The 144,179-nt window shown below is 40.8% G+C and overlaps 1 protein-coding gene across 1 annotated transcript; it reads left to right on the top strand.

Moving 5' to 3' along the window:
* Positions 1–34,757: 34,757 nt before the first annotated feature.
* On the top strand, positions 34,758–142,270 carry HS3ST2 (heparan sulfate-glucosamine 3-sulfotransferase 2). The gene is made up of 2 exons (XM_004460059.4): positions 34,758–35,673; positions 140,908–142,270. Exons 1-2 carry the CDS (start codon positions 35,207–35,209, stop codon positions 141,524–141,526), a joined length of 1,086 nt encoding a protein of 361 aa, XP_004460116.1. The 5' UTR covers positions 34,758–35,206; the 3' UTR covers positions 141,527–142,270.
* Positions 142,271–144,179: the final 1,909 nt, after the last annotated feature.

The following is a 144,179-nucleotide window of genomic DNA, read 5'->3' as shown; positions in this document are numbered from 1 at the left end:
GGCGGCTGCCATTGGCTTCGAGACAGATGCAAGTGTGAACCAGTAGCAGTCAACATCAGGAGCTGGGTGTTGTAAAGGAGTTTTGGGAAGGGAACCAAGAGCATATACTCTGGATCCTAAGTATTATCATTATAAATGGCATTCCCATCCCTTGCAGTATGTGACAGATGAGGAAATTGAGAGATAGAAAGCATAAATAACTCACCCAAGTTCACCCAACTCTTAAGTAAAAAGTGAATCTCAACAACTACTCATGTGTTCATAAAAATAACAACAATTTTTTGGACAATTACCATGAGCTATGCAATGAAATAAATGGTTTACATACACTATCTCATTTACTGCTTTCAACAAACCCACAAGGTAGATAATTTTATTATCTCCCAATTAAAATAAGGAAACAAATGCTAGTAAGGGTTATGCAACAAGCACCAAATCATACTAAATAACAGTGACATGGCCAGGGTTTGAAATGAGGTATTTCAGACTCCAAAGCACAAGAATCTTAACCACAACCCTATGAAAATATTATGAAATACTAATGTATATTTTTCTCCCGGCAAATTTCCCTCCCTTTCCCCTACCTCATTTCCTTCCCTCTATTCAAACTGGTAGCAAGCTTCCTCAGGGGGTGTTTGAGGTACAGTGGAAAGAAGAAAAGAGGGTTTCCTTTGGACTTTTTTTCCCCAAAAGCTTAAGCCTTCAGGGGAAAAGGATATGTATTCCACTAGAATTAGGGTTTTTCAGACTTCCAGAGTCAGAAAAGAATGAGCAGGCTGGGATGAGAAGGGGAGGGGAGGGGGGAAGAAAAGAAAAAGGGAGAGACTGTGTACTCTTTGTCCCTGAGCAGCAGAGATCTGAAGCTCACTTCCCTGTTCATTTCTCAGCACTGCTGGGGAGATCATAAAACCTCAGAGAAGAAGGGCTGCACAGTGCTTCTGGGTTGATGGGACCACAGGCGGCCTCACAAGAGACTTTCACTCTCCAAACATTATGAAAAGCCCAGAGAGCCAGTGGGTGAGAAGAAGCTGTGCAGATAGGGACAATGCCACAGGGGCAACCTGTGCAGACTGATGGCTGAGACCCCAAAGCAGCCATGCTTTGGTTGCAAAAGACATGCACATGCCACGGTCCTGGGAAATTCTGAAGTGAGCTTTTTCTACAGATCATAGAATTAGAGAGTATGCAGTTGTATAGTCAAGTTGAACTAGAAAAGAGGAGATTTATTCCACACCTGAATTTGAAGTTTGAAATGTGTTCCTATGACAAATGGAAGGACTGGTTTCAGGGAATGTGGTGACAAAGCCCTGTGTTGTGGCTACTGGAAAGAACTATCCTGCACTGAAGCTGGCATTGCTGGTAGTCAAAAGGCAACCCTTTTCCTACCTGTTTGGGTTGCTCTATCCATTGTCCCTTCCACAATAGGGGACCATAAAGAAAATTGAAGTCTAAATAAACTAAAGCTAGAACCTCAATAAGTCTACTGCCTAAGTGAAAGAGAGATTAGAAAAACTGTCCCCTCCAGCCAGGGAAGCAAATTGGGAAATTTATCACTAACCAGGGTTCTAGGTTGGAAAATTGCAAAAACAACTCATCCATGAGAAACTGAAGTGCCAAGTCTGCACTACATGATGATGTTGAAATAAAATTCACACTACAGATAAGTGCAGGGATTTCTAAAATGAGAAATAAACATAAAAAACTTGTTTCAGACTGGTGAAACACTCAGGAGTTCCTGCAGACTCAAATGCAAAAGAAATAGTAATTGTCATTACTGTAGTAACAGTTCCATAGCCTGAGGCTCCATTAGACTCCCAAGGTATAAACAGTCCCCACTAGGATTTAGCTATCATTCAAACTTTACAAACAATAGGAAGGTATCATTAACCACGGCTAGGAAGAGTCAGCAGACACCGCGGCTTGAACAGTAACCAGGAACTCTCAGAACGCTCAGTTAATACAAGTAACAGAAAAGCAATCTGGAAAAGACTATAAGACTGTTCTTAAAATTTAAAGAGATAAAAGAAAAAATAGAAACATTCCTGAAAGTACAGGATAATGTGAAAAAATAACAAGCAGGTTTAAAAGAGAATCAAATAGAACGTCTGCCAGTAAAAAAATGTAGTCATATAAAATAAAAACTGAATAAATGGGTTAAACAGCAGATTAAACACATCTAAAAAGAGAGTTGTTGAAGTATAAGATAGAGATGAGAATATTACCCAGAATAAAAGTCACAGAGGTGAAAAATATAGATAAGATATGGAGGATAGAATATGAAAAGAAAAAATTAGAGAGAATGGGAAAAAGTCGATATTCAATGAGAATTTTCAGAATTCAGGAAACATGTTGCATTCCAAAGAGAGCAAATAAATCCACATTTTGATAGATCATGGTGAAACTGAAAAATAACAAAGACAAAGACAATCTTAAAAGTCACTGGAGAGACAGAACAATGAAATTACCTGCAAAAGAAAAACAGATTGATAGCCACAGTAGAAGCCAAAAAATGGAATAGTCCCTTCAGAATATTGAGAAAAGAATTGTTAATCTGGAATTCTATATCCAGTTTAAATATCAAAAATGAAGATTATAAATAGACATTTCTAGACAGAAATAATGAAGTTTATACTCACAGGGATGTATTTCAGTAAGATGAGTATTGAAAATAGAATGGAGTAGGATGACAGAAGCATTATTGAGCACACAACCTGGTGAAATTTCTCTTAAAAATAATAGCTAAGAAAACATTTCTCTTAAAAATAATAACTAATATTGGGGTAAGGGATTAAAGCAATTTGGAAATAAAAATAATCAGACGATAAAAAAAAATCAGATGGAAGGAAGATGATTACAGTCAAAGGTTTCTAAGGTCCTTGTGTTGTTAAGGAGGAGAGTAGGGATAAGGACTAACTACAGAGACTAAGTATATATATTAAAACTTAAGAGGGAGAGCATGTGGCTCAAGCAGTTGAGCACCTGCCTCCCACATGGGAGGTCCCAGGTTTGGTTCCCACTGCCTCCTAAAGAAAACAAACAACAAGCAAACCAATGAGCAGACAAACAATGAGCAAATAATAAGGGAGCCAACTCAGGGGAGCCAATGAGGCTCAGTGGCTGAGCGCTGGCCTCCTGCATTTAAGGTCCTGGGTTCAATCCCCAGGCCCAGTACCTCCCCCCCAAAAAAACAAAAACTTAAGAGAAACTACTAAAATAACAGAAATACAATGCATAACTTCCGAAGCAGACAAAGGGAAAGAATACTTTATAGCTTCAATAAAAGCAGAAAATATAAATAAAATGGCAACAGAAAAATCACAAAATAAAATGGTCAAAACAATCCAAACACACTAGTAATTACAATAATATAAATGGATCATTCTAATCAATTAATATACAGAGATTCTTGGATTTGAATTTTTAAGAAACTAAATGTAGCTATGTGCTATTATTACATACACCTAAAGAATAATTGCTGAAAGTAAGGGGATGGAAGGAAACATCCCAGATAAACATTAAGTCTATTGGATCAATATTAACATCAGATAAAATATTATTTGAGACACAAGGCATAATTAGAGATGAAAATGATCACTATATAACCATTAAATGAAAGATTTGCCAGGAAAATATAAACACCTGAACCTATGTTCATCTACCAACACAGCTTCAAAATATAAAGCAAACTTGATAGTATTACAAGAAGAATTTGTCAAATCTACAATTATAGAAGGAGATTTTTAACAAACATTTCTCGGAAACAGAAGGATCAAGGAAATAAAAAATTAGTAAGGATATTGTAGTTTTGAACACCACACTTAATACGATATGGGCTGTGTGGGGGAGCTGTGTGTTTCTTCATAAATAACCTGGGCTATGTGTATAAGCTAAATGTGTTAATTCAAGCTTACCTGGAATGTTGTGGGTATGTGTTAATTCAAGTTCACCTGGAGAGTATGTGTTAATTCAAAACCTATCTAATGCTCAGATAAAACACTTGAAATTCTAAGAAACTAACAAAAAGTCCTTTTGCATACATAGAAGCACTGTTTGACTCCCCACTCCTACATCCTCTGTATAAAAGGAATCTAAAAATCCTATTTGGGTCTCGGTTTTTCTTAGGACAGGAGTCTGCCCGAGTCTGGCTGGTCATAATAAATCTTCCTTCTCAGCATCTTGCATCCTGGCCTTCAATACTGCATATACCAGACTTTTCTCTCTCCACAACAAATAAGCTGGTGTAACGAACTTGTTTAACACTAACACACAGGACCTAAGAATTAGAATACATTCTTCTTAAACACACATGGACTATTTATTAAAATTTTCCAGGTACTAGGCTATAAAGTAAATCTCAACAAATCCTATAGGCTAGTTCCCTGACAATGAAATAAAATGGAAAAAGCAGGGCAGAAAGGAAGTCAGACATTTTCCCTACTACATTTGGAAACTTAGAGCATATTTTTGAACAATCATGGATCAAAAAAGAAATGTTATGGAAAGGAGAAATATTTAGTTACAAACAATGTTGAAATATATTAAGACTACCTGTTAAAATATTTGGATGCTGATTCTAAAGTTCCTATGGAAAAGTAAAGGGTCAAGTCTACCAGAAATGGGATAAATGCAAATTGAAATATCAATGAGGTCCTTCATCCTTCACAGTTATCAATATGGCAAAAAATTTGAAAGTCTGACCAATAGGCATTGACAAGGATGAGAGATGACATTGCAGATCAAACTCATCAGCCCAGGGCATGCACAACCTTTGACTCAGCATATACCCTGAAAATATGACCTGGACTGGCTGCCACCCATTAATGACTTGAGAAATCAAATGGGTACTAAACAGCATAAGGAAGAGGAAGGGTAGGGGAAGAGAGAGGGGGAGTGGGTTGGTGAGGGAGAGGCAGGAAGGGAGGCATGAGGGGGAGAGGGGAAAAGAAGGAGGAATAGGAAGAGAAGAAGGAAGAGAGATACAAGTGTATCACATATAATAAGACTACATATATTTTTAGTAAAATTTGTGTGTGTGTATATGCATTGGTTGCAATACAAATGTATTCTTTCTGTGGGTTTTTGTGAAAACAAAACAAAACAAAAGCCCAATAGACACTATCCTAAAAATACTCTCACATTTGCACACAAGGAGATAGAGATAAGGGTGTTGGTTGGGATGTTGTTTGTAATAGTGGACACTGAGGACAGTCTAAATGTCTATTCATAGTGTAAAGGGAAAAAGCAAAGTTTATTTATTCTGTGGAATACTATACTGCAGTTAACCTAGACATATGTGTATCAACATTGATAAATCTCAAAATCATAATGTAGAAGATATGTAGAGCATGGTATATCTTCAACTTTTAAAGGCACATATATAAGTAGGAAAAATATTGAAGCATTCTTGGGAAGGATAATACCAACCTCAGGGTTGGTTTATGTCTGAGGAGGAAGGGCCAGAGAAGACTAGAATGAAGAGTGTACATGGTGAGGAGGGAGTTTTTTGCTTTACCTGTAACATTCTATATGCAGAAAACTCTGAAGCAAATATGGGAAAATGTGAACATCTGTAAAATGTGAATGCTGTGTCTATAAGATGTCTGTTATCTTATTCAGTTATGTTTGAAACAGCTCATAAATAAGAATTTAAAAATTAAAATGATCCCAATAAAAATACCTTCTATGTACCGTAAATGGCAGAGGCTCCCACACCACAGGGCCAGCTGGAGGCCGTGTACTTGGGAGTTTGGAAGGGGACGTGTGCTGACATTTAAGCTTGGAGGCAGGGAAACAGAATATAAATTTATATCACACACTCCAATGAAATCAATAGAGGTAATTTCCTTATTCAAACCCATAGATGTGCACAAAACCATCTAGATCTTCAGAGAACTATTCCCATAGAGAGGGGGTTAAGGAAGTGATTTAAGGCTTGAATTATTCAGTGTCTATCTCATGTCTCCGTCACTTTGGGCTTCTGTTGGGGGGTGGGAAGAGAAGCATGAATTCAACGGCTGGACTGGCCTCAGCTCAGATGCTCTGACAATAACAGACCTGTGATGAATGATTATTGCATTTTCCCTTCATCAGTGTATGGAAATCTGTTTATAGATTCAGATTACAAATTCTGGAAGCTTTATATTTTTAATGATTTTTCCACCGACCTTAAAGCACTCTGAACTCTTTCAACCATGACTCTACTTAAATTCTGGACACTATTGAACTAACTCTGATTTTGCCCTGTGGAATTAAGTTTTGTGACTCCCCCTCAAAAAAAAACCCAAGCAAACCTAACTTCCTCATTTTATTTAGAGAACACATGGGAAAGGAAAAGGGAGGCATTTGGGAAAAGCTTCAGCGAATGGCTGTTTTTTCCCCTCAGGCTTACAGGAGGCCAGTAATTCCAAACTTCATAAATGAAATCCCTGCTGGATAGAGGGCAGTCCATAGGGTATCATCTGTACTTCTCTAAGACCAAAGCAACTGGCCACAAAGTAGAGTTCTAATAGGATTAAAAAATATAGCAGCAGGCTGATGGCTACAAAATCAAAAGGTGCTGAGTGACAAACACATTAGAAGAGGAAAATTGAATTAGCAGTGACATTTTTTGGCCTGAGGCTTTTTTTTTTCCCTGTGGAAATAAAGATAAACTTTGATCTATTCTACTCAGAAACCTGATGAAGACATCAAGGCCAGGATATCACCTCTAATCTTATTTGTTACTTCCAGCCTGAATCCCTTTGGCTCCCCTGCTCCTTGAGGTTGGGCTGTGTGTATCTCTGAAGGGATACTTGATGCTTCTATTACAACAATCCCGTAAAAGAAATCATGTCAGGCCCCCAAAAGGGGTCCTTGTGATTATGTGGGAGGTACCCATTGGGTTAACTGTGGCTCTGTTTGATTTATAAGATTTAATGTTCTTCCACAGTATGGAAAACCTTAACTAGAGGAAGTAAATTATAAAAGAAGGCTGAGAAGTTCCAGGACAATGAATATACAATTATAAAAGACACAACAAGCAAAACTTTACTTAAATGAAAGTCTTCATTATTTTTTCCAGAAAAAAACAATAATGCAAGGAGATCTGCCATTAGACACAATCTGAAAAATGTCTTTATTTTTTGAAGATAAACTATGCAACAAGCATTCAAGCAGGAAAATAGTAATCTTCAAAAACAAACACAAACAGAAAAGCAAAACAAAACAAAATATTTTTAAAAAGGATCCTATTGGCTCAGACCATTCTGCTTCAGCAATAAATATCATAATAGACTTAAGCAATGACTATACAAGTCTGGGGAAAGAAGACTAACTCAAGATGTATCCAAGCTGGTATTGATGCACAAGACAATAAAAAGGCATGTCTGAGATCCCAAAAGAGGAAACAGTATTGCAAAGATCTCAACCTGAAAGGAGCTTAACATGTAGAACATTGAAGTGTGCTGTGAAGAAAGGGTCTGGAATTTTCAAAGGGGTTTAAATGAAGGAATGATGTGATCTGATGTTAATAGGAAAATATTAATCTGGCTTCATTTTTGAAGAAGGGGCTAAGTGTGGGAGTGCATTTATGAATGAGGAGGTTTTCAACATATACCAAGCAAGAAATGATGGTGGCTTGGACTGATGCAGTGATAGTGGACAAAGAAGAAAAGGATGGATTTGAGATCTCTTTTGGAGGAAATGACTTGGTGATAAATTGTTTTGGGGAAGAGATGGGGAGACTCAAAGAAGAATAACAGGTTTCTGGTTTGAGCACTGGGAAGATGCTGTTGCATTACAGAAGTAAAGACTGGTGGGGCACAGATTTGAGGTTGAAGTTCTGTGGATTGGTTTTGAAACTAAGTGTGTGAAACTCGACTTCCAAATGGAAGTAATTGGATATGTAAGTCGGAATCATGAAAGATGTTCTTAACACTATACTTCTTGAGCATCTCCTACTGACTCCATTGTCCATCATCACCCTCCCAAACCTTTCCATTGACCCTCCGGAAATCTTGTACTGTAATCTTCAAATGTCTCTGTTTTCTCAACCTCCTTTGTTCCCAACCCCACTTGCTTCTACCCATAGTCTTCCTCTTTTCAAAAAATGTCATGTGCACTCTGAACTCTTGTCCCCCTCCCCCTCCCAAACCTTCTTTCTTCACAATCCTTCCCATTTCAGTGGCAACCTCGACCTTTTCGTTTTAGAAGTCCAAGCCCTTGAAGTCATTGTTGACTAACATCCACATGACAGTTTGAGATTTTTGCGGATCCCCAAATGAGAAAGAGTATGTTTGCAAGCTAATCTATTCTGGGTGTGATACCCCTTCATTATATTGGATTCAGTTGAGGGGCCCTTGATTAAATAACCTGTTATGATTTGACCACGTTAGTGAGGTGTGACTCAGGTTTCATCTCCACCCCCTCGGTGGATCAATATAAAAGGACACTCACCCAAGACAACATACTGGAAGAGAGAGCTCTGTCAGTTTTTATACTGGTGCCCCAGGGAGAGATGAGGCATTCACCTGATAGTCTGCAGTGACTTTGGGAAGGGAACTGAAGTGCTGAGATCGATATAGAAAGCCTGGAAAGAAACGAGCCCCATGCCAGTGAAGAGAGGGAGCCTCGAGAGACAAGCCCTATGCTAGCCTGCTGCTGGGAGAGAAGAAGCCCAGAGGGGAATGCTGAACCCTCACAGAGATCAGTGACCATCTTGCTTCAACACGTGGCAACTGACTTTGGTGAGAAAGCAACCTTGAGTAGAACTCTTTAGAATCTTTTAACTGATTAAGTGTTTTTACACCAAATAAATACCTTTTATAAAAGCCAACAGATTTCTGGTACTTTGCATCAGCACCCCTTTGGCAGATGAATGCAACCCACAACCAATACTCCAGAAAATCCATTGGCTTTCCACACTACTCAAAGTAAAGGACAAAAACCTTCCAATAACTCATAATGACCTATATGATATAGCCCCTCTGATCTCATTTCTGCCTATTCTCTCCCTCCCTCAACCCCATTGACCTCCTTGGTGTTACTTAAGGGCTCCAAGCCCCACCTCAGGGCCTATGTACTGGCTCTTCCTTCTGTCTAAAACACTCTTCCCCTGGTTATCCCTCGTTTCCTGCATGTCCTTCAAATGTCACCTCATCAATAATGTCTACTCTGACCATGCTCCTAAATAAAACAACATCCTTCCCCTAATATCCCCATCTGACATACTACGCATATTTACTGGTTTACTGTTTGTCTCTCCCTACTACAAGCAAGTCCCATGAGAGCACTGTCTTTGTAGCCCCACATTCTAGAACAGTGTCCAGCCCATCATAGATGCCCAACCAATATTTATTGCTGTATGTTGTTGCTGGTAACTAGGAGTCAAAAGATCTGGAATTTAATCTCAGTTGTAACTTAGTATAACTTCCTCAAGCCTCTTGTTTCTTAGCTGTGAGATAAGGACAGTAATATCTGCCCTGCCTAGCTCATAGGGCTGCTTTGAAGACCATATGAGTTACTGTACCCAATGACTTAACTGTTAGACAGAAAGATTTTTGTTATTTTCATAAGCCATGGTCCCATGGCCATAAATATGAAGTGGAATATGTGGAACTCAAAGGAATGTCTGATGATTTTTTATGTAATTCCTATGAAGAAGCAAAAAGTGAAGACCCCCTAGAAACTAAGGTGCACTCACAAGGGATTCTCTGTCAAGTTCTGGTCTTAAAATGATCTGTACATAAAAAATGGAAAGAGGGACACAAAACCTAAGATGGTTACAAAAAAGTGGTAAGCATGGACAAGAATGGCTTCAGGGAGATTGTGGCAAAAAAAAAAGAGCTAATGTTTGCAAAAAAGTTAAAGATGAGAAAATTGATTTGTGGGCATATTTGAAGGAAGGAGATAAATGACAGGATTGTGCCAACAGACGGCAGATTAAAAGCAATACTCAGATATTAGTTTGTTTCCAATGAAGAAAACGGTCTTCAGATTTTAAAGAAGTCCTTGAAAATGAAATTTGAAGAGCAAGAGACCTAATAAAAAGAGATACATAGAATTTTGTCTCATTAAATGAAGTTAAGATCCCAAACCCAATTTAATTGTCAACCCATCTCCTACTTCATTTCCTGGGTTTTTGTTTTCTCACCCAAGCTTGGCATCCAGCTTACCCATTGAATTCTTGGCATAATCCCTTCTAGGTCTCAGCTCAGTCTGATGAAAGAATTGATTAGGAAGCCACTTCAAATTGGTCTTGGTAGAGAGAGTGACTCTTTAGTGGAAGAGTCTCTCCTTACTCATGATCAGAACAGAAAGGGCATGAGCAGGTGAGAACATACATGTGCTTGAATGTGTGTTTATATGCACAAGTGTATTTCTTTACAAAGGAGGCCAAGGAAGGTGTCTTCTGATGACAGAGAACTAGATTTTATTGTCACCAAGAATCTCCTTCTTTTCCCAGAGGCAGGTGAATTTGGGGAGCATAAGTGCTATTGTTTCTGGGTTGCTAATAAGTACAACATAGAAACACTCCTGGATTTTCCAAATCCCCGTTTAAATTCTCCAAGAACAGCTGATAAAACCATACTTCCTCTTGTGGGGGCCCAGAATTGTTCCTGAGATGCAGACAACCCTGGGCAGGTTGTTGGAGAGAGACTCCAAATAACATTTTCCTGTCTTAGACTTCACAGTGATTGCCTATGCATCATTCTGCTTGGATAGCAATATCCACTACATTCTGACCTAATACAATAAAGCAAATTTAGCCATTATCAAGATGCTTAACATTCTAATCCTGTGCCAAGATCTCCTTATGTCCCCTTCCCCTGTTCTTTATATTGTAACTGGTGGAAAATATCTTTTGACATTTGATGGCTGCTTGAACGTGGACACCTGGAATTTGGAAAGGGCTGATACCCAGGTAGAAGCTGTTGCCCCTTTCTCCAACCTACCTTTCACTAGCATGTTTTCTTGAGTTTTCTTTTTCCTTGGACCAAACTACTACTTTCTTCATAGCCTTCTTACTAACTGACCTTGACTGTGGTACTCTGGACTGGGTTTCTGTGGACATTTGACCTCTGGGACCAAGATCTGTCCTCCACAATGTACCTATTTTCCCAGTACATAGAAATTGGCTTCCATTTTGATTTCCATTGTTTTTTCGTACTCTGACAAATTGTTTATGGCTTCTATCCCCCATGGGGACTACCATCCTCACCCAGCTGGGGTCTGGGACCTGTTCACCCAAGAGAAGACTTCTCAGTTGCTATCCTTCTGTTCGCCTGGGCTTCTGAGTACCACTCATCACTCTCTGCAGCAGCCATTGTGCCAACCAACCACTTACTTAAACCATGACCACAGATGGTCATGCCCCTTGGATACTAAACCTTGTACAACTGATTGAACCAGGAGGTCAGACCTCTTTTACTTCTTGTGTGTTTATTTTTTTAGAAGGAGAATCCATTAATAGATCATGGTCTGTGAATCTCCTGCCCTCCCTGACTCATCTTGAAAATGAATAGTTCCAAAATGTCTTAGGATAGACTCCCCCAAATGACTGCTAGTAACCATTTGACTTCTTGAGGAGAAAAAAAACTGAGCTTCATTCATCTTTTAACCTGGTATGGGGAGCAGGCACTGACACAAAGTTTATGGGGGGAAAATCCCGGAGACTAGAAAAGATACTCTAATCTATGTTTCCAAACAGGAAGCTGAAAGAGTTAAGAGGCAAAACTCTAAAATGAATCCTTACATTTTTCCTTTTTGAGCATTTGGAAAAAGAAGGGTGTGGTCACCAAACAAATTATATCAAATTGACCCAATTTCCTGGCTTTGAAAGGACTAGTCTCAACATAATAACACATAATTTATATATCGTAATTAACAAAACAGGTTTTCTCCTAAAATCCATGGATGATTTGCAGAAATATGGACTGAGGGATGGGATATTGAAACCATGTTATCTGGCAGAAACTCTCTGGAGAAATTCCACAATACTCTTGTCTAGCTTCTGTCCTGGATGACATTTCTAACGATGATTTAAATGAGGACACAAGGTGTCTGCCAAGTTAATAATTTGTGAATGACACAAAATTGGGTATAACAGCCATTCTATTGAATGATGAATACAGATCCAAAAGTTGAATATGCTAGAATGATATACTAAAACCAAAGCAATGAAATTTCACAGAAATAAATGTAATATACTAAAATTAGTTCAAAGCACACATGCGCATGCGTGGACACACACGCAACAGCAGATGCACAGGATGGGATGAAATTGGCCCAAGAAGAGCATGACCAAGAGCTGTGGCTTTTAATTGACCACAAGCTCAGTCTGAGTCAACAGTGGGATGTGGTTGGAAAAAAAACCCAAAAAACTACTAATGTGATCCAAAGGTGCATTAATAGAAGCACAGTGTTCAGAGCAAGGCAGGAAATAGCTCCTTTGCAGGCCTTGCTGGTCAGGCCTCACCTGGAATGCTGTGTTCAACTTTGGGCACCGAAGTTTATAAGGGATATCAAAAAACTGGAGGGCATTTGGCAGAGGGCAAATGGTCTGGAAAACATGTCGTGGGAGGAGCAGGAAACAAATTAGGAAACTTAGAAGGTAGAGGAGAAGACTTTGCAGGTACACGGGCGCTGACTAGAGCTCATGGATGGAAGTTATGAGACAGGGGACTTCTACTTTTAAAAAATTAAGAACTTCCTTATAGTTGGTATCTATCAGATAACAAAAAAATCTGCTTCCCGTGTGAGCTCCTTGCCACTGGAGGGACTTAATCAATGAATGTTGCTTTAGAACAGTGGTTCTCAATGGGGGCAATTTCACCCCCTGCTACTGGCATTTAGTGCAAAGAGGACAGGGATGATGCTAAACTCCCTGCAAAGCACAGGCCGGCCCCACAACAAAGGAGTGTCCCCCTCAAAATGTTAATAATGCCTAGATTGAAAAACCCTCCTTTAGAAGAAATCCCTACATTAAAATGTTTTAGAGCAGAGGTTTAAGTCCTTTGGCTGGATTTGACCTGCAGATTTTTAAGATCATTTGCCAACATTCAAGAATCCTGAGATTTCACATAAAGATCTAGATTACCAGCTTCTTTCAAAAATTTATTACCCATATTTGGCAATACTGATCCTGCTGTCCTGCATGGCAACAATTGGCTGGGGCTGACATGACAGTCCTTACCCAATTACTTGTTTAACCACTCTGTTTTAATATGTGACCCCATGTGCCTTTAACCCAGTGGTTCTCAACTTTACTTGGGCAAAATTCCATTGCTCAGGCTGTACCCCAGAACAATTATGTCAGACTTCCTATGAATGGGTTCTAGGCATCAATGTTTTTACATTGCCCCAAAATGATTCCAAAATGCAGTTAAGGGTAAGAACCACAGCTTTCACTATTGCAACTAGAACCTGTGGGAGGAAATTCTAAGGCAAACAAAATCATACCCAGTAGGTAGAATTTTGTAATAGTCAAAGGATTTAAACAATCAAATGTGTTGCTTTACAAGTGAGCTCCACATTGCCAGAGGTAATCAATCAAGAACATTTTTAGGTAGAAATTCCTGCCTTGAAATATTTTAAAGTGGGAAACACTGAACCGAAGCAGTTTCCTTAACCTGAGTGTGGAGCTGAATCACCTGGGGAGTTTCCTGAAGTATGCAGATCCAGGTCCCATTCCAGAAGATTATGCTGATAAGTCCTCCCAGGGAAGAGCCGCTGCAGGAGATGGATGGCCTCTACCATCCCCCAACCTCCACCCTGGAGATACCTCAGGTCCTTAAACAAAATCTTGTGAATTTTCAAATACACGCTGAAATAGAAACATAAATAACTTAACCACCATGGGATAGGTGGGTATTTTGACACAAATGAAGATGAGGTTATACTTGAAGCTGTAAGGCTCTCTGATTTTGTCTAACATTGAGGACTACAGAATTCAAGGAAAAAGCTGTTTCCTAGGTTCTAGCTCTTATTCTGACATGCATGACATGTGATGCCTGGTTAAATAACCTCCCAGAAAGCAGTTTATATGCTCGTGTGAGAGTTCTCAGCTTCAAGCAATAGAAACTGATTCTGCCTGCTTTAAGTAAATGGGTATTGGGGTCGTATAAGAAGGTTTTAAAATATGCTTACCTTAATAAAGTATGATACATCTGTGCAATAATTTATTATACAGGCATTAAAAACTATCATACTAAAATGAATTGGTGTGTAAATATTGTCCACAATATAGGGCTTTGTGAGAAAATTAGCTTACAGAATAGAATGTAGAATATGATGCAATTAATTTTTTAATGGTATATATTTATATTAATAGGTATATTCAAATGAAAAAAATCTGAATCTCAAAGTAAACCTCATACATTATACAAAAATTATCTCAAAATGGATCATGTACTTAATATAAAATGTAAAAGCTATAAAGCCTATAAAAACATAGAAAATCTTTAGGATCTAGATCTAGGCAAAGAGTTCTTAGACTGGACACTAAAAGCACAATCCATAAAAAGAAAGGTAGATAAATTGGAACTCATCAAAATTAAAAACATTTGCTCTGCAAAAGACCAAGTTAGGAGGATGAAAGACAGCTGCAATGTGGGAAAAATATTTGCAAATCATATTATTCAGCAAAAGCCTAGTATCTAGAATATATGAAGAACTCTCAAAACTCAACAGTACAAAATACTCTAACAATCAAATTAGAAAATGGGCAAACGACATGAAAAGACATTTCACTAAGAAAGGTATACAGATGGCAAATAATCACATGAAAAGATGTTTAATATCATTAACTATCAGGGAAATGCAAATTAATGTCACAATGAGGTATCACTACAGACCAATCAGGATGGCTAGAATAAAAAATAGTGACAACACCAAATGTTGGCAAGAACGCTGAGAAACTAGATGACTCTTACCTTGTAATATATTAATACAACAGTTACTCCAGGAAAAAGGTTGGAAGTTTCTTATAAACTAAACTCAATCCAGCAATGAGCTCTTGGACATTTGTCTCAGAGAAATTAACACTTAGGTCCACACAAAAACCTCTATACAAATGTTCGTAGCAGCTTTACTTGTAAAGACCCAAAACTGGAAACAACCGAAATGCTGTTTGATAGGTGGATGGTTAAAGAAACTGCCGTGCATCCATACTGTGGAATAAAAAGCATAAACTATTGATATATGCAGCTACCTGGATGAATGTTCAAAGAATTATGCTGAATGAAAATAGTCAAAGGTTACATACTGTATGATTCAATTTATGTAACATTTTCAAAAAGATATAACTTTAGATATGGATAACAGATGAATGGTTGCCAGGAGTTAGGTATGGGGAGTATGAGCAGGAGAGAGGTGGATGTAGTTACAAAAGGGCAATGCAAAGCATCTTGTTTGATGACGGAGTTCTTTATTATCTTGACTTCGATGGTGGGTACAGGAACCTACAAATGTGATCAAATTGTATAGAGCTCAATACACACACAGACACAGACACAAATATACAGACACACGCATATATACACACAAGTATAAGTAAAACTTAGGAAATCTGAATAATTTCAGTGGGTTGTATCAGTGGCAACACCCTGGTTATGATATTGTACTACAGTGTTGCAAGATGTTAACACAGAGGGAAGCTTGGTAAAGGGAACATGAGAATTTCTCTGTGTTATTTCTTACAACTTCATTTGAATCTATAATAATCTCAAAGTAAAAACTTTAATTAAGGAAAAGAAAAATGCATTGGCATGTAAAGATGTCCCCAGTCACAGGGTTTGGTGAGAAAATTAGGTTACAGAACAGAATGTAAGATATGATACAATTTATCTTTATAATTATGTATATGTTTATATTAATAGGGAGATATAAAATCTGGAAGGCTATATGCCAAAGCAATAACAATGGAATCCATTCTGGGTGGAGGGTTTGTGGGTAATTTTAATTTTTAAAAAATTTCTGTGTATGTTCTGTTTTCTTTCTTCTGGACATATGGGTTGGTGGGTGAAAGTAAATAAACATTTTTAAAGAGACAATAAAAGACTGTTTGGATAATTTACGAAATTGCTGAGATGTCTGGAGAAGAGAGAAGTGGGCAAGAGCCAAGACAGGCTGAGCAGGAGACCTCAGGCCAGGTCCCCTAATAGGAGGTCTGTTTGGGTCCCACTCCTACTACTTCTGAGCTCTGGACACAGCTTGCCTACCAGCCCTATAGGCGACAGACTCTGGGTGCCCCACGACCTCTGTTACCATTTGCTTCTAGAACTTCAATCTTGGTGCAACTGCCACTTCCTCAGAAAGAGAGAGAAAGAGAGGAATCTCTGTGGTCCCCAGCTGATTGTGTCTTCTGTTTCCAACTCAAAGCCTGGAGCAGGCACTCAGGCAATTCCTATCATTTTCAGGACCTGGGGCAAGAGTCCAAATGTCAATCCATGTACGATATGTTTAAATATTTAAAAGTTATAAACCAAAACTACAAACCATTAAATAAAATGTTTTATAATTCAATCCTGACATTCATATCTTCAGAACATCCTGGAAGGTCATGTTCGAGTTTAGAATTATGACTCCCAGCATTCCTCACTTGAAGGTGGTGGTATGTGGAAAGTCAGTCCTTGCTTGTGGCCCCAACCCCTTCTCCTTCCACTCCTGGCTCTTCATCCATTTCAAGCTGCCTCATTCACAAGCATGTGAACATTCAAGTTCCATCCACACTGCCTACAAACAACCATTTCTTGGCTACCCTTTGGGCCTCAGGATGTGCACACTGGAGGTGCAGTCTGTTTTCAGAAGGATGGTGTTTTAGTTTGCTAAGGGTTGCCAATGCAAAACACCACAAATGAGTTGGCTTCTACAGTTGGATTTATTAACTTATAAGCTTATAGTTCTGAGGCTGAGAAAAATGTCCAAATCAAGGCTTCAGGTGAATCTTTCTCCATGAAGTTTGGCTGCTGCAAATCCTGGCCTCCTGCCACATGACAAGGCACAATAGTGGCTCTGCTGGACTTTGCCTTCTCCTCCAGGTCACTTTCTCCCCAAGCTCAGCTGCGGGAGATCAGGCACATGGCGGTCTCCACTCATCTCTCCCCTCTCTGCTGGGCCTCATTGCTTTAGCTTCTGGGTTCCTCTGTGCCTTTTCTCTCTGCTTCTGTGCTTTTTTTTCCTGTGTTGGCAGCTTTTATTCCTCCATTTATAAAGGATTACCATAAGAGAATTAAGGCCCAGCCTGGGCTATGCCCTGCTGGAGAAATCTAGTCAAATGAACTTAACTGATCTAATCTAACCAAAGATTCACAAAAGGTTCAATTTAAGAACATAATTTTCTGGGGTCCACAAAAAAAGACACAAACCAACACAGATGGATCTGGGGAAGAGACCTGTGCAGGACATGGGAATGGGTTGAAGCTGTTTGACCTAGTATTCCAGGATGGTTCCAGGATCCCAGATACACGGAATGTGGTCCATAAGGAGAGGTCATAAGCAAGCATATCTCCTTGGTCCTGCAGACTGCTCACCCCACCCCATGTGTAGGGGTATAGACAGTGATTGAGCCTAAGCTGCAAAGGAGTCCAGGAACATGAGTGACATTTTCAGTTTCTTAGTGGAGGATAGCTTTTCTCTGTCACCAAGACTGACAATGTGGAGAATTTCACAAATCGGAAAGGTATTCAAAGACAGGTAGCCTCAAATGTGGACAAATGTCCACTGCAATGTTTTTGCACTTTGATGTTGTCCATTTTTGGCTCAGAGATTCATAGATGATGATAACAATGATGATGATGATGGTGATGAAGACAACATTTTTTGAGCATTCACTTCTGTCTGGCACTATGCTAATCTCTTTACACACATTATCTCATTTAGTCCTTGTATAACCCTCTACAGAAAGTGAAATGCATGGCAGGACCAAACATGGAGGCTTTCTTTTCCTGTGTCTGTTTGTCTGTATCTCTCTGTGTATCTGTTTATATCAGCCCCAGCAAGAGGGCAGAAATTCAACCTGAGTCACACCTCACTGACATAGTCCAATCAAAAGTCCTAAAGCAATATTATCAAGTAATTTAATCGAAGGCCTCTCAACTGAGTTTAATGCAATCAAAAGGTATCACATCCAGAGGAACAGATTACTTTACAGAGATAATCTTTCTCTTTTTTGGATTCACAAAATAATCCCAAACTGCCACACCCATTAAGATGAGTTTTCTGTATGATTTGACCCCTAAGGGTAGGTAATCAAGTGATGTTCCATGATATTTTAACACTAATGGCCTGAAGCCCTCTCCTCTCACCACCCTTTGTAAGACCAGGGATTTACAGAGAGCAAAGTTGTAGATTTGGGACTAAGAGATCACAGAAGGAATGGAAAATTGATGGTGAGTGATTGGGAGGTAGGGCATATGTCATCCTGGTGGTAGAAAGAAGGCAGGCATCCTCTTGCTTCTGTCCCCTCTCCTCCACTTCTGCATGTCTCAGGTGTAACACGCTATGAGTGGTATGTTTGTAGTGACTATTAATAAGGATTTTCAGTTTTTTGGGGGGGAGTGATAATAGATGAGAAGACCTTTTTTATGGCGGAAATGCTTTGGAGAGGTTTATTTTGTGGGCTTTTGATTTGAGTGGTGGGAAAAGGGACTGGGTAATCCTAGGTGCATCTGTAGATATTGGAGATGTCTTGCTGCATATGGGTTGTTCCAGGCAAGTGTTTCCCGCACTTGTCTTGCCATCAGAATCATCCACTGCACTTTTTAGAAATACAGCTTTTGAGCCCCAACTTAGACCTACTAAGTTAGAATCCCTCAGGCAGATTTACTGAGCAATAGATGGTTGACTTGGTTTACAAGGAAAAGATCCAAAATCAAGTCCAGACTTACATCTGGTTCCAGATAAAGATAGGAAAGGCAGAATGAGGTTGTAACAAGAAATAAAAAGTAGGCACTGGTCTACAGCAGTGATTCTACACATGTGAATTGTTTGTCACTGATGGCACCAAGATAATTTCAAGTGTCACACAGCCATTAACTCACAAAGAAATGAAGTTATTCTTTTATAGGCATCTTTTAACCTTCTGATTACATCAAGAAAAAGTGTAGGACTAGTGCTAAAATATCTTTAACACCTCTCTTGCTAATACACCTTTTGAACAAAGAAGAGCTTGTCTCAAAGTCAGCCTCTGGCAGGCAATAGCATCTAATGAATTTGAGAACACTGGTTTGCCTTAATTGTGTATATTTTTAAGGTTACTTTCACCTTTGCAAAATGACACTGATAGTTTATTTTGAGTAGTGATCAGGCTCACCTTAAAATATGTATTTAAGTATAAAAAGTGAGCAGATATAATGAATTTTTTTTCTTTTTGAGGTACCGGGTCTAGAGACTGAACGCAGGACCTCGTATGTGAGAAGTCAGCCCTCAACCTCTGAGCCTCATCGGCTCCCCTGAGTTGGTTTTTTCTCTTTGTTTGCTTTTTTGTTGTTGTTTTTAGGAGGCACTGGGAACTGAACCTGGGACTTCCCATGTGGGAAGCAGGCACTCAACCACTTGAGCCACATCCACTCCCTAAAGAAATTGTATAGAAATAATTGTAGCTTGGGTACAATCATGACATTGAAATGTGAATGTCCAAAGTTTGGCAAATGCTCCTCCCACTCCCAAATATTCCTGGCTTTCTCTCTTTTGGGAATCTGAGCATGGTGGAAAAGGAACAGAAGATCCAAGAACCCCAACAAATGCTATCTACAAATTTCCCATTCCCTTGTTCTTCCATCTGATGCTTAGAAGAAAGGATTCTAGACATTAATACCTATCCTCCTTTAGTATGTCAACATGTTATCTGAATGGAGCTGTGGTCCTTTCAGCTCACAATATTGTTAGACAGGGTTAGGGAGCATGGGAGGCAGAGATGAGGCAGTGGGAGAGGTTAGAGAAGAGGTGGTTGCTGATGAAAATTCAGAAACATTTTCAAGGTCTGCAGCTAAGCCTCAAGCCATCACTGGGTGAGCAAGGAAGTGCTACAAAGTTGTTTGTGTGAAATGGAGTGTAAACTGCAAACGTGTTATTGAGGTCGAGGAGAAGGGAGCAGAGACGGAGGGGCTAGAGAGATAATGCAGGGACAGAAGGAGGGACCTATTTAGGAAGCATTATTCCCCATGCAAGTGGGAGACTCTGGAGGAGTTTGGCTGCCTTTATTTATACAATACCAGATAACGCCGCAGCTCACATTCCTTGTGTTTGCTGCCGCAACTCCATCAACAGATGGAGGTAATAAAGAGGCTAAAAATGGAAACGTGAACTGATGTGTAGCTTTGTTGTGGCAGTTTGTCACAGAATTGTCAAGAATCCCTCGCCAGCAAGAGTGCTTGTCAAGGTCACCCATGACCTCTTTGCTGTTAAATCCACTAGACACTTGGCTGGCTGGGCTCTAGAATGGCTAGAGACGGGTCTCCTGGGGCATGAGGTTGGCCGCTGCCCACTTGTGATCAGCCAGGCTCAAGCAATGGCTTGGCTGCCCTGGGGTTTCTTGAAGGCTGTTAGTTCCAGCATTTGTCAATAGCCTGTGTAATTAATCAACTTAAAGGGAGTGCTGGTTAGCAATGGCTTTTGACCCTGGCTGCACATTAGAATCACCTAGGGAGCTTTAAAAATAATACCAATGCCTAGTCCTCATCCAGGACCAATTGAATCAGAATCTGGGGAGATGGTGGGGCCTCCAATATCAGCATTTAAAAAAAACAAACTCCCCAGGTGATTCCAATGTGTAACCAGAGCTGAGAACCTCTAAGCTAGATCATTAAGGGGCCACGTTCAGACACACAAGCTTATTCCTTCTCTAATCCTTGATCTCTTGCCTGTTCCCAGTAAACTCTGAATTGGGGTGGTGATAGAGGATTAACAATGAGAGAGCCCGAGAACATAAACTAAGTAATAATCAATTGATGCAGTTTTAACTTCACTTCCAATTTTATATAGATAATGCTGTGATGAACCAATCACTGTATGCACAAACTTGTTGCATGTATCCTTAATCTATTTTCTTGGGATAAATTTCTACCCTGGGTAAAAGGTATGAACACTTTCTAAAGTTTGTAATACACATTGTCAAATTACCTTCCAGAACAGTTCAAATTTACACACTCAACTATATGTGAGTGTTCCCATACATAACACTTAAAAAATATTGGCCAACTTAATAGGTAATAAATTCTATTTAATATTATTTTATTTTATAGTTCTTTAATGTTCAGTGTTCCATTTGCATATTGGCCATTTGTGCTTTGTCTTTTCTGAAATGACCATTCATGTGCTTTGACATTTTTCCATTGTCGTATTCATTTTTCCTTAAGATTATTTTAGACTTTATATACAGTATTATGATTGTTAAATTCAGTGTACCATATTTTTCTTGGTGTCATTGCTTTCAATTTTATTAAAAAATTTTTAGATATGGAAGTGTAAAATATTAATGTCACTAAATTTACAGCATAGCTTTTATAGTATCTTCCACTGCTTTCATGTTTAGAAAGTTCTTTATCTCAAAATGTTCTTGTAATCTTTTTAGGGCTTAATTTCCAACACGAAGTGCTTTAGTTCATCTGGAATTTTTTTGGCAAACAAATTGTGTTAGATCCAACAGTCAAAGGCCAACTCTATCACATACAGAACAAGAAGGCTTGTTCGTGGTCTCTTTTGTCCTGTTGACTAATTGGCTTGTTCTCTCTCATACTAATACCACGTTGTTTTAATTATTGTAACTTTATAATTCATTTTGAGATCTGGAAAAAGTTCATCATTCTTATTTTTATTTTCAAAAGCATTTTGTTTATTCCTTATCATTTTTACTTGATATTATTCTGAAAAATACCTGTACAAATATGTTAAAATTTATATATGTTGAAACAATCTTGTTTGCAATATTGACAAATAGATGTATGTTACCAAACAGAGAAACTGGAGATGATAAGAGTGTCATTTTAAAACTGCAGGAAAAGAGCATTATTCAGTAATTGGTTTTTGGCAATTGCTTATCCAATTGGAAAAAGCTAGAGCACTATATCAGATTATACATAAAAATAAATTCCAGGAAAATAGGCACAGTCCATAAATGATCAATTTACAGAAATGGAATCCTTAATGGCCAAGAAGCATATAAAAAATCTTAGCCTCAATAATAATCAGAGAAATGCAAATAAAAACAATTTGATACAATTTTTCTTCCATATGATTGGCAAAATTATTTCCTTTTAAATTTCTTAATATCTAGAGTTGATGAAATTAAGGGAGGATTGCTGGGGGAGTGTGAATTAGCATAGACACTTTAGAGGGAAATTTTGGAGAATCTTAGAATTTATTTATTTTTTATTTTTATTATTTTTTATTTGTTTCTCTCCCCTTCCCCACCCCTCCCACCCCCACTGCCCCAGTTGTCTGTTCTCTGTGTCCATTTGCTGCGTGTTCGTCTTTCATCTGCTTCTGTTGTTGTCAGCGGCACGGGAATCTGTTTCTTTTTGTTGCGTCATCTTGTGTCAGCTCTCCGTGTATGTGGCACCATTCCTGGGCAGGCTGCACTTTCTTTCGTGCTGGGCGGCTCTCCTTATGGGGCGCACTCCTTGCGTGTGGGGCTCCCCTACGCAGGGCATCCCGTGTGGCAGGGCACTTCTTATGCGCATTAGTGCTGCATGTGGGCGCTGTGCATGGGCCAGCTCACACGGGTCAAGGAGGACTGGGGTTTGAACCGTGGACCTCCCATGTGGTAGACGGACACCTGATCCACTGGGCCAAGTCCGCTTCCCTATTAGGATTTAAAAAGGTGGTGAAACTATTCTGTGTGATTCTGTAATGGAGAATACATGACAATGCATTTGTCAAAACCCGTAGGAAACTGAACCCTGATTTAAACTATGGACGGTAGGAAATAATAATGTAGTGGTATTGGTTCATCAATTGTAATAAACGGACATTGCTAATGCAAAATGCAACAGTTTGTGAAACTATGGGAGAGATGGGGGAGGTGTATGGGAACTTTCCATACTATCTGACCAATTTTTCTGTAAACCTAAAACTACCATCTATAAATTTTTAAAAAATCAAACAATATAAAAAGTAAACAAAGACAAAAACAAAAAACCTACACATACCCTATGATCTAGTGAATCTGCTTTAGAGAAACACTGCATGTGGACACAGTAAAGGCATAAGCAGGGCTCCACTAGTTGCTAAAATACTGAAATACTTCTATTTGGATTGGTAGATAGCCATTGCCAGGGTCACTTTAATCTCTCTGCAGCCACATACTATCCCATGATCTATCAAATATGGCTGGGAAAGGGGATCTTGGACCCTCCTCCAACCCTAGAACCAGGATCTGTTCTGATTGGCTGATGATATTTTAACTACCATTTATGTTTAAAAAGATGTTCATTGGAGCAGTGTTGGAATAAAAAAATGTAAACAATTTTAGGCTGAGACTGCTAATTGCGTACCAAATATCCACTTTCTTTGGCAAAATAACAGAACCCGTTGACTTTACTGCCTATGAAAAGAATACCTGTTTGGGAAATAGGTGTAGCTCAGTGGTTAAATCCTCCCACCCCACCCCCACCCCCAATGATTTTTTTATTGGTAGAAATTTGTAAAAGCATAAAAGATTCAATAGGTTGGTAACTTCTGTGGAGAGGAAGGTGGGACAAAAAATGGTGGTGGACTGGTCAAAGGACACCTTATCTTTGGCTGCACTATTTGACATTTTTTCAAAAGGAATGATTCATGTACTACTTGTACAGTACAAATTAATTGGGTTTTCCACCTACCCACCAGCTGACCTTCTTAAACAGTTTACTTACGCACTGCCTGCCACCTGCAGGGTCCACATTTGGAAAATGTCAGAACTGAAGAGTTGGGCCAGGAGGAGAAGCCTCTTTGGCACTCTCTGTTGGAGAAGATCAAGCTTCTTTCAGAACCCCTCTGTCATACAGATTGTATTTCTTACAATACCACTGTGTCTAAAGGAATGAAATGAAGGTATTAATCCACAAGGACAATGAAAGTGAAAGGACATGACAGCAAATGAGAGATTACAAAAAAAAGAAAGAAAGAAAATAAAAATTCAGAAGCAGTACCTGGCACAGCAGAGCCAAGAAAGTTACAGCTGATTGCCTTAAAGTAGGAAATACTGTCCCCAGAGAATTCACAAAAGGGTCTGTACTTGGAGACATCAGGTACTTTAGAAGGCTGGAGAAGTATAAGCCTGAGTAGTCGGACCCCCAAGCATCCCTTCCTCTCATACATAGTATTTATTCATAGGCTCCATGCCAGATTCTTCTGAATATTTCTCATTTTTGGATGGAGGCAGTTTTATATGAGTCTGCTAGTTGCTTGGGAATAGTGTTGGGGAGAGAAGAGGGGTGAGAGCTGGGAAGTTGGCAGTTTTAGGTTGGGCATGTTGCCTCAGAAAAATTCTTACCAGGTTGACAAGTCTTTAATCCTAGGGTCAGAGCTTCCCTCTAAGTGAAAGTACAAGCTGTAGAGAGCTTTGAACAAAATGATCCCTCTGGTTGTTGAGATCGGACTTCAGGAAATCTATTACAGGGCTGCTCAGGAAAATAGAACTACCTACATATTTCAAACAGAAATAATATAATACAGAGACTTGATTCCAAAAGTGTTGGAAGAGTTGGAGGAACAAAAAAGTGAAGAATGAAGTGATTTGAAATTAGTACATATAGGAAGTTATTACCATCCCTAGACAATAAGAGCAAAAGGGAATATGTTACCCAGAGTCCACAACGGCTACTACAGGCAAATGTTGGAAAATCTGCTGCTGTAACTGCTGCCTTAGGAATCGTGAGCACACTGACCTTGCAAGAAGCCAAGAGATCATAGCCCCATTAAACTGCAGAATCTCAAGGCCCTGAAATTGCCTCAGAGATGGCATGTGTGTTACACCTGCTGAAACCAGAGCCCATGAGTCCTGTACTGCTGAGGCTATTGGGATGCCCACTTCAACCATGATGCTACATGAACAGGAAATTAGAATTCCACTACTACTGTTGCTACTAATGCTGCAAGAGACACCTCTAGAAGCAAAACATGGTTAGTCTCTTCCATCTGTCTTCGCATCTCCTGCCAAGGCATCCCGTTGGGCAAATCTAACTGGAAATCAGCAGGCAAAAAATTCTGGGAAATGTAGTTTCAGGCTTCCAGCATCTTTCAATCCAAAGAAGAGCATAGAAAGGTGGAAATAGAAGAAAAAAGAAATGACTGATGGTAGCTATTGCAGAAATTTGGTGAGGCATGATAGTAGATTGGACTAGGGTAGAAGCAATGGAGCTAGGAAGAGAGTTAAATTCAGGATATATTTTGAAGGAAGAATAAGATCAGATGTAGGGTGTGGGATAAATGGAAGAATCGAGATTAACTTTAAGATTTTATTTTGTCTTGGGGAACTGTAGGACAAGAGTTGCTGTTTATTTATATGATGAAGATTATGAAAAGAGCAGGTTTGGGGGGAACTATTAAGAGTTGAGTTTTGGACATGAATAGTGTGAGAACCTATTAAACATCCAAGTGGAGATGTTGAGCAGAGATCTCAGGGGAAAGGAGATACACACTTGAGATTCAGTAGTATATAAGTGGTATATAAAGACTTGAGACTTAGGATGTCATAAGGGAGTGCATGCAGACAGAAAAGAACTCTGAAGACCAATCCCTGTATTGTTAAGATGCCAGTATTAACCAAAGCAAAAAGATTCAATGCTATCCAAATTAAAATTCTAACAACCTTCTTTGCAGAAATAGAAAAGCCAATCAACAAATTTATAGGGAAGCATAAGTGGTCCTGGATAGCCAAAACCATCTTGAAAAAGAAGAACAAAGTAGAAGGACTCATCCTTCCCAATCTTAAAACTTATTACAAAGCCACAGTAATCAGAACAGCATGGTACTAGTACAAGGACAGACATATAGACAGACCAGTGGAGTTGAATTGAGAACAAGAAATCAACCCTCACAAATATGACCAATTGAATTTTCACAAGGGGGCAAAGACCATTCAATTGCTAAAGGATATTTTCTACAACAAGTGGTGCAGCGAAAACTAGATCCCACACCTTATGCAAAAATCAACTCAAAATGGATCAAGGACCTAAATATAAGAGATAGAACTATCAAACTTCTGGAAGAAAATGTAGAGAAACACCTTCAGGACCTTGTGTTAGGAAATGGTTTCTTAGACTTTACACCCAAAGTACAAGCAATGAAAGAAAATAAGAATAAATGGGATCTCATCAAAACGGAAAGAATTTGTGCATCAAAGGACTTTATCATGAAAGTAACATGATAACTTACACACCAGAAGGAAATATTTGAAAACCACCTATCCAATAAGGCTTAATATTCAGAATATATGAAGAAATCCCTCAATTTAACAACAAAAATACTAACAATCCATTTTAAAAGTGGGCAAAAGACTTGAATATACATCTCTCCAAAGAAGATAAACAAATGGCAAAAAAGCACATGAAAAGATGATCAACATCAATAGCCATTAGGGAAAAGCAAATCGAAACCACAATAAGATACCATTTTACACCCATTAGAATGGCTGCTATTAAAAAATGAAAACTACAGGTGTTGGATGTGGAGAAATAAGAACACTCCCTGACTGTAGTGACAATGCAAAATGGTGCAGCCATGGTGGAAGACAATTTGGTGATTCCTCAGAAAGTTAAGAATTACCATATGACCTGGTAACCTCACTACTAGGTATATACCTAAAAGAATTGAAATCAGGGACTTGAACAAATATTTGCACACCAATGCTGTTAGCAGCATTATTCATAATTGCCAAAAGATGGAATCACCCCAAGTGCCCATCAACTCGAAGAAAGGATAAACCAATTGTGATATATACTTACAATGGAATATTATTCTGCTGTAAAAAGGAATAAAGTTCTGGTACTGGTGAAAACATGAATGAAACTTGAAGACATCATGTTGAGTGAAATAAGGCAGACATAAAAGGACAAGTATTGTGTGATATTATTGATATGAAATAATTAAAATAAGTTAACACGAAGATCCAGTGTATAAAATATAAGTTACCAGGGGATGCGGTAGGGATGGTGGTGCCTTAAAATGTAGCACTCCTGTTTTGGACAATGGAAATGTTTTGGTAATGGTTGGTGGTGATGGGTGTATAACATTGTGAACATAATTAACACATACACACACATACATGAATGAGGTTAAAAGGGAAAATTTAAGGTGGGTTATATGACAATAGAATAAAAAATTTCAAAAATCCATGGAACTGCACCACACAGTGAACCCTAAGTTAAACCATGGACTATAGGTAATAGTACAATTATAAAGATGTGCTTTCATCAATTGTAACAAATGTACCACACCAATGCAAGGTGTTAATAATATGGGAATTTTGTATTTTATGCATGATTGTTCTGAAAACCCACAGCTTCTCTAATAAAAACAACAACAACAACAACAAAGACTATTCCTTGGGACACTGCTCAGGGAGGCAAAAAGGAAATATCAGAGTAGGCCTAGAAAGAGAAGTAGAGACTTAAGAAAAACACCTGAAGAATAGGACAGTTTGAAATCCTCATGAAGAAATATTTCAAAGAGCAAAGGGGGATCGAATGCATCAAATGCTGCTGATAGGTCAGGATCAATGAGAAATGAGGACTGACTCTTGAATTCAGCAACATGGAAGTCATTGGTGACCTTGAGAAGAGCAGATTTAGAGAAGTGGGAATTGCAGCCTGCTTGGAATGGGCTCAAGGGTGAATGGATGGAAAGGATTTGGAGCCAGGGAATAGAAGTCATTCTTTAGTGTAAAGGGAGGAATATAAATGGACCTCTAGTTAGAAGGAGAGGTAAGGTCAAGACATGGTGTTTTCTTTCTTTTCTTTTCAAGATGGAAGGAGTAACAACATATTTGTATACTGATGGGAATGATCCAGTAGAGAGGGGGAAATTGGTGAGGCAGGAGAGAAAGGCAAGGCTTGCTGGAGTTATGTCCTTGCATAGACATGAGTGGATCTGGTACACAAATGGAGGGGTTGGCTTTATCTAAAACCATATGATAAAATCATATTAACAGGAGAGAAAATAAAGTATATGAACATAGATGCAGGTAGGTGGGTAGAGATGGTGGTGAATGTTCTCTTCTGATTGCTTTTATTTCGTCAGTGAAGTAAGAAGCAGTGCCATCAGCTGATGGCGATGGGGGTCAATGCTAGGGGTTTGAGAAGAGAAGGCACTAAATAATTATATGGGCAAATGGGAAAACAAATGAACTAGAAAAATGTAGTATGAATCCTACGAAGCAGTAAGGGTCCACTTGAATTTAGAAATGATGAATTTTAAGTGAGATTAGTCATCGTGTTTGTGCATTTGCTGTGTTTGGCTGTATGGCTGTGGGCATGGAGTAGGCAGACAGTTGATTTTAACTAGGAAATTCAACATAGTGAGAGAGGGCCAAGGGAGTTGGTATTAAAAACAAACAAGTGAGTATCATGTTGATCTGTGGAACTTAGACTGAATAAATAGGGAAGGGAAGACATGGAGGAGGTGATCAATACAGAGAATTCAGTCCTTTAAGAAAAGTTGTACCATGTCTTCATGCCCAAAGTTTTTGTTTTTCAGGCAAAGGATCTTTAAATATATTACCTATTTATCCAATAAGTTGTTATGGCCTTGAGCCATGTCCAGAGTGGATATTTGGTTTCTACGTTTAAGACATCAGGGAGATAAGTTGGATCAAAAGCAGGAGGATTCTTAGGTGATTACTGAGAACAGAGATTGATTTTATTTTGTTGTCAATAAAATTTTCAAGTAGCATATCTAATTGAAAAAAGCACATATCTGTACGAATCCAGAGACTTCCCTCTTAACCATTATGCTTTACTGCCTCCTGAAGAGATGATGTCAGGCAAGGCTGGATCCAGGGATTCAAATATTATCATCAGAACACACTCTATGACTTTTACTCTCACTGTTCTTACTTCTGTGTTGAAGCAATTCATAGCCAGGTTAGTTTCTCTCTGTTCATGGTTGCTGCAGGCTCACAACATCCTTACATCTAGCATTTCCAGTAGAAAGTTATTTTTTCTTTCTGAAAGTACTAGCTCTATTATACAGGTCTGTGTTTAGTAACATAAAATAGATTCACAATATTGTTAAGTTAAAAAAACTTTCCAAAGCAGTAGATATGGACTGGCCCATAAATAAACAAGTAAATATGCTTATAAATGGAAGATATAAATATAACAGTAACAATAGTTATTTCTGGGTGTTATGATTTGGGACTTTTTTTTTTGCTTCTGAGTACTTTTATTTGTTTCTTAAAATGTTAAAGGGAAGCAAACAAAACAATATGGACAAAAAAATATTTCCTTATGTTATTCTGTCTAGCTAGGTACTCTTCCATTCATCCCATCCTATACCCCTGTGGTCTGTATTTCAGGAAATTGAAAAATCAGAGGTGACAACAGTAGTGTCATTCTTATCTGCTTCCATTTGGTAAAGAAAATCAGAGGAGACGGAGAATTGCCAGTGAGCACCATGAAATTATTGTGTAAGTGAGCAGGACTAGTATCTTCCCTGACATCACAAAGAATCCACTTTGGATAAATTTCAAAATGAAATAGTAGTTCTTCCTTGCAAGTACAGAGCAGTGAAAATAGGAGTAATACTTAATGCTTGATCAGAGAAGTAAAAGGGGGTAAAGAGACGAAGGGAGTCTCAGCATAAATATGTAGCCCAAATTTCAAGTACCGCGTTGGATTGGGAGCTTCTGTTTAATCTTTTCCCCAAGGAATTTCCAGTCTCATTAGGAAGGCAAACTTGCAAGGTAGGGTGGGATAAGATAGTGTGACAGAAATAGTGTGGGCTGGGAAGTGGAAGGTCAAACTACTGACCCAAAGGAAGAGTACGAAGTGGGAAAAACTGATCTTTAATCTCCTCGTTCATGCTGTTTGCCCTTGTTTTGCCCTTTCCCCGTCTGCAGCATCTGTGACAGCATGAAAAATTCAAACTGTTGGAGACTGATTCTTTATTTGCAAATAGGGATAATAATAATAATGCCTTATTGTAAAGATTAAATTAGGTAATACATGTAAATTAGGTAATCCCCAGTGCCTGGCATAGAGAAAGTACCCAGTAAATGGTGACTATTATTATTATTATTGCCAATAACAAAAATAATCCACATGGAGAATGAAAAAGTGTTCAAAATCTTACAAAGTACTTAGAATCAATCTGTTCCCTGGTCTTCTAGCCTTGGCTCCCTTCTACATGTTGTATCTGGAAGCCCCGTAAGTGTTTGCCTTTTGCTTTTATCCAAAAAAATGAACCATAACCAAATATCCTCTCATTTTTACCTCCAACCTTTTATCCCAAATGTAGAATGTTCATTTACACCCTCTTGGCTCAAAATGTCAACTTTGCACCTCAGAGAACCTGCAGATTCCACTTCACTGTCCTTTACATCATAGGTATTACTCTCTTTGAGATATTTTTTCATATTTTACAAACCTATGCTCTAGGGAATGAATTTGAAACTTGCACTGAAATGGGACTGACTAATAAGGTTTTATTGAGTCCAAAGACTTTAAGGAAAGAAATTTTCCTTATTTTATAATTTCAAGTGTTAACATTCAAGATCTTAATACAACTATTATAGGGAGAAGGAAGATTCAAGATAATTCCCCTGCAAAAGAGAAAACAGTTTCAGAGACAGAAAAGAAGGGAAATGAATGTGTTCTATGACTGCTCTTGTATTTCAGCCCAGTTCTCCAGCCTTCCTATTAATTCTGTGATCTACCTCAAAGGTCTTTTCCTGTGTGTTCTATTCCAAATTCTTTTCTTTTATATTAGTCAAAGTCAGCTTCTGTTGCTTGCAACTCAACTGATTCATAAATAAGAAGAAAATGGCAGTTAAGAGCAACAAGAAAAGAAATTAAGATACAAAGAGAAGTAGAGAAGATGGAGAAGGCAGCCAGATCCTGTGACTGTTCTACATCTTAAGGAAACCCAGTATGTGTCTGTGAATATCTTAAAAAAATAAACCCCCATCACATCTCCACCAGTTTTTATTAACATGGTTCCTATTCTTTGTAACTGGGGTAGTAATTGTTTTTTGAATGAGTCAGGGCTTTTTCACTTGCAGGGAACAGAAAGATAATTATTTAGTTGGAACGTGGAAGTCCAGGGATAGACCTTGCTTCTGTCATGGAGGGATTCGGAGGCCAAAGAATATCATCAGGAATCTGACTCTCCATTTTTCAGCCCTTTCAGCTTTCCTCTGCATTTGCTTCATTCTCAAAATTTCCTTTATGACAGAAATGACCACTGGAAGCTTCAGGATCATTTTGTACTAAGTTATCATCTCAGAAGAAAGAGAGCTTCTATTTTCCAATGGTTTCAGCAAAAGTCCTGTGGTTGATTCTCACTGGAAAGAAGTGAGTTGCTTTCCATCACTGAAGTGTCATTGGAAAATTATTATTATTCAGGCATGGTCATGTGCTCACTCTTGAACCATGCTTAAACCAAAGAAACCACATAGAGAAAGAATGAGGGGAAACTCTTTCTCTAAGAATGGTAGAGATTGCTAGTTGTCTTCCCTAACTGTTCTCCAGTTCTTCTGTGGTAATAAAAGCCTCCAATTTTTAGCTAGGCACATGGCTACCCCAAATCAAGACTACATTTCAAATAATCTCTGGAAGCTAGAAAGCCATGTAACAAAGTTCTGACCAAGTGAATATAAGTGAAAATAATACAAGCAGCTTCTAGAAAGTGTCCTTAAAGAGAGACTGTATGTCCTTATCCTCCCCCTTCCTTCCTTACTAATAATGAGCAGAATGTGCACGTGATGGCGGAAGATGAATATGTCATCTTGTGGTGACCTAATATGGAGGAACAAGAGAGAAGAAGCCTCAGCAGGTAGCACTGTGAAGCTTGCATACCTGCCCTGAATCATTTTATTCCCTTTGACAGAATAACAAACACAAATCTTAAGAGAGCATTATTTGACAAACCAAATGACCCAACATAAACCTACCTGATATGCCCAAAGGAAGATCATGATGCTACTCCCAAAAGGTAGCGGTGGATGATGATGGGCAAAAATGTCCACTGTCTTACTCCCTAAAAATTTTATCCACAGTCTTGGTCATTAGTCTGGTTAGACATAAGAGAAAAATCTGACTAGTCCTGATTGCATGTGAAATACCCAGGAATTTATGTTTATAGGCTCAAATATGAAAAAATAAAAATTGAGCCAAGCACAGAATTATGATAAACAATTGTGTCTGTGTTTATTCATATGAAAAAAAGATGCTTTTCAGCGTGGATTAGTCCATGTTAAATCTTGTCATTTTAACAATGGAGTGCAGAAATGGCATATTTGCAGTATAAAAATCATTGAAAGTATATGGTACACTTCTTTCAATATATATGGCTTGAAATTTTTATTAATAACTTGAATGAGTAATTAATTAAATGGTAATCAAACATGGAGATGTTAAGAGTGTGGCTAAGAGAGTGGCTTATCCATTGGATACTGGAATCACAGAATCATGGAATTACACAGCATCAGAACTCCAAGAGACTTTTGAGGTTACCTTTTGAGGAAACTGAGGCCCAGAGAGGTCAACCCACTTGCACAAGAGACATTGGAATAAATGGGAAATCTGAGATTCAATCTCTCTACTTTTTGCATAAATGAAAGCTAAATCTTGATTCAAGATTCAAACAGACATTTAAAAAATTTTTGAGGCAGTGTGCTGATGAGACAGGATGAAATTTAATCAGGTCAAATGTGTAAGGACCTATATTTTGGGTCCAAAAAAATCACACTGTACAAGTACAGAATGGTGTAGATGTGTCTTAATCAGTTCACTCATAAGAAGCACTTAGATATTTTGCCTGCTGCAAGCTTAGGATGTGAGCAGTGATGTAGCCACAAGAAAAGGATAATGGAGTCTTAGATGGCATTGCTAGAAACTGAGTTTTCAGAAGGGAGATGATAGTCTTGTCGAACTTTTCAATCTTCACCTGGAATTCTTCAGTCAGTCTCAGGTGCCAGATTTTAGACATCAGGGAAAGGGATCTAGGATAGAATCATATGAGTAGTGGCCAAAAGAAGTTAGGGAGCTGTAAAGTGCTGTCATTAAGATAGCCTGTATCTAATCCAAGCTATCCCAATTACTGAGTATGTGTTCTCTAAGCCTCAAGGGTTATAATAATACCTATTTCTAAAGATAAATGAGGTAATGCATGTCAAGCACTAGTAGATTATTGGTGCAAAACAAGCACTCGGTAAATGTTAGCTATAGGAATTAAGGAAGTGAAGTGATGTGGGAATCAATGGGAAAAATGGTAACAATCTCATAGGGTTGTGGTGAATATATTTAATGAATAACCCATTCCAAGTACTTGGCACAAAGTTGATAGCTATTATTATTTTCTGCAGTAGAGGGGCTGGTTTAAAGTTTCCAGGGATGGGCCTGGTTTGGGGACAAAATATTCCCTAGCTTGGGCTAATGTTCACAGAACTGATTAGGTTATATCCTGGATAAGGACACTCGTGTGTGTGTGTTGGGGGTGTCACAGGAGGGAGCAATGAAGCTGGTCATTTAGACATTTTATGGGGGTAATCACTTGGCGAAAATCTGGACACGGTGACGCGGCACGGCTGTGGAGAGAATTCAGCTGGGCTCTTGGCGTGGTCATCTCGATGGTTCTGATATACGGTTCTGGTCTGAGATACCAGCGTGGTCACTCAGGGCATCACTGAGGATGCTTACTCCTCAGTGGGCAGCTAGGGCTCCAAGTGGAATTCCTCCTAGGTAAGTCCTCCCGACCCTCCGGTTCTTCCTTCCAGTGTCACTGCGCGAAGCATCCGGCGGCATCCTGGACTTGAGAGACCCTGTGGGACCATGGACAGCTCCCCGGGGACCGGCAGGCAGCTACCGGACCGTCTCGAAGAGAGGACCCCTCCTCGCTCGGACTCAGCTGCTCTGGGGTTCGCTGTCCTGCCAGGCCCCAGCGAGAGGTGGGGTGCGACGGGTGACTGTGCGTGCTTCAGGGGTGTGAGACAGAGAGGGCCGCCTGGGTGTGAGTCAGCGCGCGGGCAGCTAAGGAGCTCAAGGAACAGTCACGGAATCTCACTCATCCCGTCGAGAGCGTGTGTCCCAGTCCCGCGCGGGTGTGCGCACCAGGCACGTTGTCCGCTTCCGGAGTGTGCGTGTCTGTCTGGCGGGATGACGGAGGGATGGCAGGGAGAAGTGTCCCTATCAGTAGCTCTCTACCCAGGTTTCGGGATCACACCCCTGCACCCCGCCCAGTGTGGGGGTGTGTCCGGTCAGGATGCCTGTGCACCTGTGGGGGACCGTAGGTGGGAGATCCTTGTAGGGTGATGGCGTTTGCATCTGCAGTCCAGTCTGTATTTGTATGTTGGCGCGATCTCGACCCGGGTTCCCTTCCCTGGGTGCCGAGAGGCCCGCGAGAAGAGCTGTGCAGCCTGCTGGCGGAGGAAATGCCTCAACACCTTGCCCTCGCAGCCCCAAGCTTGCCAGGGTTCCTTAAAGGGCGGCGGGAGAGCGGAGCGCCGGGGGTGGAGGGTCCCTGGGAGAGGTGAGAAAGTGGGGGCGCAGGGGCGGGCCAGGTCCCCGGGTGCGGCGCGGGCTCGGGGGACCCGCGCGGCTGACGTCAGGCGACTCCTTAAATAGAGCTGGCAGAGCGCTCCGCTCGGCATTTCCCGAGCAGCCAGAACCCGGCCCGCGCCAGCGCCACCGTCCGGTCCACCAGCCAGCCGGCACAGCCGCGTCGCTGCTGAGCGAGCCGTGCGCGGCGCCCCGAGGACTGGGCATGGGGTATCGGGCGCCGGGCGCGCTCCGAACCTGGCGCACATAGGAGCAGAGCAGCGCCAGGAGCCGCCCCGCTGCCCGGAGCCCCATCGCCCAGGGCGGAGAGATGTTGGAAGCTCAGCCACCTGTCCCCGGAGGAGCCGCCGCCCTCGGGATCCCCCCGCGTCGTGCGCGCCCGGGCCAACAGCACCCGGAGGAGACGGCACCCCCTTCACCCGACCCACGCGTTCCGGGCAGCGCCGCGAGAGCCCTCTAGGCGACCGCTGGGCCAAAGCAGCTCCGCCGCCGGTGCCCCTCGGAAACCATGACCCCCGGCGCGGGCCCATGGAGCTATGGCCTATAGGGTCCTGGGCCGTGCGGGGCCACCTCAGCCGCGGAGGGCGCGCAGGCTGCTCTTCGCCTTCACGCTCTCGCTCTCCTGCACCTACCTGTGTTACAGCCTCCTGTGCTGCTGCGACGACCTCGGCCGGAGCCGCCTGCTCGGCGCGCCTCGCTGCCTCCGCGGCCCCAGCGCGGGTGGCCAGAAACTTCTCCAGAACTCCCGCCGCTGCGATCCCCCGGGGCCGACGCCCAGCGCGCCCGCCGCCGCTGTGCCGGCCCCTCGCCTCTCCGGTTCCAACCACTCTGGCTCACCGAAGCTGGGTACCAAGCGGCTGCCCCAAGCCCTCATTGTGGGCGTGAAGAAAGGGGGCACCCGGGCCGTGCTGGAGTTTATCCGCGTGCACCCTGACGTGCGGGCCTTGGGCACAGAGCCCCACTTCTTCGACAGAAACTACGGCCGCGGGCTGGACTGGTACAGGTAAGGACCCGGAGCCCCACTCGGTGCGCCCTCTCCATCTTCTGCGTTTTGTCTTCCCCTTAACCCAGCTGGGTTCAGGCTGACATGTGGGGGAACTGAAACAGAAGGACTTACCCAGAACTTCCCAGTGATTATCTAGACGAGGCACACGGTTTCTTGAACTGCAAAGGGCTTTCCCTGTTGTCTCTGGAGCCTCCAGAAAACCTCCTGGTCAAACTGGAGGGCCGTCTCCGTGTCCAGGCTTTGGGGTGGAGCAGGGTGTCCAAGGAAGAGGTAGATCAGGACGTGTACTGCCTGAACGCAGCTCTGTCCAACCTAGGCAGATCTTTCCTGGTCCCGGACATCTGAAGGACCCTGGGAAGGGGAATGTCAGGAGAAAATTGCTTTACAGCGGGGCTCCGCGATTGGGCGAAATCCCTAACTTTCAGGCCAAACTAGAGGGCGGCCTGAGGTCTTGGGATTAGAGAGGTCGGTTCTGGAGTGTCATTCCCAACCCCAGGTATTTGCTTCTATACCTGGGCTGAGACCCCCAGAGGCTGTGATCCTTGGTCAGTTATGCTGGAGTAATGGAAAGAACCTGGACTGGAGCCTTGCTCACTCAGGTATCTTGAGCAAGTTCCTTAACCTCTCTGAGCCTTGATTTCCTCGTCCATCACAGTGGGAGGGATAGCAGTCCTTATCCTGCCTGCCAACTAAGGTCTTTCAAAAGTGCTTTCAAAGTATAAAAAAGACACCTCAAACTGGGTGATGCGTCTCATCCAGCAGACAGGATGTGGAATTTGGGATACTAGCAGGTACATCAGATGAGGGCAGATGGGGGTCCTAGAAGCAGCCAGGCAGTACAGAGGCTACCCACTCCCCCACTGCACTGCCGGGATGTTTCTCAGGCTGGTGGTGTCTGGAGGTAGATGGAAGCTTCTGTAATGTAGCAGTCTCCACTGTTCAGAGCCCTCCGGCTTGCCGCCCTTTATGGTATAGAACTGACCCCCATATAGGCTGAGTCAGGGCATCTGTGGGGGTGGCACGATGCGTGGGCTTTCCATAACACATGGGTCACAGATTTCTCACCATTCATCTCACTTTCTAGAAATGTCTGCATGGTAATGGAAATGGGGAGGAGTAATATGTTAGGTGACACAATAACCGAGGCTAATTTTTCATTTTCATACAAGCAAACCTTTTAGACAGTAGAGGACCATAAGGATATTAGACAAAGGACAACAGCTTCATTAGACCAGGACCCCACTGGGCTCAAAACAGGGGGCCTTAAATTTGCAAGAATTTGGTCAGGGGGCCGACTTGTTCCTTTTGCCAGTTAGGCCTGGCCTGCAGTGGGCGTGGTTGTGGAGGCAAGGGGTGGGGCATGCACCATACTCAGGAGACAAACACACAGAGTCTTTCCAATGGCGCCTGGCAGGGCCCCATAGGTGTCCCCGGCACCATTCCCTCTGGTGAATGGTGGAGGGTAGCAGAGACTAGCAGTTCTGGCTTGGCACCAGTGCTCATGGCCCATGGTACCTTCCAAGCTGTGACCTGTGAACATCCCATCCAGGTGCCTGAGCCAGACCCCAGGATGGGGGAGGCAAAATGGCTTGGACAGAGAGCCCTGACAGGTCCAGCCATGATCACACTCTAATGCACACCAGAGTTTCCTCGATGGAAAATCTGAAGGAACCCCTTTGCCAATGTGAAGTGACTTTCAAGTGTAAAACAGCAAATTCCCAGCATCTGGCTTTGGGATAAAGTGACCTCCAATAAACACCTTCCCCCTGATCCCTGACTTTCCTCACTCCCTTCTCTCTCCACCACCAAACCACATACCTCCGGCTTCCTTCCCTAAGCCTGTGTCATTCAGGGACGGCTGCTTTTTATTTTTAACCTTGGCATGTGTGATTCTAAGCCAGCTTAGCTGTGAACCTTAAAGATGGGAGCTATGCCTTTTTTTTTTTTAGCACATTTGGATTCTGCTAAAATTTTCGGCTGAGTCTTGGTAGGTTTTACTTAACATCAAGCATGCTGACAGCTCCATGTCTCTCTCTACACCCCTCCTTCTCCAGGTTTGAGTTGCCATCCCTTCCCTACCCCCCTCTCTATTTCTAAAAGAACGATTAGCCTGGAGGTCTGGGTACTAATTCCTCCATCCTCATCTGCTTCCTGTGGAGGGAGAGCACCCACTAGTCACTTCACCAGGACGGCTGGGAAGGCTACAGCATCAGGGAAGGGCTCTGTGGTCTGTGCTTCTTTCAGCAGCAAGTACACACCCCCAGAATTGAGGATTTCTGTTGTGGACTGTCGTTTCTGCACAAGGTGATGGGGCCCCATTTGGAAGCTGTTTTCTTCATTTCTGGGGTATTTCTATGTATGTGTTTTATTCTTTATTACACAGAAATGAACGGAGATTTGTGGGATACTTTAGTATCCATGTTCTTATTTTATTCCTGAATTCCATGAGGTAGCTAGGGCAGGTGACATAGTAATCTTTCTTTGCCCACTCTTCTTATCATTTCACAGATGTGAAAACTCCAACCCCAAAAGAGAGAACATCTGGAATGAGGTGACAAAGCAAGTTGATGTAATATAAGACTGGAAGTCTCTGGCATACACTATCCCACAAAGATACACACACACACATGCGTGTGTGAGTGTATGTGCACTTCTGGACAAATGCTCTAACCACTGATTTACACAGCCTGCCACCATAAGACCAGTGTCCATGGGGTGAGCATGGCCATGGTGCCTTTTTGCTAAGGAGGGTAGGCTGTGCTTTCCAAAAGTGACAGTGCAGAGTTTCAGGCAGTGGATTTCATCATGACCCGGCCATGTCCTACCCCTGGATTATCTTCCTGGGACAGGAGCCCCAAATCCATGTAGGCAATGAAAATATCAAAATGCTTTACCCTCAACCCAGTGGAAAGACTTCTTCCTATGGGTAAATGGAGATAAACCAGGAGGTGACAGATGGTACCTGGAGACAGGGATGCGGCCATAAGTATCAGCCAGGAGACCAGGAGACAGACTCTGTACTTTCTTGGCCCCAGCCTGAGCTCCATCTTGGGAATCAACCCAGCTCCAGCCAGCCTAGGAGAGCCCAGCCCTCAGTGGTGGCACCTCCAATAGCTTTCTGAGATTCCATCATTGATCTCCAAACTTCCTCCCCAAGGTAGCAGCCAGGCCTGCCGGGTGGAATCGGCTAGCTGCTTGGACAGGTAGGCAAATTGACAGCTTGCTGATGAGGGAACCAGGATGGGACCTGCTGTCAGAAACCAGAGCTGGCCACGGAGGTGCTGTGCGTTTCAGAGTGCAACGACCTTCCTGAGTCTCAGCACACTCATATAGAATGCAGCCTGGGGAGCCTATGTAGCTCAAATGGTGGAGAACCTGCTTCCCATGTTTGAGGTCCCAGGTTCAATCCCCAGTATCCCCTAAAAACAAAGAAACAAACATAGAAACCAACTCTCATTGGGGAGCGGATGTAGCTCAGTGATTGAGCACCTGCCTTTCATGTACAAGGTCTGGGGTTCAATCCTTGGTACCACCTTAAAAAAATGCAGCCTGTAGTAACTACCAGAGAAGGTTGTTTTGAAGAATGAATGAAACTCTGTACATGCAAGTGTCTGGAAAATTATGTGATATTTCAAAATAAGGCAGTAATATTGCCACTAGTGCTGCTGCTGCTACTACTACTATTATCACTATTTGTACTATTAGAAATACAACTATTAATCCTGTCCCTGCTGCTGTTACCAATTGTGGCTGAGGAATGAATTAATTCCTGGAAAAAATAGTTCTATGATAGACTAGGAAAGGTCTTGACCTTGAGTTCTAGTATTGACTCTGCCACTAACTTGACTTTTCTTTTTCATCCTCCCTCCCTCCCTCCCTCCTTCCCTCCCTTCCCTCCTTTCTTTTACACTGATAAAATCCACATCAACTCTTCCTGGGTGTTGGTTTTCTCACCTTTAAAATGGGAATGATGCCTGACCTGCTTTACAATCTTGTGAAAATCAAATAAGACAATCTGTGCTAAAATGCTTCTCCAGATGTGAGGTTATATTTAGGAAGTTGTCATTTTATCAAGGTTTGGATGTGAAACTAAAATTTCAGGGTCTTCTTTTTTTTTTTTTAAAGAGGCATAAACCCTGCCATGTCCAGTAGTGTTTAGAGTCTTAAGGGAAGCTGAATTTTGTCCAAAGTGTTCTCGATTTTTTTCATTTTAAGGGATGGCAGTGGGACTAGAGTTGGTGAAGAGGAAGTGAATCTTCTCTAAGTACATTGGATTGCCAACAAGAGAAAGTTAGTATCTGATACTTGATTCTGTGCTGGGTGTCAAATTTTGATAGATGAACCTGTTCTATACATTTTTTACTCCACTTCAGAATTCTGGTTATTTATTTGTCCAGCACTGATGGTGTTCTTGGAATGGGATAAGGCAGTGAAGATACAGTATTTGTCCTGGAGACAAGAGTCTAAGTAAGAGAGACAATAAAAGTCATGGAATAAGGGTTTTCCTATCATCCAGCTTGTTTCAGTCAAGAAGTCAAATTCTAATAGCAATGCCAAACTCTAGAAAGGCAAACTTTAGCAAGAAATTAAGCAAAAATCAGAAGGCAAAGGGCCTTCTGCACAAAGTTTTTAATGAGAAGTCTTTACTGTCTTTCAGCAAACTAATTAACATGGAATAGGCTGATCCATGCTCACTGGTTCTGTGCAGATGCATATGTGTGTATACCCCACACACATGCACCCCCAAGCACAATTAGTGCCTATGCATACATATATCTTTATAAGAAATTTTCCTGCTTTGGTCCAGGAGGATGTCACACACGCTGAGTAAATGAAATGGTTCAGTGCATAAATCCACCATCTGTCTTGTAGCTCCCTGTCAGTCTCACAGTGTGCTGGGGATATAATAGTTCCAGCACATATACAGTTCTTGTATAGCACTGAGGAACATTCAGAATGGGCCAGCAGAACTGTCATCGCTCAAGGAGGTTTTCTGAAGAGCTGACTTAGCTTCCCCCTGGAGCTTAGAAGTACAGTGGGAAAGCTTGGATGAAGAATGGGCTTTCCCCAAAGCCTTTCGTGTATGAATATTAAGGTGAAAACACCCTGACAGCCCCAGTGATTTTCAGTGGCACACACTGCTAAGGCCGTTTTGGATGTTAAATTTTTAAAACATCACTTATCATAGATTCTAAGGAGCACTTTTTTCCACCCTTTAGCGTCTTTGAACTAGGGTGTGTCTTACAATGGATGGTGCCATATTCAATGAGATACCATTCTTCCATATTGGTTGGAAATATCTCTGCACCTCTGGAAATGCCCTCTGTCCTGGAGATCTGGTTTCCTTAGACCATTGGGAGACCCACTGGACCTTCACTAAATGGTTAATGCCTACATAGCAGGTAGCCCCCGAGACCCTGCTTCATCTCTATAATCAGCAGGGGTCTCTTCTGATTGGTCAATGAGCCATACCCATTTTGGAGTTTTGAATGTTACCCATGCCATCCCCTGAAAGCATCTCTCCTGAAATGAAGGGAAGTGTAGGGCTGATACCCACCAGGGGAAAAGATTCCATGTGAGTTTCTGATGGGAGCCTCTCTAAAAAGGCACTTGCTATGCTCCCATATATTTGGAGGCATATCCCAAGGGTGTCTAATGTGTTCAAGACAGAGTAGGTGCTCAACAGTTGCTACTGTTTGCATGCTTAATAATGTTCAATACATCTGGCGTGCAGAACTGTAGAATAACTTTCTTCCCTTTGATTAGACTTCCATATCATTCCTTGAATGACTGAGTGACAGAGTGGGTGGGGAGGTGGTGGAATCACACAGCTCTCTATTGATCCCAATCCACTGAAGGGCTTGGAAGGGAGGTGGCCTCTAGGTGAGAGAGCTCAGTGGCAGGGACAGTGGATAGATAAGTACGTGGGATGTGAGTCAGGCTGGAGGACCCTGAAAGGTCACATGACCAACCTAAACCCATGGGATTCACTGTCCTCTCCAGAGCTAAGCCTGGGGCGGGTTAATTCATTTATTTGTCAAAACGCCTACCATTTGCCAGGCTCAGCGCCAGGCTGCTGGTAGGCTGGCTCAGCTGTCACTTTGTTCTCCTAATGGGCTCTCTGATGGGCTGAAGTGTTTTGTAGTCCATGGGCAGCTTGATGAGGGGGGTAAAAGCCACCAGTGAGTGGAAATAACTTAGCATTTCAGAAGAAATTGCTGCTTGTCAAACTACACAGTTGGGCTGTTGGTTTGATGTGCACTCATAGGGACTTTCTTGGCAGGATGATGGCTTGGGGTGGGAGCAGAGGAAAGTTATTGGACCAGAACATGGAACAAGGACCAGAGCTACTGGTTGGGTTGAGCACCACATGGATTTCCTGGGCATAGGTCAGTTGGGCGTGTGTTCCCAAGTTTTTGCAATCAGAAGAATTAATAGTGGTTCCACCTCAGTGCCCACAGCCACCAGCATCTTCGACCACTCCTTGAGTAAGAAAACCGGGGGCATCTGTTCTGAGTGGAGGCCCATGGACCTCACACTGCCGTCTTCCCACAGTAGGGGGCATAGGTCCATATCCTATGGGGCAGTGTTTCCCACACTTCATATAGTTTTGTACCACCTTCATGCTGTTTGCCAAAGCCTGGTACAACTTCTACTATTATTTTCTTAAGATTTCTCTTTAAGCTAACTCATTTAAAAATTGTATTTTTCATAAAGAACTGAGTTTATTTTTCCTTCAGATTGTGTATTTTAGAATAAGTAACACGTTCATATAATGCAAACTTCAAAAGTGACAAAGGATATTAAGTGAATATTTGTCTTATTCTTTTCCGCCCATCTCCCCAGCCATGCAATTCCTCTTCCCAGAAGCAACCCTAGTTATCTGCGTTTGTGCACCCTTCTAGAGATATGCTAAGCATTTTTAAACACAACACACATTCGGCAAGTATAGTTAAAATAAATATTTTTAAAAGTCACTTAAATGGAAAACCAGCATCACTTGCCATAATTAGAAAGTAATCATAAAAATAAATAGAATGAGAAAAAACAGTGTTATTGATTTTATGCTACATAAGGGGGCTGAAATGATTCAAGCCTGCAGCCTACTCTACCTTTGTTTAAAAGATGTTAGTAAGAGTTAAAGAAATATTAATATCCATGTGAGACTTTTCTCCTTGCTGTAATCATAAGAAATTAAAGTGAAATAGAAAAGGTAATAAATTTTCTCACTATGCAATTTGGTGCTATTTAGTAAGTTTATGTAACACCTAAAATTACTGAGATGGGAGTCCACAACTGACATCATGGGAAACACTGCTAGAGTTTGCAGAAAATCCAGCCTGAGTAAATCCAGTGACAGTTCTAGCTTTTCAGATTCCCTGGCTGTGTTAGTGATTAAGAGAGAGGAGCCCAAGGAAAACTCAGAACAAATATAGCATCAAGAGAAGAATTTTGACTTGCAATATTTATAAGGGAGTCTAGCCTTCAGAAGAATAGGGAGTATAGTAGGTATTTGAAAGAAAGCTAAACACCGTAAGGTTACTATTGGCTTCTTCACTCTTCCCACTGGTGGAAAATCCTCAGTGTCCCCTAGGGTTATCAGATCTGCATAGGTTGTTGCATACCTCCAGGATTGTAAACGTCAGAGATAAAGTCGTTTTCATTAGGGAGTCAGAACAGGATGGGAAAGAGTGCAAGCCTTTTTTAAAAAAATTTTTAATTTTGAGGCTTATGTTAGCCAGAATATTCCTTTTTTAAAAATCTTAGGATGCAAAGTTCCTTTTCTTTGACTCCGTGGTTCATATCGTGAAGGCCTAAACATAGGGTGTCAGCTTTGCTTTCACAGACAGTTCAATCACATTGAAAAAAGGAGGAAAGCCGATGTAGGTTTTTTTTTCTCTTTGAACATACTTATTTTAAGCTTCATAAAGGGAGCTCTACTGGGAGAACTGACTCTGGAACTCCTCATATATTATTTTTTTAAATTGTGGTTCTATAGACATATATATAGATATTTATATACACATACCAAAAATATATATTGTGATATATATCACAAAATTTCCCATTTTAATTTTAAGTGTACACTTCAGTGGTTATTAATTAAATTCATATTGTTATGCTGCTATCACCAATATCCATTATCAAGGTTTTTTCATGATGCCAAGCAGAAACTGTACCTATTAAGCAGTAGTTCCCCTTCCCCTCTCCCCACGACCCTGGTAACCTCTAATCTACCTTGTCTTTATGCATTTCCCCATTTCAGATATTTCATGTTTGTGGAATCATAGTATATTAGTCCTTTTGCATTTGGCTTATTTCACTCAATCTTATGCTTTCAAGTTTCACCCATGTTGTAGCATATATCAGAACTTCATTCCTTTTTATAGGTGAATAATGTGCCACATTTTGTTTGTCCATTTGATGGACACTTGGCTTGTTTCCACTCTTGGCTATTGTGTACAATGCTGCTTTGAGCATTGATGTACAAATTATCTACTCAATCCCTGTTTTAATTCTTTTGGGCTTGTGTACCTAGAAGTAGAATTGCTGGGTCATATGGTAATTCTATGTTTAACTTTTTGAGGGCTTTGAAGTTGTCGATGATTGGAGGATGCCCCACGCTTGCCTTTAATTAGGCAGACAGTCATCATCGCTGATGAGATGGTAGCTTGTTCTCTGCCCTGGGGTGCTCACTGATGGACAATAGAATCCCAGATCTACTCTGAGGCTGGGGGAGAGATAAGCCAGTACTGAAGCAGTGTCTCTTAGTGGAGCAGTGCTCCTCAGGGATCAATGAAAAGAAGAATTTTGTTGGAAGGAGTTAGAGCAGCCCAGGATTCAAAAAGATGGATGGTATGAACTCAAAATGTTGACGAGGAGACAGAAACTACTAGGACAGGCAGTTTTAGCACAGTGATTAAAATCACAGGCTCAAATCAGAATGAGTGTGCTGGAATCTCAACTCCCCCACATGCCAGGTGTGTGTCCATGAATGAGTTGCTTCTCTGTGTCTCAGTTCCACCTACAAACTGGAACTAATCATATTGACTGCCACAGAGGGTAGCTGTGAGGTTTGAATGGGTGATTAAATGTAGAAGTGCTCAGAAAACTTCCAGCACTTGGAAGATGTCCAGTAAATGTTAGCTGTCATTATTACTCATTGATTCCTTCATCATACCTTTATTGAGTTAAGGATGTAAAGTGAATGGGACTCAGGTCCTGCCATTGGGCTCCAGTTTCGTGGGGCTATGAGATGTTCCCAGAAAATCAGGTGGTGATAGGTACCACAAAGGAAGTGCAAGCAGAGCCCTTGAAAAGGAGATGAAATTCCATCGGGAAAGTTGTGGAAGTTTTCTTGGACAAGGTGTTATGTTATACGGGCCTTAATGAGTACTCAGGATTTCTTTAGCCAGAGATGTTGAGCAAAGGGCTGATGAGAAGAGTGTCCCTACAGAGATGCTCTTTCTAAATACACCCATTCCAAGATTTCACCTCTGGTTACAGCCCATATGTTTTGACCCCCTGGTATGTGCCAGGCACGGTGCTAAGCCCTGGAAAGATGAAGATGAGATAAAGATGTTTCCTTTAAGTTGCTAAGGGAACAGACAAGCCAGATAGCAAGACCGGACGAGAGGGAGAAAGCTGCCAGTATTACGGGGACCCGGAGGAGAGGCTCATGCCCAGGGTGGGTCAGAGAAGCTTTCTGGGGGTGACTGAAGCCAAAGCTTTAGGGCATTTGCATGTGCTGCTTCCTCTACCTTTTTTTTTTTTCTTTTGTACTTTCTACCTCCCCAATGAACTTTTTTGTCTTGTTTGTGTCTGAATCCCTGGAGCTCAGAACAGTACCTGGCGCATAATAGGTGCACAATAAATATTTATTGAATGGGTATGCTTAGGCATGAGGAATAACTACAAATGGGTGAGTCTGTTCCAAGACCACAAACTGGACCTACCCTTTCATTAGTCTTTTCACACTTGGGTCTCAGCAGATCAGGTGAGAGAATGCAGAATATGGGTGCTGGAACCTTGGTCCTCCTTTCACAAGATATTTATTGACCACCTACTCTCTGCTAAGCACCATTGTAGACACTGAATAAAACAGACTAAAAAGTCTAGCCCTTGTGGGGCTTATTTTCTTTGGGATGGGAAGGAGATGGTCAATAAACAAGTAAGTAAACATATTTATGTCAGATGGTGATAAGCGCTATGGAGAAAACATAGAACAGGAGCATAGAGAGCACTTAGTAGAGGGGACTGCAATTTTAAATAGGGTGGTTGGACAATGCCTCGCTCAGAAGGTGGTTTAAGCAAAGATCTGAAGCAAGTAAAGAGGCAATGCAAGCCTTGATCTGGGGGAAGAACAGTCTAGACAGAGGAGAAAATAAATGCAAAAGCCCCGAGAACAGCAGGATATCTGGTATTACTGAAAAAAATCTAGGGGCCCATATGGCTGGAGTGGAGGGAGCAAGGAGGAACGTGAGCAGGGCTAAAGTCAGAGAAGTAACAGGGGCCAGATTATGTGGGCTTTGTAGGCTAGTGCAAGAACTTTGGCCTTTATTCTGAGAAAATGGGAAGATACTGGATGGTTTGGACCAGGGAGCAAGGATGGAAGCCGGGAAACTGGTTAAAAGGCTGTTGCAATGGTAGTTGCAACGTTAATGGCAGAGAAAGAGAGAAGTGTGAAGATGCTGGATATATGTTGAAGGTACCAGTGCAGGATTTGCTGATGGCTTGCACTGGGAGCTAGGTGTGAGAAATTGGAGTCAAGGAAGATGATGATGGTGATGATGATATATATTAAGGGCTTTTTATTGCTCAGGCCCTTACAAGTGACTGAGCTTGGGTTTGAACCAAAGATACTTCCCAGTACAGCCCTTGGCTCAATTAGCCATTGGTATATCTTTTGCTGTCCTTGAACCTGGCCAAAGAAAGCAACCTCATGTTCAACTGCAGCTTGGTGGCTTATGGGTCACTCTCAAGTAGGAAGGCACAGGGAGGAACCCCTCTTTCTCCCTTTCATAAAATGGCAGAGTTCTTAGATACTTTGAAGGATCTTGAGACCCTGTGAAGGTTGCATTAGCACTGCCCCAACTTGGAACGGGCACATGTCTCTTCGTGTGTGTGTCACCCAGTTTCTCATTCTTGTTCTAGCCTCATCAACATGCACGCTAAGGTAGCTGCTTTGATGACATTGCTAGATGCTAGATTTATGGGACTTGTGTGTGTGGTTTCCTTTAAACAGAACTGAACATAATAATGTCTTCCTGCAAATAATCAGGATCTGAATCTCCCCCATTTCCCCAAAGCCGCTGAAGCATGGGGAAATATTCTCTGCTTTGGCAGCCTCTTTGCAATGTGTTTCTGCTTTGATGGTTTTAATGAAGATATGAAATCATCTAACAGCTTTCATTTTGCTCAGGCGAGATGGCTTAAAGTGGAGGTAGCATTTCCCAGGATCAATCCCCATTTTCAGAAGTGGTTGGTTAAACTCTCTGCAGTTTATGGCCACTTCTAGCTGAAACAGCATGGGATCTGAATTATTAATTCTGTGAAAAATGAGTTAAGTCATTGCAAAGCTCTGTGGTGGCAAAATCCCTCCCTTTAGCCCTCTTTCTAGTATTTTCTCTAGCACAAACATCTCTATTAACCATAAATTCCTGGGTAACTTGGCCAAATCTCTACCTTTCAGTCATTTACCTGGGAGGGAAAGAACTTGACTTGGTTCAATTGTTCCTTCATGCCAAGGATAAAGGAAAGGAGGAAATAGGCATAAATTACCCTGGCAGTTACATGTGTCAAAGCCATTTTACAGGTTCTCAAATATGGGCATCATTCAAATGACAGCTGTACAAGCAGGGGGTCTCTAAACCATGAACGATATCTGAGCACCTCTACCTTATGCAGGTAACTGACTCCAAGGGAAGTGCGTGGAGGGATAGAGGGGCTCTGAATTATTCTGAATAAGGCATCATGAGCTGGGGGCAGTGACTAAACTGCATAGGGTTTTTAAAATTTTGTTTTGTTTTGTTTTTTCGGTACGGGGGGCTGGGGTTTGAACCCGGCACCTCTGTATGTGGGAGGCTGGCACTCAAACACTGAGTTACAATGGCTCCCGTGAGTTGTTTTTTCTGCTTGTTGTTTGATTTTTATTGTTATTCTTTAGGAGGCACCAGGAACTGAACTGGGACCTCCCATGTGGTAAGCAGGTGCTCAACTGCTTGAGCCACAAACACTCCTCTGCATAGGGTTTTTGTCTGGTGGAGACACATTTAGGGCCATGAAGTCATCACAAACTCAGTGCCCTTCAGGGATTCTGTGGACATGTAAGAGAATGAATGAAGTTGTCTGTAGGACGACAATAACTGTAGTTAATGACTGCCCATTTAGAAGGGACAGACACTGGTCAATCTCAGCAGATATTTTTTTTTTTTTGCTATCCCTATATTTATTGCCAGCTCTCCTAGTTTTTTCAGAAGAAGTTTGAAATATGGCGTGTTTTCTTTAAAAAAATGTGAATTCCCAATTTATAAATGTGTCATACTAATTCAAAACTTTTGTTAGAATATTGTGGACTAAACAAAACATGTTTGTGGGCTGGATATTACCTGTAGCTGCCCTTTTGTGAGGCTGAAAGGGTGGAGCTTGGAAAGAGGTTCTACTGATGTCAAATCCTGCCTCTGCAACTTATTAGCCATGGGGTAAAGTAACTTCGCCTTTATGAGCTTTGACTTTTCTCCTTTATGCAATGAGGATATCAAGCATTTCTATCTTATAGGTTGTTGTAATGATTCAATTTAATGTGTTGGATATTCTTATTACTATTGTGTTTGAAGGAGGTATGACAATCGCTAAGCTGATGGACATCCCTAGAAGATGTTTGCTGTCATGACTAGGAGCTTTCCCAACCTGAGGAGGGCTGGGGTCTTAATAGACGGGCCAGTGAGAGGAAAGGAATCTGAAGCCAGGTCTTTCCATGGTTGGAGAAAACCATTTGGTTGTAAGAAGGGAGCCAGCCATCCCTACCACTCTCCATTGCTGTTCATTTATGTGCACAGAGTCCCTGAAGGATATTGAGTTGTCACTGCTGCAAACTGCTTCTGCCCCAGATGAAAACCCTATGCAGCTTGGTCACTGTCTCCAGATCATGATGCCCTATTCAAAATAGCCCAGAGCCTCTCCGTTCCTCCACACACTTCACTTGGAGTCAGTCACCTGCGTAGGACAGAGGTGCTCAGATGTCGTTCATGATTTAGAGTCTTCCTGCTTGTACAGAAGGTATCTGTCTGATTCTGGTGTTTTGATCTAGATGGAAATCTAACCTGAAGTGTGGCATCTTGCTAACAAGGAGAGGCTAAGGGATAGGCTAACAGTGGACTGTAAAGATGAACTTAGAAGAGTTTCTGATCTGCCTTGCTCAGTGCTTGCACCTGTGGAATGACAGAGGAATATGGGGATTGTGAGGTAGAGGAAGCTGGAATGAGAAAATCATGGTGGGGCAGAGAAGGCAGTTGCCCCTCAGGAGAATACATCAGAGATGACACAATTCCCTTTAAAGCTAAGCAAAGTTTTGATATAAAGGGAGGTCAGTTGCCATTGGTTGCATGGTGAGTTCTGAGAGCCTGGATGCTTGAACCATCAGTGGAAGAGCTGGGAGATCGTCCAGGTTTTGTCTTGCCTCTAGGGCAACCTCTCTGACTCATGAGATCATCAAGTTCTTTCTAAAATCTAACACATTATTTCCCAGTCTGCAGCCATTTGTGTACCATGGTTTGTTTTTGAAAGCATATTTTTATTTATTTTACAGTTTACTAAAGTCCACTCATATAGTTAAAAACATTTACTTAAAAGTGAAGCTTTATATCACCATTTTAATGAGACTGCTCATCACTTGCCAGAAATAGAAAGTAATGATGAAAAAAAAAAACGCAGTGAATATCAAACAACACAGTTAAATTACAGCTAAAGCAAGAGTTCTTAAACTCTTTTGTTCCATCGTCCTCTTTGCCAATCAGATGAAAACCCTGGACCCCTTTTCAGAATGTACCAGATAGTTTTATGGCACTCAACACTGACCTGCCTTTAAATTAAACTTTAGGATTATTCAAAATTACATTCTATAACTTTCCCATAATTTCAATACCTGATAACCTAATGCAGTTCAACATCTGTTCAAATGATCATTTTCAGCAACATTTAGAAATTTAAGTTTTCCCATGGTGTCATAAAACCATCTCCGCCATCCTTACCAACCTTTCTGCAGGCATTTATCCACTGCAGTCAGAACATGTTACATCAAAATAAAATCATACTAAGTCTACACTATACTGTGCATTATTTAATAAATATATCACACCCATACCAACATGTACCCACAAGAATAATTTTTAAAAGCATAAAATAAAATTACAAAGGAAATAGGTACATTTACTGAAATGCAGTTACTAATAAAAAGTATATGATATGATACATATGTGCTTCTTTCTTAACATATTAATAATACAATACATCAAAAATATAGGAAAGTTAAAATTAAATTTTATTTTTGAAATACATGTCAATGTGCCGACTGTTGTTTATTTTGAATAAGAACATTAAACTATGGTGTAGTATTTGATAAGACAACACACATATCATGTTGGACATCTAATCGAGTTGATTTTTTCAATTCATGCTCATGGACCCCCCTTGGGGTCCACTGACTCCTGGTTAAGAACCCCTGAGCTAGAGCCTCTTACCTGTGCCCCATTCTGTCCCAAGTGGTCTCTTTCCCCACTAAAAAGAGAGATCAAACACTAGTAGGGAGGTATTAAAGACATTTTGGCACCCAACTAAGACTTTTTCCAAGCTGTAATCAGAACACTTGAATAGAATAAAAAAGGAAAGGTATTTTCTAATGATGTGATTGGATGGTATTTAAAGTAATATCCAGATGCCACCTAAGGTGCCACCTAAACAGTTTTTTTTTCAACTACAACTGGTAATATCCTTCATTTTGAGAAATGTTGACCCACCCAACCAAATCCTTCCTACTTTGATGTATTATTGTATTATTTTATCATATTTTGTTCTTATGGTCCATCAACAGCTTGGAAGAGACTGGCTGACATTACAAAGTCTGGGAGGATTAAAAAGCTGTGATTCCAATTTAAATTGCAAATTGATGGAGAATCAAGAGAAAAGTGAATGCAGATGAAGAACCGGAGGAAAAGATCCAGCTAGGCAATATTTTAAATTCTTTTCCCTGGACTGGTTTTGCATAATTTGTATCTAGACTCTATGCTTGATAAGTTCCAATATCTGCTCTCTAAGATATTACCTAAAGATGGACCCAAAGTTTCTGTACACTTCCAATTTAAATGACCTATTTATAGCCTTTGTTTATTGCTCCTTTAAAGATAAATAAAAATGATTGTGACTTGGATGAATCTCAAAGGTACTAAGTTGAGTGAAAGAAATATTATGTATTCAATGTATTCCATTTATTTGAGTTCTCAGACAAAACTAAAATGATGAAGAACAGATCAGTGATTGCCAGTGCTTAGGGCAGGGAGGTGGATCTGACTATTAAGAGGCAATACAAGGGACTTTTTTAGAGAAGGGGGAATGGAACGGACTTGTACCTGACTGTGTTTGTGGTAACATAAATATATGCATGTGTTAAAATTCATAGAACTGGGCACCAACTAAAAAGTCTGCTTTACTGTATAATGCTCTAAAAATATTTAAAATGTTAAAAATTAAATATCAGTGATTATAGAACCCTGACAGACTCAGCTAGCCATGGGCATCCTATACTTCTCAGTAGAGTATGGTTCCCAATTCCCCAGCCCACAAATTTTTGGAGTTCACAAGCCTTCCTAACTTCCCTCCTATTCTGAGTTGGAATCAAGGATGTAACTGGCCTTTAGATCTTTCCCACCCCACACCCATGAGGCTTGGGTCTGAGGCAAAGGCTGGAAAGATTCCGTTGTGGTCTGGGGGCATGGTGGCCAGTGCAGACGTTCAGCGAGGCTTCGCCCTGAAGGTCTAAGTCAGGACCCCCGGAGGAGGTAGTGGGAAATACATGTTATAATCAGATGTCTATTGGTGGATACAGAGATCTGACTGGGAAGAGCTTGAGGGGAATAAAGGATGAGGGAACGGTGGATCACAAGCCACAAGGGAAGAGGAATCTGAGGATTTCCCAAAACAGAACAATTCACAATTTACCAGCCGCACAAGTGACCTCCTGACCAGGGAGCCTAAAGACTGAGCTAGAAGCATCTCCCCTGCTCACCCCATCCTCCAACTCTGAGCCAACCCAACAGACACAAAGCCTCTGTAATACACCCTCTCCAGACAGAGTACCCCCAAGAGCCAAGGGAGAATGTCTACACTGCACTAGAGATGCCCACAGTCTTGTCCTTCTAAATACCTTCTTCCAGAACCTGCCCTTCTCAGAACCCCATACCATGAGACTTCACTCCCCCAGCTAATGCCAATCATATTCTCACTTTCTCTACTCTCTGGAATTAGACAGAGAGACTGAACAGAGACAATAGCCATTAAAGCCCATCTGTATTGCTTGCACTTTATACTCAGAGTGTACTCCTGTATCCCGTTTTCTACTTAGGTCCATTTGAATGTGTTTTTTGCAAAGATGACTAAGATAGTACTTGGGCGGCAGTCTCTCAGTTTATTTGGGTGGTCGTGCTGAAGCCACCATGGCTGGAGGCAAGCATGTGGGTGTTGCCAGCCTGAGGGTAATAACTGAGTTCATGGAAGTGGCTGCAGTAACCCAGGGGCATGTGTAACTGGACAAGGAGACCACGATGCAGGGTGTGATATGGTAGTAAATGAATGCAGGGCTGAGGAAGGGTAATGGCTGCTGCAGCTGCACACACAAGCCACAGTGGGGCAGGAGGAGATGCACTGGGCATGCTTGGGGTGTGGGACCCTTTCAGTGCCTTCTGTTCTTTGCTAGCCCCTGAGGAAAGGTGCTTTATATTTTCTAGCTTTATATTTATTGGTCTATGTGGATTCTTCTAAAGCCAACTTTGGTTATTTATATTTACCTATTTCAAAAATAGAGATAATGATAATACTATATATCAAGACTTATGAGATCAGTTAGTGTTATCATTGCCCCTAACATATAAATACTTTCTGATTGTAAGAATAATGAAGTCAATGTAACAATAAACAAAGATGCACCTATATGAGAATTCTGCCTTAGCAAAAGGAAAACTTCTCCAGAATATATTGTTCAGTTAAAAGGAAAGCAAGCTGAAGAACATATGCTGTTTTTTGTGTATAGGGGGGAAAGGAATATTATATATTCAAATTGCCTTAGGTATATATAAACAAATTCTGGAAAGACGCACAAGAAGCTAATACCAGTGGTTTCCTGGGGTGGGGTGGAATTGGGTGGATGGGGAACAGAAAAATGAGGGAGAATTTTCATTACATACATTTTATGCATTCTGAGCTATGTGAATATACTACTTTGAATATTAAAATATAAATTAAAATATGCATTGTGAAAAAATTAGGAAACTGATAAAAGAATAAAAAGTCACCCAAAACTGTACTTCCAGTTATAATCACTGTTATAATTTTGCCTTTTGCCACTCCAGATAAATCATGCACGTGCTCAAATATCATATTCTTTATACACCATTTTATAATTTGCAATTTCATTTAACAATATGGCATGGCTATCTTTCCATGACAATAAGTACGGATCTACAGAATCATTTCAAGTGCTTGAACAGCATTTTGTTGTATAGCTATACCATTATCTATTTAACCCAATCTCCATTGATGGACACTTAAATTGTTCACCACTTTTTACTATTTAACAGTAAAAGGAGAGCAGCAAGCATTTTGTTCAGTCTTTTCTTCAGGATATATCTTTTGCACAGAAATTTCTGGTTTGAGAACAAGAATGCTGGAAAAACCAGTGTTTTTAGTAGAAATTGCCAGCTTGCCCTCTTAACCCTTATGCCAAAATGTCTGAGATATTTATACTCCATTAGCAGAGTATAGAAGTGCTTTCCCCACTATTAACAATCTACTTGATCTTGCCAATCTAATGCATGAAAAATATCTCCTTTTAATATGAAAAATGTTGGTAGCTGCTTAAAATGCTTACTGTCAATTTGTATTTCTTTTCTGATTTTTTTTTTTCTGTTGAAGATTTTCCTTTGAATACTAAGAGAGCATGCTTAATGGTTAGTGCAGCTCACTGCAGGCAGATTCTCAGACTTTCAGTGTCCTGTTCTTTCAGATATGTTTCTGGTGAATAGAATTTGGCTGCTTATATATTTTTAGCCAATCTGATCATTTTTATCATTCAATAGGAAAGTTTAAATTTTTATATATTATGATACTTGGACTTTTTTCCCTATCATTTCTCTAGTTATTTTTTTTTAAAGATTTATTTTCCATTTATTTCTCTCCCCTCCCCACCCCCCTCCCAGTTGTCTGCTCTCTGTATCCATTTGCTGTGTGTTCTTCTGTGTCCATTTGTATTCTTGTCAGCGGCACTGGGAATCTGTGTCTCTTTTTGCTGCGTCATCTTGCTGCATCAGCAATCTGTGTATGTGGCCCCACTCCTCGGCAAGCTGCACATTTTTCACATGGGGCAGCTTTCCATATGGGGCACACTCCTTGAGTGTGCGGCTCCCCTACGCAGGGGACACCCCTGTATGGCAGGGCACTCCTTGTGCATATCAGCGTTGCGCTTTGTGGGCCAGCTCCACACGGGTCAAGGAGGTCCTGGGTTTGAACCCTGGACCTCCCATATGGTAGGTGTATGCTCTATCCATTGATCTAAATCTGCTTCCTAAGTGTATTTTTTCTTTGTTTCTTTTTTCCTCTTTTCCTGACCTCTATTGGATTGGCAGAACTCTCATTATCCCCCCCTCCCTCCTGCTTCCCTCTATTGTTACTAAGTTATACAAACTAATTTTGCTTTTAATATTTACCCTTATATCTGTGCCAACAAATGCTATGTTATTTAGTGTAACATATCGTGCCAGGGTCTCCAAACCTTCCCTCCCACTGTCCATGTTACAGTTGCCTAATATTTTACTCCACTTGTTTTTTATTTTAATTTATTTTAATAAAATGACATATATACATCATTTAAAAAGTTAAATAGTATCACAGAGCTTGTCACAAAAACAGCAGCCATTGCCTGACTTTCCCAGTATTCCTAGACTTGCTTTCTAGAAGCAGACAGCTTCAGCTCTTCTGACTCTCTTTTCCTGTGTTCCTCCATATTGCTAAATACCATGTTCATATTGCTATTTCTTATAAGTCATGCAAAAAAGATAACCTTGGAAGTTAAAATCGCACTTAATCACTGAGTTAAAAGAAGAATTTCAAAGCTGCAATTTTACAGTTGTCAAAAATGATGGTCATGTATATAATACTTATGGACACTAGTTAGGTGGAACCAAAACTCTACTCAGCAGCACTTAACTTTTTTGTTAAATGAAGAAAATGAATTGACTAAGGATTCAACCCCAAAAGTTAGAAGACTGATGAAATAAGCATAAGGAAACAAGAAAGAAGTAATTAAAGGAAACAAGGAAGAAATAAAGCAGAAATGAATGAATCAAGAAAAAGAGTAACATTGATTTTTTTTAGAAGTCCAAGAACTGATTCTTTGAAAAATCAATAAAATAGACAAACATCTGTAGTATTTCACACAAAAAATCACACAAATGGACAAAATTAGGAATGTGAAAGAAGATATAATGATCACAGATTTTAAAAAATCTACAAAAGGCTCAAGAATCTTTATGATGCTGAAAAAGAATTAGATAAATATAACACCTAATATTCATAAAATGCACAGTGCATATTAAGGATGTTTTCCTAGCATGATTTTTAAAATAATTTTCAACTAACAAACATGACACCCTGAGCTGATATAGGTGACACCTTACCCCTGCCCCCCAACTCTGTTGAAGATCACAGAAGTGCTAGATAAAGTGTAACAAATAAAAGCAAACACTTAGTTGAGAACTAGAGAGCTAACTTCCTAAGGTGGCAAGTAGTATTTGCTGTTGCTGAAGATTTTATTTCTAAGTAACTATTTTAAAATCATTCCACATAAGCTATCTCTTATTTCAAATATTGCACTTGATGTTGTACTTAAGCTTTATAGCCTATTAACAGTTTAAGTCTTTGCTTACCTTCCTTTGTCCATTACTTTAAGTCTTTCTTTAGTTCTTTTTATTTCTCTCTTAGTCAGTTGACAAGTTTTTATGATTAACTTTTTTTTTCAATTAGTGTTTTAACTTGAGCCCTTTCCAGGTTTAAGAACATCTTTCTGCTTTTCTCATACATGAGCAATAATTTGGCTGAATTTAATTTTTTTAGGACAAAATCTTTTTCTAAATCCTCTGGAAATGTGGTTCTATTGTATTCAGGGATTTTGTGTGGCAGAGGAGAAGTTTGATGTCAACTAGACGTATTTTTTTTCCTTTATAGGCAACCTGTTTTCCCTACATGGCTGTGTGTATAATTTTTCTTTATTGTTTATGTTAAAACATTTAGTCAGAATATGGTTAGGTGTGGTTATTTTCTTCATTAATTTACCTAGCTACTTGGTAGCACTTCTATTCTGATTATAGAATCCACACTTTCTATTCATCTGGATTTTCCTTTAAATGCTCATTAAACTACAAATTTGTCCTCTGTGGTTCTTTTCACTTTTCTCGTCTTGCTTTATTCTTTGTCTCTGAATTCCGGAAGTGTTTCTTGAATTGTTTTATTCAATGAGCTGTGGTTTGAAGTGTGGGAAATAAGATTCCGTCTCCATTTTTGCTTTTTGCTTTACCAATCACATTATTCTTTTCTGTGCAGCTATTATTAACTTTAGATTGCTCCCCTTTCCATGGATTCATGGATGCAGTTTTCAAGTCATGTTGAGAATGCAGCTAATGATTTTCTAACATTAATGTCTGTTTCTTTTGAGTTTTATACTTAAACAGTTAGGCCTTACTTACTTATTTCAGTTTCTGCTATGTAATAGGTAACATTTGCTCAGATTCCTTGCACTGATTTTTTAACTGCCTTATCCTTCCATAAATCTTGTGACCTTTCTCTTTTCTCTATAGCAGTAAGCAGACTGTCTGTTCTTTACTAGATAGATTCATTAAGGGTTCATTCGATCAGAGACTATGTGAACCCATTTTTCATTCTTTCGGGTCCTGATGAGAAGATGAAATTTTAAATATTTCTTTGTTATTTCAAAGATTCAGCCTCCTGGGAGGAGAAGGAAGGGACCCAAAGAGGCATGAAGTTTTGCCTTTGTGTTAACATGAATTTTACCCTCAGGATTGTTATGGTAGCTAGGAGTTAATTGGTGTGTTAGGGTCTTCCAAAGGTCTAAGATACCCCCTCTCTGGGGAATACCTGCTTTGATTCTTTTTCAATTGCAATGATATGGCAACTGCAGGAGGCCCCAACAGATGGAGCTCTACAATGGTGCCCACTCCCTTTTTATTCCCTGGTAATCACAAGGCAGGTGGTAGACAGGCGCTACCCACGTTGCTTTTAGAGTTTTGCCAGAGCTGGTGCCTCTTACTCGAAAATGGGGGAAGATAACAGAGGGTTTTGCTTGCAACCTGCAACCCTGCTTCTACAAGTCTAATGGTTAAAAATCTGCCCCAAGTGGGTTGGATGGCAGGAGATGGGGAGATAAGGTAAAGGATAGAATTAGCAGGGAAAGCCCTTTGTTTTATTCAAGGTCAAAATTGTAAGTCCATTGTGACATCCAATTGCAAATGTTTTAAAACCTAATTTACACTGATTTTCCCTAATTCTTCATATAAATATTTATCAAAAGAACAAACATGATGTTTCCTTTTTCACTAAAGTGGAATTTTAAAAGAAGGCTCTGCAGATCTACATAATGTTCTCTTTCATTGCCGAGAAGTAAGCTCTTTCGTGGACAATGGTTTTGAGAAGCAAAAAAACATAGTGGTTGTGAGCAGGCACTCTGGAGACAGACTGCCCTGAGTTCGACTTCAGGCTCCTCTCCTTACTAGCTGTGTCCCTTGGGCAAGTTACTTAACTGCTCTGCATCTCATTTTCCCATGAAAAGTAGGGGTAATAATGGTTCTGGTTTCATAGAAATAATGTAAGAAATTAATATGTGCAGAGTGCCTAGAAGTACTTTAAAGAAGTTTTATACTTTCACATCATCATCATCATCATCATCAAACATTTAGACCTTACCTTGCTGTTAATTTCATTTGTTATTATAAGTAACCAGGAGTTTCAGATCTTATAAAGGGATTTTCTGAAGGGTCATCTATAATCCTGGGCAGTAGCGCAATTATCTGCAGAACTGGCTTCCTTTTTTCCTTCTGAGTCACCTGTTAGAGGAAAGTCCCTCTTTGTTTGGCACAGACATTCATTCCAGGAGTCCACTGTAGATAGGTTCTTTGTAGGATCTTTGTTCTATGTAGACTCTGGTATTTGGGAAAACCCTATGACATTAGTAAGATTGAGATTTAAATGACCCTCTACCTACTGTCCCCCAGCTAGCCCTTCCTACGTACCTTCTCTTTTGAGTTCAAGGAAGCGTAATGGATCCTGCTGACGTCTTTCCACACACACTTAGGCAAGTTGGTCCATCCCATGCTGAAATCCACAGGTTGGTTGATTCTTCTTTTGATATTGTCTCATCTTTACTATTTCTTATAAAAATACTTGAAATTTCTGATTGGGAATTCAATTCTTCCCCAGTTTCCATTGCTGACACAGATTTTTTTCCTTTCTCCCTCCCTCCCTCCCTCCCTCCCTCCCTCCCTCCCTCCCTCCCTCCCTCCCTCCCTCCCTTCCTTCCTTCCTCCCTCTCTCCCTTCTCTCTCTCTCTGTTATTAACAAGAGTGGCCAGGGAAGGGGTTTTTTTTTTGGTGTGTGTGGGGGTGAAGTTGAAGGTGCAAGAAGCCCTTTTTACTTGAAACCAGCATTCTGATCATTCTTTACCTCCCAGAACTACTGAATTTCTTTGCAGCTTTTGTTATGGGGTCAGTATTTGATACCTACATCCCTCTGTCTTCTCCTTCCTTCTGTTGCTTACTGGGTTTTCTGTGCCAGGGGAATGGCACCTTCTCCTGAGTGAAGTAGCCATTGGCTTCTTTCTAGAGTCCCTGAGATCATAACTTCGCCCCAGCATGACACACACCTGTGTCTTATTTGAATCAAATGAGTTATTGACATTAAAACAAAACAAAACAAAAACAACTTTGTATTGTACCAACATATATTCAGCTCAAAATTTCCAATTTTAATCACTGTCAAGTGCATAATTCAGTGGTATGATTTATATTGTGCTACCATCACCAACTTTCATAACCCCAAATTTTTCATCACCTCAAACAGAAGCACTGCACCTATTAAGCAATAACCCCTGTAGCCTCTGGTAACCTGTAATTTACTGTCTGTCTCTATGAAACTTATTCTAGATATTTAATATAAACTAGATCATACAATTTTTCTTCTTGTGTTTGGCTCATTTTACTCAATATGATGTCTTCAAGACTAATCCATGTATATTGGCATTTTTTGTCTGACCATATGTCTGAGTTTAGATTTCCCTAAAAACAGAGTTGGAAACCAGCACTTGACATAGGTAATTTATTAGGAGGTGATTTTCAAAAGCAGGAATGATGCAGTGGGGAGAGGGACACAGATCAATAACACATGCATTGTTGAGCTGGTTGCCACTGTGGTAAGTGGGACTCAATCCTGCTGGGGAATCTGAGGAGTTCTAAGGAATCATGTAGAAAGCCCACGCACAGTGCTGATGTGTGCAAGGAGTGCCACGTCACACAGGGGTGTCCCCTGCGTAGGGGAGCCCCACGCTTAAGGAGTGCACCCCGTAAGGAGAGATGCCCAGCCCGAAAGAAAGTGCAGCCTGCCCAAGAATGGTGCTGCACACACGGAGAGCTGAGACAACAAGATGACACAACAAAAAGAGACACAGATTCTGGGTACCAGTGACAAGAATACAAGCAGACACAGAAGAACATACAGCGAATGAACACAGAGAGCAAACAACCCGGGGGGGGCGGGGCAGGGAAGGGGAGAGAAATAAATAAAAAATAAATCTTAATAAAATAAAAAAAGAAAGAGCATCAGAAGTGTCCCTCCAAGGACCTATTGACTGAGGGTTTCTCCAAGGGGTGTTTACTTACCCAAGCTTCTGAGCTGCCCAACATAAGAGAAAAACAAGTACCTGTAGCTTTGGATAAAGCCCTGGGGCACAGTAGCAGAGACTCAGCAGGTCCTTAAGAAGGCATGTTAGGATTCACAGGAATGGCCACCACAGCAGCAGCTGAAATCCAAGGTGGGCTAAGTGAAAAGGGAAACAAAGTGTATCTGCTAATTAATATATCAGTGCACTCTCACTCATGAGCTCGTGAAGAAGTCAAGCTCACCAACTGCTTTCTCTTCCAGAGTCCTTTCCCTGAAAGCAGATATGGAGACTTCCTAAGAACTGGGAACTAAGCATCTCCCGCCAGAGATCTAATTCACTGCTCAGTATTGATAACTCAGCAGTGACCTTCACGTCCTCTGGTTTGTCAGGTTAAACGTGGTCTGGAAGGAGGGGCAGGCAGGTCAGGTTCTCAGTCCCATCTTGGTCTCTTGACTAAAAAGTGCCTATCAGACCTTCGTTTGTTCTGAATCCTTCCAACCATGCCTTCTCTTCTAGGATGGGCTACTTGGAGATGCCAGTCATTTCTGGGGTCCTGCCACCCCTCTGAGCTTGGAAGGGTAGGAAATAGCCACACTTTAGTAGACAAACGACATCAGCCTGTTTCTCTGAAGGGAAATAAATGATGCTCAGGGACCCTGCACAATGGGAGAAGGAGCATTTTGTCCAATGAGAGTCCTGGTCTTGAGCCAAGAAACCCATGTTCCAGGCACACTCGTCAACTTAACTGTGAACTTAGGCGAATGACTTGTGTGCCTGGTGTCAGTGTCTTCATTTGTAGAATTAGAGAATCAGACGAGATTTGTGTATCCTGAGTGGAGAACATGTCATAAGCAAGATGGGTTTGGGTGATACCTGAGGCAATTGGGATGATGTGCAGTGATAGCATTCATACATCTAAGCATATCTTGAGAACATTATTCTCTTTTCACGTCCATTTCTCTCATTCTGACTGCGTCAGGGACACAGTTTCGGTTTGGTTTCAGTTTCAGGTTCAGCCTTTACCAACTCTAACATTTTCTAACACTTGCAGCACTATTTAGGTAGAATTTAATCTTTTTTTTTTTTGCTGTATTTTTATTTACAATTACCTACTGTTTGTGGCAAAGGCTACTCAATTTCCATTTATGACTTTAACAATATTTTAGAAAAAAATAAAATAGATTTACAGAAGTAAAAAAAGGTGAGCAGATTTTAAAGAAAAATACAAAGTAAACGTTATTGAAAGAATCTGGCAAGAATTGTGGAGTTTGTGTGTGAATGACTGGATTTGGAGAAACTGGACTTAAAGGTCCTCTGTCTAGCGCTCAGATCACTTTGAGCAAAACTCTATCACATAGTTGGGGCTCAGGATCCAACATTCTATGTGCCAGGGTTTTGGTTTTTTTTTTTTTTCAATTTCTCTCCCCTTCCTCCCCAACCCCTGTTCTCTGCCTTCTGTGTCCATTCACTGCGTGTTCATCTTTGTCTGCTTCTATTCTTCTCAGCAGCACTGGGAATTTGTGTCTCTTTTTGTTGCATCATCTTGCTGCGTCAGCTCTCCGTGTGTGTGGCACCACTCCTGGGCAGGCTATGCTTTTTTCACGTGGGGTGGCTTTCCTTGAGGGGTGCACTCCTTGCGCGTGGGGCTGCCCTATGTGGAGGACACCCCTGCGTGGCATGGCACTCCTTGTGCGCATCAGCACTGCACGTGGGCCAGCTCACCACGAGGGTCAGGAGGCCGTGGGTTTGAGCCCTGGACCCCCCATGTGGTAGGCAGACACTCTTATCAGTTGAGGCAAATCTGCTTCCTAGGCTTTTGAATGATCCATTTTGGATTCCTTTGGAATCTGTTCATAGCCAGGCTAGCCAAGCATCCTTCAATGCAACATGTCTGCAATATTGGATCAAAGTAGTCTTTCTGGCAATAGACAAAGACCTCCTTCCTACAACAGCCGCAGAATGAGTTCTTAAAAATCATAAACCACAAATTGCCTTTTTGGCTGCTTTGATGTCCTTGTTTAGTCCAATCAAGTGTGTTGTCACTGAATAGTTTGGGACAGAGTCCTAACTAGGGAGAAAAATCATTGTGAAAAGCTATCGATTAGGTGTCCACAGCTGCTGGTATCAGGAGAGGAAACTTCTAGAGCTGCATTTATGAAAGGGGAAGGGTCAGAGAGAAGGGCAAGGATGTGATTGAGCGAGGAGACAATTTGTTTAAAGGGCAATGGTGTGGGAGGGCAGACAGCCCCTGAAAAGTCAGTTCATCCTCATGGCAAAAAGTAGGGTGGGTTTGTCCAGGTATGTGTTAACCCTACTACCTCTTGCAAGAACCTAACAGCCTGGAACATCATTCATGGATGCTACTTCTTCCTAGGAAATGTTGCCTTGGTGTCAGTGACCCTGACCTTTTCCCACCACCCAGCCCAGCCTTGTGCTGCCCTTCACTGCACAGTCACAACCACCCAGCCCCTCACTTCCTTCCATAGCTCAGCTTACGCAACATAAACCTATCTGTGAACTGCACTAAATTGTGATTAACATGGTGCATGCTTGCATCGCTCTTGGTAACTCTGTGTAACACATTCCCTCACTGCACTGAATGATCTTAAGACCTCTGAGCATCACTGTACAATAGAGCACAGCACTGTCTGTGGTTGTATTCTTTGTGCCTAGCAGTGCCTGGCACATATTAAGATTGATAAATATTTGTTGAATGAATGGATGTGTATTTGCACCACATGGACAGTGCAGGATTTGGCAAAGCTCACAGGCATCCATTGAAAGCACATTAGACTGTTGACTCATAGCTGAAAATATATGAAAGAATGAAAAGCTTCTCAGAAAATCTGGATGGAGTGCTTGACAAGAACAAAAGTGTAAGTAGTGAAAGAGGGGTATAACAATGTTCTTTCCTGCCGATAGATGTAGAATGACTAATTTTGAATGATATGTCTATCAAATTTGATACATTAAATCATACCTTAGAGGAGTATTTCTCAATATTGTTTTCTTCTCGGCACAAAAGTTGCTGCATGGGTAAGTTTTACAATTATGTGAAATTTTCTTACCCTGGTATCAGTAATGCTACTCTTTTTCTTCAACTCAAGACAGCAAAATGTGTGCTTCTTTAAATGACACGTTTCCCCCCCTCTCACCCAAAGATCGTTGTATGCCCCCACCTACCACTGCTGCATTAGAATTAATATTTTAGATGCTCTTTATCCTCATTTTGTTTCATAAATTTTCTGAGAATATGATGAAAGCTATATATCCCACCAATTTATAAATGCATGCAGCATTTTGCAGTGAATTCATCTTATTGCAATGGAAATCAATTGCCTTCAAAACCATGCAATATGAATGTGAGCTTTACAAACAACTATGTCTTTTTCACCTCAGCTTTTTAAAAAGTGAAAGTAAACGGTCATTTTCTGGAAAAAAATAAGCTCAAAGTTGTGCCAAATAAGACAAAATGTTGCCTTTAACTCTATTAAATTTTAATGATAATGCTGCTGCCGTTTTGCTTGCACAAGAAGCTGAAATTGTGGTGCAGTGTACATGTCATCATTGACATCAAATCGATCTTGACTTTTGGTTTTGACAGCAACGAGCACCTGACTTAAAAGGTAAGTAGAAGCAAATGGAATCAGAGATTTCACGGGTTAGCTTTTCCCGATGAGGATGGCCTTGTGTCCAAGAGTGCAAGATTTCTTTAAGATTCCTTAAGTTGAATTCATGCCACATTATTTCTTTTGTACTCGTGTCAGGGAGGTCACCTCGAGCCCAGTCTGTATATTCTTTGCTTGGCAAAAGAAACTTCATTATTTCAGAGATGTCTCCTGCTTTTGCAATTACCAAAGGAGCTCACAAAATAGGAATTCTTTGATGGTGTCAGGATGCATATAAAAGGTGCAAACGAGCTACTGCCTGCACTGGGAGGTAGGAGAAATTTTATTCAGTTACATACTGGAAAGAATGGCATAGTTATCAATTCCTCCATGACCTGGTCCCCCACTATTAGAATAAACACCAGTGGTTCTGGAAGGCTGATGACATTCTCTAGAGGCAGTACTTATATTTCTTCCTTAAAAAGTGCGGGAGAGGGAGGGAGGGTGGGGATATATGGAATCCCCTGTATTTTTGATGGAACATTTGTGTAATCTAAATCTTCTGTAAAAACAAAAACTGAAATACTATTTTGTGACATGTGAAAATATATGAAATTCAAGTTTCTGTGCTCATAAATAAAGTTTTATCAAAACATATACACACACACATTTCTTGCTCAGCTGCAAACTACAAACCAGTTTAAAAGCCTCTCTGACTTGTTTCCTTCACCTATTTTGGAAGCTATCCATTCTACTTATATTCTTTTTGTGGATATCCTTACAATTTTAACTTATCTTAACCAAGTCTAGAATTTATAGTTGTTTTACCTTCTTCCAGAGTAATACAAGAGCCTTAGCACACTAATTCCTGTCATCACCCCCATTTGCCATGCTATTGACTAACATTTTAGTCACGCCTTGTTTGTACCAACCCCAATCCTATTACCATTACCACCTTTTCTGAAAACTGTAGACATCTTTATAGATTTATCCAGAGGTGTCCTGATTCTTCTGCTCACCATTGCTTCTTTCATCACTTCCTGCTTCTGAGTTCAGTTGCCTTCTACTAAAGTATGCCCTTTGGTTGGTTTTTTTTTTTTCATGGATAAATTCTGTCAATCTTTTATATTTCCTGAAAATGTCTCTATTTTGCCTCTCCTTTTGATTCATAGTTTAGCTCAGTACAGAATTCTAGGTAGGCAGTTATTTTCCCTTAGATCCAGGAAAATATAATTCTAATGTCTTCTGGACTTTCTTATTTTTGTTGAGAAATCCATTCTGAGTCTAACTGTCATTCCTTTATAGGTAATCCTCCCTTCCCCCACCCCAGTTGCTTTTAAATATATCTTTGGTATTCTGTAGTTTCACTGCAATGTATCTAAGCATGGATTTATTTTATTTTGATCAGAATGCATTTTGCTTCCAAAGTCTGAGGATTGATGCCTTTTATTAATTCTGGAAAATTCTAAGCCATCATCTCTTTGAATGTTTTCTTCTCAGTCTCTCTATTTTTCTGTCTGAGGCGTCCCATTAGACACGTTACACTTTCTAATTCAGTCTTCCTATTTTTAATGTTCTTCTCTGTTTTCCTTCCTTTAATTTCTCTGTGCTGAACCATATAAAATTTCCTCAGCTATGCCACGTAATCCTTCCATGGAGTTTAAATTCAATGACTATATTTTTTCATTTGCTTAAGTGTATTTGTTTTTAATAAGAAAAGGACTCAACTTGGAAAGGCTTTTGACAAATTTTGCCAAACTTGGATGTCCCTGTTTTGTTCCACGTGATGTGCTATTATTTCATTAGCATTTCAGTTTCTTTTTATAGCATCCATTATGTTAAATATACTTGGTTTATAATTTTTTTATGTTGCTTTACTATCTCATGATCTTGGGGAAACCCACCCCCCTTTTGATACATCTTCTTACTTTCCATTATCATGGATCATTTCTTGGCATGTTTTGTAATTTTAAAATCTCCAGCTCATATTACCTGGATTGTTTTTCCTGTGTGAGTGTTGCGTGGCCTGGGTGTGTTTCTACTGAGTGGCTTTGCATTTGTTTCTGCAAAGCCACTAGAACAATTATTTTGTGTTGATTTCTTTCTTTTTTTTTTAAGATTTATTTTGATTTTTTTCCCCTTCCCCCTGCCCCCCGCCCCAGTTGTCTGTTCTCTGTGTCCATTTGCTGTGTGTTCTTCTTTTTGTCTGCTTCTGTTGTCAGAAGCATGGGAATCTGTGTTTCTTTTTGTGTGTCATCTTGTTGTGTCAGCTCTCCGTGTGTGCAGTGCCATTCCTGGACAGGCTGCATTTTCTTTCGCCCTGGACAGCTCTCCTTACAGGGCACACTCCTTGCACGTGGGGCTCCCCTACGCGGGGGGGGCACCCCGTGTGGCACGGCACTCCTTGCGTGCATCAGCACTGTGCATGGGCCAGGTCTACACGGCTCAAGGAGGCCAGGAATTTGAACCGCGGACCTCCCATGTGGTAGACAGACGCCCTAATCACTGGGCCAAGTCTGCTTCCCTGTGCTGATTTCTTGCATTGGGATTCCTGTCCCATGCTAGACACACACTTAAGGTTTCAATCTTTAAAGACTTAGTTTTTCCTTCCATAGTCTGGGTAAAGACAAACTTGCTTACTGATTCCCCTGGGCCAGTAGGAAGAGTTTCTTCAGTTCCCCTTCCCAAAGATGACAAGTCTTATAAGATTCCCAGCTCTAGGCAGGGGTCTCAGTTCCACATAACCACTTCAAACAAGGTCAAGGTCAAGCCTGCAGGCCTTCTGGGGATATTACACCTCCATCCATAAGGCCTATATATGGTCTGTTGTTTCTATGGGCCACGGAGGCATCATTCCAACTATCCATGTTCATTTTTGGCACTCAGGAATCTCCCTCCCTTCCTCCCTCCCTCTTTCCCTCCCTCCTTCCTTTCCTTCCTTCCCTCAACTCATCAATGTATTTTTATCGTAATATTTTATCAACATTTCTGTTAATAGGGAAATCCATGTTAGCTAAGGCCACCTTCCTACACTACCTCATGATGTCTCCTTAATTGTAGCTATATTTCCTCAGCATTTGGAAAGCAACTTAAGATGCTGAGGATAAAGCTTTTGTGTTAAGCAAATTCAACTTTTGGTGAAGTTTTGCTCTTTTTAGACTGAGTTTTCTTCTAATTGACAAAGGATCCTTGTCGTCTGGTGTTTTCTCACAATGGGCAGGCATGAGCCATCCTTCAGACTGACTGCTGCATTGGGCCGAGAGGCCCAGTCAATACTTGCTAATATATTGTTATTGGCTTTGGGGAGTGATGCCCCCTGTACATCTCATGGCACATTTTCTGCCCTCCCACTTTTACTACCTTCCTTGTTATATTCTTGATCTTTTACCCTCATACAAGCCTTTTTTTTTTTTTTAAGATTTATTTATTTCTCCCCCCTCCCTCATCTGCTCTCTGTGTCCATTCGCTGTGTATTCTTCTTTGTCTGCTTGTATTCTCATTAGACCATTCTGGGAACCGATCCTGGGACCCTCTGGAGTGGGAAAGAAGTGATCACTCTCTTGTGCCACCTCAGCCCCCTGATTTTTGCTAGATCTCTTATTGTCTCTCCTCTGTGCCTCTTGATGTGTAAGCTCTCCACATTGGTTGGCCCTCCTGTGAAGGGCGGCACCCCTGTGTGGGGTGGCACTCCTGCACAGGACAGCACCCTGCATGGGCTGGCACTCCACCTGGGCCGGCTTACCACGCAGGCCAGCTTGCCTTCACCAGGAGGCCCTGCGTATCGAAACCTGGACCTCCTATATGGTAGACGGGAGCCCAATTTCTTGAGCCACATGTAAGCTTAATAAGATCCTGAACTCTGTCCTGTATTTAGTAGGCAATTAAAATATCTGTGTGTTTTATACAAACGCATTTGTAATCAGAAGTATTAAAATGAATACAATTTAAGATGTTATTTCATATCTAGTAGACTAGCAAAAATTAGAAAACTGCATAAAGCCAAATGTGGAGTGGATGAGAAGATATAAAAACTCTGAAGCACTGCTGAAGGGAAGGTTGACGGTTCAGTTCTGAATAGCAATCTGACAAATTAAGCACAATCAAACCCCAGAGTTCCACTCTTGGGCAAATAGCCCCACGATGTTCTCATAATGTGCCATCAAAAAACATGTACAAGAAAATAACTGGTATAGTTATGGAGGTTGGAAGATGGACATAACCTTGATGTCCATCTCTAGGAAAGTGAGTGGGTAAAGGTGGAGATCACACAGCATGGAGTGCTCTGCAGCACTTAGAATCAAAAGGTAAGATGACATAAAGCAACACAGACAGACTGTGAAATCATAGCACCAAGAGGAAAACACAAGAAAGGGAATGGGATATTTGGTGCTATACAATTCATGTAAATTTTTAAAAACCCACATGCAAAACAATATACATTTTGCAAGAACATACCTGAGCAAAAAGATTCACATTAGACATATGGAAATGAATTGCCTATGGAATAGGTGAATGGAAGTGGGGGATGAAGTGAATATACTAATTTAAAAAAACGTAAGAATGAGCCATGCATAGACCAACAAAATGATAAGCCAGGAAGGAGTATGATTAACTCTCAGTACCTGATGGTTTAAAAAAGAGAGAGGAAGGAAGTAAGAAAGGAAGGAAGGCAGGGAAGAAGGGAGGGAGGGAGGGAAAAGAAAAAAGAAAAGAGAAAAGAAAAGAAAAAGAAACATTTGTTCCATTGGGACTATCTTTGACCTCTTTGACCTCTTACCTGATCAGTTCAGCCTTGTGTGTTTTCTGGAATCCTGCAGTTCTTACTCTGATATATACCTTTTCTGTCTAACTAGCTGATAAGCTCTTTAATTGCAGCAGTTGTATCTTAGTCACTGTTCCACAGCAGCAGCAAGATATAGTTCAAAGAGCTTGGATGTTGGGGTCAGACAAATCTATTCCATTTGCTGACTGTGTGGCCCTGGGCAGGTCACTTCATTTTTCTGAGCCTCAGTTTCCCCATTTGGAAAACATGGTTAAAAAGACTTGAGGGTTGGTGCGAGAACTAAATGAGGAAATATGAATTATGATTTTCAATACAGTATATTTGGTAGATACTTAGTAAATATTAGCATCTGCTTCTTGATTGTCCTTCCTACAGCCCCCAGCTATAGGTGTTCAATCAAGATTTCTTTAATGGAAATTAACCGATGTTCACCACAATGGAACAAAGATGATGGCTTCAACTCTAGCTAAAAAAAAAAAATCTGTACAGCGTTTTTAACATCAGGATTGCTTCTGATTGTAGTTGTGAAATATATGCCTTTGAATACCTTTAGAAAGCAATTCTCTATACTTTCACATCCGCCTCCACCAACCCCCGCCTCCAGTTCTGTTTCTCTGCATTTGGTCTTGAGGATTCTGTGACTTCTCACTCACCTTTCTCCCCGCTGGTCTCTCAGAGAAGTATGCTGTGTATTCAAGTTGATTTCTCTCTCCCTTTTGTTCTCTGCTGTCTATTAAAGAGACCATAACTTAATATGGGGCTGTGTGATTATCCCCAAGCCTGCTGCAGAGTAAAGAAACACTGACACTACCATGGGCTGTGGTGATTTTCGGAGGCCTTTAGATTGATTGTATTCATCTTAGCAGCAGGTTATACACGTTATAAAATTATCCAGCTGCTTTCTAAAATCTTGCATTCAACCTGAGAGCCTTAAAAAGCTTTCACATTTTGAGCATTTCAAATCTAGCAGATTTGGACAATGCAGCAGACTCACTGTGATTTGGATGAGTGTTTTTACCTCTCCCTGACTTGTTTTTCTCATCTAGGAAACGGGAATGATCTTCAGCATGGTATATTTAAACCCACAGAGGGATGTGAATCTTACAATGTGCCCTAAATAGCAGGTTTAACAAATATAGTTCCACCCTCTGGCAATTATCACTCCCCACCTTCCACAGGAAGTTTGAGAAGACACCAGTTGGCTCAGCACTGCCAGCTAACAAGAGCTCACACACATATACACTTACCTTTTAAAAATAATTAGTACTCTGTGTCTTTAAAATGAACAGAGACTAACAGTATATATTAGGGAGGGAACAACCCTTTTACTAAAGAGTTTATCCTATGGTGATGTTAAGGCTCATCTTCTATATACGGAAATATGACATATTTTATTATCCAGTTCTCATTCTAACTCTATTTAGATAGTCAACTGCACTAGTCAGAATATTCTAGGTTCAGCTGCAGAAACTAACTACCCCCAAATCTCAGTGGCTTCACACAGCAAAGGTTTATTTCTTGCTCATGCTACATGTCCTTCAAGTGTCATCAGGGGAACGCTGCTGGTTGTGGCCTCTCAGGGACCCAGCTGAGAAAGGATTAATTTCAACATGTTTCCAAGGTCACCAACAGCAAAGGGAATATGGTAAATCATTCACTGCCTCTTAATGTTTCTGCCTGGATGTGACTTCAGGAAAGGCTTGATTCAGAGCATAAATTCCACCATGCTCCATCCTTCAGATCTGCTTCCTCTGGGTTATCTCTATTCTCAGGTTCTTCTTGATAGCCTCTGGCATTTCCAGACTTCACATCATCTCAACACCCAATTCAGCAAAAGAAGCAGTGTCTCCTTGGATAGTTCCCATACAAATCCTGGAATTCCCTCTCATTCTGCCTTGGATTGGGTGACATAGTCATCTTGAAGTTATTTTGTGAGTAGGGGAATACAATGCATTACTGACTTAATGTAGATCATTCCCACTCCTAGGGCAGGGTATGGGAATATTTTCCTGGATAAAATATAGGATGCCCAGTTAAACTTGAATTTCAGAAAAATAACAATATATTTAGTGTAAGTATGTCCCAAATAGTGCATGGGACATATGTATACTAAAAAAATTATTCATTGCTTCTCTGGAGTTCCAATTTAACTTGGCATCCTGAATTTTTATTTGCCCAAACTGGTGATCTTACTTGTTACATGTAGAGAAAGAGCAGTTCTTCCAAAGCAAAATTGGAATGTTCTATTACCAAAAGGAGGGGTAATGTCTACTGAACTTCATAAACTACAATTTCTCACTATAAAAAATATGTTAGAGCTGAATGGGCATGGTACTCCCCCTAGGTATATATACATATGGTGCAGCCCTAAAAATAATACCTTGCAATGGCTTGGCACTTCTCCTGTTATCTATTACTGTATATCAAATTAACCCGAAGTTTACATGTTTCAGCCAGTAATTTTTTATTATCTTTTATGGGTCCATGGATTAACTAGGCTCCGCTGGACAGCTCTTGATTGGTATCTCCCAAGCAACTGCTATCAAATATCAGATGGGGCTGCAGTCATCTGAAGGTTTGACTAGGCAAATACCCAAGAGGCCTCACTCGCATGATTGGTGGTTGATGCTGGCTGTCACTCAGAGTGCTCAGATCCTCGCCATAGAGCTTGGACTTTTCATAGCATGGTGGTTGGGTTCTAAGAAGGCACATCTCAAGACGAGGTTTTCCAGGAGGTCCAGGAAGCTGCTGTAGGACTTAAGACAGCCTTGGAAGTCCCGGGCCATGACTTCTGCCTAAGGCCAGTCCAGATTCAAGGGGAGGGGAATCAGATTCCACCTTCTCCTTGCATACAGGGAGGGAAGGAATTGATGGGGCCATCAGCCACATGCATTTTACATACATTATGGTATTGAACGTTCTCATTAACTCTTTTGGGTAGAAACTGACTTATTACCATTTTATAGATAAGGAAACCAACTCTCTGTAGGGTCAAGGAACTTTCCCAAAGTTGAGCAGCTAATAAGTGGCAAAGAAAGGACTAGAAAACAGGTCTTCTCTTTCCAAATCCAATGTTTTTTTTTCCCCCATTGCAGTCCAGCAGATTCCTCCTATACATGAGTTTAAGAATAAAGATGAAAATCCACTCTCTTGAAAAAGAAAGCTCTCAAGTGTAATCCATAGTCTCTTGATTCATGGGAGTGTCCCACCCTCTACTTGTTATATCACATTTTCTGGGTCTCCTCTAAGATCATTTAAAATAAAGTATAAATAACTTCTTAGACTAATAAAATTTTTTTATTTGAGGGGCTGGGGTTTGAAACTGGAACCTCATATGCAGGAATCTGGCAGTCAGCCACTGAGCCACACTGCTTTCCCTGAGTTGGTTTTTTCATTTGTTTTTCTTTTCTTTTTTAAGGTACTGGGGGCTGGGTATTGAACCCAGGATCTCATATGTGCAACTGCTGAGCCACTTAGTCTTCTTTGAGTTAGTTCTTTTTGTTTGTATTTTGTTTTTGTTTTTTTAGGAGGCACCAGGAACCAAACCTGGGACCTCCCATGTGGGAGGCAGGCACTCAACCTTTTGAACCACATCTGCTTCCCTGGTTTTTTTTTGTTTTTAGAAGGCATAGGGAACCAAACCCGGGACCTCCTATGTGGGAAGCAGGCACTCCACCACTTGAGCCACATCTGCTCCCCAGACTGATATAATTTTAAGCTATTGCTATTCACTATCATCTCCCCTCTATTGTGGCATAGTATATTTCCTCACTCCATCAATTGAGGTTGACCAGGTGGCATGATTTGACATGTTAGATGATCAAAGTTTTGAAAGGCTTGCATAACTGGGCTTGCACTTTTTGCTTTGGCAATCATCATGGAAAGAACATGCCCCCGGTAGCCAATCTGGTCCAAGAATAGAGACACATAGAGCAGGCCTGGACCCAACCTGAAGCTTAGAACCAAGCCCAGATGAGCCAAGGCCACGCTCAGCCTAGACTAGCAGATCTCAACCAGATGTGATTTTTGTCCAAGGGGCATTCGGCAGTGTCTGTAAACATTTTTGGTTGTCACAACTGGAAGGGGAGGGGTAAGGTCAGTTAGTGAATACAGATCAGAGGTGCTGACAAATATCCTACAATGCACAGAACAGCCCCATGACAGAGAATTATCTGGCCCAAAATGTCAATGGTGCTGAGGTTGAGAAACCCTTGTATAGATTAACAAGCCTTTAGCCTATCTGCAGACACGTGAGCAAGAATAACTGTTATTTGAAACCTCTGAGTTTTAGAGGGAGGCTTTTTAATGCAGCATTATTGTGGTAATAAATGGCAGATATAATGGCAAATGTGAGACCATGTTTTATGAGGCAAGCTCAATAAAAGTTTCCTCCCAGCTAAACTTTGCAATCTCCTTGCTAGCTCTGGCCCCTAGTCATTTCCTCTGGCAAAGGGCTGCCCTGCAGATCAGCTCCCGCTCTTACAGTTCTTACACCACTGGGAGAGGAAGACACTACCTTGGACCTCAAAAATTCCCCCCTCAAGCTTCATGTCATCCTCTTTCTTGCCTCCCAAAGTCCTTAATGACTCTCTGCCTCACAAGGCCTGCCCCTTCCCCTTTCTGTCACATTCAATTTGTCTGAAAAAATTTCTCCAGCTGATTCTGAATCTGGTTTTCTCCTGCAGAAAAGCTCAGCCTCTCTCCCATCATTCCAGGCTGGTCTTCCCAGCCCTGCCAACCACATGTCTTCAGTGGTGACTCATGTTCCCCAAGGTACCCAATTCATTCTGTACTTTTTCAAAAAGGCGACAATTGTTCCTTTCGGTCCTTCACAAAACCCCTCATCCCTTAGGAGTTTTTTGTTTAGTCCTGGTCCCCAAACTGAGAAAAGTAACTAGTTCTGACTAATCTGTACAAAAGAAATGATACGAATGATTTTTTTTAATCTACTGAACATATACAATCCCACTTTACATCATCTTACCTTTTCCAACTGTGTTTGGAGGATTTTTTAAAAATTTGAAGTATAATTTATGTGAAATAAAATCACAAATATGAAGGGTACAGCCTGGTTATTTTATGCAATATACAGCTGTGTAACCACCACACAGAATGTCTGCTTGTAACCCTTTCCAGGAAGATACTGGAGGTATCCCTGATTCTGTCTTCTATCACCAAAGATTAATTTTACCTGTTCTTGAACGTTGTATAAGGGAAATCACATGTTGTTATCTTACAGGATATATTCTTGTGTCTGGTTTCTTTTGGTGAAAACAATGTTTTGATATTCATATCTGTTGTGTGTTTCAGTTGGACAATTCTAAGTGACTTCTTCCATAAAGAGGAGAAAGGATTTGGTAAAAATCTCTGCCTCTACTATTTCAGTTGTCCATGTCTGAATAAAGAGGAATTAAGGCCTTCTGGAAATGATGGGCCCTTTAACATAGCCATCTCATTCTTCCTCTTCCTTTTCTCTGCTGCACTTCCATGGCAATGATCAACGCAATAGGAGGAAATGATGCATTGGCTTTTAGATGCTAGAAATAGCATCACCTGTATGGTAGACACTTCAAAAAATTTCTGCAAGACTAGTACAGATGAGACCAGTCTGACGAGGCCATGGAAGGCAGAGAGATATGGGGCAGGTAAAGGTACCTAAAGCCAAAGCCAGCATGGGGGTTGGACTTATTCCAAGACTGGAAGCCTTCCATGAGCGGAAAGGCTCCGTGAGAACCATCTCTCCAGCACCAGGAGCCAAAACAAATAAAAATCCACTAAGACAGGACATCCTCTCAGATGGGTTGTCTTGTCAAGCAAGAAGCCTGGAACACATATTGGTCTAAGCATGTTGACTCTTCTTCAGTCAATTTTGGTCATTTATCTTTTCCTAGAAAAACATCCGTTTGAGCCATGGACACACCTGGTCTCACAATTGTATTTTGAATTAGCTGATGGTTGCCAGAGTATTATTTCAATAGGGTTGGAGTAGGTATTGAACATTCTAAACCCTTGAATATCTGAGAATATCTTGTTGTTGCTGCATATGGGAATAGCAACTGGGTTGAGTGTAGATTCTGTGGGGTGCAGGCTTCTGGAACCCTCACACTCCACAGATGTTGCCTTATTGTCTTCTGATGTCTCATGCTACAGAGGTGAAGTCTGATGCCAGGCTGGCTTTCTCTTTCTAGGTGAGCTTTCATCCCTGCATGAATGAATATTTATAGTATGTTTTCTCCTTAAAGTTAGAGATTTTACCAGAATACCCATCTAGGTTTTGATATCTTTTAATGAAGTTTTTTTTGTGATATAATTTGCAAACTTTTGGAACACAGATTTGGGTTTTCTTTAGTTCAGGAAAATGTTCTGCATTGAATATCACTTCTGTTACATATGTTTTGGTATCTTGTTCACAAATATAGAATTTCTCTGTATCATATCACAGTGTTTGTCTTCAATGTTTCCCATCTCTCACTATTTTCACCTCTGTCCTTTTTCTCTGAATCCCTGGAGTGCTTTCTCAAGTTTGTTCCCATCATCACTGAGCTATTTTTTTGCATTGTTAATTAAGCTCTTACAGTACCAAGTGCATTTTTTAATTGTTTATTCTCTTTATGCCTCTAAATCATAATCATTTTCATCTCTTTTTATTTCCATCTAATCTAAGTTTTGTTTCACAGAGTCTGCATTTTCTTTAATTTTATTGAAAGTGCAAAGCAAATGATATTGCAATTTACTTCTATTTCCTGCAGTAAATCATTTCTGAAAGCACGTGTTTCCTCTGCCACTTCTATGACACAGAAATTTTTCATAAGCTTCATATTTTTTCCCTTTTTATTGTTTTGAATAGATGAGTGATCTACCTAGGCCTGGCATTTACTCCCAAGGAGAAGACAGTGAATTCTTCTAGCAATTTTCCCACACATGGATCCTGAATGGGAGGATTTTTCAAGTTCAGGGAGTGAACATCCTGGGGTACACAAGGAGAAAGTGGTCACAGACAATCCCAGCCCTGGATGGTGATTTCTTTAACAAGGCCATCATGACTGGTTTCAGATACTCCAAATGCCCAGACCCTGTCCGTCTGGCAGCTTCATACTGTGTCCATATAAAGACCCCATGCTTTGGGAGACTTCCCCTTCACAGCTACAGTGGCCATGACTCTGCTGCTTCCTAAGCTTCTGGAAGGCCCCATGTCATGGGTCTCTTGAACACCAGTAAAATGCAGCAGCCAAAAGCACTTTTTCAGGAGTCTTCTTTTCAGGCTCTGACTCACCCCCACCCCCCCAACCACTTCCCGAGGGCGTTTGTGAGGCTTAAGACTATTTTGGGTGCAAGTGCCATAAAAGCCAATGCAGACTGACTTAAGCAAAAAGGAAACTTACTGCCTCACATAACTGAAAAGTGCAGGGGTAACTGGCTTCAAGCAGGGTTGGATTCAGGAGTATCAGAAATAATGCATCAGGTCTCTTTACCTCTCCCTCTCCCCTCTCTTTCTCTCTCTCTTTTTCCCTCTCTCCCCCTCTTCCTCTCTCCCTCTCATTCTTTCTCTCTTTCTCCATTCCATTCATTGGCTTCATCCTCGAGTCCTTGTAAGGATGTAATGCCTGCTATAGCTGCAGCCCTCAGATCCTCACAATTCCAAGTACATCAGAAAGAGTTTTGTCTTCTATTCCAGGGTTCCAGAAAAAGTCTAGTTGTGACTCCTTGGCTCTGAATAGGTCCCATAGTCATCTTTGAGCCACTTATCACTCCTAAGGGGTGGTGTATTCTACCCAGTTTAGGCGTGGGTTGTGTGCCTCACTTCTTGAGGCAGAAATCAGGGTCTACGCCACCCAAATCTTAAAGAGAAATGTTGGGGAACTATTACTGTAAGAAGGATGAATGGATGACAGGGGGCACAATAGATGTCCACTATAGATTTTTTCATTTCTTTCTGCAAGACCACTCTATTTCCACAGGGTGGGAAGTTGTGAACTGGCCCATCAGGGCTGCCATATACAGTTGGAAAAGTTGTGAACTGCACAACCATGCCACATCTAAGGGGCCCAAATCATATTGTGGACACTATCCATTTCTAGAACTTTTACAATTTTCTGACAGATGGAAGTAGAGGTGAGGATGGGCACCTTTTTCTAATTGCATGAAGGTGTCATATAGGCTGATGACAAGAGGCAGTACTCTTGGAGTGTCTTTACTCAACCAGGTTCTTTCTGCATTATATCAAGCTGCAATTCCCTTCCTTAAGCTACAAGTCCTCCGTAGTTTCTTCACCTTATTTTTGCTTCTTTAAGTATGTAAGTCCTCACGTTAGCCTTTCCCCTTTTCCCAGAAATAGAAATCCATTTGCGGATATAGGATTGTTCTTCTCTCCTGCCCTCACTCCTAGCCCTCAAAACATGAACTTCCAATAAGAAGCACGGCTCTCCCCACCCTTTATCTCTTTGGTTTGTGCTTTTCTGATGGGAAAGAGTGTTGGGAAGTCCATTCAAATGAAAAAGTTCAGGGGTGAACATCCTGGGGGAAACAGGAAGAATAAGAAATGTCTATATCCACTTCCTTTCAGTAGCTGATGCATCACCATGTTGGTGGTGACCTCAGGACATCCCAAGAAGTGACCATCCAAGGTTTTCTCTGCTTTGGGCATGCCACATCGCTTTTCTGGGCCTTTACATGCAGGAGATGGTCTGAGTAATTTCTGAGGGCTTTTCTAGCTCTCAGATCCAGTAAAAACATTTTTCTTCAGATGTTACATAATCTCAATAACAATGCCTCTTTCAATGTTAACATGTAATATATGACATGTTGTCCTAGATATTTTTTATACTCCATGCCATTTCATCATTACAACAAGCCCACAATTATATATTACTACCACACCTATTTTATAAATGAAGGACTTGAAGCTCACAGAGGCTAAATGACAGCTGCTTGTTCAAAAACAATCAGTTAAACCTTATTCCTGGGATAATAGGTGTGATTTCATGATGCCAAGTACAAGAATGAAAATAATGTTCTTCATTTTAGTGACTCACATTTGTTCAACAAATGTAGATGACAATGTGGTGTGGATTCAAACAGGCTGGGTTCAAATTCTGCCTTCCCTACTTAATACCTCTTCAACCTCAGGCCCTTATTTTGTCTTGTGCAAAATGACGATAGTAATATTTACCTTATAAGATGATTGGGATGATGAAATGAGTTCATATTACTACCTGGCATTGGCATTGGTATAAGCACTCAGTAAAATGATCCTCCTTGATTATATACATTTATTAGCTCATTAACCTTGTGTTTCAGTTAGAAATTTTTACGGGAACCATGACCTGATTCATAAAACCCTCCTTGCGTCTTTCCACGTGTACTTTATCTGGCTACCATTTTCTTTCTCCAGGCTAGAAGCCTTTTGTTGATTTCCTTCCAAGAAAGCCCCTCCTTGTTATTTTCATTATAGCCTCTTGATGAGTATTTGAGATTTTTTTTTATCTTTAGGGTAAACAGTGGAGAAATGCATTGATATCATTTCCTTTCCAACCCCATTTCAAAATGAAAGGCAAATGTGTTTGGGGAAAAATTCACCTACAATTTTGGCCAGATGCCCAAACTTGCAAAAGAGCCTGACAAAGAGAATGAAGTTTAACTTTCTCTAAATAAAATCCCCCTGTCTCTGATTCTGCACTGGGGAAAGCTCCTACAGTGACCGTTTGCTAATGATAGCCCAGACATCGATAATGGAATGTGAAAGACAATATTCTAATCAATTTTTTTTCCTGCTGGTTTAGATTAAAGCATAGAAAATGCCCAACTGCTCCATCTGCTTCCTCTAAGATTTCTGGTAGGCTGGAGCCCAATTATAGCTGCCTTATTCATTTTTAATAATCTACTTATGATCATGCAAACAGAGGGTGTGATTATACCCACATCAGCTTCTGTTTCAGAGCCTTCATTTCCATCCATAATTAATAAGCCACTTGGTGCATCGATGGGGAGCTGAAGGAGAGATGGGAGGGATTCTTAAGAAGCATGGCTTTTTCTGCTGTTACTCATTCATTCATTTTACAAACCTTTTGTGATGTCTGCAGTGGCTCGATGCCATGCTAGACAACAAAGGTGAAAGAATAACACAATTTTTGTGCTCTCCACGAGCTGACGGACTCTCGAGGCGATGCATCAGCGCGTATATTTGTGGTGTAGCTTGTGCTTGTCTTAAAGCCAGGAAATTCAATTGCTGAGCTAATCAAGATGTTTTATGATCTCAAATTATGAAGTATAGGATAATTATATTAGTAAATTATTACAAGTATAATTCTAGGAAGGCCTATTTTGGAACCAATTTCTTTTTGTTTGAAAGCAAGGGAACTATTCTGGAGATGTAGTCAATTTAGTAGGCTTATTACAGCCAGAGGGCCTGGGTTCAAGTCTCTGCTTTGCTACTGTGGGTCCTTCACTTCTCTGAGCTTCTTTCATATTGTGAAACTAGTACATTGCCTCCTTTACTGGGATAATGGGCATGAATTCTTTGTATGGAATGCAAAGCTCTATATCAATGCAATAATAAAAACAAAAACAAAAACACAAAGTCTTGCTGATCAGAAATATGATAAAACCAGCTTGTCCTTGTTTTTCTGGTCTTGTTTCCCCAACCAATTTTCCAGTCAAATGTCATGCATGTTCTGAAAAGACCCTTTCCTTCCTGTTAGAGAATATTTTAAAGCATTTTTGTAGTACTCAGGGTACAAGTCGTTGGTCTTATTTGCAAACAATGCTAACTGCCTCTAATAATTCTTAGCAAAAGGAGATATTTTGGGAAAGATGTTGGGGACACACACATTTGCAGAAGGCTAGATAACAGAATTTAGCAACTGTTCAGTTATTATTTGTTTAAAGTATAATTTAATCAATAATTTACTACTCATTTCCAAATCCAGTGTTATAGCTGCCACACTTCTTTGCATCCTTTATGAGACTTATGTTAAGAAACCAGGATCCTGACCCTCCTGATTCAAAGACTTCCTTGTTGGAGCCAAGTGGTCCTTTCCTGTCAGAAATGATTTCTTAGCACATCTTAGAGAAAGTCTCTAGCTCTTCCTTCAAAATTCCTACTGCTGGGCTTGGCGGAAAATAATAGCAATCTATAACCCACAATATGTAACTGAATTAAATCTATAAACATTAGTTTACAACAGTAACTGAGCAATAATAAATGAGAGTGGCAGGCAACAAAATGCCATATTTCCAAGGAGAGAGAGTCACTTTCATCTGGTCTGGTTAGAGAGGGTTTCTCCAGGGAGGTGGCAGTTGACTGAGCCCTGATGGAAAGGCAGGATTTTCACAGGTGATGAGTGAGTGGGAAAGGGGTAGATATACAACCGTGGCTTTCTGATGCTTTGCACCCCAGCTCCAGCTCTTACTTCCTTTCTTTCCAGCTCTCCAACCATGTTGCTCTTCCTCAAACACGTCAAGAACACTCTACCCCAGGACATTTGCCCTTGCTGTTCTGACTGGAATTTCTTTCTGCCTGATAACCACATGGTCTGCTCCTCTACTTTGGCCAAATCTCTGCTCAAATGCCAACTTGTTGGTGGACTCTCCCTCACCATGCCATTTAAAATTCCACCCCATAAAAACCAGAACTTTTCTTTATAGCAATGCTTCACTGTATACTACATAATTGCCTGATTTGGGTCTGTCTTTTCCTGTAGGCAAGAGTTGTCATCTATTTTGTGCACTGCTTATCCCCAGCACCTAGAACCATTTTTGGCACATTCTAGGTTCCCATTCAATATTTGTGGAATGAATGAATGAAATAGCCACAGCCTTGTCATACGGAATGAGCTTTTCTCACCTCCAGAACCTCAGCCCATTATGGGGGTCCATCAGAGACTTCAGACTGGTGGGCACCAGTCTCCACATCCCCATCTCTGTTTGGGACCTGGGTATGGTTCCCCACCGAACCCAAACCAGAGCTAAACCCGATTGGCTGCCAGTGCCAATAGCAAGGACACCCTGTACTTGCTGGGGAGGTAGTTCTTGTTCCAGAGGAGCCTGGGGGGCTGGACCTGTGCACTAGGATGACTCTGGGTAGAAGATGCTGAGAGGAAAGCAGGGCACCCACAGTCCCCAGGACCAACCTCAGACCTCTCCTGTCACACAGATATCTGTATGCCATCTGAGTACTAAGTGACACTCAAAACATTGGCAGTCAGAAACTTTTAAGAGTGTGGTAACTAAACAGGATATGACTATTATTCCAGAGTTGGGGAGGGAGATTCCTCTTAGGAGTCATGTTTCCATGGAACTTAAAAGAAGGTCCAAACCTTAGCATGGCCTCCAAGATCTTATGTGATATGGTCACTGCCGACCTCTGTGACCTTGTCACCACACTGCAGCCAGAGACCCTCTATTTCCTGAAAATGCTGAGCTAGTTCCTGCCTCAGGGCCTTTGTACTTGTTTCCCAGAATCTTCTGCTCCTCAGTCTTGACTGCCATCCTTCACACCTTAGCCCTGTTGGAGGCACCTTTCCTGTCTAAAGTAGCTGCCCTATCCTGTTGACTTTCTTCATAGCATATTATGTTTATTTTAATTTTCACTGCTTGTCTTTCCACCCCCACCGCATAAGTGGGGGACTTTACTCTGTCTGGTCCATTCACCAATGTAGCCCCAACACCTAAAGCAGGGCCCTGCACTTAATAGATGCCCAATAAACATTTTTGAATGAGTTAACGAATGAATACACCAATAGGCCAATCGGGTATTCCTGTTTTAGGATCTGAAGGCAACTCATGTGGTTTGGTGTTATATGCGTGAGGCAGACTTCTCAGCTTTTTTCAAGAAAATCAGCAGCAAAGGTTGCAAACTGGTAGACCAGGAGGGCTAGAGGAAGCCTGTGGATTTGCCCAAGTGGTTTGATTGGCCTCCCACAGTGTCTAAAAAGCAAACTAAACAGACATCTCTTAGATTTGCAATCCCAGCCACTTAGTTTCAATTGTCTTACACCATTCTCATCTCTGGCATTTCTGTTATCTGCCTGGCTCCTGCAACGTTGCATTTACCTGCCCTGGATCACAGTATCCTTTGGACCCTGAACACTAGGCACCTTCTGTGGCTTTGCCTGTGGCCCTGTGGATCAGGGACTGAGCTCAGGAAACCCGCTGGAGAACCAGTCCTCTCACCTGGGACTCTGCCAGGCTGCTGAACTGGGACCTGTCATGTCGTTCCCAGGCTCAGGTGGTAGGCAAGGAATGGCCTGATGAGCAAGGTTGACAGCCAAGAAGGAAGGGGGATGGAGTGGAGGATGGGAAGGAGGATGGGATGCAGTGTCTCCAGGTCTGTATTTTTGCCACTGGTACCTTCGGCATCTCACACAACTTGGTGTAGAGTTGATGCTAAGGAGATACTTGTTGAATTCAATTTAAAATGTGACCACAGCTGAAACAGCAGTGCTGGCTTTTGAATTTACAGCATTCCCATTTAGTTAGGTTTTATTTCTTACCCCATAATCTGGGAAAAAAAGAGCAGAGAAAGCAGTGATAGCAACTTCGATGCCCCACGTGCCTTTATGGTGACATAGAATGAATGTGAAAAGCTTGTGTAGTTGTTTGTCAGGGACCCATATTATTGTTCCTGGATGTGAACCCATTTGTAAATAGGACCTTTGAAAATGATGTTATTAGTTAAGGTGTATACTCCTTTGTGACTAGAATCTACTAAGATCCTATTTAAGTGAGGCCAAATTGAATCAGGCTGGGCCTTAATATATATGGCTGAAGTCCTAATAAGTAAGGGAAATTGGACAGAGAAGTAAAGGCCAGAAATCAGAAGAAGGCAGAGAATAAAGCAGATTGGCATGTGATGCAGGCAGATACAAAACAAGGGACCTGAGGATTATGACAAGCCAGCACAGACTCCTAAAGAAAACATGGCCTTTTGAGACCTTGATTTTGGACTTCCAGTCACCCAAACTGAGAAGAAATAAATTCCTGTTGTTTAAGCAAGCCAGTGTATGGTATTTGTCATAGCAGCCCTGGCAAACTGAGACAGTGGTCCAATAAAAACATTCAACATTCCTTTCAATGGCAGCATATCCTAAGAATTCCCTGGCACTAGTTTACCATTACCATGAATTTGAAGTTGGCATGAAAAAACTTCCACTTAGGGTAAAAGGTTGTTGGACCCTCAAGATCAAAGTATGTAGTCCAGATTTCTGCCATTACCCCTACCATACCCACTGAAATCCCAAGATCTCTGTACTACCACCCAGCTCAATCAAACACAGGTGTGCTATTTATAACTCTTCCTTCATCTCCACTGTCAAATAATAATTTGAATGTACATTGCCATGGCCACAGTGATTGGTTCACAGACACAAGTGGAACTATCAGTGCCTGCTGCAGGAATTCCCCCAGAGTTGTCAGGATGACTATTTTATCCCTGGAGTTCTTAGGCTGGTAGAATACCTGGGCCTGCCAGGTAGAGAAAGCATGTAGGTAGTCAGAGCTGAGAGGAGAGAGAGGCTCAGCTCTGAGGACATCACCTGAACTCCGGGATCTAGCATCTTCCGAGTTGTGTGATTATATGTTTTCTCCTTATTTAAGCCCTTGATTTTGGCTTCTGCTTGGAAACTGTCTTAGTTTGTCAGGCTGCTATGATGACTATCACACAAAGGGTTGGTTTTAACAAAGGGAATTTATTGGCTCACAGTTTTGGGGCTAGAAGTCCAAAATGAAGATCCCAGCTTGCTTTCTCCATGATGACTAGTGTTCTGGTGCTGGCAGCTGGCAATCCTTGGGGTTACATGGCTTCCCTGTCACAGGGCAATGTTCTCTCCTTTCTTGCTTCTGTGACTTCTGGTTTCTCTTTCTAAGGATTCCAGTAATGCAGATTAAGACTCACCCTCATTCAGCTGGGCTGCATCTTAACTAAATAGCATCTTCAAAAGGTCATACTTACAATGGATTCACCCCACAGGGATATGGCTTAAGATTAAGAGCATATGTTTATTGGGGTACATAATTCAACCCATCACACAACCCAGAGAGTTCTTCCAGCCTCCTGATGGTCATGGATCAACCAGCTTTGGCAAATGGTTTCTGTCCTGAGACCTTGCCAGTTTGCCACCTGAGCTTGGCTTGGCATTCACAAATGAACCAACCTCTCTGCCTACCCACTCAGGATGGTTCTGAGAATGACCTTCCCCCTCCTAAGATCTGTGAATAGATACATAGACCCACATATAGTGTATTAGTTTCCTATAGCTGCTGTAACAAATTACCAAACAAATTGTGCCTTAAAGCAACAAGAATTTATTTTCTCACATTTCTGGAAGCCCGAAGTCCAAAACCAGTTTCACTGGGCCAAAATCAAGGTGTCATCAGGGCCTTACTCCCTCCAGAGGCTCTAAGGGGAGCATTTGCCTCTTCCAGCATTTCAAATCTGCCAGTCTTCCTTGTCTTGTGGCTGCATCGCTCCAGTCTTCAAGACCAACATCTTCAAATCTCTTTCTGCTCCACCTTCACATCACTGTTTCCTCTCTGTGTGTCAAATCTCCTTATGCCTCTCTCTCATGAGGATACATGTAATTGCATTTAGGGCCCACTCTGATAAACCAGAATAATCTTCCTAACTCAAGGTCCCTAAATTAATCACATCTGCAAAAATCCCTTTTCTAGATAAGGTAACATTTACAGGTTCCAGGGATTAGAACCTGATGTCTTTGGTGCCTACTGATACCTGATATCTGATATCTTTGAACACCCACAGTATTATACAGACTTCAGTTGTGCCTTTCTGCCAGTGAAGCACTAGAAATTGCAAAGGACCTTCCAGAAGAGCTTCTAGGATTCCTGATAGCCCCAATAATGCCCCCAAATTATCAAAACTCATGGCATGTGTTTGAGAATGATGAGCTTTCTGAGTCCTGCTCTCCATAATATCACATCAGTAGATGCTACTGCTGCTCTGTCCCCTCTTTGGGGCCCTATGACTATCCTCTTTCTCATGGATGGGCTCATGAAAATGGCCATCTCACTTGCTGATGTCATTCACACACATGCACATACACATGTCCCTGATCAATGTCCCTCAAAATCGCTAAGCCTCCAGGCCAGGACCCTTTTGAAGGGCACCTTCTTTTGGATGCTCTTGAAATGTGCTCCTGGTCCGGCTACTTGCCTTTGCTCACAAGATTCCCACACAAAAAACATGCCAATAAACCTCATGAGATAACATGTGAGTTTAAAATATAGAAGGCCTGGCAGTTATTTGGTCTACAGTCTCCCTTCAGTAAAGGCTACCCCAACATGGTGAGCAGGTAACTTCTCCTATTTCTGGAGGTGGTAATGTGATGATGTTTGACCCTCAGTGTCTATCAAGTATCATCTGGTTGCAAATAGCAAGCATGCACCCAAATTACATAAAACAGAAAGAAAAGATTTATTCTAAAGTAACAGTCATGGAACCAAGTATAAGAAATATAGTAGGAGCTCATGTAGGAACCAAGGAACCAGTAACCAGGAGCCAAGACAGTAATTATCTGTTTGAGAAAATGGCAGACATTAACTAGCATCTCTGATTCTCAATTCCAAGTTCCCAGGAGGGATTGTTTGGCACAGCTTGAGCCAAACACCTATAGTTGGTGCAGTCAGGATCAAGGAGGGGCACGTTATTTAGTACAAACATGACTGCAGAGGGTCACTCCTGTGGGTGAGGGGGGCTGCTCTCAGAAAGGGAGATGTGAACTAAGCAGACATCTCAATATATTTATTCTAATGATTGACCTACAAATTGCAAATTTACTATTTCTAGGAACATGGTTTTCAGGACACTGTTTTAAAAAACAAACAAACAAAAGAGACATATCTCTGATTAGGTAAATCAAGACAAAATGAAAAACTTAAATGCACAATATTAGAAAGACTAAACAAGATATTTTAAAAAGTACATTAAGCTTATTTAAAAAAGCAAAACCTCATTTAAACAGATGGTTTTCTGGGGAAAAAAAACTGATTTAAGAAGAGGCAGAAAAACTAAAAATATATATCAATAACCAGGGGGTTAGTATTTGAAAAAGATGTCAAAAAAGAGTTGCTTAGCCAAGGAAATTCTATGTATGAGTTCAATCAAATCTTCAAGTAAGCAAGTTCTTTATGCTGTTCCAGACATTTTAAAATGTACTTCCCTGCTTATTTTCCTAGCAAGTAACTGGATTACCCTGATACCAAACTCTGAGTACAGATGCAGAAAATCTGAATAATATAGCAGTAGATAGTATTCAGCTAAATTAGCAAGGAGAAAATGTATTGTAGTTAAGAAAGATTTCTACCAAGAATGCCAGGAATGCAAGGATGGTTTGCTATTAGAATACTTAATAATACAACTAAAACACTACAGTAAGTCAAAAGAGGGGGAAAAAGCACAATCAATTAGATAGCTTTAAAATTAGACATTGTTGAAAGTCAGGGTCACTTCTGGGGGAAGAAACAGAACTAAACTAAATTAGGACTAAAGAGTGAACTTTCAAGTGATAAAGAATGTTTACCTGACAAGCTCCTTACAGTATGCTTAATGCAGCATTTAAAGCAAAAGACAACACCAGAATGACAAGAATATAGAGACTAGAGAAACAAATACTGAAAGGAAGTCATATTTTTTTCATGATTAGCAAGTAGTGAGTGGTATTGTCTGCCTAGAAAACAAAGAGAATCAACTCACAACCAATTAGAACTAATAAGATTTTGGCAGAGTTTGGCAGAGGGGAAAATACATGTATACATACAATAACCTTTTTGAGCATATTGTGTAAGGTGGGCAGATTTATAACAGAAACAAAAAAAAATGTTAAATACTTAAATGTGCAGAAAGAATCGATATGGGGAGAATTATAGAACTATAAAACTTTACTATCTAATATAAACAAAAGGCCTGAATAAGTGGAAGGCATGGTATGTACTTGGATTTCAATTCTTCTCAAATTAACCTATGCCTTTTATTTCATTAAGTGGAAACTCCAATTGAAAAAAACTTCTGTAATAAGTTTTAAGATCAGCAAATGTGAGTCCTCCAACTTCATTCTTCTTTTTCAAGATAACTTTAGCTATTCAGGGTCCATTATCCTTCCATATAAATTTGATGATTGGCTTTTGCATTTCTTCAAAGAAGGTTGCTGGAATTTTGATTGGGATTGCATTGAACCTATAAATCACTTGAGTAGGATTGATGTCTTAACAATATTTACTCTTCCAATCCATGAATACAGAATGTCCTTCCATTTATTTAAGTCTTTGATTTCTTTTAGCAATATTTGTAGTTTTCTGTGTACATGTCCTTTACATCCTTGGTTAGAATTATTCCTCGATATTTTATTCTATTAGTTGCTATTGTAATTGGAGTTCTTTTCTTCATTTCTTTTTTTAATTGTTCATAACTTGTGTATAGACACATTACTGATTTTTGGGTATTGATCTTGTTCCCTGACACTTTGCTGAATTCAGGTATTAGCTCTAGGAATTTTGTGGTGTTTTTTTCAGGATTTTCTGTATATAATAATCAAAACAGCATGGTACCAGCACAAGGACGGACATACAGACCAATGCAATCAAATTGAGAACTCAGAAATCAACCTGACATTTATGGTCCCTGATTTTTGACAAAGAAGCAAAGACTATTCAATTAGGGAAAGAACAATCTCTTCAATAAATGGTGCCAGGAAAACTGGACCTCTATTTGCCAAAAAAAGGGGCAGGGGGAGAGAAGGAGGACCCCTACCTCTCACCTTATACCCAAAGCACAAACAACAAAAGAAAAAAGAGATAAGTGGGTCTTCATCAAAATTTAAAACTTTTGTGAGTCAGAGGACTTTATCATGAAAGTAAAACAACAACCTAAACAACAGGAGAAAATATGGTAAACCACCTAGCCAAACAGGTATAATATCCAGAATATATAAAGAGATCCTTCAACTAATAATGAAAAAACAAGAAACCCAATTTAAAAATGGACAAAAACTTGAATATATGTCTCTCCAAAGAAGATATATAAATGGCCAGAAAACATATGAAAAGATACTCAACATCATTAGCCACAATGAAATACTACTTCACACCCATTAGAATGGCTGCTATTTAAAAAGAATAGAAAATGACAAGTGTTGAAGAGGATGCAGAAAAATAGGAACACTCACTCATTGCTGGTGGCAAGACAAAATGGTGCAGTACTGTGAAAGACAGTTGGGTGGTTCCTCAGAAAGTTAAGTATAGCATTGCCATGTCCCAGCAATCCCACTGCTAGGTATATACCTCCAAAAAATTGAAAGCAGGGGCTTAAACAAATATTTGAAAACCAATGTAAATAAGCGGCCTTATTTACAATTGCCTAAAGATGGGAGCAACCCAAGCGTCCATCAACCAATGAATGGATAAATAAAATGTGGTATATATATACAATGGAATATTATTCAACAGTAAAAAGTTAAGGGAAGTTAAGGTTTAAAATTATACATATTTCACCTATCTGGAAAGATGGAAATATTTTGATAATGGGGGGTAGTGACAGTAGCACAACATTATGAACACAATGGCACTGAAATATATATATATGTATATGATTAAAAGGGGGTTGCTGGTTTAAGTCTTTTGTGTACTGCAGAAGATTATGTTCTTAAGCTAACTTTGCATTCCTGTGTAAGCTTCTTGTATATGGGGACTTTTGGTTAGATTCAGTTAAGGGGACTTTTGATTAGATCTGTTTTGATTACATCACTTCATTTAAGGGCCTTTGATTAGATTGCAGGACCCAGGGTGGGTTTTAATCCTTTTACTGGTGTGTTATATAAATGGAGGAGAGAGGAGAGATAGAACTGCCATTTTTTATCCTGCCATGTGAGAGAGGACTCCAGGATCACTTATAGCTGCAGAAAGACAGAGATACCCTGAGAGGCTGAGGGAGAGGCAGGAAGCTGGAATCAGCGGAGTAGCTGAAGCAGAAGAAATGAGGTCCTGTGGACCATCAATGACAATGCCCACAGCTGAGCTCAGAGAGGAAGTGAGCCTGGAGGAGTAGACAGAGACTGGCTGCCATTTTGCCTTGCCATGTGGCAGGAGTCCAAGATTCCCAGCACCCAACTTTTGGTGAAACAGTATCTCTGATGATGTCTTGATTTGGACATTTTCACAGCCTTGGAATTGTAAGCTCTTACCCTAATAAATTCCCATTATAAAAGTCAACCCACTTCTGTTATTTTGCATTGGTAGCCTTTGGCAAACTAAAACAAGGGAAATGTTAGTTGTATATATGGTAACAGTATAAAATTTTTTTTTTTAAATCCATGAAACCAAACCAAACACAGTGATCCCTAAATTAAACCATGGACCATAATTAGTAGTACAATTATAAAAATGTGCTATCATCAATTATAACAAAATGCTCCACATCAATGTGAGGTGTTAATAATAGGGTGGTATATGGGAATCCTGTATTTTATGAATAATTGTTCTATAAACCCATAACTTCTCTAATAAAGGAAAAAATAAAACCTTTGACTTTTAAAGATCATTTGGAGATTAGTGAGAACACTGGAAAAACATTTTGAACATGAAAAGTAAAATTATTTTGTTAAAACATAATATAGGCTTATAATAATTCGAAGTATATTATTGACATAAAAATAGAAAGATCAGTGGTATAGCATGTAAAATCCATTTAAAAATATTTAAATTTAATACATGATAAAGTGATATTTGAATTAGTGGGAAAGGAATGACTTATTCCACAAATGGTATTGGGACAACTAGCTAGCCATTTGGAAATTCTTCCCTCACATGTACTAAAATAAATCTCAAAATGATTGCAAATGTAAATGTTAAAAATGAAGCCATCTTATAGTTATCAGATAGTGAAAATTTCCTAAACATGACACCTGAGGCAGAAACATAAAGAAGGTTAAAAAGTTGGACTAAATAAAAATGTGAAACAGTTTTAGATTTAAAAATCATAAAGGTAAAGCAGACAATAAAATGGAGTAATGGCATATGTAACACATACAAGGATTAGATACCCTTAATTTATAAGGATTTATTATAGATAAATAAGACGTAGATGAACAATCAAATAAATTGGGAAATGGACATGAACAAGCAATGGATAAAAGTGGAACTTCAGCTAGACAACAAATGAAATAAAAAATGTCCAACTAAGTAGTTATGAAAAAAAGAAGTAAAATAATGCAATATCACGTTTTCACTTAAGAAGTGGGGAAAGAGGAAAAAGAACCTCTTATAAGAAGTGCTATTATGAATATCAATTGGTACAACTGTTCCAGAAGGAAATGTATCTTGCTCATTGCCAATGCCTTAGACTCATTCACACCTCATAATTCTGCTTTGAGAAAATAATTTCAAGGAAATAAAAAGTATCTGCTTTTTCTTTTTTTTTTTTTTTTTTGAGGCACCAGGGCCAGGGATTGAATCTGGACCCTTGTCTGTGGGAAGCCGGCACTCCACCACTGAGCCATACTGACTCTCCTGAGTTGGTGTTTTCATTTGTTTGCCTGTTGTTTGTTTGTTTTAGGAGACACTGGGAACCAAACCCAAGACCTCCCGTGTGGGAAGCATGCGCTCTACCGCTTGAGCCACAGAGCCACATCCGCTTCCGAAGTACATATATTTTTAACCTCAAGGATTTTTAATACAGCTTTGTTTGACTATTAAAATATTAAATTGAAATCAAATTAAGTTGAATGGTAACAAATATCTGATATGAGATATTGCATATCCAGTACATAAAAGATCTGATATAGGAGCAGCTGATTGTGCAATGGTTTAAAAAGGGGAATCAGACGGATATAAACTATTAACATGGAATTATTGTCAAGGTTTAAAAGATTACAGAACAGCACATTCACTTAATGTGACTCATTTTAAAAAATATTTTACATACACAAAATCTCACATACATAAATAGCAACATAAAAGTCGAGAAGGATATATAGTAGTGTTATCTCTGTGTAGTGGGATTACGTAAGATCTTTGGCATGTTTTTTTCCCCCTTTTTACTTATCCAGTGTGTTATTACCATGTGTTATTTGTATTCTCAGTCCGAGAATGCAAAGTCAGAAAATATGTTAAAATCAGTGACAGTTAAATTTCAGATCCATTTCTGAGCTTGGCCCTAACCTGGACTGTTGTTAATATAAAGATGAATTCATCCACCACTGTGCTCTATTTTACAATCCCAGGCATTGATTTGTTTCCTTTTTGAGTTAATTTTGCTGCTGCAGCATTCTGAGATCCCCTGAGCTGGGGGCGCCTGTTTAACTACCAATCCTTTGTGTCCCTTTCCAAATTTATTTAGCAGTTTATCTAGCGGTTTTCTTAACTGAATAAAACTCATTATTTCATTTTTAAAATGCATGGGCCCATTAGTGTCAGTAATTAGACATTAACAAGTATGAAGATGGCCCATTAATGAAACAGCAGTTGTAGGAGCTCTGCCGGTAGAGTCTATGGAGAAATCACTTATAAATGCTGTCCCTTGAGGATTTATGATGAACCTGTTTGTGATCTGAACAGCAGTGGGACCTACAATGAAATTAGCATTTGCCTGACAGGTATTAAACAGCTAGAACTGCTGCTGGGATTTATAGTGTTGGAAGACCAGCCAGGAAGCCCAGGGAAGCAGAAGAAGGGGGTCTCTGTGAAACAAGACCTTCGAGGCAGAACAGATTCGGACTTTTTCTTCTGATAGAGGCCTCACTAATCAGTCTTGCAGAACAGATCTTAAATGGATTCTCTTCCACCACATTCAGAGAGGCAGAACGGTGCCAGGGTTAAAGGCATGGCTTTAGCACGAGCTAACTGTGGGCTCAAACCCAGATCTGCCACTTTCTGGTAATCCTGGCCATGTTACTGCAAATTACTTAGCCTGCCCAAGATTCAGTTTCCTGATTCAATATTATAGAATGATCCTGGGATAAGACACCAAAATCCTGAAACTTTTTCTAATTTAGGCCACAGGAAGCCCTTTTATATCACCTGTGGTTCAACGAGCATGCAGGCAAACCCTTAGATCGTCATCCTTACTTGGGTCACTGAACTCTTTTTAAAAATTGGATAAAAATAGCCAGTGTACATTTAGCTAACAGACACTGAGCACTTGCTACCAAGTGTTTTAGAAACACTTGGAAAGTCTTAAATCCTTACCTTAAAACTATAAGGTAGATTCAATTATTTATTTCCCCAGTTTTCAGATGAGGAAGCTGAGACCTAGAGAGGGTGAAATTTTTGTCTAGGGTTATGGAGAAATAAGTGGCAGACATGGAATTTGAACTAGGGCATTTGACTACAAAAAGAAGCTTGCAACGCCTCCATGCAAACAGCTCTATGCTCACTCTCGTGTACATACTACACACAAAGCAGCAGTTTGCAAAAAATGTCAGGGCACCCACGGACCCCTTGAACCCACCCATGAATGTGTGAAAGCTATGGTGGACTCCAACCACGTCTCACTCCTCTCCCACCCCCCGCACCACTCTGTCCAAGCCATTATCACCTCTTGCTGGGATGACTGTCAACAACAGCCTCCTATCTGATTCTCGTGTCTGCCCTTTCCTCCCTTTGATCTGTCCGCAACACAGCAGCTCAAGATATCTGCTAAAACCTAAGAGGATCAGGACACTCCTCTGCTTCTCATTTCACTCAGAGTAAATATCAAAGTTCCTCTCAACGCTCCCTGCCTCTTGCCCTTTGCCTCTCAGACCTCCTCGCCCTCTACTCTCCCCACTGCCCATTCTGTTCTAGCAACACTGGCTTCCCCAGAGTTCCTGGAATCCACTTGCCACCATCCCACCGCAGAGACCATGCACCTTTGTTCTCTCTGCCTGGAACATTGCTGCTCAGAGAGCCCTGCGACCAGGTGCCTTGCTTCCCTTATGTCTTTACTCAAACATCCATTTCATAAAGAGGACTTCCCTGGCTTCCTTGCAAAAGTGTAACACTGACCCTTCACTACCCCCTTCTCTGCTTTATTTTTTCTCTTTAGCACTGACAACCATCTAACATGCTATATAAATTGCTTATCTTGTTTATTGTCTATCTCTCCACCACAGCATGATCTTCATGAGGGCAGGCAGTTTTGTCTTTTTTGTTCTCTGGTCTCTGGAACAGTGCCTAGAATGCATTAGGTGCTCACTAAATATTTGTTGAATGAACCTAGTCCAATGCTCTTCCATCCACAGGGATATGGGATTTGAGAGGCAAAGTCCTAAGGAAACTAGTAAAGCACCTACATCAAGAGCGGTCACTAGTGGTAACACTGTGCTGGCCAGAAGCCTCCTGAGTAGCACAGATTCTTATGTTGGCAGGACAAGGATTCATTTCTGAGACCAGGTTAGGCTCACCAGGGATTACAAACAAGCTCGGAATAGCCCTGCGAGGAGCCAGCCAGGCATACAAACATTTCTTTGGGTGCCAGTGTTGCGATTACAGATGGCACCTGTGCTTCTATAGGCAGTCTGTTTATTGTTGATGGAAGTAAGATCTGGATGCTTTAGATACCCAAAGAGCCAGCAGCAAAGCAGACACTCTGAGATGAAAATTTCTGAACTTGGCTTGTAAATCTGCTCTCTACACAGAAGTGGGACTATCTTGTGATTTGTCAACTGAGCATTAGGATGTCAAATGGCAGCTCTGGAGATAAACTCAAGTAAAAGACTATTTAATAATCCACCCTTCACTTCTCATATCGATCCTAAAGATGATTATTCCAGACTTTTTTCTGGAGATAAGTTCCCCCTTAAACTCATTCTGATTGTCATTGTCATTTACCCTGAGTTTTATCTCTTATACCAGATATAGCAAATGCTGCTCTTGGGCAATATTTTGGCCAGAGAATTTTAGTTTGGCTTACATTGTATTTTGGGAAAAAAAATATTCTATTAGGTTCCAACTTAAAAATCAAAACACACCAAAAAAAAAAAATAACATGTTTGGCTAACCTTGAAAAATGGGAAAATTAGGCAACATTCTACTTGAACTTGTTAACTGTGAGCTGGGATCAAGAAGTGACCTCCTCTTTAGATGGTGCAAGTGTCTTAGAGTTTACCACCAGACCCACCCAGCCCCCTTCACTCATTTTGTTGCCTTCCTCACCCCTGTAGGTACCTGAACTGGCAATCCTATCCTATACTTCTGGGCAGTGAACTGCCCTACTGGGGCAGTAGGTTGAAATATATACCCCAGAAAAACAGGTTCTATATCTTAATCCATTCCTGTATGTGTGAACTCATTATAAATAGAAGCTTTTGAAGATGTAATTTTTAGTTTAGGTATAGCCAGCTGAATGAGTTGGGCTGTAATTCATGAGATCATGACCCAAGCTCGAAAACTGTTCCCTCAACTTCCAATGAGTAGAAAATCCAGAAAGTGAGCATTATACCCCCACACCCCATCTCCAAGTTCTCAGACTTGCCAAGAGTTTGTTCCTTGGTGACTGCACTGACAAGCCTTCCAGTGAGACCAGTACGCTGCTATACTCAAACATGGTTCACAGCGATATCCATGTGAGTCCCAACTCATGCTTTCCTGCGTGGCCTGACTTGAACATCTTGGTTCAGGCCCATCCAGCTGTTTGTCTGTGTCTCTTGAATGCCAAAGTCTGCTGAAGCCATATGTAGTCTGGAAAAGGGCATTATTCTCTGTGAACATCATGGCCGAGGACTGGCAGAGGCATCTGGTGGGGCTGGGACCTGTCACCGTCGACAATTACTGGGACCTGGTGTATCTCCAGCCTGTGGGAAGCTTAATCAGCTGAACCAACGACAGATCTGCTTGCTGGCTCTTCTCAGATTTCTGGATCCCACATCCCTTAGCCACTAGTACCAAAAGGGAGGGTCAAAGAAAAAAAATCCACTGGGCAGTGTTAAACAAGCAAGGATGACTTTATTCAGGAGCTACTATAACAGAGGAAAGAGAACTCAACTCCATAGAAACAAAGGACAGTCAGCTTTCTAAGAGCTGGGTGTGGCTTGAAGGAAAAGCCTTGGCAGATAGTAAGGGTCGGGATGGTCACTGGAATACGTGAGGGATTAATCGAGGTTGACATTCGGACCACTTGGTTCAGAATGTTTTCCTATACAGTATTAGGTCACCCAAAATCTGTGGAGTCTGTCAGGGCTGGGAAAGAAGATGAGGAGATAATGATCCATGTAGTTAGAAGCGTCTCAAACACCTGAGTAGCAGAATGGTTGGGATAAAAGAGAGAGGAGAGGGAGATCTGGAGCAAAATTGATATCTGGAATAATTTCCTTTCTTTCTTTTTTTTCCCTTGCAGTCCAAGTTGTTGTCTGCAGTCCCACAACTGCAAGATTAGCTTCAAGATAGTCAGGATGGCCAGTACAAAGAGTGGCAGCTTGGTCAAGAGAAAGAAAAACAGCATTGGTCAGGGGCTAGTGCTCAGAGTCCGCAAATCCCCAGATGAGAATGACCAGGATTTAAACCCCAAGAACACCTGTCCCAACCTGTAGAGCCAGAGCCATCTGTCTGGCTACAGGGAGCTGGGGCGATGCCAAGGGCAGGACTCGGCCCTGCAGTTGTGGGTGTGTGGAGTCTGAGGGTCAATATCAAACCAGGTACAGGAAAGGGTCCTGGGGGCTGAGGCTGCAGAAACTTGCCCTAATGGGGCAATGTAATGGCAGCGGATTTGACTGAGTGCTTAGTATGTACAGGGAATAATGCTAAGCACAGATCCTGCAAAGTCAGTGTTATTATCCTTGCTGTTGTAAAGAAACAGGCAGTGATGTGTGCTGGCTCATCCAACGGTAAGTGGAATGGATGCTGTTCAAGCCCCTGGTGGGTTCTATGACTCCGGGGCCCTTGCCCTGGATCACTACACTCAGACGCCAAAGATGGGGAGAATGTAGCTTCCACCAGAGGTTGGTGGGGGTCTAGGAAAGATGAAAGCAGAAAGAGGGGGGCGAGTAAATCTGAAAAGGGTAGACTCTTGCTATGGTGTGAGGTAAGAAACAAAACAAAATGTAGGTACTATGGCCAGGAGATTTAGAATGAAGCTGGGAGTCCATTCAGGAGGTTGCTCTTACATACGTCTCAGTCAGAGATCACAAACTGCCTAGGTCTGCAAAACCAAAAGCAACGATGTTTCTGAGGACATCTGGATGCCATGAATCAACTACAAGATAAAGAAAACAATGAACTGTCTAACTTGAAGGACACTTGGAAAGCCCCAAATATCTACCAATCATAATTCTTTATAAACAACTTATGTAATCTTCTTTTTCTTGAAAAAAAACAAGAAGACCGTTGCTTAGAAAAACCAAGATGGGACATAGTTTGGGCTGCTACCTGCATTTCTACTCCCTGAATTGCAAGTCTAAGACCCCAAACAAACGTTTTTGTTGCCTTGAAGCTCAGTGTGTAATTTCTCAGTCAACAGGTGGACCTTCACATGAATTAGATCCTCTGAAAGGGGCAGGGACCCTGGAGGTTGGGTGGAGTATTTAGGTGTGTCTCTGGGAGTAAAATGCAGCCTCTGTGGAGCACATGGTCTTTCCAACAACACCCCCACTTGGGACCCAATTACAGATTCTCCTGGGGATACCTAGAGCCCAGGTCCTCTGCCTGAGCTTCATTCATTGATTTCTGCCTTCATCAACATCCAAGACTTTACATAGTGGTGAATGCTGGAGAGGGCAGAAGGCAATGAATACTATGGCATCCCTTTCTTCCCCTCCCATGTTCAGACCCAATTGAGAAATGAGTCAAGAACCAGACAGATGGAGATCAAAATGTCAGCTCTATTACTGATGAAGGTGGTTAGAGAACATGACTTCAGTTCTGTCATCAAAAGAGCTCATCCTTCTGCTGAACTAGATTGACTGACCTGAGCACGTGTTCTGAATCCACATGGAAAGCACCCAGAAGCTTGAGTTTGAGACTCTCCCAGACCTTGTCCTATTTGTCTCTTCTTTTGGCTTCTTCTGATTTGTATCCTTTTTTTTTTTTTTTGGTATTATAAAACTATAATGGTAAGTATAGTACTTTCCTGAGTTCTGTGAGCTGTTTTAGGAAATTCTCAAAACTGAGGGGGTGATGGGAACCCCCAAATTGGTAACCAGTTGCTCAAATGTGCAGGAGGCCTGGGTCCCTGAACTTGCAGCAGATTTCTGAGTGAGGACAGTCTCCTAGAGGATTTCCCTTCATTCCGTAGAGTCTGGCCTAGTGCCAGGTACTTAGGGTCAGAATTATATTGTAGTCGACAGCAGAGGTGTCTGAAGTCATCACAGGCAATGTGCCGGGCATTGTGGATTGAGGAACAGTAAGGCTGCCCATGCCCTCAGGATGCTTGTCTAAGCAAATAACAGCAGCACAGTGATGCAACACTAAGGTATATGCAAGACACAGGTAGTGGAGGGGCGTGAGGGGTGAACTCTCGCATAGAGGGATAGCAAGTAGCTTCTCAGAGGAGGTGAGGCTGACACTGACTTTTAAAGATAAACAGGAGTTTACCCAGAACACAATGCTGGGAAGGGTATTCTGGGCAGAAATTCATGAAATGACATTAAGTACTTAGGGGAACCAAAAATACTGAAGTATTTCCAAAGTGAAGGGTGCACGAAGAGGAGTGGTTAAGAGATTATAGCAAGTACCACATTGTGAAAGGGCTGCGGGCACTGGGTAAGGATGTTTAGAATTTATTGTATAAATTATGTTTCTTAAGCTTCTATCATTTATATGTATCCCCTTTATGACTTTTGTATGATTTACTTGCTTTTTTTCCTCACCCTTTTTTCCTAAAAATTTTAGAAACTAAATTTTTAATCCCTGCAGTAAATAGAAAATTGTTATCATTTTTCATAGCAATAAATACAGCAAAAACAAAATGATGTTCATTCAGTTCTGGTTAGAATTGTTGTCTGTTGGAGGCTGAGAACCTAAGCCCTGCTCTCTCTTTGTTAAAAATGGAGACTAATATGTTAGAGAGACATTAGAAAGATGCTAACAACAAACTGGAACTTGTCCTTGACTAAGCAGAAGAGGTTTGGAGAGGGATTAACTTCTCGGTCTGTGATTCAGTGTTAAGTAATGCTGGGCCCATAGACCTCCCAAAGTCATCCTACCCAGTAGGAGACCCTATGAGTCATGGGGAACCACTGAAGGATATTTAGACGGAGCTCGACATGATCCTACTAACATTTTAGGAAGTTGGCATTGAGCAACAGTGGAATGACTGGATGACCAGAAGTACATTCAGGACAATCAACACTATTTCATATAATAGTGATGAGGCTCTAAACTAAGGGAGAGGTAGTGGGAGTGGGATAAGGTGACAGATTAAAAAAATATTTAGAAGATAAATTGACAGGACTTGGTGACCAGTTGATGAAGGGGCTGAGAGAAGGGGGGCTCTAGGATGCCTCTTGTTTTCTAGTTTGGTTAAATGAGGTGTTGGTGGAGCCATACACAAAGCAAAGGAATGCAAGAAAGAGGGAGAAAGAGAAAGAGGAAGGAGAACTAAAAAGGAGGCTTAGGAAATGGCAATGTTATTGGCAATGACATCCAGGTGAGATGAATGCTAAGCAGAAATGCTGAGGTCACTCGGGACAAGCATGCAAGGGAAGAAGGACCTGGGGAACTACAACATTCATGAAATTGGAAAAGGAAGTTCCAGTGAGAAGATGGAGAACAAACGGTGAGAGAAGTAGAAAATGGAGATTTGCATGTCAAAGCAGGAAAGACCCTCAAGAAGGAAAGGTGAACAATTTCAAATGCAGCAGCAAGCCTAGTAAGATAAGACTTAGGAGTCTGTTAGATGAGATAACTGACATCTCTGCAAAGAAAATGAAGTATAGCAGGTACAGAAGTTAGGTGGCTATGGATTGAGTGTGAGTGGATTGAGATGGTGAATCATGAGATAGCTTCTAGCCCTTGAATAAATGGGCTCCACATTGCATCCATTGGTCCATCCATTCACTCATTCAATATTTACTGAATATCTACTATGTAGCAGGCACTGGTCTAGGCACCAAAGAATCACATTATAAAATAGCCAAAAATCCCTGCCTTCACAGAATTTACATTTCAGGGGAGAAGTGGGAAGCAGATAATACACCAAAGAAATAAAGTAAATTATAGAGTGCTCTACTACAAGGTGCTAAGTGTTACAGAGGAACAATTAAATAAGGACTGATGATAAGGCATCCTGGGGAAGGGGTTGTTGTGATTTTAGATAGGGTGGTCCAGGGAGATCGTTCTCCCAGTGAAGGTGCCATTTGAGCCCAGACTTGAAGAAGGTGAGGAAGGAAGTATGTGGGTATCTGAGGAAAGACTGCTCCAGTCAGAGGAAAGAGCAAATACAAAACCCTTGGGTGGGAGTGTGCCTGGCACGTTCAGCTGCAAAACAGCCACTGAGGCTGGAGTGGTTGAGGAAGGGGGAAATGGTTGGAAATGAAGTAAGAAAAGGAGAAGGGTGCAATACTACTGCAATACTGTATTCTCCTGGCATTTTCCCAAAGCCCTATCAATACATTCCTAAAAGAGTCTAAGGGGGAGAAAAGTGAAAAATTCAGTGGGCTTCCTTGTGCTCTGTTTTTACGAGTTCATAGCCAGCACCAGGACTGTCTACACAGACAGCCTGAGCTCTGACTAAAACTCAACATCCGTATTTTGTCATCACCAACATCAGGTCTCTGGCTATCCAGTGTCAAACCCGGGCTCTGTTTTCTAAGCAAATAACAGTTTGAATCTCTCTTTGTATTCCAATGGGATCCACCCAGACTTTCAATATCCTGTAGACTGCCTCAGGGGCCTTCTCATATACCTAATGTCCTGCAGGGTGGAACTGCTGCTGTCTGGGGAGGTCTCTTATTCTTTGAACTGTTACCAAGTTCTGGGAGGAGAAAGTAATTGAGCTTCTCTTGTGGAAAACGGTCTTGTCACATGTCCTGCTTGTCATCCACCATGTCCTTGGAAGGATGAGGGCAAATGACAGTTGGAAAGTAGGTGGATAGAGCCCAGTTGAGAATTTACCCCAGAGACCTGACATTGAGTGCACATAGCCCTAGTGAATTGGCCCCATTTTACATGAGATTAACTGTGTCCGAGGTGAGGCGAGGGAAGGAGAAGGAGCTCAGAGCTAATGAGCTGAGTTTGTGGCAGCATTAGTGCGGCTGCACACCCAGCAGGCATTGCCATCCATCAGTCTGTCAGCCTCTCTGGGGGCCACTGGAGTGTAAATTAATCTGGAGGTTGCAACTCTACTGCCAAATTCTTCCTCCAAATATGTTTGTGTCTGAAATATTTCCCAGGGCTCCCAGAGGGGGAGATGCAGTCACTTCCTCCTTCTGGCACCAAGGTATGGGGATTTTCCATGGCCATGCACCCAGAGAGAGATCTGGGGTCTTTGGCCTGGAAGGGAGACCATGATTGTCAACCACTGCTGGGTAAGACAGGGAGAAAGAGTACAAGAGGACAAGACCGCTTCCCAAAACTCAACAAAGCCTACAGCCCAGCCTCTGGAGCCGGTTCAGAAAATTCTCCTAATCTAGGTATTAGGGTGTCATCGAATTATAACTGGATTTTGTCTAAGTTCTTGACTATGCTGCAGAAATGAATTTCAAGAGCATGTAGGATTATTTAGGCCAGTAATTTATTAAGGTAGGGAGAGAAGAGAAATGGGAGAAAATAACAGATCATGGATTCCAGGTAGAGAGGAAGGGGCTGAAGCATGATGAAGTGGGCTGATTTACAGAGTACATTTTTCCATTATAGATTATAAATGCCCAGGTTTTACTTGCATGGCCATCATGGCAGGGGAAAAATGGCGAGAATAGGGTGCAGAAGCAGGAACAGGCACATGGACCGGCACCAGGACAGGCACCAGGGCAGGGAGAAGGCAAGAGAGCAAGAGAGAGCAAGAAGTCTTTGGCTTGCTCTTTAAACCATTAACTATTCCACCCCTTTGCTAATGACACAGGAGGAGTCCCAGCGGTGTGCTGTTTTGATTGATTACCCCACCTATCAATCCAATGATAAGGCCCCTGGAGAATATCCAGGGCTTCTCCTGGCTTCTGGAGGAAATCTTGTTCTGAAGGGCAGAATCTCGTGAGGGTCTTCCAGCAGCCATCTTGGGGATACCGAATGACGACTTCTTGCCAGGTTTCAGATCTGTCTGATTCCCTATCTAGCTTGTTTCAGAATGGCATGAGAAAAAGCTAAAATTTATGAAGTCTCCTATCTTTGCTTTCTTTCATATAAATGTGTAGAAAAATCTTTGATGTCAGAAACTATAGATGACATCTGTTGGTTATGCATTATCAACCTCTACTCCTCTCTTTCCCTGGTACCAGAATCCTGATCTCCCTTCAGGGAACCTCTTTTGTACCAAGTGGTCCTGGCAAAAGAGTGTATAAGAGCTCACCCCTTCCACCAAGGTGGGCACATGACCTGGGCTGGCCAATTAGGATTTATTCAGGGATGGCATATGACTCAAACTGGGCAATCAAAATCTCCCTAAGATTTGATATATGGATTTTGGTATTAAAAGGTTTCTATTCCTTTGGAATCTCAAACTGTGAGGAATATGTATGTCCCAGTTGCCAATGGACTTCTTTGCCAATCACATGGAGGAAATTGTCTACAAAGTGAAGTCAACATACTGAGAACAGCAGAGTTAAGTAGTGGAAAGAGAAAGCACTAAGGAATAATGACACCATTTGAGCCCCTGAATCTGGATGGGCCTAAAACTAGATTAATCTATTAATTTATTAATTTATTGTCACTATATGTGGCAATAAATTCCCTTGTTTAAATTAATTTGAGCTGAGTTTCTATCACTTGCAACCATGGGACATACACAGTTCAAATACTATTTCTGCCATTTACTAGTTCTATGATTTTGGGAAAGAATGTGCTCTATTTAAACTTACGTTTCTCATTTGCAAAATAGGCAGAATGATAGCACCTATGAGGACTAAATGAGAACACTTGTTAATGCTCTTGGAGCATTTTCTGATGTTAATAGGTGCCCAGTGAAATGCTGGTTTCCCTGCCTTCCTTGATGCATGGGGAGACGAGAGAACACTCTAGCCCATGGTGGTGCAGACACTGGCACTCTCAGGAGGAGGTACAGTAGAATCCACATGATCACCACGAGCTCCAAGGGTTGCTCTTGGATCCTGTCTGTGGCTCTTTCTTCCTCCTTCCCCATTTCCCCTCAGCCACAAGCCCCTTCCATGCTCCAAAGGGCAACAGAATGCACCTCTGGCCATGTAGGCATCATGGAAGGTTGATAGAAAGGAGGACTTGCAGGAAGCAGATAGGAATAGAAGCACATGGGTCAATGTAGGTACCCACAACCTCTGAGAGAATCCTGGCTTCTCTCCAAACCCAGGACAGAAAAGTTTCCAGTGACTTGGAGAATCTGGAGAAGACCCTTCAGAACATCTAAAAACCTTGTTCCATGCTTAATTTAATTGCCAACAAGATAAGTGAGGATAAAAAGTATGGGTCCCTGTCTCACCTCTTCTCCCAATATCTTCTCCTGTGTCTGGCATGTAATAGGTACTTAAAATACATTTGGTAAAAGAAAGAAGAAATGCCAGTGGCTTCAGCACAGAGGTTGCAAACTGACAACCGATGGGCTGTAGCATCAGGAGATACATATTATTTGGTCCTTGTCATGTTTTTTTTTGTAATGGTTGGTGCAGTTAAAAAACACTTGCCAACATTTTTTTAAAAGATTTATTTATTTATTTCTCTCCCCTCCCCACCCCAACCCACCCCCGGTTGTCTGTTCTCTGTGTCTATTTGCTGCGTCTTGTTTCTTTGTCCGCTTCTGTTGTTGTCAGCGGCATGGGAATCTGTGTCTCTTTTTGTTGCGTCATCTTTTTGTGTCAGCTCTCCATGTGTGCAGCGCCATTCCTGTGCAGCCTGCACTTTCTTTCGCGCTGGGCGGCTCTCCTTAGGGGGTGCACTCCTTGCGCGTGGGGCTCCCCTACGCAGGGGACACCCCTGCGTGGCACGGCACTCCTTGCGCGCATCAGCACTGCCTATGGGCCAACTCCACACGGGTCAAGGAGGCCCTGGGTTTGAACTGCGGACCTCCCATGTGGTAGGCGGATGCCCTAACCACTGGGCCAAGTCCGCCGCCTGCCAACATTTTATAATTGAGAAACTTCACATGAAAATATGTATTTCTGAATTTGCTTTTTAAAAAATAGCATAGGTGGGATTTCCAAGGAGAGTCTTGGGATTCAGCGAGGGAGAAGGCGAACTTAGCTGTAGTACAATTTGCAGACCATAGCAACATTCCTGCTATTCATATGCGCCATTTGGGGGCAAATTCAGATCACTTTATAGTACTTGTAGAAGATTATAAACCGCAAACAGACACCAATTCCTGATCACATTGACCATTCATGCCTCCTGCTCTGAGTCACAGAATGAAAGAAAGGGATACTAAAGATGCTCGGGAGGGTCCCACCAGCCTACTTGTGTCTGGCAGCTGCTGTGCCGCTGTGAACCTGAGGATTCAACACCCGTTAAGAGAGAGTCAGACAAACTGGAGAGGCCAGAGAGGAGAGGAAAATAAAAGAAGTGGGTCCAACAAGCAAGCGTTACAGGAATAGGGGCTATTTTGCCAGGACAAGAGCATTCTAAGACAGAAGCATTTGAAAAGCTAGTACATGGAAGTGGAATTAGGTCTGTGCTGTGTACGATGGATAGAAAGTTCAGGGAATCACAATTAGCACCATCAAAACATGAAGTGAGTATTGGAAGTCACTAGAGGTGACTGAAATAACTACTCGACTGGTACTTTTTTTTTTTTCTCACTTGGGGATAAAATATTAGATGATGGTTGAACTGTATACTTCTCTTCTGTTGAGGTTTGTGGTTAGCAATTAATCATACCACTCCACACTTCCTGGTTCTAAACTAAATCAAGAAATTAGTGCAGGAGAAAATTAACATGTAATTTCTGTTTGTATTCCTGGTCAAGCTAGATTGAAGAATTCAGCTTGAAGCTGAGGCCATAGTCAGGCTTTCTACAACTCTATCTACCAGTCCTTAAACCTGATTTTTGGACCAGCCTTCAGGAAAAGTAGGGTCACCCAGCAGAGAAGATCTTAACCTGCTTCAACCTCATTTGGACCTAGTAGACAAAGAGTAAGAGAGGAGTGGCTTCTGTACCTCCTCTAGAAACCAGAATAGGTAGGACCTGCCTCAACTGGGATTAGGGCTCTTGTTCCAAGCAAGACACTGAGATAAAGGGAGAGAAAAACACAGAGTCAAGAAATAAAGCGTGGGTCATGTTTTACCCAAATTTCACCATATAGATCTTAATTATGGCATCTAACATTTATTGAGTACTTATTATGTATCAGGGACCTTAATGAATATATTTTCTCATTTAATCCTTGCAACAACCCTATGAAACATTTTTCGTATTGTCAGTTTTATAGATAAGGAAACCAAGGAACACAGAGGATAAGTAACTTATCTAAGGACAAGTAAGAGGCTGAGCTAAGATTCAAACTCAAGTCCATCTGACTCAAAACCAGAGCTCCTGCCAAGATAGAAGGAAAAGCAGAAGTTTCATTCCCAATAGTGGCCCAAGATGGTGCAAGTGTTTCCTGGACTCCCTGCAGCCTCTGGGCACAGCACACCTCAGTGGAAGGAACTGTGCATCTCATATCTTCTCCCAGAACCTAGGGTGGGTCTTGGAGTATTACTGTCCAGTGCAGGCTCTGTGGCAACCATGGGTTCCGGGTCAGACAGAGCTGGGTGACTTCGGATCACTTATTTAATTTCTGTTCGAGATACAATTCCAGATACAATTGTATCTGTCAAATGTATTCCTTGTGAAAAGTTAGGCAGGATCTGATCCCACCCAAGCATGTACCCTAACCCTGACTACAGCTAAACCTTCAGTTCTGAACCCACTGTTTTCACTCCTTTAGGACACGCCATCCCCCCACCCCATTTCTGCCTCTTTTATTTAAGGTTTTGAGAGACGTGCCTTGGGCAGAGGAAAGCCTTCTCCATCATTGTTCCCCTAAGCCACCAAAGCAGGGGAATCCCCCAGATACCAAACCAATGAAGAAGACCCCAGGAAGAACAGAAGGTTTGAACTTGGGGCTCTTGCCCTGAAATCCCACTGTCTACTAGACTGGCACCACTATAGAACCCTGTAGATTTCATTTTGTCCAAGATTTTTTACCAGGGATTCTCCTCTTTCCTCCCTAGAGGCCCAGCCTCAAAGGGCTGAGTCAGGAGGAAATGAGGCCTTGGAGTAAAACGCCAAGTAGAAGGTCTGGCACACAGCGGCCAGCTCAGCACCTCCGGTCACAGGGAATCAGAGATTTCAGTGGACCACCTCGGGCCCAGTCCAGTCCCCTCAGCCTATCTCTAAGGCTCAGACCATCAGAAATCAGCCTTCCTCTCTCGTCTCATGCATGGGGGCCCAACTGCTTCACACCCCGACAGTGCTTAAGGGTGCATCACCCACAAGGGGTGAAGATAAATACAGATTATCTTTCCAAGCCAAACAGCCTTGAAGGCTCATTTTCTTCTCCCCCAAAAGCCTCTCTAGACAGCAGCAGAGTCTACTTTATAGCCCAAGTTTAGCTGCAAATTAAACTCAAAGCAGCACATTTATGAATATGAGGCACCAAGTTTCCCTGCAATGCATAACCAAAGTAACAGATGCTTTAGAGCAATAAACAAATTGAAATATAGCTTTCCTTTTTTCTCTCTGATACTAATAGGCAGGAGACCTTCCTTGGGAAGTACAGGTTGGGGAGGGGTGCTGTAAGGTAACAGGGAGATCACATCACTCCATTGGATGCAGAGCCTGGATGATCCACCTCTGGACATACACACTTGGCCCAAACCCTGGACAATAGGATTCTTTGTAGGAAGCCCAGGGCCACTGCCAGGTTTGTGTAAAACAGACAAAGGCATGCCCTCTCAGTAATCCCAACTGCATGGGTGATAGCTTGGCACACTGAATGAACACTGGATTTCACCCCCAGTCTCTTGGCTGGACATCTTTGGGCAGGAAACCATTTGCACAACTGTCAGTAGTGGTCCTGATACAAATACTTTTACACTGACCAAAAAGTGGCCTCTCTTTCAGAGTCAGCAAAACCTGAAGAATTTAAGAAAGGAGACATTTGCTCCACTTTCTTTCACAGATTTATACCTCACGTTTTTCAGGTGTTACTGTGGCATTGATTCCACCTTTTGATTAGAGTCCCTAATGTTTTTCAGTGCATTTTTATGTGTGCCTTGTAAAAATTCCCATTCCCTGCAAAGGTCTTTGCAAACCTTCCATCCCACTTTAGGTTCCTACCCTGTCCTTTCCCTGCTCTTCAACAGGTGACCTTGCTCCCTCCAATTCTTCCGTTTCCCACCTGCCCATTTACAAATTTGCATGCACCTCTAGCACATGCTGTCAAAGCTCTGTCTGGATCACACTGAAGGTGTAACTCAATAGAAGTATGCTTGGCCCATGGAAGAAAAGCCAAATACTAGAAAGTGAAAACCCCTGGAAAGAAGCCTCAACTAATATGCCTTGGTAGATAAATAATCCAACGTTCTCATTCCTTGGTAGGAACAGTTCTGCGGTGTACTCCACGCTGCCTCTCAGAGTTCCCTAGTGAGACTGAGCTCCAGCTGCCCACAGTGGTAACTGTTTTGATGTGTTGATTTTTTTTCTGTCCCTGTCTCCCTTCCCCACTCTCTGGTGTTTCCTAAGATCAAATACATTTCTTTTATTAAAATCCTTGTCTCAGGGTCTACTTCTGGGGAAACTCAAAAGTAGGCCCTACCTAAATCCATTTCTGACCACCTTCTCATTAACTGGCCTGTGCTCTTAGACCCATCTCTTGCTAAGACTGCCATGATCTCATAAATAAAGTCCCACTTTAAATATGCCCTAGATGTCCCAAGTGCTGCTCAAACTCAATCACCAAAACCTGAACTGAGAAGCAGATGTGGCTCAAGCATTTGGGTGCCTGCCTACCACATGGGAGGTCCTGGGTTCAGTTCCTGGTGCCTCCTGCAGAAGATGAGAAAGACAGCATAACGGCATAATGGGCTTGCATGGTAAGCCGACACAACAAGATGATGCAAAAAGAGATACAAAGAAGAAATACAAGGAGAGACACAACAAAGCAGGGAGTGGACATGGCTCAGCGACTGAGCACCTCTCTCCCACTGGGTTCGGTTCCCAGTACCTCCTAAAGAGAAGAATAGCAGACACAGTGCTCACAGTGAATGGACACAGAGAGCAGACAGTGAGCACAATGAGGTGGGGGTGGGGGGAGAAATAAATAAAATAAATCTAAAAAAAAAAAACTTAAACAAACCTCTTAAACTGATTATCTCCTCCTGTTCCTCATTCCATGTATCCCCTCATATTCCCTACTTTGGTAAGTGCCCATTTCCATCCCTTAGCCATTTAAACCAGAAACATGAGACTCACCCTAGACATCCACATACACATCTAACCCTCCCTCTCTAATCACGTGGTAGTGTCAAACCTTCTTTAGTCCTGTTGTATTACAAAGCTTCCAAACATGTCTTCTTATTTTCAATTATCTGCTCCATCCACTCTCCACCATACTGCCACTAGCGGTTGCACTTTGGAGGTCATTGAATCATATTCACACTGTACATATGATTTCTTGGATTTAATGGTGTTTTAAAATCATTAGATGCCAACATTTAAATTGGAAACATTCACATTAAAAAAACAAATTTCCATATTTAAACCAGCAGAGCAGCTATTCCTGGAACTGAGGAATAGCTGTCTAATTAAGGTAGAGTACATGGCTTCCAGTTCCCCAGGAACCAATTCAAGGGGCTTCACTCATTTATATCACCTATTACACATGGTAGGCATTTGAGTTTGTAGCCCCTGTTCTAAAATATGAGTTTATCATGTTACCGCCGTGCAGTAAATTCTACAATGGCTACTTGTCAGAAACCAGATAAAGATCAGACTTCTAAGGATGTCCTAAAGCTTACCTGATCCCTACCTGAATCTTCAGCCACTTTCCCCACTCACTGCCTCCAGTCACCTTTCATTCTTGCCACTCCAAACAGTCAGTTTCCCCATATTGCCACGTGCGTGCTCCTGTACTTTGCTTGTGCATCTGTCCCTCCTTCTTCTCTTTCTGGAATGCTCCCTCTTCCTTTGCTCATTTGGCAAATTCTTAGTGTCCTTTAAGCCCCAAATCTTCTCTATGGGAAATCTTCTCACTCTCACACTCTCTGAAATAGAGTTAAGGGCCACTCCCTCCCCTTCTTTCATCATGCTTTGAATACATTTTTAGCTTTACATTTCTCTTTGTTTTATAACTATTTTTCTCCTTGGTCAGATTATGAGCTCCTTAATTAGGGCAAAAAATTTTTTTCCCTCAGTGCCAAAGAATGTGCACAGCACAAACTAGTCCACTCTCAATAAAATGTTGAATGAACTAGTTGATGAAACTGTACAATGACCATTGCATCATGAAAATCAGATGAATCCACTTCCTTTATGCTCTAGCACAAAAGTAGCCTGAAAACACACGTGCAAAGACTTGGGCAGGTGTACACACGCACATACATACATACATTTCCTAAAAACAGACACAGAACTAATCACAGAGAACAATGAATTCTTCAGACTCTTAAAATTTGGGATGAGAAATTCACAATCAAAACCAAACTTAGTGACAATGATAACAAATAGCAAGGGCAGGATAGCAGAGCATTGTTACATGCGACGTGTGCTGGTGTACAGTGCTCACACTTTATATACATCTTAGTCAATCCTCACAAAGACACCATAAGAAATATATTATGTACCCCAATTTATATATGTGGAAACTGAGACTCGAAGTTCTCAATGTTATCCATTTTCTAAGTGGTGGAGATGAGATCACAACTCAATTCCATGGTTTTTTTTTTTCTCACTACACTAAAATAGTTTTCCTGAGGAGGTTATGTTTTACAAATTCAGCAGGCTTTTTACCACAGTTAGGAAGTAGGATGAGACCTGCGGTTTGGGGAATTGCTTATTACTTACTCTGGAAAATAATGGACTTTTGGCAAAAATACCCCTTAAAGTAAAAATAAAACCGATTAAAGAGCTACCTTTAGAATAGTGGCTAATCTTAGGTTTGATTTCAAGATATAATAATTTAATAGTGAATAACTTCTTCCATTTTAAGATTCTTGGTACTATAAGGAGAAACCCATGTATATCTTCTATGACAGTCCTCTGCAATTTTTTTAAAAAGGCTTCTGACATCTCTCCTTTGCTCCTTTGACCTCTTTGCTAGTCAGAAAATTACTTTTCACATTAGTGCTTAGAATTAAATAATAATTGCCTGCATTTATATGACAGCCCACCCTTGCAAAATGTTCACATACAGAAGTTATCACTTGATAATCACAGTAACAACCAGACTTTCTTAAAGAAGCTGTGTTGTAATTTTTTTCCTTTGAAACCATTGAAAATTTTGAACTTAATAAGATCACACTTTTAAACAGTTTTCCTCACATTTTCCTTTTAGGGATATTTAATAAGCAAAATATTTATAAACTTAGAATAGAAGAGAATGTGAATGTCCTTTGAGACATTTTCCTCTATCATTAAGGGGTACCTTAAAGACAACTCAGCTACATACATCTTTCTTTGTTTTATTGAGCCCTCACCAAGTACCAGGCACTGTGCAAAGTATATTTTCTCATTTAGTTCTCATTCATCCTTACATTTATTACAATAATCCTATGAGGTTAGAACCATTATTGGTTCTCATTTAACAGATGAGAAAACTGAGGTTTAGAGAGTTTCAATAACTCACCTGTGATTACTGACTTAGGTGGCAAGCAAATAGAATTAGAAACATGTACAGCAGACTCCAAAATTTATGGATTAACCACTAAACTATTACACTATAGTTTAAGTGTTTGATACAGTTTAATCAAACTGACCTACTGCATGAGAAATGCCTTGCAGTGAATTAAGTAAAAGTTAGACTTAGTTTGCTGCTCTACTCCCCAGACATTCTGCATCTTGCTGGAGGCACTAGTAGGTAGAAGATATCATCTATGTTTAACAGAAAGGGCCAGAGTTTGCTGACATGTTTAGTTAATCCACACGGAGATTGCTGATGAGGCTCCTGGTTAATTAGTTGTGCAATTTTTAAAAATGAGCAGATGTGCCACAGTAAAATGCATTTTACTTCCAGAACCCCGGGGGAAAGCATTGGGTATATTCTGTGACTGTGTATACTTACATATCTTGATTGAATGTTCAGCAGCATGTTTTGCAAGACTCAGGTATCCTGGCTTTGTTCCAGTATGGAATATTATATTATGCCTCAATTCTCCCACAATCTAAGGAAGGTACAGGGTTAATAATAACTATAGCTAACAAGCACCTACTGTGCATCAGCCAACATACTAGGACATGTTTGTGTATCATCACCAATCCTTACCATAGTCCTATAGGGATATGTCTTATTTTATCCCCTTTAAAGGAGAAACTGAGGCTCAGCTAGAGTTTAAGTGACCTGCCCAAGGATACACACTGATAAGTGGCAAAACTGGAGTTCAAAATTAAGGATGTCTGGCTCCAAAGCCTGTCCTTTCCCCCTTATACCCTCTTCTTTTGGAAAAGGTGCACTTGATAAAAAACATCAAAGGGTACAAAAAGACTATACAATGAAAAATGAGTTTCCTTCTAGCACTTAGCCCTCCAGTTTTCCTTCCAGAGGCCCGTGATTACCATTTTCTTATGTATTATCCAATATATTCTATGCATTTATACTTTATTTTCTCTTTGAAGTTGCCACTATAAGTTTTCTGGCTGAAATAGACTAAAGTTCTGTAATGAAGTTTCCTATTTAGAATTTATAAGATGCATCGGGGGCAAACTGGTGAAGGCTCTTCTACACGTATTTCAAGAAGAAGTCATCAAGAAGAGCAAGTGGTGTATTTTTATGTAGAGGTGGGAGAGGTAGATGATGTCTTAAGAGGTGCTTTTCCTTTTGGTATCCAAGTACTCACAAAACGTACGCTCACGTAAACCAGTTATCATGTGTACATAGTATTTTATAAATCCTTTTAACCTAAATTAGAACACCAGCATTTCCCCATGTCTTAAACATTTTCTAAAATGTTATAATCATAGCAAATTAGTTCTTTGAGTGAGTAGATCATTTAATCAACACACTAAATGTATATTTAGATATTTCTATTACTTCACTACTTTAAATAAATAATTCTCTTGAGCATCCTTCTAGCATACACCTTTCTACAACTACCATATTTCCACAGGACAAATGCTAGAAGATGCCTTCCATAAAATTTAAACTTATTTACCTCCTAGTATCGTATGACAGTACACATTTCTGGGCATTGTGGATAGCACTGATGTTATTTCTAAAGATTAGAATTTTAAAATTTTAATAGGTGAAAATGCTATACCATTTTGATATAATTCGTATTTTTTATATCTAACAGATTTGAATATTTTTCCAATTTTATATCTTCTTTCAGGAATTGTTTTTGTCCTTTCCTCCATTTTCTGTTGGGGTGGTTTTTGTATTGATTTATAATAACTCTATGTATTAAAATACTAAATATTTGTCCACATGTGGAGAATTCTTTTTACTGTTTGTCTTTTGCATTTTCTTTCTCTTTATGGTGATTTGAGTTTTCTTTTTACTTTCAGAATCTTAAACTTTCTATGTGGCCACATCTAAAGTCTTTCTCTTTCTTATCTTCCTTTAGTATTATGATTATAAAGCCTTCCCAAAGCTGAAGAATATATACCTATTTACTGATATTTTAATATTTTACATTGATATTTTCTTTTCAAAATTAAGTTCTTTCATTCATCTTGAATTATTATTGGTGTAGGGTAACTCCATTGCTTTTCAGATGGTTAGCTAACAGTCCCAACAAGATTCCAATAATCCATAATTTCCCAGCTGATTTGTAATATCAACTTTGCATTGCTTTTTTACATCGTTGTGATTATTTCTGTATTTTGTTGTGTTCTATTAAGCCATTTACCTACTCCTGAGCCAGAACCAAACTACCACACTGTTTTAACTATTACAGTTTTATAATATGTATTAATATGTGATTTGCAGTTTCCTCCCTATGACTTTTCTCTCTAAGAAAATGCATTGGCTCTTTTCATTAATTTATTCATCCAAAAGACACTTTGTAATTATTATGTCAAATTCAATTTTTAAATCCTTTTGAGATTCCAGTTGGAATTACACTTGATTTATAAATTAATTTGAGAAAAACTGATGTCTGTAATACTAAGATTTCCCATCTCTCCATTTATTAAAGTTTTAATTGAACTGTCTATAAATTATAGAACAAAATTAATTATTAACCATGTTAGCAGGCATCTTTGTCATGCCTCAACTTTAATGAGACTTGTAGTCTGAGGTTCTGAGCACAAGCACTAAAGTAAAAATGTTTGCATTTATATCCTGGCTTCTCCACTCAGGACCTGTGGGTTCTTGGGCAGACTACTTCTCTGTATCTAATTTCTTTTTTTTTTAATAAAATTTTATTGTGGTATACCATTCATACTTTTTAAGAAATAAAATTTCTGTGCCTAATTTCTTACCCTGAGTTAGCCAAACCGTGAGGTTAAGGGCACCGTCTTTCAGACTACCATGTCTGCCCAAGACTTCCTACTCCAATTGGAAGAAGTTGGATCCAAATACAAAGTTAGAGAGAAGAGTCCACACAAGACCATCCTCATTTCTGACACCAACAGCAAGTTTAAGGTGTTTGCAAAACCACTCTCAGTTTCAAAAATTCACTAGAAAAACCCACCAAATGTACTAATAGCTATTATACTCACAAATACAGTTTATTGTCAGCTAAGGATACCAATGAGAACCTGCCAAAGGAAGACACATAGGGCAGAGTCTAGGAGGGTTCCGAAGGGAAGCTTCCATTGTATTCAAACATGTTACTCTCTCAATATAAATGTGTGACAATCTGCATGGAGTATTGCCAACCTGAGAGCTTCAGTGACCAGAGTTTTATTGAATTTCATTACATAGGCATGATTGATTGATATATCATGCAGTTTGGGAGGCCAACCATGAGCCATCAGGTGTTGTTTTGGAGCCAACTATGAATAACAAAGATATTCCTCTCATTAGAGAAATTCCAAGGTTTACCTCTATGAGCTGAGGACAAAGGTCAGACCCCCTTTTGAACAAGACCAAATTATTTTCTACAATTTCCTTATCTGAATAATAAGGTTAATTTTAAGGATCTACCTCATGGTATCGTGTTGAAATTTAAATGAGATAATACATATGAAGGCACTTAGTGCTATGCCTGCCACACAGCTCTCTATAAATGTTAGCTATGGATATTATTTCATCCTTCAATATGGTATTGCCTATAGGTTTTAGACGTATATTCTTTTCCATGTTAAGAATGCAACCTTCCTGGTTTCTTAAGGCTTTTTTTTTTCTTAATTAGTAACAGATATTGAATTTACTAAGGGCCTTTTTGAGATCTGTTGTGATAATTTTTTCTTCTGACCTATTTTCTTCACTAAATTATAATTCCATATTAGATGTCACAATATTGATCTCAAAGGAATTTGGCAGCTTTTCTTTTAAGAAACTGCACCTTGGTAGATACTATTCACAATCTCGGGGATCCTCCAACTGTCAGCCTGAGGTAGGTAAACCTAGATGCCAGAGTTCTGGGATGGTGTGTTACCCCATTCTGGGGAGTCTGAAGGCTCCCCAGTTCAATATATCCAAAGGATATACTGCCTCCTCTGCCCTAACAGGAGTGCGGCAAGGGCAAGACTATAGGTTTGGGAAAGCTGTAAGTATCCAGCTGCTCCTCCTGCAGACCTCTAAACTCAGCTCTGCTTTTGTCTGCCCCTCTCACTCCCCCTAGGGTCCTGCTCCTTCCAGTTCCCCGGGTTCTGGGAGGTGCTGTGGCAAGAGTCTACTTTCTCTTCATTGATGACCTCCCATCTGTGGCACACTTAAGTTTCAGCTTTCTCCACTCCTCTAAGCCCATTACCCCTCATAAATCACCCCCCTTCCAAAAATATGGCTACATTAGTTGTCCTCTGCCATCTCTTCATTCATTCTCTTTGGTCTTTTTGAGCTGGTACTTTTTATTCATTCCTTATCAATTTAGTGGTGATCTAAGAGGAAGTAGAGTTAAATACCACGGTCTGCACAATTTCTGACCAGTCTTTCTTATGAATTGGGTCCTTTGTCAATATTAAATTATTTGCTTTATCTCATTTAATGTCCTTTGCCTTGGTTTCTACTTTATCTGATATTAATACCATGACTAGCTTTCTTAACACTGGTATGTACTAGATGCACTTTAACCTCAGATTTTCACATAAAATATTTCTGTCTCTATTTTAAGATAGTCTTCTGAATACAGATACAATCGGGTTTTATTTTAGGAAATCCCTATTGCTATCATTTTTTAAATTATGGTGTTTCAGGTATTTCTAATAATTTTAATCATAACATATAAGAATCAACCCTACTCCTATACGTCTGTCATTTTGTGCTACTATTTTTCCCCTTGCTTTCCTTTTCCGTTCTCTTTTTTCAAATGGGCTTTGTAAAGAGCTTTGTTTTTCTTTGCTTTTATTATGTTTTCTGGTATTTTGGAAGGTATATGTTCTGATTTTAATTATCCATTTTTACATATCTCTAATAGAGTAAATGAATAGGCATTTTTTTTGTAAAACAATTTTGTGTATCTTTATTTTTACCATTCCCTCACCTTCTTCTATTGCAACTTTTCAGTCTTTGTTCATTGAAATCTGGGATTTTGGATATGATTTATCAAATTTTTTATTTTTTTTTCTTCCTTTTAGAGAACAATTCTTGATATTAGAAGCTAAATGTATTGGTTATTTGGATTCACCTTTTTAATCCCTGTCACTCCATTTATGCAATATTACCCCATTTTTGAGATCTTTCATTCTATCACTGAGGGAGTTGCTTTTATTTTCAAGGAATTTTTTTGCAAGGTACAGTGGAATGTTTTCTAATTTTCTGCATGTATTAAAAAGTTTTCCTTTTCCCTTCATAAGAAAATAGGCTAAATATCAAATATTGGGAGTCACAATTTTCTTATCTAAAATTCTGCAGATAATAATCTATGTTTTTCTAGCATTTAATGCTGCTAAGTAGACTTTGCCTGCTTGGATTTGTAGAAAAACTGTTTTGTTGGCTTGTTTGCTTTATCATTCCTGAGTACCTACAAGACTTAGAGAACTTCCACATTTTACATATTATATAAAATGTTCTTTCTGATGCAAGTATGTATAGATAGATGATAGATGGATGGATGAATGGCTGGGTAGGTGGATAGATGGATGGATGGACAGATGGATGGATGGATAGATGGATGGATAGATAGATAAATAGATAAAGATAGATGACAGATGGATGATGGATGGATTCAGAGAGAAAGAATGGATAGATAAACCCATGGACTAAGGTAGCCTTTTCAATCTGTCAATGTAGCTATCTTATATGTCTGGAAATGTCTCTTTAATTAAGTCTTTGCCTATAGCTTCTGTCCATTTTTTTGCAGTTCCTTCTTCAGTAACATCAGCAAACTATATGTTGCCTATTAATACTGTCTTCTATGTTACTTTCTCTCTCAACATTTCAATCTTGAGGACCTTTACTTTTGAAACGTAAGATCAGGTTCAAGTTTGTTCTGATTTTTATTTTCCACATCAATAATTCTACTCTTTACTGCTGTCAGTACCGCATTTTTCGATTCTTTTCAGTACCATCTTATCTCATCCACATCCCATTTTTCCTTATCCTATTATCTTTTCATCCCACCCAATGCTCACCTCTTAGACTTCTGCTCAAATATCTCCTTCAAGATTTCTCTGGTCACCAGATCTAAAGTTGGTCGTCTTATTATACTTTCTCTCTTATTTATTTGTATATTATCTCCTCCACCAGACCAGAGGCTCTGTGAAGGCAAAGACTACATATATTTTATTTTTTTTATTTCATTTTATCAGAAAAAAGTTTTAAAATTTATTGGGAAAAAGAAACACATCCTTATTGTCTTACGATAGCTTGTTATTTTCTTTGAAAATGAGTGTGCCTGTGACTCCACCTATATAAAATTAATATTATGCAACAAAGTAAAAATTTGACTACCACTGTGATTTTTTTTACTTTTTAAACTTTTTGTTGTAACAACAAATATACAGCACGAAATTTCCCATTTTAACCACATTCAAATGTGGTATTAATTATATTCACAATATTGTGCTACTATTACTGACTTCCATTACTATCACTTCCACTTTTTCATCACCTCAAACAGAAACTATTCACCGATTAAGCTATAACCCTCTTTTCCCACCCTGCCCCCTACCCTGGCCCCTGGTAAACCACCATCTATCTATAGGAAGTTTGCTTCTTTTAGTTATTTCACATAAGCAAGACCACACAATATTTGTATTTTTATGTCAGTTTTATTTCAATATTATGTCTTCCAGGTTCATCTATGTTATGGCATGCATCTGAACTTCACTCATTTTTATGATAGAAAAATGTTCTGTTGTATGTATATAACATATTTTGTTTATCCATTCATCCATTGATGGACACTTGGGTTGCTTCTACCTTTTGGCTATTATGAATAACGCCGCTATGAACATCGGTGTGCAAATATCTGTTTGAATTCCTGCTTTCAATTCCTTTGGGTGTACACCAGGAAGTAGGATTTCTGTGTTATATTGTAATTCTATTTTCAATTATCTGAGGAACTGCCATACTGATTCCTACAGTAGTTGCTCTATTCTACAGTACCATCAACAATGTACAAGGATTCCTATTTCTTAGCATTCTAATACTTACTATTTTCAGTTTTTTAAAACAATAATAGCCATTTCAGGTGTGATACCTCATTGTGGTTTTGATTTGCATTTCCTTAATGACTGATGACGTTGAGCATCTTTTCATGCTTATTGGCCATTTGCATATCTTCTTTAGAAAAATGTCACTTCAAGTCCTTCACCCATTTTTCAGTTCGGTTATTTGTATTTTTGTTGTTAGATTGTAGCAACTTTTAATACATTCTGCATATTAAAACCCTTGTCAGATATATGGTGTATTAGTCAGTCAAAGGAGTGCAAATGCAAAATACCAGAAATCTGCTGGCCATTATTATAAAGGGTATTTTTTGGGGTAGGAGGTTACAGATACCAGGCCATAAAGCACAAGTTACTTCCCTCATCAAAGTCTATTTTTACATGTTGGCTCAAGATGGCTGCTGACATCTGCGAAGATTCAGGCTTCCTGGGTTCCTCTCTTCCTGGATCTTGCTTCTTCCTGGGCTCAGAGTACCTCTCTTTCTGGGGCTTGCTTCTCTTTCCTCTGTGTGTTTACTTCCTGGGGCTCCAGCTTAAGGCTTCAGTATCAAGCTCCAACATCAAAACTCCAATGTCAAAACCCCCCAGCTCTGTCCTTTGCCATGCCTTTTATCTGTGAGTCCCCCCCCCCACCAATGGGGGGGACTCAACACCCTAATGACGTGGCCCAATCAAAACCCTAATCATAACTTAATCACCCCCAGGTATAGACCAGATTACAAACATAATCCAATATCTATTTTTGAAATTCATAACCATATGAAACTGCTGCATATGGTTTGAAATTGTTTTCTCTCATTCTGTAGGTTTTCTTTTCACTTTCTTAATAGTATCACTGACATACAAAAATTTTTAATTTTGACAAAGTCAAAACTTTTTCCTGTGTTGCTTGTGCTTTGGGTATCATATCTAAGAAATCACTATCAAATCCAAGGTTATTAAGATTGCCCCCTATGTTTTCTGTTAGGAGTCTTGCAGTTTTAGCTCTTATATTTAGGTTAAGTTCTTGATCCATTTAGGGTGAGGTAGGGGTCCAACTTCATTCTTTTGCAAATGAATACCCAGTTTTCCCAACAACATTTGTTGAGACCATTCTTTGACTCTTTTATTTCCATGACATCAGTACCTACCACAAAGGCTGGCAAACAATAGGTACTTAATAGATATTTATTGAATGGTTATATATTCACATTACTCTGGTATGGATTCTCTTTGGCCATGCCAATACTGTCTTGAGTTGGAGATCCCAAGCCTTAGTCAGTGAAGGAACACCTTTTACCATAACCATGTACCATTTGTATTATTATTTACTTAATGTGTCTTTAAATCAGTTCTCATTTTTTACCTTCACTACCTTCTTAAGCTTTATCCTAGGCAATAAAATCCATTGAATATATGTTATGCCCTAGTTCTAATTTTCTAAAATGTATTAAAATAAACACATAACTTCAAAAAATATAAATTTCATCAGTAAAGACTTGTGTACCACAGGTAAGAAGTGACCACATCTTGGGAAAGCCTTTCTAAAGGTGTTAGGCTGCTGCCCATATCTTCTTGGTTTAGGACATAATCCTTACTATTTTATTCTTTCAACAAGCAAACATTTGGTGAGCATGATTCTTTGGTGTGTTTTTTGTTTGTTTTTGTCTTCTTATGATGGATACCATAGTAACAAAGACAGATACTATCTCTGATGGAGTTTATAGACTGGTTGGAGAAAAAGACACTAGTTAAGCAAACAGATACGTGAAATAATTACAGATTGTGTTTAGAATTATAAGAGAACTAAGCCATGGATTTTAAAAGTGACATTTGAGAGGGATAATATTTGAACTGAGACCTAAGATGAAAAGAGTTGAGCCATGTGAAGAGCCAGAGGAAAGTATTCTAGGCAGAAAGATCTGGAGTCAGGAAAGTGTAGGACTAAAGAATTAAAAAGTATATGCTACTTCATTTTTTTGGGTGTCCCCAGTGCCATTCAGAACACAAACGCCGAGTTGGACCATTCTATACTATAGCCTGCAACAGAAACCAGAATTTTATAGTTTAAGCAGGACTTGAACCCTACTCTCTGCTGGACCCTGCAGAAGGGCTAGTAACTTAACAACCACAAGTGCAGCTTTGGGCCCATTGAGAGCTTTGGACCCATTGAGAGATGATATTTGAGCAGCAGCCTTCCCATTGAATTGCCCAGTAGCATTGCCCCTTCTCCCTTTGCCCCCTGCATGATCAGAAAGTTAACTCCTGCTAACCTTTCGTAATGATGGAGCTTAATGTATCCTGATACAATTGCATGTGCAGGAGACAAAATGGAAAGGACTCCTATCACTGGCTAATTTCTCCCAATGAGGCAGCAGGGAATTAATTGGCAGGGGCTGGCAGAAGATGTTGGCTTCCACAGCTTTTGGCTGAATCACCTCTCACTAAGGGGCACTGCTATGCTGCTGAAGTGGGACAGGCTTGCAGAACTCATCCCTGAAAACCTGTCAATAGCCTCTGAGACTCTGAAGTGTGAAACTGGACAGTTTGGTCATAAAAATAAAATAATAAAATAAAATAATGAGTCATCCAATCATTGGCTGGAGAGTTTGCAAATACCTGGGAAGCATTCAGAACTGGAGGGGGCTGTCAGGTCTTCAGAGAGCAGCATTGAAGCAGAGAAATAGCAGCATGGCTATGGACAGTGAAAGAAACCCTGGAAAATAAAGGTGCACACACTGGGGAGACTGGCATCATCCCAGGGGTTGACCTTCTCCATCTTAGGGTATCATCCACTGGAACGTCCTGCCGTGTAGGCTTGGGCTGGTCAATGTGGAAAACTTGTGTTTTGGAGCCCTAGCAGTGAGGATGTTCCTGTCTAATGGCCTTTTTATTCTGCATGGATAATGATGCAAGCTTAACTGTTGAGAGTGACAGGAAAGGGCAGGGTTTGATCATTTGAGGAGAATGAAAAAGGTTTTAAATAATTGCTGTGCAGAGCAGGAAAGCAAGTTGGTTAGAGAAGCATGGTGGAATTGACTGACAGTACTAAAGACCCCTTTGTGTTGGCAATCAGGTATTTGTAGTGGTGCCAATCTGGCATTTTACAATGTTCTCCAGCAGCTCTTTGCCTCTTGGAGTATAGGTATAGAGAAAGGGTAGTCGGGTTCGCCCAGCTTCCACTGTGGCTGGGAAACTCCTTGCACAGGTCCCTGGCCTTTTGAAGCTCTCCTGCAGGTCCAGATGAATGATCTGTCATCTTGCCTGGCAGTGATGGTTAAAAAACTTCTACATGAGGTGGGGGTGAGAAGATATGGGTAAGAATTCATTGAAGGAAGGGTGGGGGACTTACCTTAAAGTTTCACTTATGGGAGCAGATGTGGCTCAAGCAGTTGAGCATCCACTGCCCCCATGGGAGGTCCAGGGTTTGATTTCTGGTGCCTCCTGAAAAAAAACAAAAACAAACAACAAGCAAAACAAATGGAAAAACCAACTCAGGGAAGCAGATATGGCTCAGTGGTTGAGCACCAGCTTCCCACATACAAGGTTCAATCCCCAACCCCTGTATCTCAAAAAAAATTTAAACAGTTGCACTGTGTAGCAAGCATGTTGTTTTCACTTAGTTGACAAATGGCAATTAAAGGGGACTAAAGATGTCCTAAGCTAACGTTTGATACCATCACCTCCCCCAAGTACCACCTTGTTTCCTGGATATTGATGTCATCGGGGAGTGTCACATATGGCAAGCTTGCTCAGAATGAATGGTGGAAAGTAGAGACTAGAAAAAGACCCTGAGTTGCTCCCTGCAGCTGTGACCATGGGCAAAGAGAATCGCGATTAGGTCCTGAGCTGGCTGAGACAGATGTCACAAACGACTGTAAAAAGGTTACTAATAGGACTCAGTTACAGATCAGATGTGTGGGTTGTTGGGGTAACTGGTAGATGGTGAGGTCATGAAGAGGTAAAGGGTAAATGGAGGCAAAATAACTGAAACATGTGTGGAGAATGACTGCTAAGAGGAGTGAATAGAGAGTGTGTTCCCCAAGCCAAGAAATAAGTTTCAGTGCTAGGGGAGTGGGGAATGGGAAAATGCCAGGATGCCACAGAAAAAGAAACAAGACCAGGACGAGGACTAAGAATTGGGATTTAGGGGTGTACTCAAAGAACTTCTTCAGAGGGGTGTTGAGGGTGAGAGCCAGATGTAGCAGGTTGAGGAGGAATGGGGAGTGAGGAAGTAGAGACATTGAACTTTATTTCAAGAACCTTGGCTGGGAACAAAAGGAAATATGTAGGACAACAGCAGGAGAAGGTGAAGGGATAAATCATTGGCTTTTTTAAAAAAAGATTTATTTTATTTATTTATTTCTCTCCTACCTTGTTGTTTATGCTCACTGTCTGCTCTCTAAGTCTGTTCATTGTGTGCTTGTCAGATTTTTAAGAGGCACCAGGAACTAAACTGTGACCTTCCCTGTGGGAAGGAGGCACCTAATCACTTGAGCCTCCTCGGCTCCCTGCTTGTCTCTCATTGTGTTTCGTCATTGTGCCTCCTTGTTGCATCTCCACATCACATCTCCTTGTTGCATCTCCTTGTTGCATCAGCTCACCATGCCAGCTCACTGTCTTGCTGTCTTCTTTAGGAGGCACTGGGAACCAAACCCAGGACCTCCCATGTGGTTGGCATGCACCAAACTGCTTGAGCCACATCTGCTTGACGACTAGCTTTTTAAAATGAAAAAGACTTGAACTAAAGGGAGAAAAATCAAGTAAAGAGAGGGAAGAACCCATTGATGGATTAGCATTTATTTATACAATACTTTTCTCACATGTTTATTCAGCTTAGACTTCACAATAGCCAAGTGAAGTTGGCATTGTCATCATCCACCCATTTCAGATGGGCAAACTAATATGAAAGTCATGAAGCCAAGCAGGGGAAAAGCTGGGACTTGTATTTGGGTTTTCTGAATTCACATCATCCACAAATCCTACCTGACCTCCATTAGCCAATTCCATTTAATGCAATGGACGTTCATTGCACATCTAATTTGCACCAATATTTCCAGAATTGCCTTAAGATCTTGCTACTCAAGGTGCAGTTTCAGCTCCTAGGAGCTAGTAAGAAATGCGGACTCCCAGCCCTCTCCAGACTTAATGGAATCAGAATCTGCATTTCCACAGGATCTCCAGGCAATTCATATGCACATTAAAGTATGAGAAGCATTGACTTAAGGGACCCACTCGCAAGGAAAAAGAAGGGTAGGGTAACTGTGGAGAAGAAGCTAAGCCCGCACTGAGAAGAAGACCAAGGCATGTTACCCTAAAGGAAACCCTGATAGTGTCCCCATGATCCCTGCAGATGGAGCCTGAGATTTAGTTCCCTAGAAACTTATCAGAGCTTTACATGCAGTGGCAAAAACTCTCATAACTACTTACATAAAGGTTATCTTCTTCCTAAATAATATCAATGGAGACCTTTTAAAAATAGCTTTTTTTAGTAACTTTTTCCCCAAACTATAAAGAGTACATGCTTCTAGGGGGGAATATCCAATAAGTTTAGAAAGATAAGGTGAAAATAAAGTTTGACAATCTTTCCCAGATCCCCCAAAGTTATTCTCTAGAGGTAAGCACTGTTAGTTTGTAGTTTATCCTTTGAGAAATACCATTTTATGCATATATGTACCAGCATATGTATGTATATTTTGCATATAAATAAGCTCATATTAAACAAACTGTTCTGCAATTTGTTTTTTTCAGTTCATAGTACATCTCCAATGTCTTTCTGTGTCATATTTATATATTTACCTCATTATTTAACAAGGACATAATAACAACCCATTGTATGGCCTCCTATAGTTCATTTGTCCAGCATTTTATTAATGGACATGCAGGTTGTTTTAGGTCTTTTTTCTATTATAATATTTCAGCAGTTAGGTTAATACTAGCTGCTGTAACAAATAAACCCCAAGATAAGATTTTTATCTTGCTCACAACAGCCCAAGGGGATTGTTTTCCTGGTTGGGTGGTGGTCTTCTATGCTTCTTCGACCTTTTGGATCTGCCTCTTCTAGAAGTCTCAGAGATCCCTGCATTTAGTTGGTGGGAACAGACAGTGAAAAAGACACACTTACTTTATAACCATCTTGGCCTAGAGGTAACACATTTTACTTCTATTCATCATCCTTTGTAAGAACTAGCCCCATGGCCTCACGTGGATGCAAGAGGGTTGAAAAATGTAGCCCTTTGCTGGGTGGTTGCCTTCTAGAAACCAACCGTACACTATGAAGAGAGGAGCAAGAATCTCTTGTGGACAGCTCCTCATCTCTGCCACAAATGCTACCATGAGCATTCTTGCACATAGACCTTTACACACATGTGCAAATAAATTTCCAGAAGTGGAATTGCTGAGTTGAGGGCATGTGTATTTTACATTTTGATAAACAATATCAAACTACCCTAAAGTCAGTATTAATTTTCACTCTTATCAATGTTATGAGAGTGCTTAATTCCACACACTCTTGTCCACAGCAACTATTAGAATTTAAAAGTATGTTTTTTTCAGTCTTATAGACGACCTCATCATGGTTTTAATTTGCATTTCTTTGAGAGAGAGAGTGTTTTTTCATGTTTATTTTCCATTTGTAGATTTTTCTGTTAACTATTTCCTTATAGCTTGTGTTCTTTTCTTCTTTTGAGCTGGCTCTCCTTTTATTGATTTTATAAGAACTCTTTGTAAAAATTACATACGATAAAACATATATTAAATCATTCCTTTGTTTCTCTAGCTTACATGCTGCAAATATTCTTCTAGTTAGTCATTTTCCTTTTATTTTCTTTATGGTATTTGTCCATTCCAAAGACAATTTTTAAACAGTCCAGCTTTTTTGTCGTTGCCTTCATGATTTTTGAGTTTTGTCTCATGCTTAGAAAGGCTGTCCTCATGAAAATTTTTATTTTCTCATTTTTTTTACTGGTGATGGAGTCACACTTGTATGTGAGAACCGTAACTTACTGTGTTGCTTCGGTGATTTACTTTAGCTCTTTGCACTCCAGGTTCTTCAAGCCCAAAACGAGAATAGTAAGAGTCCCTGCTTCCTAGGATAAATGTGAAGACTGAGTGATGTGATTGACACACAGAGTTTAGAACAATATCTGGCCCTACACAACAAATGTCAGCTGTTATCCTGTTTATGGTGTCAATAGTCATGTGTATGGCTGATGTATGCTGCATGCCCATATTGTATGATTAGAAAGTGACAGGACTCAAACTTGGGTCTCTTTGATTCCAAATCCCATACTCATAACCACACCACTAAAGTATCCCCTGTCCTCTAACATTTCTATGTGGAGATATCATGCAAATAGGGTCCCTGTGCAGTCTCCACCCATTTTAAAGAAGGGCTCAAGACAAATTCTACAATACACAAGGTATGGATGAGGAGCAGGCTTTACTGGGGTTATTTACAAGACAGGGGTCACAATTGAAGAGGCAGATGGGGGTTATTCTGTCTTCTCAACGTCACACTGACCAGCATGCAGGGACTAGCATAATTGTTGGATGAACCATGGGTTGATGTTCCAAAGGAGGAACTCTGTCCCCAGCACCTCCACGGACTTTCTTTATTGTAGGGCAGGTACAAAAGCAACTTTGTCACTTGGGGGAGTTATCTGGGAAACCCAACCAGCCAGCACCTGGGGACCTGGGGACCCTATGGGAAACTAGGTTCAGGCTGCCAGAGGGAGGAAGTCAGGAGAACCTGTGGGAATCTGAGTTCAGGTGGAGTCACTTCCACTGGGAAAGAAGGACCTCCTCCATGCCCAGCTGGCCCATTCGCTAATAACTCCTTGAATAGCAAGCATACACTTTGCTTATTTTTCATCCCTGGAACAGAGTGGTGCTTATTAAATGCATATCCCATTAACAAATACATGAGTGCTTACCAGGCACAGGTGTAAACACTGCCAATATTGAGATGTGACAGATGTAAAGTATAGTGCCTTCAGGGACTTTATACTTTAAGGGAATGAAAGACAGATAATGTGTAAAACTGGGATGTGTCTGCAGTGGGTACCATGGAATCACAAGAGGAAAATTCTTAACTCTTCTGGGAAGGAGGAAATACGAAGTGCACAGCAGTCAAGGAATGCTTCGTGGTGGAGGTGATGATGAGCTGAGAACTGAGAGAGGAAGAAGTTTGACCAGACAGGCTCTGGAGAGATTTGGACAGAGGGATCAATATGTGCAAAGGATTCTTGGCATGAAAAAATACAATCATTGGAGGTGAACATTGAATAGTCCAGCCCAACAAGAGCCCAGAAGTAGTTATGGTCAAGATCAAGAAGAGCCATGTAAATCCTTTTAGGCCTTTATTCTGTGAGGAGTGAAGAATGATTGATGGCATTTAAGCTGGGAGTTAGTGTTCAGCTATTGGGTCACATAAATATAAGGATTTGGTGCTGTAGACTTGGAAGGAAGTGGCCCCATGATGCAAGAGGGGACTCGTTTCTGTGCTCAGGAAGATGAGGATAAATGGTCACAGTTGCTGTGAATGATGCTTGGCTCAGCATGCAGGGGTTTAGTAGGTTTAGCAGGTTTAGTTTTAAGAACCAGTTTCTTGCAGTGAGGACTTTTCCCCTCCTCTTGTGCTCCTAATTATCCCTCCGGAGACTGCAATGATTTTCAAGAACCCTGGTTGCCCAGTTAAGAGCTAATAAATCACCAAAGTCCCCCAGGCAGCCAGGTCTTCCAGATCGCACACATGAAGTGTTCAAATTTAGCAGAAAATGAAATCTTCCAGAGAATCCTATCAGGAAAAACCAGAGGTGTGTTGATCTGTAAGTTTCCAATGACACCCTACTCAGACAGGCTACCCTGGGCTGGCACCTACCGAGACTGTTCATTGTATGGACGGTGGGGGTCAGCGGAGCTCTCTGTGCCCCAGTGGGTGGCCAGTGGGGCAAAAAATATAATTTCCAGGAAACCTCAAGCTGACAAGAGATTATTTTGGATTCTATTTTCCTCTGGTAGAAGCAACAGTGATCTGGAGTTTAGAGTAATGAGGAAGAGGGACATGTCATGATACACACAAAAATGGTTCTGCTCCATTGTTCTCAGATGAAAGCCTTGTTTTTACATATTTTTCCATTCAACAAATGTTTATTGAGCCCCTATCAAATTCAAATGCAAGTCCTCTTCTAGGTATTGAGAATACAGCTGTGAATAAAGTGGACAACAACACTTTCTCTTGGAATGCGTAATCTGGTTTAGGGGAGAGGGGAAGGGGGGTGATAAACATACAAATACATATATAGTGTATGAGATGGTAATGAGTGTGACCATATGCCTTATGAGAATACATTTTATTAAGGCTGGGTTTCCCAAGCTTCTCTGATGATGAAAATCTAAGAACATAGATTCATAGACTCCACCCCAAACCCACTGAATCAGAATGTACAGGGGAGGGGTCTTAGAGAAACTTTTTTTCCTAAGGAGTGCTCCAGTTGATTCTCATGAGCAACTGAATTAAAGGATGTGCAATTAAGGGAAGCTGCAGTCCAGAACAGTGATTCTTAGCCCTGGAGGCACCCTGGAATCATCTGGGAGCTTTAGAATTACAAGTGTTATGGCTCAAAAGAGAGTCCTCGCCCAACACACACAGAGTCAATCAGTAGACAATGAGACAATTTGGCTATGAGTCTCCAAAAAGAGCCGGGAGGTTATCAGAGGGGTTGCCCTTATGCACCCCTGAGCAGAATCCCAGACAAAGATAAAGTAGATACAACCCCAGGAATTGGTTCTCCTGAGGGCTAGAGACCCACAGGTTCTATGGTCATGGCAGATGGAGTTCAGTGCCATGTCAGTTGGCCCTACTTTGGAGTTTGTGCTTCTGTGTGATGCGGCTGGACTCAGATGTGATCTATGTCCACAAGCCTCTCCTGTTACTTTTACCGGAACTGTAGGTGGTACTGGGGTTTAATGTATACCCAGGGGACCTGAATCTCTGGACTGACCATGTGATAGCCAGTCCCTGAGCCTCAACAGACTTGCAACTCCTACACTCTGGTTTAATGGACTTACCCCACTCAGCTAACATGGAGGTGAAGAAGGTCAACCACCACACCAGGGAGCCAAGAGTGTCTACAACTGAAAGCAGGAGAATTGCATCCAGCAATTCTTGATATAGATGTGGAGTGAACACAACCATTCTAAGGTCCACAGGATGGAGGAATAGAGTATGGATTAGAGTGGACTTACTGATATTCTATTCATGAACTATTGTGATTAGTAATCAAAGAAAGTGTGGCATTGGTGTGGAGAAAGTGGCCATGGTGGTTGCTGGGGGTAGGGAATGGGAGGAAGAGATGTGATGTGGGGGCAAATTTGGGGGTTGGAATCGTTCTGGGTGGTGCTGCAGGAACAATTACTGGACATTGTATGTCCTCCCATGGCCCACTGGGTGGACTGTGGGAGAGTGTGGGCTATGGTGTGGACCATTGACCATGAGGTGCAGCGGTGCTCAGAGATGTATTCACCGAGTGCAGTGAATGTCTCATGATGATAGAGGAGGTTGTTGTTATGGGGAGAGGAGAGATATGAGGGGGGTAGGGAGTATATGGGGACCTCATATTTTTTTAATGTAACATTAAAAAAATAAATAAAGACCAAAAAAAAAAGGAAAAAAAGTAGACAATGGGATTTTGAGAAGGAAAAAAGTTTATTCAGCAAAGGCTAGCTTTGCAGAGACAGGAGGGCAGTCCTCAAATCTGTCTCCTGACCTGGAGAAATGTTCAGTGTTTTGCAGCATTCAAACAAAGGCAGGCAGGCTTAGGATAATGAGCAAGGCAGCTTGAGATAATGGGGTCAGTGATAGTCTTATTACTGAATATGCGTAGAGTGATTACATACTTCGGCAGGCCCACTTTTATTAGAACTAACTTGGCTTAGGATGGCTTATGAATTTGCGGTGTTTAGTTCTGGGCTGACTCACGTTAATTAATAAGGGGCTACATGTAAGGCCTGTGTTCAAGGACACCTGGCGTCAAGGGGCTACGTGTAAGGGCATCTGACCTCAGGGCTGCAAACAAGATAAAGGGATGCCAGAGTCTGGAGTTACCTTGCTGCTGTTCAGTTACAACGAAGATTGTGCGGTTTCAAAACACAGCATCAGCATTGAAGAAACAAGGTGTCTGGGTTACAATTCAGTGAGTGTGATTTTTACTCTTATAATTAGGTAAAGTTCTCTCCTAGGTCAACCTTCTTTTAACTGCACATGTCTTTGTAATTAAAGCAAGTTAAGGCTGGTCTGGCTGGAACTGTTAAAAACAAGAACTTATCTATGGGGTGTGTAGGTGGGGATTTCAGAGATCAGAGAAAAGAGAAACCTTTGCAACCTAATCAGGGAGGAAACTGCCTCAGAAAGTGGGTCAGCGGGAGGGTCAGTGTCCACTACCCAGGCAGCCAGCCCCATCCTGAGCAAGGTGTCCCAGCATGTAGCTTGAATTTATCATTCTCTCCTCCTCCTACCACACTGCAGAGCATCCACTGCCCTCTTCTCTCTCAACACCAGGAAGGAACCTCAAGCTCGGGACAGAGTGCAGGCAGCAAAACGAGATATTCAACAATATGTGTTCCTTTACATCTCTTTTTGCCTTCTTGCTTTTTGAAGGTTTTGGTCAAAGCAGAGCTTGAACTCAGCCTGCGAGCCTGAGCATTTGTGGCCAAGATGAAATCTTAAAAACAGCTAAGCTCACAGGAGGACTATCTGTCCAAATGTTCCCCCACCCAATGTCAGACTACTCAGTTAAGGGCTGGGCTTTATAAACCAACTCTGAACTTTGGGGGCTCAAGAACCAGTTCCACGGGAGGGAGGAATACAGTGGGGATCGGAGTGGACTTGATGATATTCTGTTCATGAACTGTTGTGGTTAATAATCGAGAAAATGTGGCATTGGTGTGGAAAGGGTGGCCGTGGTGGCTGCTGGGTGTGGGGAAGGGGAGGAGGAGAGGAGATGTGGAGGCATTCTCGGGACTTGGAGTTGTCCTGGGTGGTGCCCCAGGGACGATTGCCGGATGTTGTATGTCCTCCCATGGCCCACTGGATGGAACGTGGGAAAGTGTGGGCTATGGTGTGGAACACGGGACATGGGGTGCGGCGATGCCCAGAGATGTGCTCACCAGATGCAATGGATGTGACATGATGATGGGGGAGAGTGTTATTGGGGGAGGGAGTGGTGATGGGGGCGGTGGGGGCGAATGGGGACCTCATATTTTTTTAATGTAATATCTTTTTAAAAAATGAATAAATTGAGTAGAATTTGGAAAAAAAAAAAAACCAGTTCTCAACAAGGCACCCACCTACCTCTGACAGTTGACACTTAGTGTGCCAGGTATCAGGTATTAAGAAAGAATATGTTACTGCAAAATCTTCATTTACTTCCAACACAGCTTCTGACACCAATTGCAAATATTTAGGTAATTCAATTCAATTCATCTCTCTAACTCCTGGGAGTTAAGCCAGCGGTTAAGGGTAATCCTCTACAGGCTACCCTTCAGGCACCAGTCACAAATTCAGGGGCCCAGGATATCTGTACTTCTGACCAACTGGCTACAAATTTGGGGGTTCCCACCCCACCCCTTGGGTTTGATAATATGTTTGAACAACTCACAGAACTCACTGAAAACATTTTACTTCAAATTATAGATTTATTATAGTAACAAGATGCAAATAAGTAGAAGTCAAAAGAAGAGATGCACAGATTAAGGAGAATCTCAAATGCAAGCTTCCATGTCCTCTCCACATAGATTCAGAGCACACAGAAATGTATCTTATCAACTGTGGAAACTCTTCAGGGTTTTGAATATTCTGAATTTATATGTGGTCTAATTATGTGGGCTGTTTGATAGAATCAATGTCCTTCTGGTTAAACTCAATCAGCAGCCCCCCTCCCCTCCTAGAAGTCTAGGAGTTGGGCTGATATGACTCTGCTCCAAACCCCAACCCCTAATCAATGGTTGCTTTTTCTGGTATGACATCTACCCACCATGAGACTGCAGGTGTGGCTATCCCTCCCCGTTGTTTCCTTAGCATATGAACGAAAGATACTCCAGTCACAGGAAATTCCAAAGATTCAGAGTTACCTCCCCAAGAACTGGAGTCAAAGACCAGCCCAGTTTTTCATTGTGACACAGAAGACAAAAATAAAAATGAATCATGCTCAAATTTCTTATGATCTATTGACACAAATGGATTTCTAACTAATAATTCCAGCACAAAGATATGAAGGTATCAGAAGGTGGATGAGATTAAAAGAAAAGGTTCATAGAAAGTGTGATTTAGAGTTTAGGACTTGTTTAGATGAGTTAGACATCAAGCAGAGTGAGAGAGAGAGAAGACAGATGACCCAAACTCTTAAAAGAAAACCAATCAGCAAGTGAAAATCATGCATGAAAGCAGAACATGTTTGGGGTGGGGTGGGGGGTGGATTTTGTATTCAGCCTGGCATGAGCATTAGGTTACCAGGAAGTAGTGAGAGATTAATTCTAAAAAGATAGGCAGGGGCCTTGAGTACCAAGACAAGCAATATGAATTTTATTCAGAAGAATAAATTGATTGTTGACATGACTGTATTTGCTTTAGAAAGATTTGTTGGGTAGCTACAGAATATGGAAAGGATTAAAAGGGAAAAGGTAACCAGGAAGAGTTGACAAGGGCCTGAGGCCACTTGAGTGGGTTAGAAAAGAAAGGGAGAAACTGGAGAAATTTGGGGAGGTAAAACTTGCAGAAATGAAAGATATTACATGTAAGGAGGAGTCAAGAATGGTTCTGAAGTTTTCTTACTTGTGAGTGGATTTATAGTGATATAATTTGCAAAAACAGGCAAGAGATAGAAGTTTGGGGAGGAAAATGGTGAGTTGTTGAGGTCAAGTATCCAGTCCATGGAAAGTTGGATATTCCAGTTTAGAACATGGGGAGAGTTTTAAGTTGGAACTGTGGGTATAGGTTTGTGAGTCGACAGCAACTAGGTGATGGTTAAAGGCTGGGGAAAGAATGACATCATCCAGAAAAAACACAAATAGAATGAGAGAAGTGTAAGTTGACCAGAATGGTTTGTAGGAAGCTCCAGAAAGGTTTGGAGAGTTGAGAATTTGATAAAAGGCTAAGGTCTTAAATATATACCTGTATTAAGCAGGTTGTTGGCTTCATTTATACCTCAAAAATGTTTATTGAGACCTTACTTGTGCCATGGACTTTGGTAGATTCTGGAGATAGAGCTGCAAATAAGATATACTCTGCCCCTGCCCTCATGTTGTTTATAGTCTAGGGAATGAACTTAGCTTTCAGAGATGGAAGCCAGGTTATAAAGGTTGGTTAGAGTTATTGGGTCACAAGCAACAGAAATTGAATTACTAATAAACTAGAAATTCTTTGGAAAGATGTAGAACCTTCATAGAACCCAAAGGAAAGTGGAAGAATCAGGTCTCAGAAAGGTCAGTAACCAGGATAGCTCTGGGAACCTGGTAGCAGAAACTTATGAGGAGGCTCTTCTGGACTCCTAGACAGGCTCCATTTTCAGCCTTTATGACACATTTTCAGCCTTTATGATACAATTGGCATTGACTGGTCTAACATTTAGTCGTGTACTCACAACTTGGCCCACTGAAATTTTATTCAAAGCAGAAGGGGTAGACGCCCCTCCCTCCAAAAAAGTCTAGGGGCTGTTATTAGATGTAGGGATAATTGCTGCTGAACAGGTTAAAACAACAAATAAAATGTAAGTCCAAACAGTGAATGTTAGACTATTCTTTCAGTGATTTTTTCAGAGCAACATAGAAAAGAAAGGAGCTGAAACTTAAGAGGGTCATGGGGTAAGAAACAAGTTCAGCTGTTTGTTAGCTGGAAACAAGTAAGAAAAATTTTAACAGTGACACAAATAGTAAAAATGGGCTATAAAATAAAAATATAATGTCCTCCCAAATGTACACAGAAGAGAGAGTTGTATATATGGTCTCCTTGCACATTATCACACAGGCATCCAAGTCTATCTCAATGACTTAAGGAGAAATAAATATGAGATAGAGAAAAGATGAAGTACACAGGAGCCATCTGACTCATGGAGTATTGCTGTGATGTTTTACAGGTTTTTAGTTACATCTTCCTTAGTATTGAATAATTTGATTTTGCAGCTAATATGCTTTCTTAGTTTGTCAAGCTGATATGACAATACCACACAAAAAGTTGGCTTAAATAACATGCCTTTACTATCTCATGGTTTTGAAGGCTAGACGTCCAAAGGAATTAACAAGGCTATGATTTCTTCCCAGAGTCTGTAGCATTCTGTAGCTGGCTTGCTACAATCCTTGGGGTTTCTCAACTTACATCTCTGCCTTCTGTCACATGATGATCTCTCTCTCCTTGTTTCTACTCCTTGGGTTTCCTGACTTCCCATGTCTGGCTCCTCCATGTGGTTTTCTGGCTCCTAGTTCCTGCTTTCTTTTCATCATAAGACCTCAGTAACATGGATTAAGACCTATCTTGATTCAGTTAGGCACACCTTAACTAACAATAATATCTTCAACAGGTCCTATTTACAAATGGTTTCACACCTACAGAAATGCAAGTTAAGATTAAGAACATGTTTTTGTTGAGATTCCTAATTCAATCTACGTAGGCCAATTAGAAATTAGTAGGTTGGTGCTTCACATAGTGCACAACTGAAAGAATGATATGATACTCTGAAAATCACATGAAGTTGTCAGAATTTTCCAATTTGGTAACAGAGAGGAGATGTTCATTGGTGCTCCTATTGGCAAATGATCATAGCTTATTTCATAGTGAAATCAGCTTGGGAGATGCTGCATTCTCAACCTGTCTCTTTGACATTCTTTAACATAGTAATGGATAATGGTATGTTTAATGGTATGGCAAGTCAACTCCTTTATGTTGGAGAAGTTCTTAATATTAATAACTCACAATGAGTTTGGGAAGACCTTAAAGAGAATTTAGAATCACTGTTAAATTTATGTAATTTCACCTATTCTCTTGTCATAAAGACTTATACCTAATTATAATGTGTGCCAACATCATAATATAATATAGCCAGATTCTAAATAAAATCTAAACAAAGAAGAATTTTATTCAAGTGTACTTGGATTGTTTGCTAATATGCTATCCTATTTTTTAAAATTATTGGCTTATTTATTACCATTAAATACCATAAAAATGTTGACTCACAGGAATCCGTTATAGATCTTGGCCCTAGAAGCAAAATACAGTTGCATAATGAACCTGAAGGTTCAAGAGGATAATGGGCAGGTTTGCAGGGAAGGCAGAAAGGGAAGGCATCTGAGAGCATGAGTGAGCTCCTACATACCTTGTCTAATGGTAGGGCTCAGAATGGAGCCCATAAAAGTCAGATGGAGAGGAAAAATGAAGGAACTGAGCTGTGATGGCTTATGTCTTTGAAGGGTAGCAGTAGACTGGGTGTGTATGGAGGGTAGGTGGCAGAAGTAAGTTTAGGAACTTGTAGTAAAAGTTTGGAACATCTACTATGAAGAATGATATGGAGGTCTATAATGAAAAATATAAAAAATTACTGAGCAGCACTTAGATTCAGATAAAGCTAGAATTAATAAATAAAAGGAACACACGCTTAGAAAAACAGTGGGTCAAGGAGGAAATCTCAGAAGAAATTAATAACTACCTTGAAATTAATGAAAATGATAACACAACATATCCAAACTTATGGGATACAGCAAAAGAAGAACTGAGAAGGAAATTTATAGCATAAATTCATACATCAAAAAAAGAAGAAAGAGCTAAAGTTGAAGAACTAAATGCATACTTGAAGGAATTAGTTAAAAAACAACAAACTAACCCCAAAGAAAGAAGAAAGAAAGAAATAACAAAGATCAGAGCAGAACTAAATGAAATAGAAAATAAGAAAGCACTTGAAAAGATAAACAAAACCAAGAGCTGGTTCTTTGAGAAAATCAATAAAAGTGACAAACCCTTAGCTAGATTAACAAAGAAAAAAAGAGAGAAGATGCAAATACACAAAATAAGAAATGAGAAAGGAGATATCACCACTGATCCCACAGAAATAAAGACTATTATAAGAGGATACTTTGAAAAACTATATTTCAACGAGAACAATTTAGAGGAAATGGACAAATTCCTAGAAACACATAAGAAGCCTACATTGACAAAGGAAGAGGTTGACGATCTCAACAAATCAATCACAAGTAAAGAGATAGAATCAGTCATTAAAAACCTCCCAACTAAAAAGAGCCCTGGGCCAGACGCCTTCACAGGTGAATTCTACAAAACATTCTGGAAAGAACTAACACCAATCTTGCTTAAACTCTTCTAAAAAATTGAAACAGAAGGAATATTGCCTAACTCATTCTATTATGCCAACATTACTCTAGTACCAAAGCCAAACAAAGACACTACAAAAAAGGAAAATTACAGACCAATCTCTCTAATGAGCCTTGACGTGAAAATCCTCAACAAAATACTTGCTAATCGTATTCAACAACACATTAAACAAATTATACACCATGACCAAGTGGGGTTCATTCCTGGTTTGCAAGGATGGTTCAAAATAAGAAAATCAATTAATGTAATACAACACATAAACAGATTGAAGGAAAAAAACCACACGATCATATCTATAGATGCAGAAAAAGCATTTGACAAAATACAGCACCGTTTCTTGATAAAAAACTGCAAAAGATCGGAATAGAAGGAAACTTTCTGAACATGATAAAGAGTATATATGAAAAACCCACAGCTAACATCATTTACAGTGGTGAAATCTTAAAATCTTTCCCTCTAATATCAGGAACAAGACAAGGATGCCCACTATCACCCCTCCTATTTAACATAGTCTTAGAAGTACTTGCTCAAGCACTGAGGCAAGAACCAGACATAAAAGGCATCCAAATTGGAAAGGAAGAAGTTAAAATTTCACTATTTGCAGATGATATGATCCTGTACATAGAAAACCCTGAGAAGTCTACAACAAAGCTTCTAGAACTTATAAATGAGTTCAGTAAAGTCACGGGTTATAAGATAAATGCAAAAAATCAGTAGCATTTCTGTACACCAATAATGAACAATCTGAGGAGGAAATCAGGAGTAAATACCATTCACAATACTAAATTAAAAAATCAAATACCTAGGAATAAATTTAACTAAAGAGTTAAAAGGCTTATACACAGAAAAGTATACAACACTGTTCAAGGAAATCAAAGAAGACCTAAATAAATGAAAAAATATTCCCTGTTCATGGATAGGAAGACTAAATATTATTAAGATGTCTATCCTATCAAAACTGATCTACAGATTCAATGCAATCCCAATAAAAATCAACACATCATTCTTTTTTTTTTTAAAGATTAATTTATTTTTATTTATTTCTCTCCCCTTCCCCCCCACCCTGGTTTTCTGTTCTCTGTGTCTGTTTGCTGCATCTTCTTTATCTGCTTCTGTTGTCAGCTGCACAGGAATCTGTGTTTCTTTTTGTTGTGTCATCTTGTTGTGTCAGCTCTCTGTGTATGTGGCGCCATTCCTGGGCAGGCTGCACTTTCTTTCGCGCTGGGCAGCTCTCCTTACAGGATGCAATCCTTGCGCATGGGGCTCCCCTACGAGGCACAGCAACTCCTTGCGCACATCAGCACTGTGCATGGGCCAGCTCCATACAGGTCAAGGAGGCCCAGGGTTTGAACCGCGGACCTCCCATGTGGTAGACAGACGCCCTAACCACTGGGCCAAGTCTGCCACCAACACACCATTCTTTAATGAACTAGAGAAACTAACTATGAAATTTACTTGGAAAGGAAAGAGGCTCCGAATAGCCAAAGACATATTGAAAAAGAAAAATGAAATTGGAGGAATCACACTACCTGACTTCAACACATACTACAAAGCTACAGTAGTGAAAATGTCATGGTATTGGCACAAGGATAGACACATTGACCAATGGAACCGAATTGAGAGTTTTGATATAGATCCTCTTATGTACAGCCATATGATATTTGACAAGGCCACCAAACCCTCTCAACAGGGAGAGAATGGCCTCTTCAACAAATGATGCCTGGAGACCTGGACATCCATATGTAAAAGAATGAAAGAGGATTACCAACTTACACCTAATACAAAAATCAACTCAAGATGAATCAAAGACCTAAATATAAGACCCAAGACCATAAAGACTTTGGAAAGCAAAGTAGGGAAGCATCTACAGGGCCTTGTAATAGGAAATGGCTTCATGAGCTTCACACCAAAAGCATGAGCAGCAAAAGAACAAATAGATAAATGGGACTTCCTCAAAATTAAAGCCTTCTGCACCTCAAAGGAGTTTGTCAGGAAAGTGAAAAGAGAGTTTACACAATGGGAGAAAATATTTGGTAACCATGTATCTGATAGGAGACTTATATCTTGCATATATAAAGAACTCCTATATCTTGAAAATAGAAAGACAAACAGCCCATTTAAAACACGGGAAAAAGATTTGAACAGACACTTCTCCAAAGATGATATACAAATGGCTAAAAACACATGAAAAAATGCTCAAAATCCCTAGCTATTAGGGAAATGCCAATCAAAACAACAATGAGATACCATCTTACTCCCATAAGACTGGCAGCTATCAAAAAATCAGAAGACTACAATTGTTGGAGAGGATGTGGAGGAATGGGAACACTCATCCACTGCTGGTGGGAATCCAAAAGGATCCAGCCATTCTGGAGGACAGTTTGGCAGTTTCTCAAAAAACTAGCTATAGATTTGCCATATGACCCAGCAATTCCACTGCTGAGTATATACCCAGAAGATCTGAAAACAAGGACACAAACAGATATATTCTCACCAGTGTTCATAGCAGCACTATTCACTATTGCCAAAAGTTGGACTCAACCCAAATGCCCATCAACAGGTGAATGGATAAATAAAATGAGGTATATACATACAATGGAATACTACTCAGCTATAAGAACAAATACAGTACAAACACATGTGATAACATGGATGAATCTTGAGAACCTTATGTTGAATGAAGCAACCCAGGCATTGAAGAACAAATACTACGTGACCTCAATGATATGAAATAAGTAAACCAAGCTATCTCAGAGAGCTAGAGACTGGATGATAAACTTTAAGGTAGTTGGAGGATAGAGGAAGGTTGTGAGCTGACAGCTACTTGGGTGAAATCTATGATAAGTTGGAGGTAAGTATTAGTACAGGGAAGGGATAAAATGGGGGCATAGGGATAACTTTGGGTGGGGCTGTGTGGGCTTTAGTGGCACTAGGGATGGGAGGATGGGTCAGATTGCCCAAGAAATTGGGGAGAGGGTGAGGGGAACATTTGATCGTGGGAGATTGTCAGGTATGTGGTTGAAATTGTGGTGCAGAGAATGTAATATGGAAGGTTGCCTGTTTGGGATGCTTAAGGTGGGGGGGGGGGCATCTGACGTAGGGCAAGCTTCTGGGGAGTGTGTGAGTGCTCATTTTGTCATAGTGGATTAAATCATTGGGTGGAGACCCATACAATGAAAGTGAAGGTATACCTACATCCTGGAGAGGACTGATGTTCTCAAACAGAGGGAATTGTATCTCTTGAGAGAATCGGTGTCTCCCAATGTGCTAGGGCAGTCAAATATGTCAAGCCCTCAACATTTTTGCACGTATCTCTGAATATGGTCCCTCAAGTAATGAAGATTGATTGTCATGGTGGGTCCTGAGGGGAGGGGGAAAGAGGTGTTGAATACATGGAATCAGGGTAACTGTGGGGCAATGGAAGTGTTCCACAAGATCATGCCATAATGGATATAGGTCATGTTAAATTACACCAAAAATGTACAAAAGTCTATAGGCTAAAATGTAAACCATAATGTAAAACATAAGATAACTAAAAATTTAGAAAATTGTATAGTCTAAAATATAAACCATAATGTAAACCCAAATGGAATCATGTTTGAAAGCTATCATTTCAATATCTGTACATTAGCTGCAGCAAATATAATATGAACATGTAAAAAGATCACTGTTGGGGAAGGGACATAGGGTTTGATATTGGATATGTGGGAGTACCATATATTGTATATGTGAATTACAGTGACCTAAAACTTATGTCAAGAGAAACTTAATAATCAGGAAAAAAAAGAAAGAAAGGAGGTCGACACTGAGGAAGAAATGGAAGAAATTGCCTTGCCACTGTACACACAGGGCAACACCTGTAGCAGTGATGAAAGGCAAAATGACAAAAACAAAGCTTTTTCATTTATTCATTTCTTTGATACTCCAATTTATTTTTCCTTCATTTAATTTTTCTAAATTTCTATGTATTCTATATCTAACACTTAAACCCATCACTATATTCCATTTTTCTATTAATGGAACCTGGCAATATATTGGGCTTCACTTTTGAAGAAGTTTTGGACTACAGAGAGGTTCAACTATGGTGGGGGAGGAGCACTTGTGTGGGATGTCATTGGTGGGAGGCACACAGTTGGGAGGGAGTTCTCCAGGGCATGTACACAGGGTACATAGAAAGGTTTGGATATTTCCATAGTGGTTTCAGTTGGAATCGACAAATGAGAGAGTGCTGAATTCCTGACCAGGGGAGCTCTATCACTTTCCCCAGTGGAACAACAACAATCCCCGAAGTGCAATGGCAAAGACCAATAAAGATGGATGGCCCAACAATGAGTCCTTGATACTGATGACTCCGATATGAGCCTGTGTGCCTGAAATATGAACTAGGTCTATAGCTGTGGTGTGCCTACGAGTTACCTCCTGAGAGCCTCCATGTTGCTCAAATGTGACCACTCTCTAAGCCAAAATCAGCATGTAGATGCATTGCCTTCCCCTCAGCGTGGGGCATGACTCCTGGGGATGAGCCTCCCTGGCACCGATGGATTACTACCAAGCACCAGCTGATTATGTAACTACAAAAAGACCATGAACAAAGAGGTCAACTCAGACCAGCAGAATATCTCAGCCTACTGCTTTTTGATTTTGGAGGAAAGGAGAAAATGGAAAGGACAAGTAAGTTTATATGGCTAAGAGTCTCCAAAAAAAAAGATGGGAGGTCATCAGGGGTTGATGCTTATTCATGCTTCAGCAGGGTACCAGAGACAGCCAAGGTAGATGGAAATCCAGGTGCTGGTTCTCCTGAGGGCTGCAGTGACCCACAGGTTCTATGGTCAAGGCAGATGGCTCTGGAGTTCAGGGCCATGTCAGTTGGCCCTACTTTGGAGTTTGTGTTCCCAAGTGTGAGAGAGTTGGACTCAGATATAACTTTTCTACACATGCCTCTTCTGTTACTTTTACTGGACCTGTGGTTGGCATTTGGATTGGTGTAGTCTCAGGAGACCCGAATCTGAACTATCCATGTGATGGCCAGGCCCTGGGTCTCAGCAGACTTGCAGCTCCTACCCTCTGGTTTCTTGGACTTATCTTGGCCAGCTGACAGGGAGGTGAAGAGGGTCAACAACCACACCAGGGTCAACAACCACACACGCCAAGAGTACCTACCGCTGCAAACAGGAGAATTGCATCCATCATCCATGTGGAATCTAAACCCCCTCTTGATGTAGAGGGGGACTGGACATAGCCATCCCAGGTCCACAAGATGGAGGAATAGAGTATGGATTAGAGTGGACTTACTGGTGTTCTGCTGGGGAACTACTGTGATTAGTAAGGGAAGAAATTGTAGTAGTGATGTGGAGAGGGTGGCCACAGTGGCTGCTGATGACTGGGAGAGGGAAGATGAGATATGGTGTGGGGGCATTTTCAGGATTTGGAGTTGTCCTAGGTGGCGCTGCAGTATGGATGCTGGACATTGTGTGCCCTGTCGTGGCCCACTGGGTGGACTGGGGGAGAGTGTGGACTACAATGTGGACCACTGTCCATGTGCTGCAGTGGTTCTCCAGAATGTATTTGCCGGGTGCAGTGGATGTGCCACAATGATGGAAGAGTTTGTTGATGTGGGAGGGGTGGCGTGGGTGGGGTGGGGTATATATAGGGACCTCATATTTTTTTAATGTAACGTTTAAAAGAAAAGAAAAAAGAAAAAAAGAGGTAAAAATATCAATAAATAAATAAATAAATGGGTTCAGTTGTCAGGGTCATGCAATTTTCTCCACTGTTTGACAGCCCAGAGACATAATTAGAAAGAATGAAAGATTGGACTGATGCATTATTAGACAGTGAGAGACATGATGATGATGATGATGATGATGAATTGATCACCCATTGGGTGCAGGGAAGGGTATGGAAGAGAGTAAAATCAAGAGGATCATAGGTGAATTTGAAGATATGATATAATGAGATTGAGACTGTGGGAAAAGTGGAAAGATAGAAAGAAATAAGGTTATAGTCCTAGAGTAGAGTTTCAGAGTTAACCATTTTACAATTAGGGCAATTCCAATGACAAAACTCAAGGTATGGCCTAAAGAAATGATGCTGAAGGGAAATTAATTTGGAGATATTAGGAGTAGAGATGCTTAAAGAACTGTGGAATCAGCTTATTGGATGGAGATGATGATATGAGCTGGGAAGCAGAAGCCCAACAACCAGGAATCTATATTCTAAAAAAATGTGAGGGATGAATGCTTTGGGGTTGACAATTCATAGTGGAGGATTGAGAAAAAGATGGTCTACTAGCGGTTCTCAACTCTGTTTTCGCATTAGAATTAAGTGAGGAGCTTAAAAATATATCCACCCCAAATTATTTTGAGTTAATTAGTCTAGGATGGGCTAGAGAGCTGTTTAAAAAAACAACCTTGAGGTGGCTATAATGTATAGCCAAGGTTATAAACAAAAAGCAAAAAATAAACTAGTTAAGGGTAAAGCATGAACTTCAGAAGAAGTTGTGATTGAGAACAAAGTATATTCCTCTCCAACAGAGCCAAAGGAGACTCACCAGGGAAGGAGACTTCAGCATCTCCCACCACCATCAAAGCCTCAAGCAGAGCTAGGAAATTAAAAAGTAAGGGAGAAGGGGGCTGAGGTCCCAACCAGCCTGAATTCAGTACTTCTTCAAACTTAGACGAAGGACTTATTGCATATGTTTTCAGCAGGAGAGGATGATGGAATTCATTTCTAAGACAGCTGCTATTCCTGAGACACATGACTTTTTTCCCCAAAATGTTTTTCTTAATATATCTGGAGGAATATCTTTTGCCAGAGCAGAATCCAGTGGCTTAGTTTGTATTTTTTTAATATATCATAAACACATTAAAAATTCAAACAGTGTAAAAGGTAATTTTCATTTATCTTTGATCTCTTAACTGTATCTCTACCCTAAACCCATCCCTAGAAGCAATTTTATGAATTTCTTGTATATCTTTCCCAAGGTGTACATTCTGTAATCTTGCCTTTTCTCACTTTTTTTCACTCTAACTTGGAGAAAATTCCGTATTAGTACATGTAGATCTACTAGCTTTATTAATTGGCTATTCCATAATTTATATAGCAATATTGATTGATATTTAGAATGTTTCCAGTCTTACAGCAAATCTATTAAAGGGAAAAATCAACAAGAGTTAAGGTGTGTTCTTCACCAGGTGAGAAAAGATAGACCTCAAATGTCACGGCGGAAAGGAGGGGAACTCAGTGGGGAACGGGGTGTAGGGAGATAGTTTCACTGTGCCTGAGGCCTAGGTCCACCAGGAAAACCCTGTCTGATGATGTGGTGCTTCTGTCCCACAGGAGCCTGATGCCCAGGACCCTGGAAAGCCAGATCACACTGGAGAAGACACCCAGCTACTTTGTCACACAAGAGGCCCCTCGACGTATCTTCAACATGTCCCGAGACACCAAGTTGATTGTGGTGGTGCGGAACCCAGTGACCCGTGCCATCTCTGATTACACTCAGACGCTGTCCAAGAAGCCAGATATCCCTACCTTCGAGGGCCTCTCTTTCCGCAACCGCACCCTGGGCTTGGTGGACGTATCATGGAATGCCATCCGCATCGGCATGTACGTGCTGCACCTAGAGAGCTGGCTGCAGTACTTCCCTCTGGCTCAGATCCACTTTGTCAGTGGCGAAAGGCTCATCACTGACCCGGCTGGTGAGATGGGGCGGGTCCAGGACTTCCTGGGTATTAAGAGGTTCATCACGGACAAGCACTTCTACTTCAACAAGACCAAAGGATTCCCTTGCTTGAAAAAAACAGAATCAAACCTCCTGCCTCGATGCCTGGGCAAATCGAAAGGGAGAACTCATGTACAGATAGATCCTGAAGTGATAGACCAGCTCCGGGAATTTTATAGACCTTATAATATTAAATTTTATGAAACAGTTGGGCAGGACTTCAGGTGGGAATAAGCCACTGACATACAAGGACTCTTCTCTTCCATGAGGTTTGCTCTCAGAGTTTATAATCCAATGAACCTGGGCTCCAGCCCCTTTCCCGTCTTGGGTTCCATCATTCCGGGACAGGGATGCCTAGCTAAGGCCAAGAAACCAGGGGTTCCTGCCACTAGCTCTCTCCAGTCAGTCAAAGCCAAATTGACCTGCTTCTGGCATGTTGGGTCAATTTCAGAATCATTCTTCCTTCAGCCCATAAGAGACCTTGGTAAATTGCATCAAACCGAGTGGATCTTCCAATGATAATAGATATTTTAAGAGGTGATAGTTTCATTGCTATAAACACTGCAGTCTGTCCCTGTCCCTGTCCACCCAGGAGTGGGTTTGTTATTTCCAAGTGGCATGTACCTTCCCTCTGAGGTCCCTGAGCCACCCTGGGTGGTGGGATGGGAGACCCATCCTTAGTCTTCCCAAGACCTTAGCAGCTCATCAAGAAATTGCAAATCAGGTGGCACCTCTGGTCACTCCTAAAAGACAGGCACTTTGGTGATGATATAAGTCAGTTATTTCAAAGCTATGGTCTCAACTGTGCTTGAAGGATACTGTCTTTGAAAGCCACTTTGTGACTCTCCCTGCTCCCTCTGGACAAAAGCACATAATTTTGCTGTTACGGGTACTTTCCTCATGCGAGTTTTCATGTTCAGCATGCAATCGAATCATGCTTGTCCATGTGAAATAAATATGGCTCTCCTGTGTCCTTAATGTTGAGCTCTTCTCTGTTGCCAGGTCTGGAGTATGGTTCATTCTTTCAGTTCTGCCCAGGGCAAGGTGGGAGGTGGTGCTGAAATGGTCTGGGAGGGCAGGGAGGGATGCAAAGGCTGCATAGAGGAGTGGCAGGTGGCAGAGATGGGAAAAGAGGTTTTTCCTTGAGAGACTGAGGAAGACAGATCACGTGGAGATCTGTGGGTATGGCTTCTTTTTGAAACATAAGTCTGACCGTGTCAATTTTCTGCTTAGAAACTTTATTCAGGAGGGCCAAACTTGAAGCCCAAAGGCTGATGAGACATCAGGTATGTTTTTGCTTGTCCAGCATGCATCCACTACCAGTTTCAAAATCCCACTTACCCCACTTCACTGATTTACATCATCTGCCTAGCCCCTGTAGGCATGAGTTTGCAATCTTGCTTTAGATGTGCCCCACAATTTCAGAATTAAGTCCAAATCCTCCAACATGATGTCCAAGCTGATCCAAATTAGTTTCAAGCTCATCTACTGATCCTTCTCCCTCATTCTCTGATACAACTTCACAGAACTACTTGCCTTTTCTTTACTCTTTCAAGTCTCCATGCCTTTGTATGGAATGTTTCACCTCACCCTACCCCTTCCTCAACTAATGTAAACCCATTTCCTGGGTAAGACTTCACTCAAGTGTCTACTTGCTTGATATTTGTGAAGCCTTCTCCAACCATGTGAAATATAGTTCTCTTGTGCAGGGCTTTTTTCTGTAAGCCAAACCTGAGTTATTTGCTCACTCTTTTGTGTTGCCTTGGTAGTTTATATCTCTATTACAGTTTTAATCACACTAGATTATAATTATTTGTGTAAATCTCTGTCTCCACCATAGACCATTGGGGTAAAAATTTTATCTTACTAACATGTAGTAGGCAGACCATAAATGTTTGATGGATGAATTTATGACTGGATGAAAGGATGCTGGAGGCCTGAGGACATGGACTGGGATGTCTCACAGAATCTAGTTCTGGGACATGCTTTCCAAATGTTTCCATAGTACCCATAGGAGGTGGGGAAGTTCTGCTCATTCTCCAGGGGTCACTTTATCTTGGTTGGCTCTGTCTGGCATGGTGGAAGATCCTAGAAAACCCGAGCCTGGTTTGCAAGGGTGGCAGGCACTATAGTCTCAGACATTAGTTCCATGTCCTGGACCATTTTCCTGGCCCAAGTATCTTGTAAGAGATCAAATGACATGGCACCAAGAAAAGTCAGTTCTATTTGTCTACCCGGTCTGTGCTTTCCCTACAGACATGGAGAAGTGAAGTGGAGGTCAATGAGAACTGTGCCCAGAAGTTGAAGCCATGAGCCTCTAGTAACCGGAAGAAGGATAGGTTGAATGTGACATTAACAAATTATCCTTATACATTCCCTATCTAGATGTATTTGGTGTCCCATGGCCCTAGGCCATGTGGTGGTCAAAGTTGTATTCAACAGGAGGTAGAATTATGTTAGGACATAAAGGAAACATGCAAGAAAGAGTTGATAAAATTTGCTTGTTTATCCTGATCAGGAAGAGTTCAGTTAGAATTTATGAAATTCTGAATTTTGTGTGCATAAATACAGCCTTATTCCTTTGCAGTACAAGCATTCTCAGACCACCACTTAAGTAATCTCCAAGTATTGTCTGCTTTAATGAATAGGTAAGAGTCCATTGAAATCAGCATATCAATCATTTTATGCAAATGAAAGATGCTAAAGTACCTTTAAAAATCCTAGTTTAAATGAGTGAAATCTGGTATACATGCATCTTCTCAATAAACTCTGATTTTTAATTCAATGCAAATGCCCCTTTAGCCCAGTACTTCCCAGGACAAAGTAGCACAAGTTCCAAATTAGTACAGTTTAAATAGGTTAAGTTTGACTTTTCAATCTGAAACTA

Source organism: Dasypus novemcinctus, chromosome 23, assembly GCF_030445035.2.
Source record: "Dasypus novemcinctus isolate mDasNov1 chromosome 23, mDasNov1.1.hap2, whole genome shotgun sequence".
Classification (NCBI taxonomy): Eukaryota; Metazoa; Chordata; class Mammalia; order Cingulata; family Dasypodidae; genus Dasypus; species Dasypus novemcinctus.
The sequence above is the reverse complement of the archived record's forward strand: the minus strand, read 5'-3'. Positions and strand labels throughout refer to the sequence as shown.

Excerpts from the sequence above, each read along its gene's own strand:
- HS3ST2 (XM_004460059.4), top strand. The coding sequence starts at position 35,207 with ATGGCCTATAGGGTCCTGGGCCGTGCGGGGCCACCTCAGCCGCGGAGG. Across the intron at positions 35,674-140,907 it reads CGCGGGCTGGACTGGTACAG|GAGCCTGATGCCCAGGACCC; the intron begins GTAAGGACCCGG and ends TCTGTCCCACAG.